This window comes from Lutra lutra, chromosome 3, assembly GCF_902655055.1.
Source record: "Lutra lutra chromosome 3, mLutLut1.2, whole genome shotgun sequence".
Lineage (NCBI taxonomy): Eukaryota > Metazoa > Chordata > Mammalia > Carnivora > Mustelidae > Lutra > Lutra lutra.
Genome location: NC_062280.1, coordinates 139,062,332 through 139,166,166, shown reverse-complemented (window position 1 = coordinate 139,166,166; position 103,835 = coordinate 139,062,332). Strand labels below are relative to the sequence as shown.

Sequence of the window (103,835 nt, the reverse complement as noted above, 5' to 3'; positions counted from 1 at the left end):
TGAAAATATTAAGGAAGTCTGTGAAAAAGAGGTCATTTATCTGGTCTTTAAAGACTGAGTATTTGCCAGACAGACAAATGGAATAGACAGTTTAAGACAAACAAGCAATTTCATTTCACTTTCTTCACTTTTTCTTAACTCCTTGTCATCTGACTTCTGTCTCCACAACTTAAATTATTCACTCCTGAAGGATTGCAATCCATTAACTGATTCTCAGACTGCATTTTCTCCTGGACTGGACTGCATCATTTCACATGATTACACACTATCTCCCCTACTCTTTTTTAAACAGATTCCTGTTTTTGGAAGACCACTTAGCTTGAAGTGTGGAAAATACTTCAGGGAGTACTGTGTTGTGTTATTCAAAGTAAAATGAGAGGGGCTGGCCCAAGACTTGGAGTGCTAATAGAGAGGGGGAGTAAGGTTCTAGAGTTATTAGAAAAACTGACCTCAAGGAGTAGGGACTGGTTGGAAGTGGCCTTGTGGGAGGCGGATAGGGTGTGGCCTCACCAGACTAAACTTGGTGTCTTCAAACCTTGGCAGAGCAATGGACTTCTCTGTCAGAGGTGCTTTCATCCCTGAACACATGATAAAACAGAGGCTAACATAATTCTACTCATTTCTTTAAATTATTTTATTTTATTTTATTTTGTTTGTTGTTGTTGTTGTTGTTAATTTTATTTTATCAGTGTTCCAAGATTCATTGTTTATGCACCACACCCACTGCTCCATGCAATCCATGCCCTCCATAATACCCACCACCAGGGTTACCCATTCCCCCAGGCCCCTCCCTTCCAAAACCTCGTTTTGTTTCTCAGAGTCCACAGTCTCTCGTGGTTCCTCTCCCCTCCAATTTCCCCCAACTCATTTCTCCTCTCCATTTCCCCAGGTCCTCCATGTTATTCCTTATGCTCCACAAGTAAGTGAAACCATATGATAATTGACTTTCTCTGTTTGACTTATTTCACTCAGCATATTGTCTTAAGATACACATAACATAAAATTTACCATCTTACCTATTTTTAAGTGTACAGTTCAGTGACATTAAGTATGTTCCATTATTGCGCCATCACCATCATCATCCACTTCCAGAACTTTCCTCATGTTTTGCAAAACAGAAACTGAGCCCTGTCTTCATCAAACAATAACTCCCCATTGTCTTCCCCCTATATCCCTGATCACAACCTACATTCTATTGCCATGATTTTGATTACTTGATGTACCTCTTGTAGATGGAATCATACAGTGTTTATCTTTTGATGACTGACTTATTTCTCATAACATAGGCAAACCTCAAGTTTCTTCCATGTAGCAGTGTATGTCAGAATTTCCTTTGAAAGCTAAATAATATTCCATTCTACCTATATAACATATTTTGTTTCCTGCTTATTCATTGATGGATAGTTGTGTTGTTTCCAGCTTTTGGCTTTTTACCTACTTTTTAAAGCCAACAATAACATTTTAAAGATGCTTATTTTATTCCAAATTAAAAATACCTGCAAATTACCCATTTTTTAGGAAAAGCATAAATTTGTCATTTTTTTAACTGACTCACAAAATGGTAAAAAGAGAAAAAGCACCAAATATGATCTTAAGCAGCACAGATTTCTCAATATCTTCCACCATCTATTTAGTCTTTCTGTTATTTTCTCCACTTTGCCCTTTCTTACCTTTCACAATATAGGTAAGAAGAGATTGGCCGTTAAATAATGCTTAGAAGAGCCAACATACATTGTGATTACTATTTGATTGCTAATGCTGGTTTTGTTTCATTTTCAAAATTTTTTTAATTTTAAATTCAATTAATTAACATATAATGTATTATTAGTTTCAGAGGTAGAGGTCAGTGATTTACCAGTCTTATATAACACCCACCGCTCATTACATCACATGCCCTCCTTAATGTCCATCACCCTGATACCCCATCCCCCCACCCCCTCCCTTCCAGCAACCCTCAGTTTGTTTCCTAGAGTTAAGAGTCTCTTATGGTTTGTTTCCCTCTCTGGTTTCCCCTTGTTTTATTTTTTTCCTCTCTTCCTGTATGACCCTCTGTTTTATTTCTTAAATTCCACATATAAGTAAGGTCATATGATAATTGTCTTTGAGTGACTTATTTCATTTAACATAATATCCTCTAGTTCCATCCATGTTATTGCAAATGGCAAGATTTCATCTTTTTGATGGCTGAGTAGTATTCCATTGTGTATATATATCATGTCTTCTTTATCCATTCATCTGCTGTTGGATATCTGGGCCTTTTCCCATAGTTTGGCTATTGTGAACATTGCTGCTATAAACACTGGGGTTCAGGTGCCCCTTCAGATCACTATGTTTGTATCTTTGGGGTAAATACACAGTAGTGCAATTACTGCATCATAGGGTAGCTCTATTTTCAACTTCTTGTTTTGTTTCAGTTGCATCTTTGCCAAATGAAGCAAAGATGCACTGCTTCTTACAACCTAATTCTCTCATCTGGTTTTAATTTTCTTCTTCCTGAGGTATATCTTTCAGTAGTTCTTTTAGCAAGGATCTAGTAAATGTATCAGGCTTTGTTTCTGTAAAAGTCTATTTTGCCCTCACTCTTAGATGAAAATAATAAGACCATAGGTAGACATATCATAATGAAACTTCAGAACACCAAAGACAAAGAAGTCTAGAAACTTAAGAGCTTACATATTGACATTTGAAATAATGTTGTTTCAAATTAGGAGTTACAACAATGTTTCAAATTAGGAGTTGAACAAGTTAAGAGTCTTGAGGAAATTGACTATCCAGACAGATGAAAAACCTAAATATAAGAAAAGCAATATTATAAAAGTTTGGAAGAAAATAGAAAATAATTTCTTTATGGCTTTGGAATAGAGAAGTAATTATTATATAAAATTCAAGAACATAAACCATAAAAATATAATACATTCGAATACCTTAAACTTAAAAAAAAAACCTCCACATATATATAAAAATAAAAAAGAAAAGAAAACAAAAGTAAGATTTAAAAAACCCAAAACTAACAAGAAAAAGTAAAAAAGCAAGAGACACATGAAGATATTTGCATAGCACATAGCAATTAGTAGTATGTGAAGAATTCTGACAAGTCAAGAAAAAGTGATAACTCAATAGAGAAAAATGGGCAGAGAATGTGAATAGGCAGTTTACAGAAGATGAAATACAAATAACCAATAAACAGGTGAAAAGACGGTTAATCTCACAGTGCTCAGAGAAATTAAAACTAAAACAACATTGAAATGGTCCATGACACTCCCTGGCTTTACAAAGAAAATATTTTGACCAGATGACACAGAATGTTGCTGGGGATGTGGAAGAAAAAGAACTCATAAAAATCTTTGGTTGTAGAGTAAATTGCTACATCACCTTGGAAACAATTTAGTTCTGCCACAGGAAGTACTGTGTACTGGGAAGTGCCCTCAGGATCAACACCTGTAAGGGAATGAGGGGAGCTGAACTGGCAGAGGGACAAGGTGAACCACAAGTCAGCTGCAAAAGAAGCTGTGTTAATTCCTTGGGGAGTTCTGGAGCTGGATTCCCCCTCAGAGTTGCCCCACATTGAGGCAAGAAGCCAGGTCTTTCGATTGGCTCTTCTTTCCCATCCAGATGCACCTACGGACGGAGTGTGACTTTGGGCTAGGTATTTCCTTTTGGCCAATGGAAATTCTCCAAGAGGGAACCAACCATGACCAACACTCCCAAATGGGGGGAAAGTACCTTGTCCTGAAGGTCTGAGTGACCACATCACAGTGTCCACTACAAAGAATAAACTGAATACTTAAAATATTCACAATACTGGTATAATTTATAAGCACACAAAATGAATGTATGTTGTTTATCTTTAAATACATGCTAAAATTACAAATGACCTTGTTCATCCTCCAGTTAGATTAACTAAGTCACTCAATAAATGTTCCTCTTAGCTTCCACTAATTTCTATTTGGATTTCTGTCGCCTGCAACCAAAGGACTCTGCCTAATGTAGACCACTTCATTGTGAGGCATTTCAAGGATTTTGTGAATTAGACAGAGGAGGAATAATAAATAAAGTAAAAGCATTTATTTAAAAAATTATTTATTTATTCATGTCAGATAACTAGTCTACTTTCAAAGTAATTTCACAGTATCTTGAACACATGTTGTAAAGAATGACACTGTTAGAAGATTTTACTCTTCTTTATAAAGCCATTGAGGCAGTCCTTCAGTTTCTTTATAAAGAAAACAGATGATGGTCATGCCTGAGGAGCTCTGCCATTTGAAAGCCCACTGTACGGATGTGTGTCTTAACAAGGGACCTCAGAGCAGAACACTCAAAATGGCAGACAGTGAGGTGTGGGATAGAGCATTCTGGACCTGGGCGTATAGGAGCACAGGAAGGCTCTCAACTTCCCCTACTCTAAGTTTCCTTATTTATAAAGTGAAGATAATAATAATAATAATAGTAATAACCTATTCTTTTCTACCTGTCTCCCAAGGTTGTAGTGAGGCTCCAAAGAAACATTCTGTATAAAAATGCTTGGTAAATGGGAAACAAATATTCTGTAATAGTACAAAAAGTTTTCCATTTGTGGTCATTGGAACAGTATTGGTGACTTGAAATCTGTTGTATTTTTCTAAGAATGTACCATGACTATTTCAGCCTTCAAGCCTTTCCTTGCCTGGAATGGCTTCTCCCCTTCCCACCACACAGTGAAATCTTCAGCATCTTTCAGGCAATTCTTCTCCACGAAGATGCCCTTCTTTTGAGCTTTTCTGAGTCACTTTGGGGGAGCTGGTGATCACTGCTGCATACCGTCTTTCTCTGGCCATTGCTTTGGGTCTCCTTCTGCTTTGTCAGGGATGTTATTTTATACACCGTATCCTCCCACGGTACATAACAGAAGTAGTGGACTCACAGTAGGTAAATGTTTGGTGAGTAGTGTTAAAAGATAAACTAAGGCATAAAGATAAGATAACCCTTAAGGGTTCAAGCAAAAAAAAAAAAAAAAAAACAAAACAAACAAAACAGTTTCAAATCAGGTAGTATCCAATGTAGCAGATAGAAAAGAACTGAAGAGTCATACAAAATTAAAGGCTTTTACAGCCAGAAGGGAGCAGGATAAAAGAACTGATACTAGGCAAAAAAGGATGTTGGTTATTGCAAGATTATTTTCCTTTGGGGGAGGACAGGTCTATCAGGTCTATCAGGCAGTCTATCTAACTAGTACTGGTCAGGCAATTCCTAATTGACAGTTTCTGGGAAAGCCAGAACTGTAAGCAAATCTCAGTTTGGTGATGTGGAGCTTAGCACAAGGGACTCCATTTTGGATCTGTTGTCTTGTTTTTAACAGTAGTTTAATAATCTCTGAGGTGGCATGTTCTTGCTCCCAAGAGCCCATTATGCATATTACTTCCCAATTTTGGACTTAGTGATGCCAAGGTGATAGCTTGAGAGTGGCGGTGCTGGGAGTACTTATACCACAGGAATTGGCAAATGCTACACATTATACCCGCACCCTCAGCCCCAACCAACTGTGAACCTGTACCAGCACACTATGCACTGAGGCAGAAACAAGGAAAGTCTGCAACAGGGAAGAAAACACAGCTCCTAAGATAGAGTCACAGAAGGTAAAGCTCCATGCAGGAGGGTGGCCTGAGCCTTCAAAGAGAGCCCACATTCAAAGTAGATCTCCATAGTCCAAGTACAGATGGAAAGGCTGCCAGATCTTTCTACTATAACCCCAGAGATGCCCTGTTTTCATCCTGTTTCCCCTGTTTTCAAGAGTGTCACAATGATGATAGACATGTAGGAATGGGAGAGGTAAGTTGTTTTTATCATTATTGTCAGAGGTGTAGAAACAAAAGTTTAGGTTTTTTGTTTTTTTTTTTTAATCTTTAAAAATATATTTGAACAAAGGTTTAACCAAGCTGTACAATCACCTAATCAGTTATGGAGGGAAATCTGATCACTGGGCCTTGTATTTGAGTCTTACCGTTCATGACATTGAATATGTTAGTATAAAAGGGATTTTGTTTTGCATGAAAAGAAAGTGAGAGAGGTTATAATCTGCTGGATGGTGCAAATGACAGCCTAAGGAAGGAGAGCGTGCTGACCAGCCTGGGCTGATCAGGAAGAGAGTAGGTTGGGGCAGCATGATCCATAAACTTTTCTATTCGTTTTTTAATCTCTTAATGCCAATTACCCATTACATAAAACAAGATAAAATAGGGATTTTTTCCCCCAAATTAAGGAATAGGGTTAATCTAAATCTTATGTTCCCCTTCTATGAATTAGTACTTTTTTTCCAAAGATTTTATTTATTTATTTGGGAGAGAAAGAGAGTGCGCATACACACAAGCATGGGAGAGGGGTAGAGGAAGGGGCAGAAAGAGACCCCTGTTCCCTGTTGAGCAGAGATCCTTCCGTGGGGTTCCATCCGAGGACCCTGGGATCGTGACCCAAGCTGAAGGCAGACACTTAACCAACTGAGCCACCCAGGGGCCCCAAATTAATACATTTTAAAAGACATTTTAGGAAAAGAGAACATTATGGCAAACCTCCAGCCAAATACCTATCAAGATAATGCTTTCCACATAAGTTTAATCTTCGGTCACCTGATTGATTATCATGTATTAATTATAGTATCATAACCTATCACCATTAACAGCAAATCAAGAATCAATAAAGGCCAGCATTTTGGTACAACCACTTCCCACTCAAAGAGTGGACTGCTTATTTTCAAAGGATTTGCTACAATCTCAGACATCCATGCATTGTCCCTCCCTCACTGCCATCCAGGAAGCAAAGGGTGTCCCTGGGCAGCCCAACATAGCGCAGAGAAGGTGCTCATGGCCTCCTCGCTCTTGCTCCTCTGTAGCAGCGGACTGCAGCTCACAGGACACTCATTTGCCCTGAGAAATCTCTCTCTCTATTAAAGAAACATGAGTCAAAGAGGGGAAAGGAAACCAAGGAGATGGAAGAGAAAAGTGAGAAGGCAAAGATGAACTAGAGGGTCCGTGGTTTGGAAACGCAGAGCCTGGATAACAGAAAATTAAAACAGAATAAAGGAATAAAAAATCGAAAGCTTTGGAACAAAGTCATGAGAGAAATAAAGTTTTAAATCTGGAAAAACAAACAAACTAACAAACAAACAAACCGACCTGTCTGCTTATAACAAATAACAGGAGACCGGGTCTAGAGCATCCTGGAATCCCCTCTGTTATAGAGATGCAAGAACTAGACCAAGTCCATGGTCATTTTATGTCTGTAAGGACGTTGTAAATTGTAAATGAGGAAACAGAACCTTGTAGAAGGACTCAGAGAGCTCACTGAGTTAAAACGAGCCTGTATGAGTTAAATACATTCACTTTCTCCAAGGGCTCTGCGTTAGTTTTCTGATTCTGTGAGACCATTACAATTCCAGCTATCCTTGGGATTCTTTCACTTTATAGTGTTGGTACCAAAGCCTTACAAACGCTATTTGTATAGAGAAATCAGCCGTGTTAAGAAAGCAATCATTCGTAAGAAAAATTCCAAAGGGAGCAGTAACATAAAATGATGAAAATGCCAAAGATATGAAAAATAAAGACAATTGTTACAAGACGCAATGGCTCTGAATGTTTGCTTTTATGTGACAGATGTTTTTAACCAAAGCTCAACATTGGCAGTTTGAGTACACTTATGATTTTAATTTGTGTTCTATTCCCTTTTCATATCGATGTCTACTTACAACATCTGTGAAGGCTCTGTAACCTGAATTTGACAGGGGAAAGTGAACAGACTGCTTTTGGAGTATTTCCCTTAAGTCCGCATAACAGACTGTTAACAAAAATCTTAAATAGCTATTCTAATCATCAACAGCAATCTTACACAAATTAAATTAGACCCAAAGGGCCCGATTAACTTTAAAATGCCTTACAGGCATGTAACATAAATTTAACTTTTTTTTTTTTCCTTTGGAGTAGAAATAGGATTTTTCGGTGTGAGTCAGATACACAGTTTAAAAAAAAAAAAGTTAGCATGCATGTTAGACTCATAATGACATGGAGACAGGATTTCATTTTCTTTATCAGGAAACCACACTTCTGTGCATAGAAATTCAGTTAGGCCACAACCAAGTTCCCTGTTTATATGCAAAGTAGAGGCACTGAATGAGGTAGGAAACATGGCTTTTCTAATAAGCTCAGGAGGTTTTATCCCTAAAACAAAGAGGCCGGTATCAATCAATCGACATTAACATTAAAATGATGCCAGGAGCCAAGGTAAAGCTGAACTAGAATTTCTGCAGTTCATCAACCCCACCTACCAAAAAGTGGGCTCGATTCATGATTGAAAGCATAATTATACCATTAATCAAGGGAAAACCATTTTTTAAAAATATCTCTTCTTCTCTGCTTTAGCCAAATCCCCAGGGGTCTATCCAAATGCATTTCTTGAATTTTCATGTATCCCAAATCCCAGCCAGAAGGTTCCCCATCTATACATTTAATCATCTCCATTCCTCACACACACCGGATAACTTCTCTTAGGCAGCTTCCTTCCAGCTGTATGGAACATGTGATTTCTCCCCAACTCGGTAGCAGTGAATGAGAAACTTCATATTAAAGAACATGAACCATCAGAATTACCAAAGCTATATTTTGGACAACCTATTAGTTTGAGGAAATCTTGTCCTTTCAGCTTTTAGAAAACTATCACAAAAACCTTTGTGGCAATAACCTCCGTGTTCTGGTGTCCTCAAGGTAAGTGTTTTCAATCACTAGGAGATGCTCTCTTCTCCCCACCTCTCCAGACGCTATCCAGATGCTAGTTAAGAGTCTTGAGAAAAGTTCATTGCTTGCAGAATATTCATTAACACCTTATAGAACCTAAGTGCTTTTCAGAACCCTACCCCTCTTCCACAAGTCTCAGGGTGCTTTGAGCACCACTTGGTCACCAACAATAGAACCTGATTAGTTCAAGTCAGTGGTAGTCCCCTAGCCACAGTGATGAGGAAAGGCACAGAATCTGGCAAGATAAAGGCAACATAAAAAGGATTTGTATGTGATGCCTCAGATAGACCAAGAAGTAAGTAACTCCCATTGGCGCTGGCAACCAAATTGTGAGCACAAACAGAACCAATCTTTGTTTTTTTTTTTAAGATTTTATTTATTTGTTTTATAAACAATTTATAATAAATATAAATTATTTATTTATTTGTTTGATAGACAGAGATCACAAGTAGGCAGAGAGGCAGGCAGAGAGAGAGGAGGAAGCAGGCTCCCCACTGAGCAGAGAGCCCAATTCGGGGCTTGATCCCAGGACTCCGGGATCATGACCCGAGCCGAAGGCAGAGGCTTTAACCCACTGAGCCACCCAGGTGCCCCCAAACAGAACCAATCTTAAGAGGAAACTAATGTTTCTCTACCTTTGGAATCCAGTTATATAAATAAATATTCTTATTGTTTATGCCAGCTTGAGTCGGGGATTTTGATTCCTTGCAGTTGAAAATACTCGACTGATTTAAGTGGTCTTCTGAGCAATTTGTACACCAATATCTCTGAAGTTTTCCTAGAATTCCCCCACCGGTCCACAAGGGCTGCGCCATAGCGGCTCTACATAGTAAACAATGTACTCCTATTGTCTCCATTCTCCAGTGCTGGAGAACTGTTTTTGAACCAGTGTGTGTGCTTGACTCTCTAAGACTGGGTTATTTTCCCAAAAGACTTCTTCCTCATGCAACTGGGACTAGACTTCTTCTACCAACCCACCAGATATGCCCAGGGATGCCCTCAAATGTACCTGCTTGGGCTCAAGCGAGAACCCCAGATACATAAATAAATGTATCTTTATATAAAGTTTGAGATGAAAATTGTTGGTTTGTTTATTCTATTAAACTTAATTCCCCTCAGTCTTAGATAAAACCTGGAGTAGGGAAAGTGACTTGACCTGATTTGACTCCGGAAGTGCTGAGGAGACCCAGAGACAGGACAGAGCCCACATTTCCTGCTCTGTATTCCGTGCTCAGCCCCCTGCTCTGCAATACTGAGTCTTCAAGCGTAAGTAACCCTAATGCCCTTTCCCAGTGGCAGATGAGCATTATGTAAGCATTATGTTGGGATCTGACATAAAACTGTTGAGAGTCTTTATTTAGGGAGTCTGAATTTTTCATAGCTCTGCCACGTTAAACCCGCTACTGCTACTTTCTGAGAAATCACGCCAAGATGCAGTGAAAATCTAAAGAAAAACTAAGGTTTTAGGCTTCAGATTAAAGCTCAGGCGAAGTTGTCCTACTGACGAGGGGGTATTCTTTTCCTCAGTGCGTTCTAGAGCCAGGAAGAGGAGTCATTTCACAACAAGAAGAATCCAAAATGTTAATATAAAAAAGAAGCAGAAAAACATGCAGACCTTTTATTTTCTACCTAATCCATATGAAACATTTAATGGCGAAAACTGCTGCCGAAACCTGGAAACAAGGGTCTCAGCACATCCCTGCCTGATTCAAGAACACACCCAGGCTTCCGTGGTTAGTTCTGGAATTCGCTGGCTGAACTCCAAAGTGTTGGGTGACCGCACACAGCTAATCAACTATGTCACCTCATCACCTCCCGTGTTCTCCGAAACATCTGCACTATAGCCCGACCCTCCATGAACAGCACTCTCTGATATTCATGAACATTGCTCCCTCAGGTCTCAGCCCACCTTTAGCGGACATCTGAAATGCCCTCAGCTCTTCTGTGACTGTCCAAGCTCATCGTAAATCCCTCCTCAATGACAGGGAGCCCGGCCTATAATCCTTCCTTGCCTTCAGGTGCGCTCAGCCTGGATTATCAACTGTTGTGTTATGTTTTTCTAATGCTTTCAAATGCAGTGGTCTCTTCTGATTTGATTGCACACTTTTTAAGCACAAGCAGGGAAGTCATTCTTTCCTATAATCATTCTGTGGAGCCCCTTGTGCAGTATGGAATTCGAATGCTGCTCTACAAGTGCTTGTTGACAGGTGGTTAGACATAACCTGGCGGACACAGAAAACTGCACCTGACCCTGCATCACGCTCTCCTGGAGCCCGGTCACCACTGGTCCTTTAGGGTATAATAGCTTTTCATTAGCATAGGTTCTTATGAGGACTGAGGACCAAGCTTTCTTCTTCTCTTCCTCGGTGTCCTTCCTGCCTTGCAGTCGATTCTGAGATCCATTAAGATCTTCTTATCTGGGGGCACCTGGGTGGCTCAGTGGGTTAAAGCCTCTGCCTTCGGCTCGGGTCATGATCCCGGAGTCCTGGGATCGAGCCCCACATCGGGCTCTCTGCTCAGCAGGGAGCCTGCTTCCCCCTCTCTCTCTGCCTGCCTCTCTGCCTACTTGTGATCTCTCTCTGTCAAATAAATAAATAAAAAAAAAATCTAAAAAAAAAAAAAGATCTTCTTATCTGGGGGCACCTGGGTGGCTCAGTGGGTTAAAGCCTCTGCCTTCGGCTCGGGTCATGATCCCGGAGTCCTGGGATCGAGCCCCACATCGGGCTCTCTGCTCAGCAGGGAGCCTGCTTCCTCCTCTCTCTCTGCCTGCCTCTCTGCCTACTTGTGATCTCTGTCTGTTAAATAAATAAATAAAATCTTAAAAAAAAAATCTTCTTATCTGTAAAGTGCACAGATCGAAACTCAAATTTCAAAGGACATCGATGACATTGGTAATCCTTTTTAGCTCCAAGCAGGCCAGGATCTCAGCTGTTTCAGCAAAGCTCTTTCTCCAAATCCCTAGGCAATCTTCAGTGTCTTGCAGAGATACGCAGTTATTTCTAGTGTCTAATCTAAATCTCTTTGGCTGAACCCAAGTTCGTTCCCTTTATCACAACCCTAAGTGGAAACAGGGACCAGGACTTTCTCTGCTGAAAACCACATCTACGCCACATAACTGATTTTTAAAAAATGTTATTAACCAGCCTGTCTTCTTTACAAATTTAGGATGTGGTATTGGGTTTTATATCTGGTCTCAGTTTTAAAGTAAATAGCCATCTGTTCTATTGACTGTAATAAGGCAAGTCCTTTAAATTTTCAAGCATTCAGAAAGTACAGAGAAATTTTGTCATATTTTATAAAATATAAAATATTTAAATATTTTATTTTAAAAATTAAGATATTAGGATATAATTGATGCCCCCCCCCCTTATACTATGGCCTATTCTCTCTCTAGAAGGGTAAGGACTCCTGAAGCAAAGTACATATTCTTCCTGTCCAGTTTTTAGGTCACGCATATATATGTAGATCACATATACATATATCATACACACATTTCATATACATATATGTATTATGGGATATAATAGTCTCCATGTTTGAGTATTTGTATTCTTTATGTTTTTATTAAAGATTTTATTTATTTATTTGACAAACAGAGATCACAAGTAGGCAGAGAGACAGGCAGAGAGAGAGGAGGAAGAAGGCTCCCTGCCGAGCAGAGAGCCCAATACAGGGCTCAATCCCAGGACCCTGAGATCACGAACTGAGCTGAAGGCAGAGGCTTAACCCATTGAGCCACCCAGGTGCCCTGAGTATTTGTATTCTTTAAATCAGAGTGTATGTATCACTCTGATATTTACTTACATGTAAGAATGTGTTTTTAAGATTTCTCCAAGTTGGCAATATGGTTTTCCTTTGTACAACAGTGATATAATTTATTTACTCATTCTCCTATTAATGGACATTTAAAACATGTCCAATTTTCCTCTATTACAAACTATATATTGAACATATATGTACAGATCAGAATGAGCACATATTTGAGAGTTTCTCTAAGATATAATACTTATAAGTGGAAATACTGAATTATAGAATATGTACATCTTAAATTCTATTAGATAATAAAATTTGCTCTCCAAATTGCCTATAGAAAGTCACACTTCCACTAAAAAGTTCTGAGTTTTTCACCACTTGATACTGTTAGGGTTTTAAAATTTTTTCAGTAAGGTGTAAACTTGATGTCTTATTTGTCTTTTCTCTGATTGTTCATGAAGGGTAAGCATATTTTCTTGTCTTTTAATCATTCGGATTTCCTCCTCTGTTAATTACTTGTTTGTGGCATTTACCCATCTGTCTGTTTTGTCATTCTTATTGATAAGCAGGCTTTAAAAATATATACATTCTGTTTTTCTAATCTTTTGTCAGTTAAGACATGACAAATATATTTACCCAGTCTGTGGATTGCCTTTTAACTTTGTCATATTTTACAGGTTTTAAAAAAAAAACGTTTAATGTAGTCAAATTCATCAATCTTTTTTTTTTTTCAGAGTTTTTTATTTTTGCCTTTCATTTTATGTTCATAAAAGTTTCTTCCTAGCAGTGAGGAACAAGAACACTTATCCCACCTCAAAGTAAGGTGGGATGAGAGAGAAAACTCTGGAGGGCTTCCAGGAAAACCCTTTTCTTGGGTGAACCAAGTTTGCTTTAGAGCAAGTAGGAGAAGGGAGTGTTCACAGAAGAGATTGTGATATAAAGGATTCAGGGGGTGACCACAGTGAGTTCCAGTGGACACCCTGGAAGGTTCAGGAGTTAGAGAAAGGCAGGAGATGGGAGACAGACTCCATGCACTTTCCCATCAGGACTCAAATACCTCAACGATTCTTGAATATACTCAGCCATTATTTCTCCAAGTCTAGCTTCTCTCCCATTCCCTGTAATCTTTTCCAGAACTCTTGCAGGAGCCTCTTAATCTAGCCACCATGATTACTAGCCACCCTTTCCTATTTCCACCAACTCGCATGTGTGATTTCTTGGTTATTTCCTCATTACTGCCTTCTCATCCATCACTTGTCTGTTTGACTGTGTCCAGCCTACAGTTTTTTCTACTTTGTGTATTTATTTCAATGCCTGTGGTTTGTTTTTTTTTTTTTTTTTTGAGGAATCTTAATGGATTTTATATATATGTATCTATATTCTCAATTTCCATCCGTTTTTATTTTATGATCTCTTGTCTTTTCTTGTGAGGGTGTTCTTTTATCTCTTTGGGGCTCTGAAACATTTATTTCAATATCAGTTTCAGATTGCTCTGCTATTTTCATATCATCTTGAGAGAATCCACATTCCTCTTGTAGGTTCTGTGTGCCACGCTTTTAGTAATAATTGTCCTCCTCCTCTTGTGCTTTGGAATTCTCGATTGCAGGCTCATCTTGAAGGGTTGTTTTTTGTTTGTCCTGCTCATCCCTACCTCCAGCTCTACTCGTGCCCTTTTATCTAGCAAATTTGTAATGGCCTCCACCCAGTTCCCAACTCAGAGCCAAGTCTAATATCTGTAGCTCAGGGGTTCCACCTTTGGTCATGTTGGAGAGCTCCCAGATCCAGTCACCTAGTCACAGAGGGTCTTGCAATGTTCCTGGCTGCAGGGTCATGTCTGTGTCTTCCCTCATCCCAATATCCCTCTTTCCATCCCTACCTCACTTGCTGATTTGAAGTAATGGGACTACCCTGACCCCATCTCACATAGGGTACCCTTAATTCTGGTACCCAACACAGTGGAACTCCCAGCTGCCTCTGCCTGCTTCTCAGCTCAGAAGCTGTAAGCCTGCAAAGCTAGCCCCAAGTTACTATTCCGAGCTTCCTCTCTAAAGGTAATCCATAGGGATACCTTACAACATGAGGTATGCCTTTTCAATTTTTATCTCATACCTACAGTGTTATTTGTTTGGACTAGTGTAGGTGGGGACTTGAAGTATGAACTGTGCAATCTTAAGCTGACATGTTTTTGATCTGAATAGCCAGGAGGGGATCTGAAACACAAATGGAAAGAATGGCCTTGCTTAGGCTTAATTTAATAATTAATTTAATAACAGTAAGAACTTGGGCATGAAGATGAGACTCAAGGAAAAGTGGCTTCATTAAGACCTTCTGAGAATTTGTGGAGTATCAACAAATTCTTGATTCCTGAGAAATTATTTTGTACTTTGTACTTTAAAGGTTCAAAGACTGGATAAAGTTATCTTTATAAGCCAAACTGAATCATAATTAGTAATCACTAATGATCTTTCCTTTTATAATTATTCTAAAACAATTGCTCTGTTTTAGACTTCAGAAAACGTACTTATCTATCCATTAGCAAACATTTACTGAGCATCAGTTTTATGCCAGCCTCTTGCTATGAGTAAATAGGACAAGATTGAGTCCTTGCCCTCACAGAGCTTACAGACTTAAATAAATACGTAATCACAGGGGGAAGCTCTAACTACCCCTGTGATAAGTGCTCTCCAAGACCCTTCTTTCTCTTCTCACATAATGTAGCTCCTTTCCCTTCAGGGTTCCACTGAAAATGCCCTATCCACTGACAATCCTCTCCCTCCCTGCTATTATTCTCTGGTTTGGTTCAGACCCCAGATATAAGAAGCTTATCACAAATTACTATCATTTTGATTATTTATTTTTAAAAAGCCTGTCATATTAACTAGACTATAAGCTCCAGGAGGACAGAAGGCCTCTTTTGTCTTGTTCTATTGCCTTAGTGTCACTCACTAGCACGATGTCTGGCTCATAATTGGAATTCAACAAATATTTGCTGAATGAGTGAGTCCATGAATCAATAATCCATGTGAGGGTGGAAGGACTGTGGTAGGTCGCAGGAATGTAAAGATGACCAAGGAGGCTGGGGTTACAATGAGCAAGTAATAGGTAGGGGTCAGCTCATCTTGGCTTTAAATATCAAACTGAGGACTTTAAATTTTTATTTGAAAGGTCATTGGAAACTTGGTGGGGTTTAAGTGGGAAAGTGGCTTGCTCAGCTTTTCTTTCTAAAACTGTTCTATCCAAATGGGGGGTTTAAGGGGGTAGGAGAAGTGTAAATGAAACAAGATGGGATTGGGAGGGAGACAAACCATAAGTGACTCTTAATCTCACAAAACAAACTGAGGGTTGATGGGGGGAGGGGGGTTAGGAGGGGGGGTGGGGTTATGGATATTGGGGAGGGTATGTGCTATGGTGAGTGCTGTGAAGTGTGTAAACCTGGCGATTCGCAGACCTGTACCCCTGGGGATAAAAATATATGTTTATAAAAAATAAAATTTAAAAAAAAAAAACTGTTCTATCCAATATGGCAGCCATTAGCCTCACATGACTATTTAGATTTGGATAAATTAGGAATAAAAAAGATTAAGATTTCATCTTCTCAGTCAGATAGGTCACAGAGCAAGTGCTCAACAGTCACAAGCAGTTAGTGGCTATCTGAACAGAAAGCACGGATATAGAACATTTCCATCATTGCAGAATGATTCATTGGATAACACTGTTGAAAAAATTGGACACTGCTATGTAGTAAGTGGTTCAGAGGGGATGATTCTAGTGTACTGTAAAACTTGAACCTAAAGACCTCAATGTGAGATGTGAAACCATAAAACTTCTAAAAGAAAACATAGGCAGTAATCTCTTGGACATTGGCCTCAGCAACATATTTATGTGTATGTCTCCTTGGGCAAGGGAAACAAAAGCAAAAATAAACTGTTGGGACCACACCAAAATAAAGGCTTTTTTTTTTTTTTTTTTTTTTTTGTATAGCAAAAAAAAGCAACAAAGCAAAAAGACAAGCTATTGAATGAGAGAAGATATGTGCAAATGTCCAATTGCAAGAATCCAATAAGGGGTTAATATCCAAAATATATAAAGAACCAACACAACTCACCCCCCCAAAAGATAATAATCCAATTAAAATGGGAGCAGAGAACCTGAATAGATATTCTTCCAAAGAAGACATACAGATGGCCACAGACCCATGAAAAGATGCTCAACATCACTCATCATCAGGGAAATGCAAAACAAAAAAATAGTGAGATATCACCTCACTTCAGTCAAGATAGCTAGTATCAAAAAGACAAGAAATAAGTATTAGCAAAGACATGGAGGAAAGGGAACCCTTGCGCACTGTTAGTGGAAATGTAAATTGGTAAATGTAAATTAGAAAATGATATGGATTCCTCAAAAAATTTAGAAGTGGGGGCGCCTGGGTGGCTCAGTGGGTTAAAGCCTCTGCCTTCGGCTCGGGTCATGATCCCAGGGTCCTGGGATAGAGCCCTGCATCGGGCTCTCTGCTTGGCAGGGAGCCTGCTTCCTCCTCTCTCTCTCTGCCTGCCTCTCTGTCTATTTGGGATCTCTCTCTGTCAAATAAATAAATAAAATCTTTAAAAAAATTTCTTTTAATTTTTTTAAAGATTTTTTTTTTTTTTTTTTTTAATTTGACAGACAGAGATCCCAAGCAGGCAGAGAGGCAGGCAGAGAAAGAGGAGGAAGCAGGTTCCCCGCGGGGCAGAGAGCCTGACACGGAACTCGATCCCAGGACCCTGAGATCACGACCTGAGCTGAAGGCAGATGCTTCAACCCACTGAGCCACCCAGGCGCCCCTAAAAAAAAAAAAAATTTTTTTTTAATGAAAATACCATATGATTCAGTAATTCCACTACTGGATATCTACCCAAAGAAAACAACACTAATTTGCAAGGGTATATGCACCCCTGTGTTTATTACAGCATCATTTACAATAACTAAGATATGGTGGCACCCAAGTGTCCACTGATAGATGAATGGATAAAGAAGAAGAGGTGTGTGTGTATATGTATACAAAATGGAATATTACTCAGCCATAAGAAAATAAAATCCTGCCATTTGTGACAACATGAATGGCTCTAGATGGCATTATGCTTAGTGAAATAAGTCAGACAGAGAAAGACAAATATCATATGATTTCATTTATATGTAGAATCTGATAAACAAAACAAATGAACAAACCAAAAACAAACAGACTCTTAAATACACAGGAGAAACTGGTGGTTGCCTGAGAGGAAGTGGCTGGGAGGATGTATGAAATAGGTGAAGGGGATTAAGAGTTACAGACTTTTGGACACCCAGGATCAACACTCCTCCCCGCCCCATTGGTCTCCCTGCTCAGTAGGAAGCCTGCTTCTCCTTCTCCCACTCCCCATGCTGTGTTCACATTCTCTCTCTCTTTCTCTTTCTGTATGCAATAAATAAATAAAATCTTTACCAAAAAAAGTTACAAACTTCCACTTGTAAAATAAATAAGTCACAAATAGACTTAAACCTATCCAGTGGCAAATCTAAGAACTTTTTGCAGGGGAAAAAATATTTAAAACTATTATCTCATTGAAAACAAATTTTGTATTTTAAAAGAGCAATTTAACAGGCCAGAAAAGTACCAGTGCTTATATGTTCATAAAACAAGCTGCTCTTAAACATTTTGAGAAACTGTCAAAACATTTTGAGATGCAGTTCTAAAATTTGTATTATCTAAGATAGATGATAGATAGGTAGATAGATGTAACTAAAGATTAGTCTGGAGATAATGAACAAATATCTATTAGCAAATTTACTAATTAGGGTTATGTCTATGCTTTTTTGGAAACATTAAACATTTGTTTATTTGAAGAAAAATCTCTTTAGCCAACTACCATAAATATTGGCTGCCTGTCAGAAATGATGTACCCAAATCTTACATGTTTTACATTTCCTAATAGTGATCCAGCCCACACAGTATTTTTATATAATGACAGCTGTCATGAAAGCAGAAAATCTTATAAATACATTGGATTTTGATTAATGAACTAATAGTAGTGGTTCCATGTTTAAAGTCATTAGGCCCTGTGTAGTGTTTAGCCAAAGCAGGATCAGAGTCAATACCGTTGATTACATCAACCCCGTGTTAGAGTGGAGCCAAAATGATCACATTACCGATAGCAATGCTCTTCCAACTGCAGATAAGTATTGCCTATAAGTCTTAGTTTGTGAAAACCTGTATTTGTGTGTGTCCTTTGTAGGAACGCTGGGTCATGCTATAAAATGTATTTTTTCCTGTGGATTACAGGAAAATTTCTGAACAACACTGGAAATATTCTGAACAACACCAGCCTTCTTTCAGATTTATAGCTGCAAGGGCCCTCAGTTGTTCTACCATTTTCCCTTGGCCATGTGTTGATCAAAGTCCTTTTCTGATGCATTTCTGCACCCTCTAAGCCCTCGTTGGTCAGCCCTCTGAGGGGTCCGATTCATCCCCCTTCAGTGGTGTGCAAGATCCTTTCTCTAACCTCACCTCCTACTACCTCTTCCCCTGCTTACTCCACTTAAGGTACAGTCTCTTCTGCTGTCCTTGAATGTGCCATGAGAGCTGCAGCATGGGCCTTCCCATTAGCTGTTCCCGGTGCCTGGAACACCCTTCCTTCCCTTGGATATGTACCTGCCTAATTGCCTTTCTTCCTTCAAGTCTTTGCTCAAATGTTACCTTCTCAATGAGACCTGCTCTGAGTTCTTGATTTACAATTGCAACTCTCCTCATACTCACAACCCCCCTTTCCCACTGTATTTCCATTCTCCATAGAGCTAGCCCATCTCAGTTGTACTATAGAATTTATTTGTTATGTGTATTACTTGTCTGTCTCCCTCTACTCAACGTAAACTCCAGAAAGGCGGGTATTTCTGTCTGTTTTATTTACTGATACAGCCCAAACAGGACAGTGTCTGGCATAGAGTAGGTGTCCATAAATCCTGTAGATTAATTTAGATGGGGCCCACATCAAGAGGGGCCCACATCAAGAACAAGCCTCAAATTCAAAATTACCAGGAGATTGTTATTGCATTCATAGGTTATTTTCTGCCTTTTATCAGAAGCTTCTAACTTTTTTTTTTTTTTTTAGAAAGCAGGCATTCTAACTTAACATTTTCTCCTTATAAGGCCCAATCCTCATCCGGCTTGACAAGCCATTAGACCAAGGGCCTCCGACTAACTTCTAGGAATGCAACCCCAAGGAGTGTAGCGCAAATTAAGAAATGAGCCTCTGGTTACAATTTGTAGATATAATAGAGCTAATCTAGGTAGAATCATCAAAACCTGTACCTCTGCTGAGCTCGCCTATTTATCCAATGTGGAAAATGAAGTCGTAAAGGAGGTCAGAAAATAAATTGCAGGATCACTTGGTTTACAACATAAAAATTCAGGAGAAAAATAACAGGATCATTGTGATGGGCCCTGAAATTTTATTTTTGGAGCCTCTCCAGGTTAGGGAATGAAAGTCCTGGGGGGAATTAGCTCTCCCACCCAGGCAGGAGGGTTAGGTCTTTGCTACAGTTCATTTATTTCTCACTTCAGACTTTGCAACAGAGAAGCAGGGACTTCTCGTCCTGGCACCTAAGGAAATCAATGATGTCTTTCTGTACTTATTAAAAAAAAAAAAAAAGGTACTTGGATCTAGTTTGTTTTATGAGGATCATATATGAAGTAGTGTAAGTTTTTTAAAAGCTAGAGGACTGTGAAATAAATAATTTGGAGAAGAAACCACAGAAATATCACTTTGGGGTTGTACATAATTGCACTAGGGATGCCATTTATGAGATGACTCATAGAAGATATATTTGATGTTAGAAATCACAAAAGCGAGGGACTGCAAATAGATTGACATCATATAAATAGCACAAAACCCAAAAACAAAATATAACAAAAAGCTTCACAAAAGGGATGACTAAAAATTTGGCTACTTCTTTTAATCATGATCTTAATCTGTGCCTCTTTATTTAGCATACTGTTACAATTCTGTGAGAAGCTGAAAGCATTATCATTTTTTTTTTTCTTTTGTCCCCAAACTTACACGTCCTTCATCCCAATCTGTACTGATCTTTGAGCAATTTGAACATGAACTCAGCTGTAAAGCTTTCTTCTGTCTCGGTGTTTATCTCTGAAGCTGGAAGCATTGCACCATACCTTGCTCATACTTTTTTTTTTTTTTAAGATTTTATTTATTTATTTGAGAGAGGGAGAGAGTAGGGGCAGAGGACGAGGGAGAAGGAAAAGCACACTGTGCCCACTGCACAGGGAGCTCAGTTCAGGCTCAGGCTCCATTCCAGGACCCTGAGCCACCCAGGCACCCCCTTGTTCATACTTCTTAATATTGTTTTTATTTTAAGCTACATTTTAAATAAATGGAAACATGTCTGGATGGTTCCCATCTACAAGAAAGATGACAAAATCGGTTTCATTATAGGCTTGTCACATTTTAGTCAATTTAGTCACAGTTTAGTCAATACGGCCAAAGCCGTGGAATAAAAAAACTGCAGTTTTTAAGTTTAGGGAAATTCTTTCACAATTGAAGTCAACGTTAATTTTTTTTTAAAATCTCTTTGGTTTTTTTTCCCAACTGTAGAACAAGGGGTACTTATTTGGTTACACATTCTTTACCTTTGGGGGGTGATCTTGATAAGAAATACATGGGATTCATTTGTTCTGTCTAGAAGTTTTGATGTGGGTTTTTTTAGTGCATTTAATATTTATGCTAAAAAATAAAAAAGTATAAGCACTTTTAAAAGATAATTGTTTTATTAATTTCATTAAGTACTTAAAGAATTAGGGGTATTCATGAACTAACCACATTCATTTGTTCTGTCTAGACACTTTGATGAATTTTTTTTAAAAGAGTGCTTCATGTTTATGCTAAAAATAGAGAAATGATAATGTATGATACAATGTGCAACATAATAAAAATTGTAACAGAGTTCAGCAGCCAAATCATTTACAGTTATCACTATAAAACTTGAAATTAAAGGGTTTTTTTTTTTAAGATTTTTATTTATTTGTCAGAGAGAGAGGGAGAGAGAGTGAGCACAGGCAGACAGAATGGCAGGCAGAGGCAGAGGGAGAAGCAGGCTCCTGCTGAGCAAGGAGCCTGATGCGGGACTCGATCCCAGGACGCTGGGATCATGACCTGAGCCAAAGGCAGCTGCTTAACCAACTGAGCCACCCAGGCGTCCCAAAATTAAAGGTTTTAAAGGACTTTGAAAGGACAGTCCTTTTATTAGGTTCTTAAAGAATGAAGGATTTTTCATGGACTTACAAAGAAGATTTTAAGATCTCAGAAAAGTTACATAGTCAATGTAAGTAGGACAGTTACTGTAAAATTAAATGTTCTGTACAGAATGCAGAAGTTCCTCTTTAAATAATCAATATTACTAATTTTTGCTGTTGAGCAAAACGTTGGGTGGAAGTCACACTACCAGGAAAAACTGTTACTCTTTTGCAATACATTAGCTATATTTAACAGTTGTGGGTCCTACTTTCAGATCGTTTGACAGAGTGAGTTAATAGAATATCTCATTACTATTTGAAGAGTATTTTACTTGTAGGCAGAAAACCACAGAAATGTTCTGCTTTGATGTTGTCAGTGAATGTGTATCCTTAAGCCTCTTAATTGTGAGACCAGTGGTGAAAGGAAGCAGGACCAAAAGGGAACCAGAATATTATTGTTTAAACAGATAAGAGGAATTACAGAGTAAAGTGAAACTAGAAATTAATATTTCTATTATCAACTTGAAATATTAACTGAAATAATTAAAGAACAACTATGTTTAGATTTTAATCACCACTCTTTTTTTTTTTCTTCTTAGTTGTGGCCATACTTTGTATAGGAGTGTGTATTCTCCTTTTGAAAATAAATATTTTAATGAAAAGTAGCCAACATTTTAGCATTTCTCAATTAATTGACTTGCTAGGTAATTCATGGCTTAAAAACACATCTCAAAAGCACTGCACTGTAGAAAATATTAATGGCGTATATAAAAGCAAATTAAGTGAATAACTAGGGCACCGAGTTATTAAAATTTTCTGAAGTGTATGGTGATTATTCAGGCTTTCATGCAGCAAAAGATGTAATGGTCTGATTATCTGACTCATTTGCTCAATATCTCTACAGATATTTCAGAAGATATCTCTAGGGAGCTTGAGTTTCCTGAATTTTCTTGCTATCTTGATTTTATGTAAATACATGTAATGTTTATAACTGTACACACACACACACACACACACACACACACACAGAGACTGAAATGTATAAACATGGTGTCAGCAGGCTTCAGTCAAAAACTACGAGGAACACACAGATAGTTGAACAAATTCGGTTTATTTGCTGCAGGGAGGGTGAATTCATGCCATGGAAAATCACGAGTCTTACTAAGAGGGTGTTTGAAGGAAGGTTTGGAGGGTTTGGGCTTTGGTTGGGTGACCTGGGGGGAGTCAAAGGAAGCAGGAACTACTTCCAGACTGGGTGCTGTTGGAAAGTGGGGCAATTCATGATTGGGTATCTCAGGGAATCTTATCTACAGGGAGGGGAAGCCGGAATGAGGAGAAGGCCGTACATAGTAAAGAAGTAGCAGTCATTCATTTTGGCTAAGCCAGGAGGTGTGTGGCATTTTGTGGGTGCCACAGTGACCCGTTTTTTTTTTTCTGTGCTTTGCCAAAATCATGAGGCGGCCTGGCTTTCTCTCATTTTATTCTGGTCTCAGGGCAGCCTTGTGTGAGGCTGGTATTCTGGGAAATTTTTTCTGTCTCCTGGTACAGTCACATGGTCTAGCTGTGAGCCCCAGGGCCAGCTTCTCGATATCAGGGGTTGCTCTTCTTCCTTTCCTAACAGTTTCAGTCATTCTTATTCTAGAACCGGCAGATCTCACTAGTTTATGTGAGCCCCACTGCCTCTCTGCAACAAGCACAATCCAATTTTAGTTTGGGTAGGTTAAGAGAGTGAACGTAAAGGAAATATTCTCCCTAGAAATGATGGCTCACTAGTACTCAGTGGCCCCCTTTCTAAACCATTGGCTCTTTTGAGAGCTGATCCTTTTCTCCTCCCCAGCTTATGCTTGCTGATGCCTTCTTTACTGTCACTAGATTAATATTTGGCAATAAGGCAAACACAAAGCAACAATCTTTTCTCATGCTAAAAGTGATGATAAATGTGACTTTTCATTTGCATTTTGTTTTGAAAGAAGTATTCTCTTAAGTTTTTAATAATCTCTGAGAGAGAGAAATCCTTTCTCTACCAAAGCAGAATTTTTTCTGCTTTGGTCATCACTAAGCATCGCTAAAATTCTGACTCTGAACTTATTTTTTTCCCCCAGTTCCTTTTTTTTTTTTTTTTCTAACTAGAAAATTATATCTCTGCTTCCGGCATGTAGAAGAGCTTCTGTGATTCTCCACACGATTTTCTACTTGCTGTTTCTTATTCTTTGAGAAATGACCTACTTGTCGCTTTGCATGTTAGTGTAACTGGTATAAAAATTAATTTATGGAAAATGTTATGGTATACTCCGTATAATCAGTTTGTTCTTATTTATCAAACGTAGGAATGCCACAAGCCACACTGGGCCATAACTGCCTATCTATCCACACATGTGTTTATTCAAAAGATCCATGCTAAGCTCATGCGGTGCTGGTAAGCTCTGCCCTAGGCTTGGACACTAGGGAAGGAGGGAGGGAGGGTGAAAAGCTGTTTCTGGGTTGGTATTCCTGCTCTGCCCTTGTTGGCTGGGCATTCTTGGGTGATTAGTTGATCTCTCTAAACTTTACATTCTTCCTCCATAAACTGTGGGGATCACACTAATACTTCCCCTTTAGGCTTGGAGGATGGAAAGGGATCTTCTGAGTTAAGTGTTGAGCATGGTGTTGTAACAGTTAGTGCTGAGAGACAGCCATTGTTATTTTTTGAGGATAAAGTGGTGAGTTACAAGATACTGTCCTTCCTCAAGAAACTCAAGAAGGATTGAGCTCCACTACTTAGTAACTTAACTGGGAAGACTGGAGGCATCTCTCTCATTCTTAGGAAAGTGTGGGGCAGCAGGAGAAGTGCTGTAGAGAAGGAATTGTCTAAGACCCGGTTGATAAGTAGAAGTTGGCTAAGTGGTGGAGGGTGAGAGAGGTGAAAGAATGAGGCTAGTTGGAGGCAGGGGCATCCCAGCATTGGGAACAGTGTCAAGCGCTAGATGTGGCAAGAGCAGGTCCTCATGGCCACAGTGTGGACAGGGAGGGGAAGCAATGGGAAGTGTGGCTGGAGGGGCAAGTACTGACCAGATCTCAGGGTCCCTGTGTTCCAAGGTTCGTACCTTGGACTTTATTTACCCCGAGGGCAACAGGAATCTGGAGTCGGTTTCCTATATCCCCACTGGTAACCTGAGAAGGTACTTAATTTTTTTTTTAAGTGGATAAAAGAAATTTTTTAGAAATGTTTGTTGCAACACATTAAAAAAAAAGTTTTTGTCCCTGGACCTAAATATCAGAGGATTAATTATACTCTCCAGTTCATAAGACATAGTGACAGTCGCCCATATGTGCCCTGGCCCCTCTCTTGATTTTTCTTGCCCACTCATTCCTTATCTGTCCCTTTCCCCATTCTCCTCCATTTTGAAGACCTTTCCTTCTGTCTGATACATGCTCTTAAAGGTACATGTATCCTTATGAAAAGATATAGTGTTGTTTTATGTGTGTTTTTAATTTATCTACTTGGTATTCTGCTGTGAATCTAGTCCTAACTTTTTTTTTTCTTGATATGAAGGACCCATGTTGCTATGTGTACATCTAGTTCATTGCTATTTATAATAACAGTTTAAAATCATCTAAATATTGCTCACTAGGGAATGGTTAAGTAACCTTGGTACATTAACAAACAGTGTGAAATAATGTCTCCATTAACATTATTCTGGATGCTGTGGAAAACCCATTTATACAACGTTAAGGGAGACAACGTTAAGGGAGACAAGCAGACAAAATTGTCTTTACTCTGTGAAACAACCACATAACAAATACATATTCATACAGCCAAGGGCTGGAAAGGATCAGAGAAGAATGAAAACAACTCTGCATGTCAGAGAGAGAGAACTGTGGGTAACGTTTCTTTCGTAGCTGTTAGTAATGATTACGGTGTGCCTAGGGATTTAGCTTACACACCATAACTTTTCCCATAGTATAATATTGGGGGAGGGAAGAGATCAGAGCAATACTAATCTTCTGCCTGTTCCAGCGCTGGCATTGCGATGTCCCGCCTCAGCCAGAGAGGGGTGTTCTGCAGTCAACTTCAACTGCATTTGCCACCCCCTGTGGGAAATGGAATTGAAGTTAAAACCCCTTTCGGAAGACTGAGATCTAGTACTGCCAGATTTAACTATCTTCCAGAAAAGTGAAGTGCATTAAAAGTTATGTAATGTTATTCTTCCACTTGTGCAAAAAAAAATAAGACATGGACTTGTATGGTGCAAAGAAAATTTTTGGAAGAACAGAGGATGAACTGTTAACAGTAATTGCCCCCGGGGAGGAGGACTGGAAATGGAGGGGAGAGGAAGACCTTTCTTTAAAGTTATGAAGGAAGGACTTATTATCCTTCTTTTAAAGACCATGTACCAGGCACTGCTGTCTCAAACAAAATTTTATTTTTCAAAGTTTAAATCTCCAAATTTCATGAATCTTTTTAAACATCACTTTTTAAATGCAATTTTTAACTCGTTACCAAGAGTCTTCTAAAATAACAAATTCGTATTTTGAGGCTCAAATCGTACACTAACTTCTTTTTAATGGTAAGGGCTAAACCCAGTTTGAGGACTGCTTACATTGCGTTATGAATCACGAAACAAAATATTCTGACATTAAGTCCAACGTAGAACGCGACTGCTGAACAAGATACACGGACAAGAGCGACCTCAGGATTAGGATCGGATAGGGGTCGCCCTCAACAGGGAACCTGCTGCAGGCTCTTCCTCCCCGCCGGGTGGGCGCGAATGCTCCAGCCCTCCGGGGGTGGAGGTTCCTCTGTGCTGGGGCTCCGCTCCCCGGGGACCCCCGCTCTCGCCCCGGGACTCTCCCCGCCGGCCGCGCCACCACTCGGCGGGCCCAGGCGACCCCTCCCGCCGCCGCGTCCCAGGGCAGCCGCCCTGCGCGCCGCGTCACTCGGCGCCTTCGGCGAGGACCTACCACTGGCCGCGCCGCGGAGGGGAGAGGCCGCGACCCTTCCCCGGCCGGCGGGCGAAGCGCCACCCCTCGGGTCGCCTCGGCCTGGCGCTAAATTTAAAAACTTAACCGGCGCAGCTGGCTGGCTCCGGAAACGAAAGTAATTTCGTCCCGCGGGCCGCCTCCCGGGCTCTGGCGGCGCCTCGGCGCGCCGCGCTCCCCGGAATAGACCCTTCTCCCGCCATTTTCCGCCGGCTCGTGGCGGGCCCCGCGCCCCGCGGGTGAGGCCTGCCGCCGCCGGGCCTGCAGCCGTCGGGCTCGCGCCCCCGGAGAAGGCGGCCGGCATGGACTGCGGGAACGGGGCTCGCGCCCGGCAACACGTGTTCCTGCTGCCAGGTAAACACGGCCGCCCGCGACAGCGGCGCGCCTCGCCCGGCCTCTTGCTCGCCCGGTCCGGCCCGGCCCGAGAGCGCGGAGCGGCGGACGGGGACGGCGCACGGCCGGACTTCCACTTGGAGCGTCCCGGCGCGTCCCCCGTCGGCCCTCGGCCCCCCGGCCTGACGCACGCACCCCAGCGGGTTGCGCCTCCCTGCGCGGTGCGTAGTGGTGCCGCGCGCCCCTCGGGCCCGGGTTCGGGACGGGATTCCTTCCCAGATTGTTGCTCCTCATCTTGGTCGCTCGTTACAGCTAGCTGCCGTTTTCACAACCCAAATGCGAAAGCACAGAAACGGACCGAGCGTCTTGCCTCCGCTAGGGTGGGCCGCAGGAGGGACTCAGGCCTACGCGCAGCGACATGGGCTCACGGTCTCGGGGCACGCAGTGGGGCCGTGGAGTGTCTGCTTTGGGGTGCAGTTAGCTGTCCCTCACTCTTGCACTGGGCAGCTGGTCCAACCTCTGGGTTCCCACTGGATCGGATCCTGCACTTTTTTATAGGGCCCCAGCCCTGGGCCAGGCCGTAGGTGGAGGGAAGGAGGCAGGAGGGAAGCCAGGTGGTGGTAGGGGTTAGGACAAAGGTGGTTCAAAGACATTCGGGTGGGTTGTTCATGACAGGAATGCTGGAGCCAGGCCTCTTCAGCCACCCCCTGAGTGATGAGGAACCATTCGGAGTTTGCAAGGGCTTGAGATAATAATGGATAGTCAGTCAGTTTCCAAACATGATGGAGTCCAGTAAATGTCAGAATGAAAGGGGTTTGGGACTAGGGAGAGCAAGTTGGAGAAGTTTGACCCCATTATAGTAGATACATTGATATGATGGCATAACATGGGAAATAAGGAATATCCTTTGTTCACTGTATTTAATTTTAGATTTAGCTCAGTAAATGCATTATTTTTACAGCAGATAATACTCTGATGATGTGATAGTAACTCAGGAACCTAGACTTTTATGATGAAATACTGAAAATTATTATGTGACAGTCTGTTAAGTATAATTTCTATATGTGTGTGTTTAACTTTTTCTCCCTTTATAAAGAGCTATAAACTGTATACAAATTTAAGTGTGCATTTCAGTGAATACACCCCTGTATTTTCATCATGTATACATATGTATATACCCCTGTAATGATCCCCCAAGTCAAGATATAGAACTTTTCCAGCAAGCTCATGCCTGTTGTTAGATAGCCTTAGTAGCCTTTATACTGACCTCTGTCACTAGAGATTTGTTTTGCCTGTTTGGATACGTGTGTACTCCTTTAGGTCTGGCTTCTTTTACTCAGCCTTATATTCCTAAAATTCATCCATATTGTGTCTAGCAGTGGTTTGGTTTTTCGGGTGGTTTGTGTTTTCATTACTGTGTGTGTCTTACTGTATGAACTTCCATGTTTATTTCCTCTACGGTGGGTGGGCATTTGGAATGTTTCCAGTTTGTAACTATTGTGAGTTATACTTCTAACAACATGCTTTTATGAGGCTTTTGGTAGAAGGAGACACTCATTTCCCTGGGGCGTATATACCCAGGAGTGGAACTGCTGCTTCTAGGTACCTGTGTGTTCAACTTTAGCAGATGCTGCTAAACGGTTTTCCGAAGTGGTTGTACCGATTTATACTCCCACCAGCGGTGTAGGAGAGTTCCCATTAGTCCACATCCTCACTATAGATGTCTGTATATTAAAGCCATCAAAGCAAAATTCGGGGTTTTGGCAGAATCTAGCAAAGGCTTACCTGTAAACATGCTTTATGTTAGAAAAATCCTCTTTCTTTTGTCACATCAATTCAGTGAGATATTAAGGGCAGGAACTCTAATCATTCTTGCAGAATGAAGGGCATTCTTATGATTCAGATACACACAAGGGCCGATGATACTTTGAGTTTCTTATTTTCTGTTTGATTGTTCTGTTTGATCAATATTGACATTTTCATTCTTGAGGTGTGTTTATAGCCTCACTGTATTAAACACAAAAACCTTCAAAAATAGTTACATATTAATTGCATCCCTGACAATCCTAGGTTTCATGTGTTTACTGCAGCACTGTGAGAATTTCAGTCAGCTTCCTGTTCCAAGCTGAGATGTCCTGTGACCTTTGAGCTTACTGGAGTGGCTGAGCTGACGGCTGGGGCCCGGTGTTATCAGGCAGGCAGGTTCTGAAACTCAACTTGTTTCCTGCTCCTGTCCTTCTAGCCGGCCTTTACTGCCACCTGCAGGCTTTGAGTGTACAAACATTGGTGGATTGATCATTCCTGCTAGGCAACAATGCTTCTCAAACTGGAGGGCCTTGATCACCTGGGCAACTGGGCTCCACCCCCCGAGTATTTGATAATGTAGCTCTGGGAGGGGGCTCGGGAATGTGCATTTCAAACAAGTTCCCAGGTGATGCTGATGCTGCTGGTGTGCGGACACCACCAGGAACCCCTGTACAGGGACAGCCCTTGGCAGTGGGCTGGGAGGCAGGATTGGCCAGCCTCAGGTTTAGCTCTCTTTGTGGGGGCCAGAATTAGTATCATCAGGGGTGCACATGGAAGCACAGGCTGTGAGGCCTGTCTTCACAAATACACATTTGTTGTCATTGTTGTTGTTTCTAGCAGATGAGAAATCAGCCCCAGTAAGTTGTACGATTGAGAGAAGGAGAATACATCTTGGGTGGAGTGAGCACCATAGCTATAGTGAAGCTGGGCCCTAAAGAAAGAAAAAAAAATTTGTATAATAATTTTTCAAAAGCATTGGGTGGAAGCAGTTTGTATTCAGTTTTAGAAAATTTCTGGGATCCGAAGAACTTACTCTGTGTACTGGAACGTAAGCTCATTAGCCAAGAGGCAAATAGAACTTCAGAGATTTATCCATGAGACAAATGCACAGCCACTGGACCTTGGAATGATACTTCTTTCCTGCCATTTAATTCCCGTTGTTTATCAAGTTGCCTATAATAACATTGTGTTATATGTTGAAGAATATATTAAAAAGCACTATGTAGGCCTCTTATTTTCAATTTCTTTAGAGAAGTCGGATGTCCCAGAAAAAAAAAGCTGGGACTTGGAAGGGATACTTGTGAAGTAGTCCGACTTAGGGACTTGATTTTCATAGGCCAGTGGGGACAGAACTGCCTCCCGTTTAAGCAAGATAGACATTTCTTGTAGTTTGGAATGGTCTTAAATGTTTCTCCAAAATGGTCTGTGGGTACTACCCTATTTGCAGTTTTAGTTACTGTAAGAGACCATCAACATCTCTGTTTTTTAGAATTTGGTGTAAGTTTCTATCCCTCTTTGCTGCCCCAAAAGTAAAATTTTTTAAGTCATATTTTTTAACATTTTTCTCTACTCCACGTTTTCTACACTGGTCAGTTCTGCTAAGTTGAAATCTGCCCTAATGTGAGAGGTGGGCTGGGAACAGGTCCACTGAGCCTAGTAGGATACAAGATTGTGTGGATTGCTGGCATGGCTGAACCTTGTCACTGCATCAGCTCCAAGGAGATGTCAAAACATTGGGAAACCCTAATGTTGTGTGAAGGATAAAAGGAAGGACAGAAATGATCTCAGGACCACTAAATTCATCTGGGTTAGCTTGGTCTGAAAGCATGTCTCAGTCAACCCCCTGATTAAACAGCCCCCCAGATCAAAGTAGACCACATCACATCTTCAGCTGTAGGCAAATTTTGCAATGACGTTATTCCCCTTTATCTCAAAAAAATACACGTTGAAAAGTATTTTGAGGGAGAATCATATTTGTTATTTATTTCCCCACAGCATGAATAGTGCCTGCTTTTGTGAGGTTAGAGGATGGATTGCTTTTTGGGAAATAAGAATCACAGGTGGTCTGCCTCCCTTAGTCATCCCAGATGACTTAAGGAGCCTTTTATGAGTGAGAGCATATATTCACAAATAATAATATCAGATTTGTCTCTCCAAATAGAATACACAAATAGATTTGAAAGCATTGTATGAATGCAGGCTTTAGAACTATGTTCTAATTAAATGATTGAAAAAGAAATCAAATTGAAAAGGCAAAACCGATTTTCCTATTTAAGGGTAGAGACAATTTATATTAATGTTATTTCCGATTAGAGTCCTATAGCTTTTTTGTAAGCCCACAAGAAGAACCTCTTATTTGGAAAAAAGTAACAGTTGAAAGAATGTGGTAAAGGAAGAATTGCTATAGATCTAAATGACTTTTCAGTGACCGTAAAGACAGTATGTATAACTGTATGTACAAGGTACATACAGTACATATAACTGTATGACAAGGCACAAGGTTAATCTCAGAAGAAAAATGTCGGTGGGTTTTTTTGTTCTTTGGCAGCATTGTTTGTGTGCGTGCGTGTTTGTGTTGGGAAATCCAGCCTGTGAGCTGAAAGTTTTCTTACTTTCAGAAGAGCTTATTCACAGGGGAGGAAACTGTACTTAGCTGGGTGAGGGATGGGGAACAATTCAAGCGCTGATTGTAGACAACCTCTGAGTAGTGAAGCTCAGCTTCTTGGAAGATGTGTCTTTTGCTGATAGTCTTCTGCAGGCCTTCTGCGTGGTGGGAATCTCTAAACTCCCCCGCATGGAGCATGTGTAGTGTTTCCCACACAAATCCTGAGGCTGGTTTTGTCTTTACAAAGTTGTTTTTGGTGGGAGCCCCACTGACCTTTCTTAGATGGTCATTAGATCTGCTCCCTTTGCTTGCGGAGCACATTCTGGAGGGGATGGGCTTAGTCAGTTGTCAGTTGGTGTGATGAAGCTGAGCCTGATGCTGTCCTGCTAGTAATTATTCTAAAAGATTTAGGACACTTACAAGAACTTATAACTCTCATGTATTTATCCTCTGAGGCAGAAATAAATTTTCATAAAACAAGAGTAAGAAATTTTTTTTTTCATTTGAGTATAGTTAACACATGATGTTACCTTAGTTTCAGGTACACAACATAGTAATTCAACAACTCTGTACCTTATGTCATGCTCACCGCAACTGTAGCTACCATCTGTCATCATGCAAGGCTATTACAATACCACTGACTCTGTACTTTCTAGCTGTACCTTTTATCCCCATGACTTACTCATACTGTAACTGAAAGCCTGTATCTCCCTCTCCCCTTCACGCATTTTGCCCTTCTCCCCGCCTCCCCTCTTGTGGTGACCATCAGTTTGTTCTCCGTATTTATAGGTCGGTTTCTGCTTTTTGTTTATTTTGTTTTGTTTTTATATTCCACATATAAGTGAAATCATGGTATTTTTCTCTGTCTGGCTTACTTCATTTAGTATAAAACACTTTACGTCCATCCATAGCAAAATCTTCTCCTTTTTATGGCTGAGTAATATTCAGTTTTGTGTGTGTGTGTGTGTGTGTGTGTGCGCATGTGTGTTGAGATACCAACTTCCTCTTTGTACATTCATCTACTGATAGACACTTGGATTCCATATCTTGGCTATTATAAATAATGCTGCAATAAACATAGGGATAGTCATAACAACATTTTTTTAGATATGTCTTCTATGGTAAGGGACACAAAAGCACATCAAAATAAAAAGCTTTTTTAAAAAATTTTGACTGCCTCAAAATAAAAAGCTTCTGCATAGTGAAGGAAACCCATCAAACAAAAAAAGCAACCTACTGAAAGGAGAATATATTTGCAAACATTATATCCAATAAGGGGTTAATTTCCAAAATATATAAAGAACTTATATAACTCAACATAAAATAAACCTCAAATAATTTGATCAAAAAAATGGGCAGAAGACCTGAATAGACACTTTTCCAGAGAAGACATCCAGGTGGCCAAAAGATACATGAAAAGGTGCTCAACATCACTCATCATCAGGGAAATGCAAGGCAAAACCACCATGAGATATCCCCTTACCTTTACAGAATGGCTACAATCAAAAAGAGGAAATAATAAGTGTTGGTGAGGAGGTGAAGAAAAAGGAACCCCCATGCACTGTTGATGGGAATGCCTTTAAGGTGGTGCAGCCCCTGTGGAAAACAGGATGGAGGTTCCTCAAAAAATTTAAAGTAGGACTACCATATGATCTAGTAATTCTAGTACTGGGTATTTACCTAAATAAAACGTAATGTTTAATTTGAATAGCAGAAAAGGAGCTGCATGGATTTCCCCCATATCCTCTAAGCTTTCACCATGATAACAAACAACTCATCAGTATTTTCTAACATGTTATAATAAAACACAGCTAAAACTGGGCTTGTGCTTTTTCTTGGCTCCATGTCCTCTGACAAGTTGCATCCTCTTTGTAAAGTCTCCATTTCTTCATCTTTACAGTGGGGAGCACAGTCCCAGCCTCCAAAGCTCTTCCTTGCACCCCAAGCTCTTAGCCCCAGACTTGGCACAGAGTAAGCATTGAATAAACATTCACTGAAAGGAAAAATGTCTCACATTCCATTTTTTTCCTCTAGTCTTTGTTACACTGCCCTTTGTCCTCCTTTTCCACTTCTGTCCAAATTCTAGCCTTTCTTCAAGGTTCAGTTCGACTTTAGTTTCCACAAAGCTAAGCTATTGTATGGATCACAAAATGAATTCCAGTATTCTTAAATTTTTTTCATTTTTCTGTTTCTGCCTTTTATTTCACTATGTACTCATACTACTTATTCACTGTAACACTCACTAAAATACTGAGGGATATTGGGGTTATACAATGTCTCTTTCTTTGAATGCCCAGTGACTTTGGGTCTGCCTAGACCTCTGGCTGCTCTTCTCCACATTCTCTGCCTGGCAAATGCCTCCTTATCCTTTAAAGTCAGCCCATGGCTCTTCCAAGACATCTTCCTTCTGAGCCTCCCCGCTGTTAGTGTGCAAGCTAGTCGTACCTCTTCGACTTATCTACGCATTTCATCATGATTATTCAATTCACTATCTTTGGGGGGGGGGGTGTGGAGCAGGGCTTAAACTCACGACCCTGAGATCATGACCTAAGCTGAAATCAAGAGTTGGACACTTAACCAACTGTGCCACCCAGGTGCCCCAGTTCGCTATCATTTTCATATAAAGATGTATTGAACCCACAGTACATGCCAGTGGCTGGAGAGAATCCAGGTGTGTACGTCCTGCGTCACCACCATTGGCTTCTGAATGCTGGGCGCCTTGGCCTTAAGCTTCAGAGCGCATCCTTGCCCAGTGTCTCTGGAAGCAGAGTATGCCACTTAGGACTTCCAGCCTTTTTTTTTTTCAGAAGTCCTTTGTATGTGCCTTTTAAATATCTTTAAAAGGTAACTTTACTTTCCAGGTATGACTGTTGCTAAAGTGGAATGGGCTGTGTGCCAAAAGAGTCAGATCTATATGTTCTGAGGACTGTTTTATTATCTGCCCCTAGAACAACTAGGATCCAAGTTGGCCAAAGTCTGTAGCCAAAGCTGATTTCCTGCAGGAGCCTAAGACATTTGGTGAGGCTCTGCTGTATCTGTTGCTCAATTTCGAGCACTTAAATCTTCATTTAGAGGGGCACCTGGGTGGCTCAGTGGGTTAAAGCCTCTGCCTTCGGCTCAGGTCATGATCCTGGGGTCCTGGGATCGAGCACCGCATTGGGTTCTCTGCTCGGTGGGGAGCCTGCTTCCCCCTCTCTCTCTCTGCCTACTTGTGACACCCCTCTCTCTCTCTCTCTGTCAAATAAAAAAAAATCTTAAATCTTCATTTAGACATTTTTCTCCCAATATTTTTTTAGTAACTTCTTTTTATTTTCTTCATTTTAAAGATTTTATTTATTTATTTATTTATTTGAGAGAGAGAGAGAATGAGGGGGGGGGGGGGTCAGAGGGAGAAGCAGACTGCCCGCTGAGTAGGAAGCTCGAAGCAGGACTCGATCCTGCGTCTCCAGGATCATGACCCAAACCAAAGGCAGTTGCTTAACCAAATGAGCCACCCAGGCTCCCAGTAACTTCTTTTATTAGAATAGTAATGTATACCCTTTAGTAAGACACAAAATCATAAAGAAGAAAATTATCTATCATCTTGCCACTGGGAAATACCAATTTTGGAAATATTTCTTTTCCAGTCTTTTTATCCTGTGTGTATCCCAGTATGAAGTCAGTGTTCCTAATTTTTTTTTCATTTTTCTATTTTTACCCGTATTTCACTATTTACTCTTTCTACATGCAAGTTTATTTCTATTGTAACAAATACACCAAATAAGTACTACTTCACAGCGTACATATTTTGGATGGATTATCTTTAAGAGTGGGTAAAGACTGAAAATACAAATGGATGCCAGAAGGTGAGCATAAATTCACCGAACCCTAGCGGACACAATGGCATGCTGGGATTGCTTAAAAGCCATTCGAGGCTGATTTTTTAGGACAACCATGACCTCCTGCAAACATCCATTGGGGCGCTTGCCATAAATAATATGACAGTTTGAACGGACCATGAGTCAGTCTGCCTTGGTATGGAAATTACTGTTTGCTTCACATAGAGTTAGTCTGTCCAACTTGTGTTACAAAACCTGGCCTGTACTCCTTTAGGAGTTTCCTAGCTGGGTCATCTCTTCCTAGGAAGGGCCAGCTTGGTGGCAGGGGCAGGGCGGAGAGTCTGAGAACATCGGAAACACGCCTCGCAGCACCAGGAGGTCCAGAGTGTCTGCCTCTCTTGAGAGTTCACTTCCTCTTCTCTTGTTTCTAGTTTCAAGACAGCCTTCTGACTCGCCTCTCTGAGCTCTCATGCAAGCCAAGCCTCACCCTCTATTAGCTGTAGCCTTGAGAGCCAGCTCCACTACAGCACCAGGTGGGACTGGGAGGACGGAGGGGTACCTGAGGGTAAGGAGCGCTTCTCCAGAAGAAGGAAAGGCGAGGCTCAGCAGCACAAAGCCACCCGCGGCCCGCACTCACCAGTGTGCAGGGCTTGTCTCAGCCGAGCCTGCGCAGCTTCTCAGGTACTAGTGGTCTCTATGACTGGGTGGCAGACAGGTGGGGCAGCTCCTTCTTTTACCCAGGGTTTATATAATTTTTAGGAAGTCCATCTTCTAGGGTCTGTATCTTCTAGCCCCTATACCTTCACACTACACTTCAATGTATGTTACTATAGCTGACTGTCTTCATGGCCTTGGGAAGTAGTCAAGGCAAGCTTTATTATCACCATTTTACAAGACTCCGAGAAGTCAGATCATCTGACCAACACTCAACAGGAATGAAATGGCTAAGATTCCAGGCTCTCCCCGGTCCTCTGGGACCACTGCCATGTACCAGAGACCACTCTGTTGACTGAATGGTGCTACCTCACCAGGGTGGGAGAGCTGGGAGGATCAGAAAGGGCTGGGGTTCCCTCTCTTATCAGGTTGATGACCAGGGACCAAGCACACCTCCTATTCTGGAGCCAGCCTGGTTATGGTTGGACATCCCAGTCAGGTCTGTCCTTTTAACCCCTCCAGAATTTTCCTGCTTCCTAGATATTTTGAGAGCTCCATCTTGATGTATTGTCAGTCTCTGTGGCTCTGAATTGACTGCACACCTAAATTTTTTTCATCAGTTTCTTCTTTAGCATGGAGACCAATCCCAAAAACATGGCTATGGGTAGGGGCAGCCCCAAGAAAATGGAGATTTAATCTTCTCTGGTTTTGGTGAAGGCCAATTTTCATTTTTTTATTTTTTCTTCTTTCTTCAAAGCTTCAAATTAAAAAGATACTCTTAGAGGAACCCATAATTTGAAAATTATTTCTCTGGTGCATGCCTCTCTCTAGCTTTCTTGGTTTGCCTCCTGTAGTGTTCAAGGAAGCTGAAAGCTTCAAAGCCAGGAACATGACCCAGATCTCTTTGATGGCAGTGGTAACATCTTGGGAAGGGAAGACATAGAGTTAATGCTGAAATTAGCATTCCTGGAAGTAGCAAGTGACTTGAAAATTATTCTGACTTGTCTTGCATGCATTGTATTTGTGTCCTAACCAAGTGTTTCCAAGGAGCTCTCCCTGGCAATGGAACAGACAGAACCAAGGGGCTTGGATGTGTTCTAATGGCCGATGACTACAGAAAATGAACTGGAACCTATTTAGATCACTGTATTGCATGAGCATGAGAGTGATGTTCTCATCTTTTTTTTTTTCCCCCTATTGGACCTTCTTAAGAAAATGGAATACCCTTGATACGGTATCTAAAAATAAAGTAAGTGATGCTTTGATGTCTGTTCTTTCTTTTCCATGTAACAGTGGGTGTATATTTCTCAGAGCTTATCTGCTGTGTGCCAGAAATCAGACAGGGCCATGAACAAATGTCCATTGCTTCCAAGTCATAAGAACACTTGGCAAAAAGGTGACTTTCCCTCCAGTTTGTCTTTGAACTTTAAACGATACGGAGAAACTTGTCTTAACCAAGAGAGGGATAAGAAAGACCTGCCAAGTTTAAACACTGGTTGATAACTAACTTCATATCAGCTGTACAACCCATACCATGTAGTCTGAAGATGAAAAATAATGTTCTCTTTTGCCTTCTACAAGAGCTCCTGACTAACTTGCTGGTGTTACAGAATGGTTAAGTCCATGCCTTGATCCACGCTGTGTACTCAGGTTATCGCAGAAATCTCGGGGGTGTATGTGGCTATGTATGGGATATTGCATTCTCTAACAGGAAGATCAGTTTCCCTTTCTCACATTTGGTCAGGCTTGACTCTATCTGGTTATCACTTGAGGTTTCTTGTGTCCCTCAACAGATTTCTCTCATCCTTTATTTATGTCTCTTTTGATCCAATCCTTTTCTCTTTCTCCCTTTCCCGTTTTCCTTCTGCTGCATGCAACCCTGGCAGTGTGGGATTCTGGCCGCACTAAAGTGGGGGCAGCTGACTGCCACAACAAGAGGAGACAGAGGAGTCTGGGACATCTGTGTTGTGAGAGAACAGTTGTACGAGCTAGTTCTTGCGCTTCAGAGCTGCAGCTTCTGTTTTTCGAGTTGAGACGGATGAGATGGGAGAGTAAGAGTTTCTCTGAAGTATCATAGTTTAAACTGTTGGTTGCCCGAGTTTATTCTTGGCTCTACGTACAGTGAAATAGCTCTGCGACCTGGTTTCTTAACTTTGGGAAACTTTCTCACGCAAAAAAGTGGGAATCCCAAATAGTGCCTACTTCATAGAGCTATTATAAGGATAATATTATGTAACTTATATCAAGGATATTGCCCAGTGTGTAGTAAATGCCCAGTACATATTAGCCACTATTCGTTGTTTTACATTCATTGGACACAGTTGTCTCTTTATCGCTGGTATGTTTTCTTTAAAGTTCAAATGTCAGGAAAGAAGCAATCAGACTTTCCTTTCTGTTGAGGTACTTAGATCAGGATGGTAAACAGATGGAAGATTTGCTGCTAGAGTTAATGGTGACCAGTGGGACATAAAATTGGACTTTTATAGAAAACACAAAGACCACGAGAAAACTGCTATGGAATTGGTTAGGCCTAAGAAGCTAGACTGGCAGGGCTAGAGACTGTTGGGAAGTTTAAGATATTTCTGAGTCTGAAATGACTGAAAAGACTGAGTACCTGCTTCTGATTTGTCTGAATTCTTTTATTTTTGTGAAAACACTCTTTTGGCCAGCATGGCTTATGTCTTCTCTTCTGTAAGAGAAAACAGTTAAAGAAAAAAAAAAAGAAGAAGAAGAAAGAAAAGAAAGAAAGAAAATGTAAAGCCTACTCTTAAAAATATATATAATTTGAAGTCTTACTTTATTCAGCATAGTTTTAGAAGGTGTTTCATAGAAGTCAATTTTCTAGATAAATGAAGTTTAGCTTGTTAAGTATCAAAACTTGTTTTACCATTTCTTACTGAGCTTTTTCTAAAATCAAAGAACACATTCGTGTAACATTTGTTGAGCATGTCACATATGCCAAAAACTGGGTATTTTACTATTTACAATCTTAATTTTCACATGTAAAATGCATTATATTTGGGGTTTTAAAAAAAATATATCCTGGTCCTAATGTAATCGCTTCTTGGAAAGCTAATTGTTAGGTCATTAGATAATTTTGTGCTTAGAATTCCGTCAGCTTTTATACTTTGATCTTATTATTCCCTACATATTCTTAATGTTTCCATATTATTGAGACAAAGAAAACTGGTTTTCAACTGAGTGCTTATTACCTATTCTAGGCACTTTCACATATATTTAAGCATAAGAAAAACCTATAAAATAATTATTATTATGCACATTTTATAAATGAGGCAACTGAGGCAACAGAGTCTGAGTATCATGCCCAAGCTCATACTGCTGAGAAGAAGGGGAGCTATCTAGAGATTATGGACCTCTCTGTCTCCAGATCTTGTGCTCTTTCTATGCAGACATTATCAAGAAATAGGCCTCAACTAAAACTAGGTTAATAGAGGAGAAGCCTTCACCACACTCCCACTCTCTTACTCTTCAGATTCCTTCCCATTATTCTAAAAACAGATTTTTTTTCTTCCTTAATTAATTTAGCTATCCTTTAGCTATGCTAGATGTAGGTAAAAGTTAGAAAAAAGATGGAGCTTCTAAGCCTTTGGATGAGAAACTGATCCATGGGATGATACAGGATTTTCCAGATTTAAATGAAAATTAAAAAAACAAAACAAAACAAAACACAACAACAACTGCAAAAACCCTTAACTTTCATAGAGCCTTTAATTTATAGTCACAAGTAATTTTGTGTGCCTAAGGCCAGGTATAGAATTTATCAGAAGTCTTATAGCAATATGAGTTCTTTACTTATGCTAAGCCATCAAAATCCAGTGGGGGTAAATCCTCCATAAAAGCAATGAAAACATTGGCAAAGATGGCCAAAATCAACCTTTTCAAAACTCTTGAAATTAGCCAAAGTCTTCCAACAATCTGAGAAGTGTTTATTCAGGAAAAACTGCTGAATCTCATTAAGCAGTCTTTGTGGCATTGTAACTTGAACTGCTCACATATCCCTCTCTTCAGGTCTACAGTAACCTTGAAAAATCGCAGTCTTGCAAACATGGTGCTTGTAAAAACCAGCTGCATTGCAACCATTGGGCTGGACAGGCCTCATTTGGAGTTTCTTAAGAAGTCCCATTCCCAGAGCATTGTCCCTGTTTGACCTGTCTTGCAGTTCCCTGGAAAAGCTTGCTTGGAACTTAGAACTTGCTCTGCAGGAAATATCTTGTCCTCAGGGCATTTGTCAAAAATGATCAGTGGCAATTGTTTAATAGATCAGCTGCTGAGGGGGCAATAGCAGTTGGGCAAATAAGGACCTGGTCAGAAACTTAAAAAGTGAGACATGAGGATAAGGTATCTCCCTAAGGGACTTTTAGAAGCTCTGACATAGTCCTAGGAAATTAAAAGACTGAGCACATATTCAGGACTGTGTGTATGCCCAGGAAAGACCTGACAAGGCCCTAATCTCTCGCCTCTTGACTGATTTTGAGGTCCTAGGCAAGCAGTTAATAAAAGCTAAGGCAGAAGTTTAAATTACTCGAGTGTTGCAGGCGTATCCCAAAACACATGCAGAATTCCTCAGCAAATGTTGGGAGGCTGATTTGTTCAAAACATTTAAGAAATCTCAGGCTAATCATTAGCTATCCAGTAAACTAACTGAGGCATCAGTGGTTACAGAGAATACAGACTTTTTAGGATTAGTCCAGGAAGAGTTGGGGTAGGGGAGTCTGATTTCCAGAATTGTCACATTAATTATATTTCTAATATGTCTAGTTTTTTGTGTTTTTTTTTTTTAAAGGTGTGGGACACCTGAAGAAAAAGGAAGGTAGGTTTATACACAGGAGAAAACAAGTAGTAAATAAAACCTGTCCCTGAGGGGGCAAAGTTGTTGGACTTACTCTGCAAAAATTTTAATCATCTATTAAAAATATATTTAAAGAACTAAAGCAAAATATGTCTTAAAAATTAATGGGAAGTATGATAATGAAACCTTACAAAATAGACTATATCAATAAAGAGAAATAGAAATTTATAAAGAATATATAAATTCTGGAGTTGAAAAGTACAATAATTGAAATGAAAAATTCATTAATAGGCTCAATAGCATATTTGGACTGGCAGAGAAGAGAAACAGCAAACTTGAAGACAGGTCAATTAAGATTAGCTGGCCTGAGGAACAGAAAGAAAAAAAGCAGTAAGAAAATAGAACATAATCTCATATACCTCTGGTACACCACCAAGCACACCAACATATGTATGGAGGAGGTCCAGAAGGAGAAGAGAGAGAAAAAGGAGCAAAAAGAATATTTGAAGATTGGACAAACACCTCCCAAATTTGATGAAAAACATTACATATTCAAGAACCTCAATAAACTCCAAGTAAGATAAACTGAAAGAGATCCATACCTATACACACATAGTCAGACTGTCAAATGATAGAGACAAAGAGAGAATCTTGAAAGTAGCAAGAGAATATGACTTATCAAGTACAGAGATCCTCAATAAAATAAACTGCTGACTTCTCATTAGAAATCATAGAGGCCAGAAGTTAATTGGAGGGCATGTTCAAGATACTAAAAGAAAAAGATACTGAACCAAGAATTCTATATCTGGCAAAACTATCTTTCAAAACTGAGGGAGAGGGGCGCTTGGGTGGCTCAGTCGGTTAAGCATCTGCCTTTGGTTCAGGTCATGATCCTGGAGTCCCAGGATTGAGCCCAGCATTGGGCTCCCTGCTCAGGGGGAGTCTGCTTCTCCCTTTCCTGAGGGAGAAACTAAGGCATTCTCAGATACAGAAGAACTGAGGGAATTCATCACTAGCAAACTTGACCCTCAAAAATCATGAAGGGAGTCCTTCAGATTGAAAGGAAAAGAAACTAGATGGTAACTTGAATCCACACAAGATATTCAGAGCACTGGTAAAGATAATACATAGCGAACTATAAAAGAGAGTACAGTGGTATTTTTGTTTGTGACTCTTTTCTATCTGATTTAAAATACAACTTCAGGGGCACCTGGGTGACAGTCAGTTGAGTGTCGGACTCTTGGTTTTGGCTCAGGTCATAATCTCATTGTTGTGAGATCAAGTCCTGTGTCAAGTTTTGGGCTCGGTCTGGAGTCTGCTTAAGATTCTCTCCCCTTCCTTCTGCCCCTCCCATTCATGCTCTCGCTCTCTCTCTCTCTCTCTAAAATAAATCATGTCTTTAAAAATTTTTTTAAAAATACAACTTCATAAGGCAAAAGATATAAAATGGTTAATGGGCTTATATAAAGATATAATTTGTGTGCATGTTATATATGCCTGTGTATATATGTATGTATATGGCACAGAATACTAGCACAAAAGAGGGGGAGGAAAAGGAATGTATTGCAGGAAAGTTTCTGGTTACAATTGAAGTTTTCAAGTTAATATTAATCTGAACTACATTATTGTAAGTTAAGTTACTAAGTATAATTCTCAAGACAATGACTGAGAAAATAACTCCCCCAAAATATAGTAAAAGAATTGAAAAGAGAATGAAAACAATGCACTAGAAAAAATCTATTAAACATGATAGAAGGCAGTAATAGAGGAACAAATCATATGGCATATAGAAAATAAAGTTAAGTGGCAGATGTAAATCCTACCTATCTGTAATCACATTAAAGGTAAATGCATTAAACTTTCCTATTAAAGGCAGAGATTGGCACAATGTGTGTGTGTGTGTATGTGGAGGGGCATGACCCACCTGTATGTTATTTAAAAGATGCACACTTTAAATTAAAAGACACAAATAGGTTGAAAATAAACAGATAGAAAAGATATACCATGCAAACAGTAACCAAAGGAGAGTTGGAGTGGCTATACTAATATCATATAAAATAGACTTTAAGACAAAAATTGTTGCTGGACACAAAAAGGGATATTTTTTAATGATAACAGTGTTAGTATGTTAGGAAGATACAATAATCATATATACACCTAATGATAGAGCCACCAAAACACATGAACCAAAACCTGACAGAATTGAAGGTAAATATACGCAATTTAATAATAGTAGGAGGAGATTTAAATAACCCTTTTCCAATTGGCTAAAACAACTAAGAGGAAGATCATCAAGGAAACAGAAGACTTGAGCAGCACTATACAATGACTAGACTTAAGAGACATCTTAGAACACTCCGCTCAACAATGAGATACATACTCTCCCTAAGTGAACATGAAACATTCTCTAGAAAAAAAATCACAAGCCATAACAAACCTCACTACATTTAAAAGGATTGAAGTTATACAATATATGCTCTCCAAAAACACTGAAATGAAAATAGAAAGCAATAACAGAAGGAAATTTGGGGAATTCACAAATGTGGAAATTAAATGACACACTCTTAAAATAACCAATGGATCAAAGTGAATGCAATGAGTGAAAATGACACAAAATATATAAAAAACATAAAGGATGCAAGTAAGTCAGTGTTCAGAGCAAAATATGTAGTTGCAGATGCCTCAAGGAGAAAGGTCTCAACCTAAATAACCTAAACCTAAGTCTGGTTGATTGAGAGGGGAGGGTGGAGCATGGAGGGTGGAGCTTGGAGACTGACTAAGTGGACTGGAGAAGAAGATGGGGGTGAGGGGTGGGGGTGGGAAAGATAAAGAGCCCTTATGAATGCAGTCTTGCTGTGAGAGCAGGGGGCTTTGTTTTATTCACAGCTGTATCCTTAGTGCCTAGGATAGTACTGGGAACAGAAAATTGGTAATAAAATAAAATAAAGATTGGTAATTTGAAAACAAAAGATTCAGTAAGAGGGTGGTGTTTATTAGTGAATGGTTCTTTATTCACACCATACTTGGTGCTGTGGGTCCATAGCTTCTAGCAGACAAAAACGTTGTTTAGTGAGATCATACATGGCATCTGATCCCCCGACCATGCGATGAGCATACAAGATGGGACAGAGGACTGAGGGGAACTAGGAAGTGGGAGCTGGAGTTGGACAAAGTTAGTTTGTTGTTGCCAGGTTTGATTGTACAAGGCAAAATCTTTGCCTAGTGATTTTTTTTTTCATATCTAGGGAGCACATATTTGAAGTGCACCCTTTATGTAAAATCACCCGATTTCCAAATATTGGCACCTAAATTCAAATTTTTTCAAATGTGCACATCAAACAAAACCCTTCTGTGGCTTGAGTTTGGTCCAGGAGCCTCCTGAAGATTTCCCTGGTGAAGTGAAAGCATAATTCCCTTGACTTCTTAGCCATCACAGCGAAGAACTTAACGTGAGGCACAGGAAGCCTTCTCAGACCTACTCTTTGTTGTGTCCTCTATCTTAAGGTCTCAAATTCCATGTATTTCTTCTTCTTAGTAGCTGTTACATTTGGAGTCTACCTTTGTATGATTGTTTGACTCAGTATCTGTTTCTTCCAGGGAACATCCAAAAGTTCCTCAAGGGAACAGGCCAGGTCTGCTTTGCTAATCAATATTTAAAAACTGAATGAGTGAAGTAGGCGGGAGAGATTAGTTTTAAAATTCATTCTGTTAAAGAGGTAAAACAACCTGAGAATAGCATCTCGCTTGGAATTCTGTGTTGAAATATTCAATACAACTGCAGGTTATTTTATTGGCATAACTGAGAAAAGATGTCTTTCTTCCCATACTACGTAGACATTTCAGCATTATCTACACTAATACATCTCAAAGTGTATTTCAGAGAACCCTGGCATTTGCAGCAGAACACATTAATGTCAATATTTATTTGTACTTAGTAATTCCAAAGTTTACAGTTTGACATTTTAGGCTATAGTTAATCCTCTGGATTTAGTGCTCTTCCTGAGAAAAATGGAAACACTGCTTCCCTTGTGTAGTTGTTATGAATATATATTTTAGACTTTTAGTATTTATAAATTTTAATCATTTTAAGGGCTGGAAGAATGGGAAGGCTGAAGGAGAGCTGGCGAGAATCGCTAGAACTAGAACTTTCTATTGAAAAAAAGGAAACAAAAAAAAATCAATAATGATTCACCAAGTTCAAGTTGAAAGGTTTACTATAGTACTGAAGTAAAATCACAGGTGTATTGCTGAAGGAGAGAGGTCGCTTTTTCCATGCCTTGACATAAGAGACAGTGAAGCTGAAATAGTGAGAAACAGCAGGGCGAAGGAGGGAAAACCACAACCTGTTTTAGTTTTGTGGAAAAGTTTTTAACAGTGCTAAACTTTATCCTTCACATTTTTATAAGTTGCAGGAAGGAAAGTCTTAAAAGGCTCTTAAAATTAAATCTGTATGTGTCCATTTCTATAACATTCTCAAAATCTCGAAACTGTAGAGATGGAGAACAGATTAGCAGTTGCCAGGGGTTGGAGTTGGGGCACAGGGTTCTATGAGCTTTCATCTATGCATCCTGAAGCTCTGTGTCTGTGAGCTTAAACATTTAGAATGATTTCCTCTTGATCCTTTCATCATTAGGAAATCACATCCTTTTAAAAAAAATTTACTTATTTAATTCCTGTAAAAGTAACATTCATATATTAATTTCAGGTGTATGATACAGTGATTCCACAGTCCACCACTCAGTGCTCATCACGATGAGGGCACTCTTGATCCCTTTTACCTGTTTCACCCATCTCCCCCTCCCCCCACCTTCCCCTCTGGGAACCACCAGTCCTCTACAGTCAAGAGTCTGTTTTACTGTTTGTTTCTTTTTTTCTTTATTCGTATGTTTTGTTTCTTAAATTCCAAATAGGAGTGAAATTGTATGGAACAGAATGGAGCTCCTCAATTACTCAAAGAAGTGAAAACACTAACTTGAAAAGATATGTGCACTCCTATGTTTACTGCAGCATCATTTACAATAGCCAAGATAGGGAAGCAACCCATGTGTCCATCAATAGCTGAATGGATATAGAAGAGGTGGTGTGTGAATACACCATAAAAAAGAAATGAAATCGCCATTTGCAGCAACATGGATGGAGCTAGAGGCTTTGATGCTAAGTGCAGTCAGTCAGTGGGATGACCTTCTTTATTACTGGTAATGTTCTAAGTCTGTAATTAACAGAGCCATTCCAACTTTCTTTTAATTAGTGTTAGCATGAAAAGCGTATCTTCTTCCTTTTAATCAGCTTGCAGCTTTCGAGTGTTTCTGTATGCAGCATAGAGGATTACCTTACTTTTTTAACCAATCTGAAAATTTCTGCCTTTGAATTAGGGTGTACAGACATTTACGTTGTGTGTGATTATTAATAGGGTTAGGTTTGAGTCTGTCATTTTGCTGTTTGTTTTCTGTTTGTCTCTTCTGTCCTTTTTAACTTCTTTCATTCCCCTTCTGCCTTTTTCTTTTTGGATTGAATTTTTTTTTATGGTTCTATTTCATCTCCTATATTGTCTTATTAGTGACAGCATTTTTTTCTTAATTTTGTGGCCACTTTGGGGTTTATTGCACACGTATATTGATCCCATTTACCTTCAGGTGATGTCACGCATTCCACAGATGGCAGAAGAAACTCACACAGTGGGATGAAACATAGAGTAGTATGCTTTCCTTTCCCCTGTCCTGGCCTTCATGCTATCTTCTCATGTATTTTATTTATATGTATGTCGTAAACCCCACACTAACTTGTTATTTTTGTTTAGTCAGTAATCTTTAAAGAGATTTAATTAATAGGAAAAAAATTGTTATTGATTTACCCCTGTAGTCACCATTACCAGTGCTTCTCATTTCTTTGTTTAAATTCTTATTTTCCTCTGGTAGCCTACTCCTTCTGCCAGGACTTTCTTTAGCATTCCTGGTAGTGTGGGTCTGTTGGTGGTTATTGCTCTCAACTCCTGCATGTCTGAAAAAGTCTATTTATCACCTTTATTTTTTCAAGGGTAATTTCTCTGGGATCATCATGTTTTCTTTCAGGACTTTACAGATGTCTTCTGGCTTGCATTGTTTCCAATGAAGAAACTTGCTGTGATTCTTAGTTTTGTTCCTCTGTACATAGTATGTCTTCTTTAACTCTGTCTGCTTTTAAGATCTGTCTCTTTATTACTGGCTTTGAAGTATTGATCGTGATATATAGTTTATTCCTATTTCCTGTGTTTTGGCTTTATTGAACTTCTTGGACGTGTAGGTTTATTGTTTTCATCAGATTTGAAAATATTTGGCTATAATTTCTTGAAATATTTTTTCCGTTCCCACATCCTCTCTTTCAGACACATGTATTAGGATGCTTGAAGTTGTCCCACAGTTCACTAATGTCTATTTATTTTTCATTCTTTTTTCTCTGTGTTTTCATTTCACATAGTTTCTATTGCTATGTCTTCAGTTCATTAATCTTTTCTTCCGCCATTAATCCCATCTAGTGTGTTTTTCATTTCAACTTGGGTCTTTTGAGAAAACTTATGTGTCTCTACTTAATTTTTTGTGCATAAGGAATACTGTCCTTACGCTCCTGCCTGTTCATTTGAACATCTGTATCTAATATCAGGACCCCTCTCTCAATAATTGGGTTCTTCATTTTTCTCATTTCGGGCCATATTTTTCTGCTTCTTTGAATACCCAGTAGTATTTGCTTAGATGCCAGTCATTGTGAATTTTACCTTTTTGGCCAAGGAATATTTTTGTATTCCTATTAAATAATCTTGAGCTTCATTCTGGGGCCCAGTGAAGGTACTCAGAAACAGTTTGATCCTTTTAGGTCTTGCTTTTTTTTTTTTTTAAGATTTTATTTATTTATTTGACAGGCAGAGATTACAGGTAGGCAGAGAGGCAGGCAGAGAGACAGGAAGAAGCAGGCTCCCCGCTGGGCAGAGAGCCTGATGTGGGGCTCGACCCCAGGACTCTGGGATCATGACCTGAGCCGAAGGTAGAGGCTTTAACCCACTGAGCCACCCAGGTGCCCCTCGGTCTTGCTTTTTTTTTTTTTTTTTTTAGGTCTTGCTTTTTAAATAAAATTAGTTTCTTGGTACCACAGCAGCATTCAGGCTAGGGTTCTTTGTTCCCTGCTGCTGAGGCAAGACCCTTTAATGTCCTTGGAATCAAGAGGCTTCCCCGTCTGTCTGGAGTTCCGAGCCCTGCATGAATGTGAGGTACTCTCCCCTCTCATCTCCTAGCCCTCAGATAGTTTCATCACCTGCATGTACCGATCAGTTCTCGGTTGGATACTCAGGCAGTGTCCTCTGCACAGCTCTAGGGTTTTCTTTCTTTGTACCCCTCTCCTTTCCTGTGCGCCACCCAGTGAACCTGAAGCCCCACCTTGTCAATGCAGGGTGTCTGCCAGCCTCCCCCTGGGCAGGTGGAAACTCCTCACGGCAATACGCAGGGGCATTTTTAGCGGTCACCTTAATTGTCGCCCATCTCTCAGGGATCACTATCCTGTACGGCTCAATGCCCCATGTCGTGAACATAATAGTTTCCTATGTTTTGTTGTTGTTGTTGTTGTTGTTCTCATTGATGGTTTTAGGTGGGAGGGTAAATAAAGTTCTTGGTATTCCATTTAGTTGCGATTGGAAATCTCAAAATTGGGTTTTATTTTTTCTTTTGCTTATTTAATATTCCTCTTATTTGAAGAAGAAAGTTGTATTTTAACCATTTATGTGTAAGCTGATTTCTAATCAGGCTTGCTGTATTCAAGTTTATGAAGATCTGAAGTGGGGTGAAGTGGGGGGGCACAGAAAATAAAAACAATGAAGTGCCACTGCTTACCCCAAAGCTCTCTGATTTACGCTTTGGTAGGTTGTTGATCTGCTGGATTATGAGACCCCTTTGTTCCTTTTGGAGAGAGAGAGTCACCAAATGCGTTGTATGAATGTGCACTCAAAATGTATGGAAGATGTTATAAATCAAATGGTCATGGTCTTTGTGTTTTGATCTACACCATTAAAACTTTGACAGTAAAATATTGTAGAGGAAACGTAATGAGAGAACTTACTTCAGTAGATATTAAAATGTATTTTAAAGCTATAATAATCAAAATATTGAAGTAGTAATGCTAATATTGACACAGATTAGTAGACCAAAATAGAATTTCCATCGGCAGACTTATAAATGTAATTTAAACATTTAGCATAAAGGAACTATTTCAGGCATGCGTTATTCAGAAGATAACGTTGGTACAACCGGACAATTCATTGAAAAAAAGAAAAGTTGGATCTCCTCTCCATACCTTAAACCCAGCTATATTTCAGATAGATTAAAGATAACAACGTTGTTGAGAGAAAATGTAAGTGATTCATATAGGCTTGAGGGAGAAAGGGCCTTTTTAAGTATGACACAGAGGGTACAACCAAATTGGAGTTAGAGAGTTTACAAAGAAAAATCATTCAAACAGAAGGAAAAAAGAGAGAGAGAGAGAATAAGGTGAGCAAGAAAGCAAATGTCTTTTAATTTAACAGATTCATTATTTCTTTTCAGAATATTTAAAAGATGCTTCAAAGAAGATGAAAAGTGGGCTTATATTTGTAAAATTGGTTAACCCGTGTTCAGGTAAGCTTTCTTCCCCCCTTCTCTTCCGATTATAGTAACTCTAATATTTTTTAAACATTGCTCATAAAAAGTGTATATACTTATTTACCTTTGTACGTTTGTTCTTCCTTAATAGGTTTTAAAAGTAAGTTGGCATTGCTGGGTGACAACAGCAAGCTTGGCCTAAATTTTGTTTATTTCTTCTCCTAATTTAAATCCATAGAACTATTCACTCATCAGAAATACATACAAGACAGAAAGTGGTGTGTTTGGCTTCTCTCTGAAAACAGACTGTTTTTCTCTAGCTTTCTTAAGCCAATTCTTCTTAAATAGTTTTCCAATATTAATGTCCACTTATATTCATTTTATGTTGTAAAATAAACAGCCAGAGTAAAAAAGAAAAAATAGAGTTTTTACTTGACATGCCAAGATTTTGAGTGTTTTCATTTTTAGTGGTACTTTCCTTATTTTGTTCTAACCAAAAGGTGGTATATTTGTTCCCATTCAAAGAGGTGATTTTTTTTTATATTAAAAGCATTGTATATAGATACATATTTTATTGCAACTAATTTCATTTTAACTTTATATTCAATGCATTTTGTTTCCTAATTTTTAGGCAAAAATATTAAAATATACCATAAAATATAGTAATACTGATATTTATCTCTATGTGGGTTTTTTTGTTAATTTATTTCACAAGGTTTATGTTATAGGGTTGTTATTAATTTTGTAAGATTTTGTGCAGACATCTGATACTTAGCAAATTAGAACATTGTGCTGGCGGGTACAATATTGAATAGTAAAAGCAAGAGAAATTTATTGGGTAGTGCCTTGTTACCATTGTTGATGGAAAGACATAAATAGAAGCCACAAAAAAGGCAAAAAGTCCTGGCTTCTTCCAGTTTCCTTTTCCTCAAGATGGAATTGAATTTGAATTGAAAATTCCTATTATCTTTAACTTCTAATTTTTTTTTCACATTTTTTCTAGAGAAGTCTTAGGTAGCAGTAAAGGTTGTAAAGCATTTAATGAAAGTAAAGGTATACAAAAAAATCAGGCTTCTTGTAAAATTTCTGTTTTATCTAAATGTCCATAAACAACAGAGGAACAAATGTTCGCATTTACTGCATTGACTGTGGAAAAATAAAGGCTAACATGTGCTGAACATTTACTATTTTAGGAACTTTACATGTGTTCTGCCTTTCTAATCCTTACAAAACCCTGTGAAGTAGGTTCCCTATTGCTTCCATTTTACAGATGCGGAAACAGAGGCACCAAAAGGTTTGCACACTTCCTCAAAGGCACACCCCCAGCATGTGGTCCACATAGATTCAAACTCAGGGTCCTTGATAGTGCTGTGTTTAGAAAAAAATTTCATGCATCAAAGGGCCCTTGCCTTTCTCACTTAGTGCTGGCCCTCGGGGTCTATCTTGGGCCCTCTGGTGACAGGACCCACATGCCAGCTCAGTTCATCTGGCGGAAGCGTCAGGCTTGGGTAGTTTAAGAACTGGTTTCCCCTTGTGATCTAATGGAGGAGTCAGTGAGAGGCTTTGTAGCAGTTAAGATGAATGATTGTGTTGTTTTTTTTTTTAATTTATTGGTTTAAGTTCAGTGAGGATTATAGAGCTGAGAAACAAGCATCTGTATATAATAGCTATAAACTTTCCTCAGAGTCAGTTTGTATAGAATATATCTATGTATGTTTATGTCCATATTAGGAACATTCCTCAGAACTATTGGACAGTCTTTTGATTTTGTGTGTGTGTGAAAACTTACAAATAAAAAACAGATCTGTCTTAACAGGGGAAGGAACCATTTACTTGTTCAATATGTGTCAACAGCAGCTGTTTGAAATAAAAGTTTTCAAGGAAAAACACCATTCTTGGTTTATAAATCAGTCAGTCCAATCAGGTAAGTGACTAGTGTATATATTTCTGTTAACTAAACACATACTCTAGCTTTTCCATCCTTCATGCGTTGGAGTGCAGGCCTGTCTGCCCAGTTTGGAGTCTGGTCCATGTTTTGGCCTTCCTTGGCATCAGAGCAGGATTTAATCAGGGGGAAAGGAAAGATAGTTTGAACAAGTTTAAATCAGTATCTATGTATCTTAGATAGTAGGCAAATTTAAACTAGTAACTCCACTTTGTCTCCTAAAACACAGATGCCTCCCCGGTCGGGAATTAGGTCATTTTTCTAACACGGGAGCGTACACTGTGTGGACTGGGAACTCTTTGTTCTTCTTTTAGACACTTTTGAGGATCTTCAGGTATTAACGTCTTACTTCTGTGCAAATGGATGCACTTCTAAAATGAAATAGAATATAACAAAGATTTTTTTTAACGTGTTGTCATAAAATTACTACTGTCCCCACCCTTCACCCCCCCAACACACATACCCAACACCAAAGTTCTGATTCTTTTAATGTTCCTCTAATTTGGGGGCAGTGTTGAGTCTGATGGTTCAAGGAGTCGGGGGAAGGGCGAGTCAGCGATAGTTGAGGCCATTGTACATTCCCTCTACCTGTGTTCTCATTGTTTCCTGAGAGTATTTTCTATTTCTTTGTAAGCCCTCTGCTTTCTGTTGACTGTTATGTCTCCACTTAGAGCCAATGTAGAAAGGCCACTTTGTCTTTCTTCTAGGATGTTCCAGAACAAGAGTTTATTGCTGGTGATAAATTTCATATACCTGTGTGCATGAAAATATTTGAAGTGGCTTTCAGTTGCCAAAATGCAATGGCAGACTGTGATATAGTCTGGCAGGTGGAAAGTATATATTCCCTTTTATTGTCGCTGCTATGCTTATTCGTTTGGCAAAGTATGAGAGTTCTAACTTCTAACGTAATACACTTGCAGTTGGGTTTAGCTAGGTAGACACAATAATATCCTGATGAAACTGGGAAATATTGGGAGGCAGTGATTGATCACCTCTCCTGGACTGTCTGAGTTGGTACCTGCTTTTTTTTCTTTTTAATAGACCTTATTTATTTGAGTGGTTTTATGTTCATAGCAAAGGTGCCTGCTTTTTTCATCATTTTCTTCTTTTTAAACTTAGCCTTGAAGAAAGAGCTGCTTTTAAGAATAGCCACCAGGATATTGTTTTCAGACCTAGAAGCCTGTTCCTAATTTCTATCACGGATGCCTCATATAAAATGAGCTTAGAGCTTCTGATAGGTTGTTTTCATAAGTTTCTCTTCTACTTTAAAAAAATAATCAAGTAGGGGCGCCTGGGTGGCTCAGTGGGTTAAAGCCTCTGCCTTCGGCTCAGGTCATGCTCCCAGGGTCCTGGGATCGAGCCCCGCATCGGGCTCTCTGCTCTGCGGGGAGCCTGCTTCCTCCTCTCTCTCTGCCTGCCTCTCTGCCTACTTGTAATCTCTGTGTGTCAAATAAATAAATAAAATCTTTTAAAAAAATAATCAAGTAATATCATAATATGAAATTACTTTCTTAACTTTTTTAACTTTCTATGAATTGGAATCATATATATAATTTAGGGTTAGAATTTCTTGGTTGTATAGGTAGGTTGCTCTGTTAGGGAATCAAAGAAAGTACATATGTTTCCTGAAACCAAAATAAGTATAAAGATAAAGGAATTGTTTATTGTTCCATGTGATGAAATATCTCTTCTCGTTCACCTCCATGGAAGAAGGAGTGTGTAAGAAGGAGCTTAGCGAGGCTGTGATAAAGGAAAGAAGAGTGAGGACTAGGTAGTTAGTTTTCTTGATTTGCTTCTTTTCCTTCTAGCCTGGATAGTAACCTTACTACAGAGTCTCCTGTTCCTTATGTTCAGTCTTGTTAGACTTGTTTCCTCTTGCCTTTTCCTTAGGGAGTAGGAGGATAGGGTAAGGTCTGAATAGGGTGGGGTCTCAGGTGGGGAACCACCTTCTCAGCTTTGAATTATTGGCAATTCCAAGCTGTGAACGCACAGACAATAGAAGGAGCTATTCATGGAGAGAGTAATATTGCTTGCCCATGGCTTCATCCTCAAACGCATAGGAAATGACATTTTACTGCAGCTTTTTAGATAAACTTACACATACAGGTCTTCTAGTGTTTGCCTGGTTCATGTTTTGTCAGTATTTCCCCCAACTTTGCCCTTTTTTGGGGTGGTAGGAGGACCTCAGTTAAAAATGATTTTTATGGACTCTGGGAAACGAACTGAGGGTTTTAGAGGGGAGGAGGGTGGGGGGATGGGTTAGCCTGGTGGTGGGTATTAAGGAGGGCACGTATTGCAATGAGCACTGGGTGTTACATCAAACAATGAATCACAAAACACTACATCAAAAACTAATGATGACTAACATAACACAATAAAAACACAATAAAAAAATGATTTCTAAATATTTCATATCTTCTTTATTCATTCATCCTTCAGTGGACACTTAGATTGTTCCCATCCCTTGGCTATTGTAAATAATGCTGCAATAAACATCAGGGTGCATGTATCTTTTTGAATTAGTGTTTTTATTTTCTTTGGGTAAATACCCAGTAGTGGAATTACTGGATCATATGATATTCCTATTTTTACTTTTTTGAGGAATCTCCATAATGTTTTCCACAGTGGCTGAACCAGTTTGCATTCCTGCCAATAGTGCACAACGGTTCCTTTTTCTCTACATCCTGTCAACACTTGTTATTTATTATATTTTTTATTATTTTCATTATTATTATTTCTTGTATTTGATTTTAGCCATTCTAACAGGTGGGAGTTGATATCTCATTGTGGTTTTGATTTGCATTTCCCTGATGATGAGTGATGTTGGGCATCTTTTCATGGGTCTGTTGGTCATGTATGTCTTCTCTGGAAAAATGTCTATTCAAGTCTTTGGCCCATTTTTAATCAAATTATTTGTTTTTCTGGCATTGAATTATATAAGTTCTTTATGTATTTTGGGTATTAACCCTTTATGGGATATATCATCTACAAATATCTTTTTCCATTCGGTAGTTGCCTTTTCCTTTGGTTGATGGCTTCCTTCACTGCAGATCTTTGTGTGTGTGTGTGTGTGTGTGTGTGTGTGTGTGTGTGTGTGTAGTTCCAATGGTTCATTTTTGCTTTTGTTTCCCTTGCCTGAGGAGGTATATCTATATCTATCTATATGTACATATAGATATAGATATGTACATATAACATATGTACATATAGATATAGGTGTCTATATCTATATAGATACATATCTATATCTATATGTATATAGATAGACACCTATATCTATATGTACAGATAGATAGACAGATAGATACACACAGACACACTTACACTTAAAATGGATTATTACTCAGCCATAAAAAGGAATGGGATCTGGCCATTTGTGACAACATGGATGGACCTAGAGGGTATAATGCTACATGAAATAGGCCAGGCAGAAAAACAAATACCATATGATTTCACTCATAAATGGAATTTAAGAAACCAAACAATAAAAAAGAAACAAATTTTTTAAAAAATTCTTTTTTTTTTTTTTTAAGATTTTCTTTATTTGAGAGAGAGCACAAGTTGGGGATAGAGACACACAGACTCCCCACTGATCAGGGAGCCCAACATGGGGCTTAATCCCAGGCACCCACCCCCATCATGACCTGAGCCAAAGGCAGATGCCTAACTGACTGAGCCACCCAGCCACTCCCCAAAAAACAGACTCTTAAATACAAAGGGCAAACTAGTGATTGCCAGAGGGAAGGTGGGATGGGGGGTGGCTGATATAAATAAAGGAGATGAAAAGGTACAGACTTCCAGTTGTAAAATAAGCAAGTCACAGAAGTGAAAAGTACAGCATAGAGTCTATCAGTAAGACTGTAATAATGTTGTGTGCTGATAGATGGTGACTACACTTACTGTAGCACATTCTGCCTTTCAAAAGAGTCCTGTAGAATCATGCACCTATGTAAGAAGAGCTTCTGAATTTGGAATTTCACATATATTTTTCAGGGAATGGTTTCCATATTGGGATTATAACTAAGTTGTCTTTCTTTTCTTTTCTTTTCTTTTTAAGATTTTTATTTATTTATTTGACAGACCGAGATCACAAGTAGGCAGGCAGAGAGAGAGGAGGAAGCAGGCTCCCTGCTGAGCAGAGAGCCCGATGCTGGGCTCCATCCCAGGACCCTGGGATCATTGAGCAGAAGGCAGAGGCTTTAACCCACTGAGCCACCCAGGCGCCCCACTAAGTTGTCTTTCTAAGACATTTAATTCCTTTTGTTCTCTTTTTAATCTGTAGGAGGTCTTCTCCACTTTGCCACACCCATGGACCCTCTATTTCTGCTTCTCCACTACCTCAGAAAGACTGGTAAAGAGGTGAGTTTCTCTGTTTGGGACTTTAACAGTGAGGGAACAGAATAGATCATTTTTTGCTTGATCTTCTCTCTCTCCTTTTAATGACCCAAATGTAGAGTCCCAACAATTCAGATATAATTTAGTTTGATTCAGGTTGGTGGATTTGGTCTAGAACACCTGTATCACGTGTACTGGGGTGGGTGAGAGCACTGACACAAACCTGAGTGCCTGCACTAATCTCTGACTGCTTTACCTGTGACTTTTACGACTGGCCTAGTCCTCTATGCCCCATGACTTACTTGTTTGACAAAAAGCCTAAGGAGGAGGAGGATTTTATCCTTAAGTACTCATTCGTTTTGAAATACAATACAAATGTTAAGAAACTGACCCTGGCCCTTAAGAGAGGAAAGAATACATTTTCTTTCATTTTCTTTCTGTGAGATGTTAAATAGGTCAGCTGGGGTGTGCCTACTAAAAGCTCATTAACCTGGAAGCTGTACTTGCGACTTAAGGAATCCTGTGTGACTGAAATACATCCTTCCAATAAGAGTTCATTAACAGTAATCGTTTCAGTCAGAGCTTCTAAAACATTTAGGTTTTAGGATACCTTTGTACTTCTAAAAATGTTTTAGGATCCCCAAAAGCTTTTTGTTCCTGTGGGTTTTGTCTATCAATATTTACTGCATTAGAAATTAAAACTCAGAAACTTAAAATAGTTTTATTAATTTATTTTGAAATAAAAATAATGAGACCATTACATGTTAACATAAATAACATGTTTTTAATGAAACAAGTAATAAAATTCAGTGAAGAGTGTGGCATGTTTTCCATTTTTGCAAATCTTGTTGATGTCTGGCTGAATAGAGGACATCGAGATTCTCCTATCTGGTTCTGCATTCGGTCCATTTCCGTGTATTGTTTCCGTGGAGGTATATGAAGAATTTGCAGCCTCACACAGACATGGAGTCAGAAAAGGAAGGACTGGTACAATAGCACTTTCAGACAACTGTATTCTTTGATACTAATCTAAAAACCAACAAGGGGAAGTGGTTTCTTAAAAATCCGTTGCAATGTAGAATCTGAAACCCTGTCAGTGAATTTCCTGTGTTCTGTTTACATGAGAATCCATTGGTTTGCCTTGCACCGAGAATGGATTTTTTACCCATGTAGGACTTTGTAATATCATGTCTTGGTCATTTGGAAAATATTGCTCCACTGATTTCTGCATATCTTCCAAATGTTAACACATCTCAATTCTCTCTCTCCCTCCTCTGTTAATATCACCACTGATCTCATCAGAAAACTATATATTGGGAAGCTGTCATAGCAGATGCAACTTTTCTACAATTCTAATTTTTGCTTAGAAGTTAAAATTATATCACCGGCTGCAAGTACTTTCAGTCTTTTCCTTGAAGTCACAGGCTCACTTCTTTTATGTTCTGCCAAATACCCAAGTCTGAACAGCACTAGTCCGTAATGGTTTTTTCAGTTAAAAATGGTATCCCACAAAAAGTAGTTATTTCTGCCTTTTGACTCAGTGATGCAAGCACTTTTCCTTGAGGTGATTACTGCACCTGGGTAGCAGCAGAAGGGGCTTCAGCATCACTTTTAACACACAGAATATTTAAAAGATTTGCACTCAGGGTCAAGGTTTAACTAAAAGTAATTGCTTTTACTCCTTGATCAAGGGTATCCTGAAGTGACACTGGCTTTCTTTCTTTCTTTCTTTCTTTCTTTCTTTCTTTCTTTCTTTTTTTTTTTACCTGCCTGCATGGCAGTAAAGAGCACAGGAGCTGCAGGACAGGTTGGTGCCATGGCCATGACTGGTGCTAAGAAGCCTGCAGTTCTGCCTCCCTTGGCCGTGCACATGTCAGCACACTGAAGATGCAGTAGCACCCTAGCATTATTGTGAAAATAGTCTTGAGCTCTGGACCCCCTGAAAGGGTCCGAGAGACCCCCCCCAGCATCTACCAACCACAGTCTGAAAATCTGTGAATTAACAATTTTAAGGAATAAGGGTTATTTTAAACTGCTTAGAAGAATCTGGTCTTTGTACTCTGATATTTGCTTATAGTTTAAATGTTTATGGGCTTGTCTTATTTAGTCCTTACACCAAATTTCCAAAACTTCCATACGGTGGGTGTATCAGTTTAATTTGCTGTAAAAACCAAAAGCAATAAAACGGACTTCAAACTTTAAGTCACGCTGTCTCTGGAAACAGCTTAGCTTCTTTCTTCCCCTCCTTTGCTACATTCTCTGTCCGTTACCCTGGATTGGCGAAGTTTTATTCCTTACTTCATTCATGGTGCTCATTCTCTGGAAGCTACCATGGAGCTAGCATATTTAGGGTATATGAGCGGCGAGGACAGTAAGTCTTCATCTCTAAATGAACAGAAATGGTCTGGTCACCACCAGAAGCAAGGATCTGATAGTATTCAGTTGAATATTTCAGTTGGCTCCCATTTGTTTTCTAGGGTACATTAACAGAGGGAAAGTCACCAGCCAGCCTTAGCACCTGTACTGATGCACATGTAAAGCCCCTCCCCCCATGTCTTGGGGTTGTTTCCCTGTGTCCCACTGAAACCATGACCATGGTGAATTACCCTCACCCTCGGCCTCTTGGGAGTCCTGAGGGCTGTTTCAAGTCGACAGACACAGAATGAAGCAGAGTGGTGATTGGCTTTCACTGTAAACCACCTTACTTTTTCTTCTCAAATACTTGAAGTACACTATAAAATAACTCATGAAACATTTAGGTATTTCCTTCCCTGCATGTTAGACACAATATTTTCTTATTGAGTTAAAGAATATTGGTATGCACTTTTGAAATGTTGGCCTAGGCTTTTTTAATCATAAGATTTAACATCAGAAAAGTTCTTCTAGAATTTCTAGCTATCCCAACTGTTACTAAATTTATATTCAAAACAAGTTGCTTCTTGTATTACCTTTTTGAGTATATATGGTAAAGAAAGTGAGAATGAAATATTAATTACTTATGAAATTAACTAACTGTATGGCAGTTCATTGTATATGATTATTGTTTTAAATTGCTAAATACTTAAAATACTTGTTGACCATGAAAGAATATAGATTAAGGTAGATATCTAAAGACAGGCAGACTTGGAAAATGTGTGGATATTGTTACTATCTGAAGGAAGAAGACAGTATTGAAATTGAGGCATTTCTTGCCACTTGTTGACTTAACAGAAAGTATGACAAGCTTTGACATATGCTACTGAATGAATGAGATTTCACCCTTCAAACCAAAGAAAGCTGCATTTGCAGAAAGAAAACGGATCAGACGGTTTCTTTGTCTCCAAATGGAGTTGTCACCAAGACAGAAAAGCAGAGTGAGCTAAAAGTGGGACATGGGCAGAACCATACATTTTTTTATAAAGTTCACTATTTCCAAGTCAGGGGAGTAATGATTTAGACAGACTCCATGCTCCTGCACAGTTAAGTAAAAATAACCTGATTGAGAAGAAGAATATTCTGAACTTCTATGTTCTGAATTCTGGCCCATTGGCTACCAGGCCTTGCACAACTCTGGAGATGGGCCTGATTTAATATGTGTATAGCTTCCTTGTACTTATCCCTCTGGCTATCTTTTCTTTTATCATGGTCTACATTTGGAAGCACTATCAGACAGTTCTGGCAGGAGCAGATTCATTTTGGTAATTTTCTCCTTGCTGTAGCATTTCTTTCTTCAGCCCTGGGGTAAGGATAGGGAGGGAAGCTATTTGCTCTGTGTGTGATCTGGGCTTTTTCCTGAGTGATGGTTAGGACCTCTGCTCTGTGACCTCAGTTGGTTCTTTCTCACAGTGAATGGGTTGGACCAGCCCAGTGCAATCTCTACTATTTCCGTAAGCTTTCATGGCTTCTAGCGCTCTTCTAGAACTTTTCCCTCCTGTGACTGTACTTTTGATATGGGTGGTATGCTGGTTGGAACCCCAGGGCTTTCAAGAGCTTCCTAGAGGGACCTGAGAGTCCATTCTGGAGCCTGTCCCAGTGGAGGGGTTCTTTAGGTGAGATAAGTGACTTTGAACTCAGTTTAAAGGTCCAGCTATGAGATGATATATCTTTTTCTTTTTTTTTTATAATGTGTGAGTTTGCTGACTGGAGTGCTTGCCTTCTGACTGAATGAAGTCTTTTTTCAGGGAAAATTCCAGCCCCTAAATCAAGTTGTGGTGGATGACATGTTTCCAAATTGCATCTTGTTGCTGAAACTTCCTGATCTTGAGAAGTTACTTCGACATGTGACAGAGGAGAAAGGTAGAGTATATGGCCTTTGAAATCAGGCTTATGGCTGGAAAGGCTGGGCGCCTGTCCCTCTGAATATAAGGCCTGTTCTATGTCAGTCGGAGGGGAAGCTGTCATTCAGACTTGCTTCCGCTCGTCAGTGCTAGTTTTCTGTTGCACTGGACTGTTCAGTGTTGGAAATTCTAACCAGTGGAATATAGTGGCCTGTCTCCCACAGGGCCAGAAATCACGAGGTTTGGGCTTTGGTCTCAGTTCTTCTTTGAACTAGTCTGTGACTTCAGTTAAGTTCCTTGACTGTTTTCTGCCTCAGATTTCTCTCTTGTAAAATTACATAAAGCCTGTACCTTCATTAAATCAAGAGTGTTTATTGAATGCCTGCTAAGAAGCATATGTTGATCACTAGAGTTAAACTAATTATAAATAAGAAATTATCCTTTCCTTTACTAGGCTTTGAGTCTATTGGGGACAAATGCAAATAGGGCAATGACAGCAGAGAGTAATCAAAGTGAACTCCTGGCTTTCTGGGGATGCGCAGGACAGATTTATAATCTGGTGGCTGGGGAGTGCGGGGAGTTGGCTATAGTGTTGCTGTCCTGGGGGAGAGGGCCTCTAAGTGGAGCCTTGAAGGGTGAGTCAGAGTAGCAGCATAACGGAGGCATGGATGTATGGGAAAGTTTGTCATGTGTAAGAACATCTAAGGAGTTCAGGTTAGCCAGAGTATAGAATGCCAGGAGTACATGAAGGTCGGGAATGAAGGAAAGGGGTTTCCACCCTTGCCCATGCAGGGCAAGGTTCAGATGATGAAGGGCCTGATGTGTGTCTGACTTTGTGTGATGGTAGCGGAGCATCAGCAGAGTTTGAGCAGGGCAGGGCTATAATGTGGAAAACCTACTGGAGAATCGAAGGTCAGGTCCACGGAGGCTGCTGTAGTAGAATGATGGTAGCCTGAACTTAGCACCGGACCTAGCAGGTAATAGCCCCAAGTGGTAGAACCAGCGTCATTCGGTATTGGGTGGTAGTCAAGATAGCAGAGGAGTCAGGGATGACTGTTGAGCTGTGCCCTGCTCTGCGGTGAGGGTGGCCTCCTGGAGACGGGTGGGAAGAGGCTGAGGCTACTGAAGAGAGGAGTTGTAGATACTTTTCATTTGAATTTTGAGAGAAGGAAGTAAAGCATATGTGAGCATATGTGAGTATGTTTTGTTAAGTTGGAAACACTATACAAACTTAGCATCCGTGTCTCCAAAAAGTCATCCAAGTAGCTTCAGGGTTAACATGGACATAGAGTGTGGGAACCGAACCAACAGGCTGATGACCTGTGGTTGTTCATGGTTGGTTTGGCAACCGTGACAGTTCTGAGCCCAACAAAGTCGTGGTTCCAAGAAGTGTAAGCTTACAGTGGGAAAGGGGAGAACCTTGCTGATTACATTTTACATTTTAGGTTCAGCTAAATCACTCTTGACCAAGCTTAGGGCTCCATTTTGGATTTGGAATGTGGCACCAGGGTTTTATCAAAACAGTCCCATTAAAGACATTCCCCGATGCTGAGCTTGGAGGAGATAACAATCTTTTTGTGGGTGAACAAATGAAGTGGCTTATAGCCATTTCTGAAAGCTTAAATAATGAGGGATAAGTATAAGTCATTTTAATTTTACCAAGCTAACGTAAATTGAAAATGCAATTAATTCATTATCCCAAATGCTTACATGAGCTATATAAAGAGCAGTTATCTTAAACCAAAACCCAGAAACCCAGATTCAGAAACAGTGTTAATGCACTGGCATTTGTTAGTTGTTACAACCTGCATTTCAAAACAAGAGCTTCCCTCTCTCTCATTCCTTCCTTCTTTCACTTGGAACCCCTGACCATTGATTAAATCATTATCTGAACTCCTATCCTAATCTCTTTCACTCCTCAACATTGCCTGATGGCTGGAGTTCAGCTGCTGGAGAAAGTGCATGTCCTATGCTTAACTTGTTGGACCAGCTCTAAATAAACTTCAAAATACTATGAATTTCCCTTTGGATCTTCATGGGAAAAGATTTCTATCTCAGTATGCTGACCTTGTATACAGAACTGACATAAAGAAAATATTTCACATATTTGTGTTCTGGGTTAAGGGGTAAGGCAAGTAATGTGAGATTGTTTATGTGTATTTTGATGAAGAGGACTTTTTCAGGATGATGCATTTTTAAGAGATGTAAGATATCCTACTATTTCTATATCATTTTTTTCCTCATTTTTAAAATTTTTGGTTTTGTTTTTAAACCCTCCATTATTTTAGGATATATAGATGTCATTTATTAGGAGAAGAATTTGATTATGAAGAAACTGTCAAGACTTTTAGAAAGAATGGCATACATCTTTTACTATATGAAATTTAAGCTGAATTTTCACTTTATGTTTTGCCTTACTATCACTAAAAAAGAAAGAAAAATTTGAGGCCTAGTCTGTTAGAAACTTGAAAAATATATAGGCTGATAATATATCTGCTTTGAAAATGAAAGTACATGGACTGGTAAAACAATTATTTTAATTTAAGAAAATTAAAGATAGAAAAAATTCAAATAAAAAAACTGCAAATATTATTTAGTACTCAATCCAATAATCAACCAATGTTAATATTTTATTATATTTGCTTCGTTTCTTTTTGGGGAAAGAATTTCTTTAAGAATAGTCTGGTAATCTGATTGCAGGATCTGATGGCCTGCAAGGAAAATTAAAAGTATATTTGCTATACAGTTTTGAAGAAATCATTCAAACTTTTCAGTATCCTTGATCTGTCAGATGAAGAGTTTTGAAGGGTTGAGAGTATCCCCCATACGTTATAATTAGTACTTTACAAAGTTGCTCTGTATCATAAAATAAAGCAATGATTTTATTCTTTTAGCTTTATAGTGTTGAAATTATTGAGTAACCAGGATGTGAACATTATTTAAGTATAGTAGTTGATAGTATCTGGTGTCTACCATAAAGAGATGTTTCTGGAATTAAATTATGTAATAGAGGTAAATCAATGTCCAGAGAGTAAAAGCTCAGTAAATATAAGTACTATTAAGACTTCTGTAGAAATTATTAATTCTTTGCTGATGTGTAAGTACTGGGCACACCCATACACATCTGTTTGATGGTCCATTGCTAAATACGTATTGAAGTGGTTTAAGTAGAATCGGGATAAGTGGTAATAATAAAAATATCTACTATCTAATGCAAAGTTATTATCGTCGTATCCTTTCAGCAATTGCCTCTTGTTATTGTTACAACCTGCATTTTTACAAATGAGGAGACCAAATCTCAAAGAGGTGAAGTTACTGGACTAGTGGGGAACCAGAACTGAAGCCTGTGTCTGACAGCCACTCTTTCCTCTCCTTCTTGCAACTGTGCCACACCTTCCAGAACACTCGGGTGGAGTTGTTAGGTGGTATCTCATGTAAAGATAGAAACTTATTTAAAAAAAAAAATCTTGTGTATCCCGTCTTCATAATTTCCCTTTGTGAGGCAAAAAGAGGGAGACAGGAAAGACGGAGAACTATGATAACATAAGGAAAAGACGATTCTCATCCCAGCAGTGAGCTTTCTATTCTCAGGCACCCATTTCCCTCCTTTCAGCTATAGTCCCAGCTGCCTACTTGAATTTAGCTTACTGTCCATTTATAAATTACTATTTGGTTCCATTCCATATTTTATTGCTAGGATTTTCAAAAGAAACAAAGAGGACTGCTAAGGAGTGGTCAGGTGATATCCAGGAGAGGGAGCAAAGACGAAGGAGAGAGCTGACGGTCTCTAAGGTCCATTCTCTCCATAGGCACTCTGCAGATAGAGCAAACCTGAAACACTCAGATTCCCCAGCCAGCTGTTTCAATATTAGACTTCAGATGCTGTCTCAGAAGTCTGTGGCATTAAAGATCTGGTTAAGCCTGTAGGTTTATGAGCGCCTCCCCCTACCTACCTAATCCCTGCCCAGTAAACTCAGCCCCAGTTGTTTGAATCCTAAATGACGATGGCGGTGACCTTAGTTAGCACTGCCTGCTCTACTAGTGAAGGAGATGATGTGTCTGTGTTTGCTAGCTCTGGGGCTCAATCACTTCTTGCCGAAGAAGCTCACATTCAGTGGAGGGATGACAGGGGAAGGGGCCTCATAAAGGGTTATGAACTTCATCTTGAGTGTCACACTGTTTCATATTGCAAGCCAGAGCTGCACTGGGCTGTCTGATGTGATTAACAAGAAGAGCCAGGAAAACTTACCTGATTAAAATACCCCAAGTACAGTTGCCAAGTTTCTGTCCCCAGGAGGCAGGAAAAAAAAAGAGACTATATGAGTTTCTGTTATGGAAAACATTGGGAAAGTAGATGTGAAAATGTGCTCTAGGCAGTTTGTTCAATAATACATCAGGGAAATTCAGGATTGTGAGCCGATTACCCAATTGCTGAACATGTTATTTAATTGTGGACTCACTTTTATTCCATCCTTATTTTGTAAACCCAATCTTTCCAGATGTTTGAGACCAGTTTTATAGGCACCAGACACATTAAGGAAAGAAACCTTTCCAGCATATGCACATATTATCTAACTCACTACTCTTTGCGAATATTAAATTTAAGACGTGAACAGACATGGTATTTTTCATAATTTTGGGTAACCCGTGGCCTTCATGAATATTTTGAACCCCCTTATCGAAATTTGCGAATTTCAAAATTAAGCAGTTTTTGCACTTGGTCCTTTTGTAGCATCCTGGGATATCCAAGTTGGATATTTCTTAGTGCTTGTTCTTGTCCAAGGAGTATTCAGTTAGAAGTAAACTGACAGTTTAAAACTTCTAGGAAAAAACCTCCAGGCCCAATTAGCATCACTGATGAATTCTGCCATGCCTTAAGATAGAATTAATACTCAAATAATGATACTTACACAAACCCTTTTAGAAATTACATGAGAAAAGAATATTTCCCAACTAATTTTATGAAGCCAGAATTATCCCAATACCAAATTACTTTTGAAAGAAAACCAGGCCGGGGCACCTGGGTGGCTCAGTGGGTTAAAGCCTCTGCCTTCGGCTCAGGTCACGATCCCAGAGTCCTGGGATCGAGCCCTGCATCAGGCTCTCTGCTCGGCAGGGAGCCTGCTTCCCCCTCTCTCTGCCTGCCCACTTGTGATCTCTGTCTGACTTGTGATCTCTGTCTGTGAAATAAATAAATAAAATCTTTAAAAAAAAGAGAGAGAGAGAGAGAGAGCAAGAAAACCAGGCCAATATCCATTATGATCATAGGCTGAAAAATTCCTAATAAAATATTAGCAAGTCAAGTGTATAGAGAGTATAACATATTATAACCAAGTGGGATTTATCGCAGGAATGCAGAGTTAGTTGAACATTAGAAAATCAATCTGCACTGGGTATGTCAGAGCCCAGGCAGTATGGCCCAGAGCCTGTGGTCTCCACTTCTACCAACAGAGCATTTTCAAGAGGATTAAGGAAGGGCCTACAAGGGGCTCAGGGAGTGCGAGAGAGGAAGGAAACGTTGTAGAACATTCTTTCAAGAAATGTGGACATCAGAGGCAAGAGAGAAGTGAGTAGAAGAGTCTAGATGGGATTTCTTAGGAGAGATCTCTACACTGAACTTCTTTGGAGATTTATCTCAGGCAATAAAGGGAGCTTCTTTAGAAGTTTTAACCCACACGACAGTGTACATTTATTGAGTGATTGCTGTGTGTTCTTAGAATTCCCCTTATTAAATTAAAAAAAAAAAAAGGGGGGGCACCTGGGTGGCTCAGTGGTTGAGCTTCTGCCTTCGGCTCAGATCATGGTCTCAGGGTTCTGGGATCGAGCCCCGCATCGGGCTCTCTGCTCAGCGGTGAGCCTGCTTCCCTCTCTCTCTGCCTGCCTCTCTGCCTACCTGTGATCTCTCTCTCTCTCTGTCAAATGAATAAAAAAAAAAAAAAAAAAAATTAAAAAAAGAAAAAAAGAATTACCCTTATTTTTGTACGTGGGCGGGACACTGTCTCCAGGGAAGTTGAGTCCAGTCTTACCTGCCTTGGTTCCACAGCAGACTCTTTGTCCAGGTTTGCCCCTGGCTCCCACACAGCAACTGTTGCCCCTTGGAATCCTCAAACTCTGACAATGCCATTTGCAACTGTCTCTCCTCCATGATTCCTGTTGACACATCCCAAGGAGATGGGTGCAGAGGCCCAGCCCTCCCTCCATCTTGCCTCCTATCACCCACAGTGTTAACAACCACAGGCTGGAATGGGGAAGGACACATACAGGACCTAAGGCCAGCCCCTCTCCCATATATATAAACCATTTCATGGAAGGCAAGCAACGTAACAGACTGCTGAAAATGATCCTTGAATAAGCATTTCCATCTCCCATGATGAATATGGAGGAAAGAGAAAATGCCATTCTACATGGCTAGCCAAGTCACATGGGGGGAGTTTGCATCTGGCCCTACGATTTCCAGGGGTCCCAAAGATCACTCCTGCATGAGGCAGGAGGCTGGGAGCGCAGGCCTCTGCCTCTGCCGATTGCACAGAAAGCAAGAAACTCCATGAATGAAGTGTTACCGAGGAAATAACAGCTCATGTCACAGTATGTAAAGCTAGGTGGATTGTGAAGGACGGAAGTATAACTTAGAAGAGGTGGCACTTTTATCCCCAAAAAGGGCCAGGTCAAGCCTATCATAAATCCAAATTCTCCTGAAACATAGTCATGGTTATACTAGTAATGCATTCAAAGATAGGCATAATCTTTTCTTCTTTCTCGCTAATCCCACCAGGAGAGTACCAAGTAGTTAACAAGATTTTTTCCCTCAGTGTCTGCAGCACATCCGCATTTAGTTTCAGTTTCCTTTCTTGGGATTTCCATCCTTATTTTAGAAAAGAAGTCTCATTGAAAATACTGAGCTGAGCTTCAAATCAGTTTCAAAAATGAAGGTTCCTTAGCATGTTAATTTGCTGAGTTGTAAAAATTAGAGATTTTCTACAGATTTGTTTTCATACTTTTTTCCAGTTTTATTAAGAAGTAATTGATACACATCATTGTCTAAGGTGTAAGGCATAATAGTTTGACTCACAGGTTTGATGAATTGATCACCACAATAAGTTTAATTAACATCTGTCATCTCATAAAGATATAATAAAAAGAAAAGAGAAAAATTTCTCCTTGGGATGAGAACTGTAGTATATTTGATGATTTGCTTAAATTCCCATTCATTTGTTGGTTGAATGAAACCTGAGGTACCTAAGTTCTGTTTGGGGATTTTTTTTAACCTCTCAAGTATGCTCTTAGGCTTATAAATTGAGTTTTTCAAGAGTATAAACTGTTATGAAACATTTTTAAATTGTTGATATTATATATATATGTGTGTGTGTGTATATATATATGTCTTATATATAGCTTTATTAATTTATTTTTTGTTTAATACACTTTTCTGGTTTTTTCTCTTTAATCCAGAAATAGACAAAAAGAAATATTACAAGTACAGCAAAGAGAAGACAATAAAGTGGCTGGAAAAAAAGGTATAGTACATCTCTAATACCTTATGGCAGAAAAAGTTTAATGCTCTTTTTTAGAAAACTGTTTAGAGAAGGTGCTATGTGTGAATCAAATGGCCATCTTATATATCCAGCTAAAAGAGAAAACCTGTATAAAGATATCCAAATATGAGGGGCGCCTGGGTGGCTCAGTGGGTTAAAGCCTCTGCCTTTGGCTCAGGTCATGATCCCAGGGTCCTGGGATGGAACCCCGAATCAGGCTCTCTGATCCGTGGAGAGCCTGCTTCCTCCTCTCTCTCTGCCTGCCCCTCTGCCTACTTGTGATCTCTGTCTGTCAAATAAATAAATAAAATCTTTAAAAAAAGAAAAAAAAAGATATCCAAATGTGAAAAGAAATCTTTTACTTTTCATCCTCCCTAACTCATCTCTGGAGTTAGCTTGACATTTTCCTTTGACCTGTATCCCCATTGCCCGTGATCCTCACCACTAGCCGAAAGAAGTTCTCACTACTTGGTGATGGTAGATTTGCGTCTTCCACGCCAGGTAATGTGGATGCACATTTGCTGCTGTTAGTCCTGCTGTTGTCTCAGAGGTTTCGTTGTTCACACAGCAAGGCAGGGGTCGGAGGCAGACGCGATCCAGGCTCAGAGGAAGTGTGCCTCACTCTCAGCATCTGGTTGCTTGAGGGATTTTAGTGATCCTAAAAATGCTAGAACTAATATAAGGTCTAGGGCAGTGTTTTTCAAATTGATTTAGTGGGTCACAGCCAGTATTTCTCTTGGGATGGAATGAGATGGGATGGGATGGGATGGGATGGGATGGGATGGGATGGGATGGGATGTATTAAAATATAGCACAGAGTAAGGACAAGTATTAAGTATGATTCTTTGAAACATATATTTTTATTGGGTTGCTGTGTATTTTCTTGCTGTGTTTATAGTACAAACAAACCACTGTGAAAGCCACTGGTCTAAGAAAATTGTGTACTTTGACACTCATTAAGAATCTCACCAGATCAAGTCTTTTGATACCAAAGTTTTTCAAGTTCAGTGGATACCAGTATAGTATGGATTCCTAAGATTCTCTTCTATCTTATATGTAAAAACATGCTTGTCATATCATGTTATGGGGCACATGGAGAACCTAGAAACAGGGAAATGAACCTTGCAGAGTTAGGTCACTCCTCTCCGAAGTAGTGGAAGGATTTCAAAAGTGCCCCCACCATTCACCCTTATCTGCATTAGTAGTAAGTGAAGAATCAGGGTAAGTCCTGAGAAGGATCTTGGCATTTAGTTTTTGTCCTTAGCAAATGATAATGACATGAATAGCAAAGTTATGTTTATATTTATTAATTGTGTCTCTTTTCTTAAATTTTTAGGAAGCAGGAAATTTATGATTTATTCTATTTAGAAAAATGATTGCATATTAGCTTTGTGCCAGGTTCTGTTCTAAGGGCTTTACAGGAACTCGTTTAATGCTCACTGCTGTACTATGCATTAGATACTACTCATGTCCCCATTAGATAGAGGCACAGAGAGGTTAAGTAAGTAGTCCATGGTCACAAAGCATACCCAAGCAGCCCAACTCCAGAGCCAGTGCTCTCATATTGTGTAGGCCTTAAAAAGCCCATGTCCTGGGGCACCTGGGTGGCTTAGTGGGTTAAGCCTCTGCCTTCAGCTCAGGTCATGATCTCAGGGTCCTGGGATCAAGCCCCGCATCGGGCTCTCTGCTTAGCAGGGAGCCTGCTTCCTCCTCTCTCTCTCTGCCTGCCTCTCTGCCTACTTGTGATCTCTGTCAAATAAATAAATAAAATCTTAAAAAAAAAAAAAAAGTCCACGTCGTGACATCATGCCAAAATGCTGTGGCCATCTCTCTTCGTCTGATAGCAGTGAAGACATTTCTAGATCCTCAGATCTTCTTCCTGCATCTTAAATGGATTGAGAATCATCTGGAAGGTGGTGGATCTCTAACGTTAGTTGGAAATACCCTGATGTTTCCTTTTTGGTTACTTCACAGGTTCATCAGACTGTATCAGCCTTAAAAACCAATAACATAAATGTCAGTGCCCGGGTACAGGCAAATGCATTTTTCTCTGGGGACCAGGTTTCCAGTGAAGGTAAGTAAGTCATTTTGTCAGAAATCATTTTTGCCTGCAGTAAGTTGCTGGTGTATAAATGCCTGTCTTGTGATTTTAAAATCTTTTTTTTTTTTTTTAAGATTTTATTTATTTGAGAGAGAGAGAGAGGGCACATGCACAAGTATGGAGGAAGGGAGGGGAAGAGGAAGAGGGACAAGCAGACCCCCTGCTTGCTGAGCAGGAAGCAGGCCATGGGACTTGATCCCAGGACCTTGAGGTCATGACCTTAGCTGCAGGCAGACGCTTAACTGGCTGAGCCACCCAGGCGTCCCCGATTTTACCATCTTAAGTGTCTCAGAAGCTTAACTATCTTGCCCTTGTATTCTCTTAGATCTTGTGGCATGTGTGCATTTCAGTTCAGAACCCAGGAATATTTTTACCATTGATCATTTCTGTCACTAATTGATACTTAAATCATGCCTTCGGCACATATACTATTTTGCACTAATAGCAATAACCAGCCTAACAGCTCTGGCTATCATTTATTGAGAGTGTTCTGTGTGCCAGGCCCTTTGCCTGAGTGGCCTGTGGACACACAGGATGTCAGCTGACCCTCCCTGTTAAGTCTCATCTAATGGGGAGAGTCTGGAAGCTGCACCCAGAGTCCCACAGTGAGTGAGTGGTGAAGCTGAGTGACCCACGGAGATTGCCTGACTCTGAAGCCCACACGCTTCCTGTTTTTGTCCTGCTGTTTGTGTGGCCCTGGGTTTCCAAGGGGCTGCACCTCTCTGCATCTTACTCTCAAGAAGTATATGTCCTGGGATGCCTGAGTAGCTCAGTGGGTTAAAGCCTCTGCCTTCGGCTCAGGTCATGATCCCGGGGTCCAGGGATTGAGGCCCGCATCAGGCTCTCTGCTCAGCAGGGAGCCTGCTTCCCTCTCTCTCTCTGCCTGCCTCTCTGCCTACTTGTGATCTCTGTTTGTCAAATAAATAAATAAAATCTTTAAAAAAAAAAGTATATGTCCTACTATTGGTCTTAGTATGTCGATTTTAGGTGAAAATGAATTCCCTTGGCAATTTTTTTCTTTTAGGTTATTAACGTACATTCTTCTGCTTTTTCTAGTATGTGTCCTCTTGTTTTTGTATGTATAGTTGAATAAAAACAGCTATATAATGCAATTAACATTCCCGAATGGTGGGACAGAAACTTTTCTGACTTTAAGCTCCAATTCAGTGTTCCCCTGTTGTGGGCATACAACTCCAAAGCATCTGAGTGTCATCATTAAAACAAAACTAGGACCAGGGGCCTGTTTGTGATTGAAAGTAATGCAGGCAGTCCTTGATTTGCAGAAATCTAGCTTTAAACACCTTGCACATATAGATGGTAGAGGACTCCTGCTGTTCTGGAAATGGTGGAGAGCTTTGGCTATCCTGAGTTTACCAGCTCTCATGGTTTCTGATTGGCTTTAACAGAAGAGAAGGAGTTGAGTCAAATGGATGGATGGACCCTAGATTTTTTTTTTTTTTTTAAGAAGGTGAAGGGATGTTAGAGATTATTTAGGCAGATTTCATTTTAAAAGTAAAGAACTGTGGTCTCAGAGAGTAGATGACTTATCCAAGGTTACCAGTCCTAGCTAGGAGGTCACATCTTCTGCTCTGAATCCAGTGTTTGTGCCAGTCTCTAAACATAATGGTCTGGGCAAGGCTATATTGCCATTTAAGGCTTAGCCATAAAGTAAGCTTTCCTTTTTTTAGATCTTTAGCTCAGTAAGCCACCAGAAGTGGCAAACAAATAATGTGTTCACTTTCTTAATTCCCTTTGTCTATTCATGACTTATTGGATAATTACTAATCTAGAACCAAGAGCACATTTTAAGAGGGGCCCAGTGATAACTTTCAGTTATCAGTGAATAACTTTCAGTAAATAACTTTACTATGTTGGTAGTTAAGGTCTCTCACTGAAGACTTTGAGGCTTTGTGTTCCAGAAAGCAGTCACTTTAATGCTCAGGCAAATTATTGTCTTAGTTTGAAGGCAGAAGAGAAAGAAAAAAAGAAGCAAACGAATATCTCAGCAACAAACCTGAGATGGTCCTTTTGGTAGCTTATATTCCCCGTGTGATCATCCCATACATAAAGTTTGATTATCCTCTAGTACTCTACATAAAATATGAATTAAAGAACAGGGCTTTAAAACAGATCCTGACTTCCATAACTGCATCTCCTCCATACCACGGCTTCCTTTTAGTACTGAGTGTCCATGTGCTTTAGAATTAATGATCATACATTCTGCTGAGCTTAGTTTTTTCCACGTTTGAAGACATTTTTATTAGTTTGAGAGTATATATAATGTTCAGGTACTTGACAGAGACGTATCATCTATGACGTCTCTTAAATGAATGTATTCATTACTGTTCACTAATTAGATTCATTCTATATTGAAACAGACCTAAAACAATTAGTCTTCATAAGCATGAATATGTCATACTGTTACAGCTGATTTTGAGCTTTATTTGTATTCAAAGGCCTCAACTAAGAAAAAGACCCTGAATTTTTGTTTTAAACTATCATTTGGTGGGCATCTGCTATATTCTGTCATATCGCATCCATGAAATCACTCACTGCTGTAACCATGGATCACATCCCCATTTTACAAATGGGAAAATGGAGGCTAAGAGCTTAAGTGAGTCTCTAAGGCCAGAGAGAGCCAGAACTTTAACTCTGATCAATTTGACTAAAATTACCATAATGGCAACTGATTTTTTTTTTGCACTCTCCATTCTCTCTCTTTCAGAGGATTATATTCGTTATGCTCATGGCCTGATATCTGATTACATCCCTAAAGAATTAAGTGATGACTTAGCGAAGTATTTAAAGTAAGTATCGTTCATCTTTAACCATAATTAGGAAGTACCTTGGTGCTTCTTGGTTTCACAACAATAGGTTCCTTAATGGCTCTATCACATCACTGCTTCTCATAAATTATTCTTGAGTTACCTCCTAGACTCTATGGTTGAAGGTGGTTTTTAATAGACACTGATTTATTGGAACAAAATGATTTGGTGGATACTGATTGCAGAAACTGGTATTAGGACTGGAATTATGGATTGGTGTGATTTTAGAGTGTAAACGGTATACAGTTTTATCCCCAGTTAGACTTCACTAATGTGGTTTTTTGTGATCATTTTAGTATATGTGCTGCCAAAGCGAGCACTGTGATCATTTTAAGAGAAATAAAAATTAGAAGAAAATAAGAGATGGCATGTAGAATTTTTTTTTTTTAAAGATTTTTGTTTTTAATTAGAGAGAGAGCAAGAGTGGGGGGTGGGGAAGGTGGAGGGGAGGGACAGAAGGAGTGGAGAAGCAACTCCCTGCTGAGCAAGGAGCCCAGCGCAGGACTTGATCCCAGGACTCTGAGATCATGACCAGAGCCAAAGGCAGATGCTTAACCAGAGAGCCACCAGGTGCCCCTAGAATATTTTTGAAAGTTACATTTAAAGATTTTGTACCGCTTTCACTTTCATGAGATGTTTGCCAAGTACCTTTATTATGCCTAGCTCTTGGAACTCAAAGGATGAAACACAATCTGTGTCTGAGGGCAGAAAATGGGTTTATGAATGATTTATTTGTGTTATGTCCTTCATAAAGATATTTAGTATAATATAAAGACTTTACCTTAGGCTGAAAAGAATGTGTTTCTTTTCTCGATTTTAGCAACTATTGTTAAGATTTTATGGGTATGATAATAGCTTTTCCTGATTCTTATAATAGCTTTCTCCTCTGATACATGAAGATAAAGTGGCTTCTTCTTTTTTTTTTTTTAAAGTGGCTTCTTAATAGATCTATAGTTGCTGTTTTTAGCAAATTGCACAGGTCCTACTTTAAAAAACAATTAATGGAAACTGGTTTCTATAGTAGTTGAAGTGTTTGAAAGCCTGCTTTAAATCGATAACCCTGTCTTTCTGTTTAATATTTCCCTGGGTTCCTCTGTGCCTGTTTATCTCATTCGTGACCTATGTCTTTGTACTCCCGTTATTTTTCAGATTCTTTTCTTTCCTCTGGAAGTGATTAGCTTTTGGTTAAAGATTCAGGTAGAAAGATATGTCAATTAAACTTCTCTTTAATTGAAGAAAAAAGTTTGTCTGACTTTTTGTCAACAGTTAAAATAATTTTTACTTTTAAATAGATGCTGGATTCCACTCTATGTTAACTAAATTTATTTAAATAAAAAATATACATATGCTGGATTTGTCATTTATGAAGGAAAAAAAAATACTACAATGCCAAAATGTAAATTTATAGAGGCTAAAGAAAAGCAGTTCCATTGTAACAAATGAGTTCTAATTTTATTTTTTTTTTTTTTAGTTCAGACAATTCCAATGTGAAGAAAATAAAGATTTCTTCATTTACAGAAATGTCATTCTTGACACTGAGGTGATAGTCCAGGAGGACACATGGAGGTGAAGCTAGTCCATGAAAGTAGCACTTGCTAAGTCCGTTGGCGCAGTCTCTCTGTTTGCTTGTCTATGAAAAACCATGACTGATTCTTATTTTTTACTCCATAGGCTTCCAGAAACTTCAGCGTCGTTGCCAAACCCTCCATCAAAGGTAAGGAGCTGTGACTAAGATATCTTTGGGGGACTTGGAAAAATAGTACATTTTTACCACATAGGTTTAGTGCATACTAAATCCTCCTTGGGTGGAGTGATGTTGTGTGGATTAAAGGTTATAAGGAGCTCTCCATCAGTATTTTTTTATTTTTGTAGATTTGTAGATTTTGTAGATTTGAAGATTTTGTAGATTTTTTTAGTAGTGCTGAGAAAACCAGGTAAGAGTTTGTTGTACCAGATACCTACCTAAAGGTCTCATAGATACATAATTAAGATTCTGCCTTGAATTAGCTTGAGTTAGCTGGGTCCCACAATTACCCTGATTAACCATCAGGAATACTCGACGGATAACTACAACTCATTTTGCCCGATCTAACTGTTATGGGCGCAGAGGCGAACAGAGCATGACTTTGCCACACAAAGAATCCTTTGAGCAAGGATAGCCAAACTTTTTCTTTCTGTGCTAGGAATGATCAGCGCAACTGTGTCTTGCAAAAAACCCTTCCTCTTCCAGATGTTCTCAAACTGCCACCCACAGCTCCTCGGCCCCATGGGCCGCAGCTTGTTTTTGTCTCCCAGATGCGGAGAGCAGAGAAGCCAGTGGTAAACTGCACCTGATGGCAAACTGCAGCGTCCTTCAGTCCGGGCTTGATCTCAGACAAATGAGCGCTGCTCAGAGACAGGGAAATAAATACATGCACCAGCTCGTCTGTGAGGCCATTCTCTTGCCAACAGATTAATGGATGCCTCGAGACTGGAAAGTGCATGTTGAAGAACTTTCCTCTCTCCCGGCCTTCAAGGTGGCCAACATGCTTGGATTTTTTTTTTTTTTTGTATCATGTCCTGTTTGGAGGTTGTGGCGGCTCCGAAAGCACTCATTACTTTGACTTACGAGAAGGACAGAAAATTTCAAGTGCGTCAGCCTTAGCGGTGGCCATTTTCAGCAGGCTGTCAAAGGAGCGCCATCCTTTTCCTTTGGGAAGAATAGCGCTGGGCAGAGGTCAGCTGCTGTAAGGCCTAAGGTCCTTCTAGGTAAGACCCACGTTTCTTCCAGTCTGGTAGTTCATCTCTGACAGTAGCTCTGGAGGACAGAGGCATGCTTGCCTTGCTGGAACTAAGAAGATGGGCATATTTGTTCCTCTCTTACTTCTCTCCTTCCAGAAACAAAGCATCTTTCTTTCTCCCAAATATCTGTCTTCCTTCGTAACTTAGAGATCATTCGTGAAGGATCAAAGCCTGTTCTTAAAGGTTTGGCCTTTGATACCATCCAGGGTAATGCATTTCCTACATTTACTTTTAACCCGGTTTTCTGTTTGCCTATTTTAATTTCCAAACTTTAAATCGTTTGTGATGTCATAGTGTATGATTCAGATCAGGGGTCGGCAGTCTTATCCTGTAAAGGCCACATAGTGACAGTTGGAGGCCTCACAAGGCAGATGGTCTGTATCACAGCTCCTCAGCTCCACTGAGGGAGCACAGAGACTGCCGCAGACGATTTCTGAACAGATGCGGGCGGTGGCGTTCTAGCCAAACTTCATTTATAAAAACAGGTGGCTGGCGGGGCTGGGCTGGCGGGCGGTTTGCCAAGCCCTGATCTAGACCTCACAGTCCTGCTTCTCCTAAACCTCAGCCTCATCTCCTGGGCTGCTTAGTTGCTGTTCGAGGTCTCCCAGTCTGTGATGTCTGGCTGGGGCTCTCGTGTCTGGAATGCAAACTGGTCAGGTGATGTACCACGCTTTAAACAAGCTTAGGATAACATCTTCTGCCAGCCTTCTTGTCTGTGTCCGGGATTTGATTGATTCTTACAGTCATACAGTTGATGGTTTTCAGCAAATCCATTCCAGTGGCTATTAGGTGTCTTTGTATCTGTGTGTAAGATAGCATAAAGCCTGGGCATCCTTAATATGTTTTGCATTATTTTCTTACTATCCCATGTTTGCCTGTGTCGACACTCAGCCTCCAGCCCCCGCGCTCTTCCATCGTTTGCATTTATCGCTGGCAGAGCTGAGTGCAGTCAGTGGACTGGAGATACTCTGGAGTTCCTTCCTGCAGATCATCTGTAAGAATAAGACCCATCCTGGCATTAATTCCAGTGGTGCTCTGCTCTTGGCTCTTCTCTTGCCAGAACTGCGTCCATTCAGTCGCAGCCTTTGTTACAGTCTTTCTGAGCCATTTTCTGTTTCTTCTGAAATATTCCCCCCAGACCTGTAGTGATTTGGTCTTTTTTTTTTTTTTTCTTTGAAAGTAGGCTCCGTGCCCAGCATGAAACCCAACACAGAGCCCAACACGGGCTTTAAACACACAACCCTGAGACAGAGACCTGAGCTGACATCAAGAGTCGGACTCTACACGCCCCTATTTGGTCTTTTAAATAAGAACAGTTCAAATAAGTGTAACAATTGTGATTCTTTCAAACATAATCAGCATGTGCTGTAACATTAGAAAAAGTTCAGTGCAGAGGCTGATCACAGTCATCTTTTTTGTGACCACTGATTACCAGTGTCCTGTTTGATACTATTCAAACACCTGAACAAGTCATCATCTCTGTATATGGGACACCTCTGTATACTTACAAAGAAGCACTTTTCATCTTTAGCTCTTGTCTTGAACATTTTCCATTTGACTTACCAGCAAAAAGTGACTATGCCCAAGCATTTATAGTGACATCTATAGTAGAACATTTTGCCACAGCGGAGCACAAACCATCTTATAACTTTAAGCTTTTTGCAGTTTGAGACAATTATAGCCTTCGTCGTTATGACCTGTGAGTTCCACTCTCCTGGTTGAAGATACTTTTCTAGTAAAAATATGCATCACCTAAACGCCCATTATTGATCTTAATTTTTAAGTAGAAACATATTCTTAAGAAAGTTGCTTATATACCTACTTTGCTGGTAGTAGTTCATTCGTGATAAGCTAGTCTTTTTCTTTTGAAGATTCATTTGCTGGAGATTGCTGTGTGACCAAGAGAAAGTGTTGCCATATGATGTTCTATATTTCCAGGAGGTCCCCCCTATTCTTTACAGTGAAGAATTTCAAGACACATTGTTTTATCCCTTTGGGTTTTAGACATCTGCCATGGCATGTTTTAAAACTAACTCCACAGCTCTTTGTTTGGCAAATGCTGGGTTATGAAGAGGGAGGCTGGGAATAAATCTGCATTTCCTAGGGAAGATCCACATTGGGTCTTTCAACCCTGGTGTCTCCACAAAGAGCTTGAAGATCTGCAGAAATCCAAGTTGTGGTCACATGCAGTCAGTTCTCTATGTTAAACATCAAGACTTACCTGCCCTGTTATGGGCCTTTTACATAGTAAATGTGTCACAGTTCCTTCCATAATGTGAACATTAAGGCCACAGTCTAGCTTTTGACAAGGCTATCATATTCATTGGTACAGAATGCCCACGTGAAAGGTGAAAACATAAGTAAAGGTGGACTTAGTTGTACTGGGCCTCATGGAAAGAGCTCTTGTCCAGAAATGGAGATCTCACGCCTTGTCCTCTGCTAAGTGGGCTTAAGTCATTTGTTTACTCTCTCTGTGCTTCCTTCTCCCACTGGCTGCTTGCCTTGCAGGGTTGTCCCTGTGTGGACAAAATGAGATAATTGAATTGAAAGGAGGTAAGAACATGAAGCTATACAAAAATGGTAATAACAGAATAATGTGCCTTATTCCTAAATGGACATTACACCAGCCCAGAAGGTGAATGAAGTGGTGTTTCTGGCTGGACTCCTGGCCCCCTTAGAGGGAATTTTTATCTTTGACTTATGTGCCTGCCTTCACCCCTTTAGACTGTCTGTAAGTCAGCAGTCTCCTAAATGCCTCCCAGTCCCGGTACATACAAAATATGTGATCAGTACCGCTAGACTGCCCAACGGGCTAGGTCATGGACTCACCCTAGCGTATCCCCCCACCCACCGACGCTGTTTCTCAGAAGGGATATGTGGCTTCTTTCCCCCAGATAATTGACAAAATGCAGAGTAAGCCCTTTGCAGGGTCTACTACTGTTCCATTTGGCCTTGATGCGGGTCCAAAAGGACCCCACTGTTTTTTAAAAAATGGATTGACATGTCAAGGTGACATTTGACATCACTTCACTGCTCTAACATTGCAGAAAGTAAAGTTATCTGATGAGCCTGTAGAAGCAAAAGAAGATTACACTAAGTTTAACAGGAAAGATTTGAAGACTGAAAAGGTATGTGCATCCAGCCGGAGTGGCATATTCCTGGATTCAGTAGGAGGCCCTGAGGACATCCGGGAGTGATTTCATGCTTGATTCTGATGTTACAATTTTAACCACAAAGGATTGTGAACTTGCCTTTCTGTGACTCAGTAATTAATTCAAAATTATGAATGACAATGAATATGTCATGCCAGGAAGATTTTTTATGAATCAAGGCAAGGCACTATACTTAGCAAGAGCATGCCTACACTTTGCTGTGTATTTAGAGTGGGGGGGAACAGAGCGGGGGAGCTTCCACAGCTCATTTTCTGTCAACTCTACTGCCTGGAAGCTTCCCCGAACTTATAATGATGACAGTAATTATTAATAACCCTACCGTTCAGCAATCAGCCCAGCAAATATTTTTGTAACCTTTCTTACAAAGTTTTATTTAATATATACATTATAAAAATATATACAGCTTTTAAAATTGGCATTTTAATATATTTAAAGTTTTGGGGTTCTGTCCTCTTCAGTTAGTAGTATATTGCGAAAATGTTCTCACGTCATTAGGCATTTTCTGACAAATTATTAATGGTTTCATGATATTCAATCATTTGTGTTATTTTATTTCACTATAGGGCATATAATCTATTTAGTCATTCCCCTGTTTTTGGACACATAGGTTATTTCTACCTTTTTCATTCTTTGTTTTAATGAAGTGATAAACATTCTTATTTATAGTCTGTATCTCTGATTATTTCATTACACACAATTTAGAACTAAGAGTAAGGACTTAGAAAACATGAGCTCTTTCCATGATTATTGAGAGAATATATATATGTGTGTGTGTGTGTGTGTGTGTATGCTTTTGATTTTATCCTATATATTGTATTATATATAATAATATATATGGTTTTATCATATATATTTTATCATATTTAGTCATGTAAATGACTATATATTATATATCATATATATAATCATATGTATGATTGATTGTATGTGTATATACACAATATATATGTAAAATGCTTTCCAAAAATGTAGAAATTTGTATTTCCAACCATTATTGCTACAAGATTGCTCATCTTGCTTTCTTGACAACACTGAATATTATTTTTATTCTTGAAAATTTTTGGCTGTCTAATTAGGGTACATTTCTCCGATGAGAGAGGTTAGTTGTTTTTCCAAATGCTTATTTGCCCATTTGCATTTTTAGAAGTTGTCAGTTCATGTCCCTTGCCCATTTTTTGTATTGGGATAGTGTTTTTCTTGTTGATTTTTAAGAGCTCATTCTAGATTAGGAATTATTAATACCTGATGACATATAGGGTACAAATAACTCTATAATTTGTGTTTAGCCTTTCATTCGATTTTTTAAAGTTTTAAGTTTTTCTGAGGATAAAATGTAGGAATTGTTTTTCCTTGCGACTTTCTCATTATTTTTATGCTTAGACTTTGTCCATCCCAAGATAAATTCACGTCCTCTTAGATTTTAACAACATTCTCTCTCCTTAGCATTAATGTTTTTTATAGATTTTATTCTTTGATCTATATGTACTTTATCTGGGCATGTGATGTCAGGGGGATAATCCCAGCTGAGATTTGGCAAGATAGCTAATTATCTCCATGGCTTCCTAAGCAGGGACGTTGAGTTTCTCTGCGAGTACTAATTCTGCCCCACCCTTGTAACTGTGGTTTTTTGTTATATCTACTTGGGCACAGCCCCAGGGAAATAGGGCTGGGCCAGGATGTGTCAGTTAAATACAGAGGATAACTGGTCACAAAAAGCCATCACTTCTCACCATCCAGCCAAAAAATAAGCCTCCTAAGATGTAAGTGACAGAATGTGAGAAGCAAGATTTCAGGGATCATATACTGTGCCTGTAAGAGCTTCTTTGACAGTGACTTTGTCTCCCCGTTCTCAGGGAGACAGATGAGTTTTTCCCTTTGCTGAGTCCCATCAGGTTTGCTTCTGCTGGAGAAGGTGAGATGCAGTGAAGCACAGTCAGTGGCTGTTCACCTGCCGGCAGTGCTAGTTCAGGATATGGCACAAAACCAAACCAAAGCAAAACAAACAAACAAAACACAGGGACCAGGAATTTCAAAGGCAGAGTTACTTGAAGTCAGCTTTTTGGCAAGTATTTCTCTGTTGGAGGAAAACTGGGGCAGTCATCCTGCTTGTCCAGGATGCTCTTCGGTACGGGTTATTTTTTGAATATAATAGTGTTGTCCTTGGTTTCCCGTAGAGCCTATGAGTAAATTGCACCAGCCCATGGTGGTGAATTATTCATTGCGCAGAACCGCCAAGCTGGCATTCCTCTCTGACAGTCGCGCCTGTGTCCGCTCCTTTGTTGGTGTTATTGAACTTCATATACCCTCCAGAATTATCCCCGTAAAGTAAACCGTTGGCTGTAGCATTCCACTCCTTAGAAGGTGGCAGTTTGGTCTCCCGCCTCTTTTACTGGATTTTGTGTCTTAGGTCTGAATTCTGAATGGAAATCAGATTTAAAAATAATAATATAATAATAATAATAATAACTCCCTTATGAAGCATGTTAGCAGCCAATAGTTCTCTTCATGAACCTTGAGACATGCATGCATGGTCTTGTTTGATTTGCATGTACGATTTATAAAGGTTAGTTACATTTGTAATAATTCTTCTCTTATTTTCCTTAACAGAAAAATAGCAAAATGACTGCAGCTCAGAAGGCTTTGGCTAAAGTTGACAAGAGTGGAATGAAAAGTATTGATTCCTTTTTCGCTACAAAAAATAAAAAAAAAATTGGAGAGATCTCAAACTTTGGAAAATGAAATCTAGCCAAAATATTTCCCTGTTCCATGTTCCATTTTTGTCCTTCCCCCACACCACTGTGCCTCCTGACCCTTAATTACCACCTTTTGGGGAAAAAAAAAAAAATGAGGGCAATTTTCAGAGTCAAACATTTCTTGGTATTTGGTTTTTGTGTTTCTGAACAAAATGTGGGAAAGTCATTGTGTAACTTCATGGCTTGTAGCCTTCAGACTCTTGTTTGACATCATGAAAAGTAATCAGGTGAATAGAGTTAGCCTCTAGCTAGCATCACAGTTTCCTCAATAAACTGGCGTGTGACAATATTTGAGTGTATGCCTGTTCTTTTAAGCCACTCTGCCACATGGAAGTGACAACAATATGATTTTCAGCATACTGACAGAAATCAGATAACCGCGATCAGAGAAACCACTACTTTTTCAAAGCCTTGACTTTTTAGTAAATCTTCTGTTGAATATTTTCCGTCCTATGAATCTGTGTTTGTTGTAGAAAATAGAGAAATGCATAATATTAAAATTGTAATCGCCCAACGTGACATTACCCAAAGATCATATGGCACGGGTTCTTGTAATAATTTTTTTAAGGAATTATAATAGTAATTTTATCATCTTTCTTGGCAACATCATTTTGTGAGCATTTTCCCAGGCTACTAAAGTATTCTTCATAAATATGCTTTTTTAATGATGGTCCTTTTTTAATTATTTGGATATGTGATTATTTAATGTCCATGACCCTCTTTTGGACATTTAAATTGCTTACAATTGTTCACTCTTTGAAGAATCAGATTACACGTCAATGTTTGGTTCACAACTTTTATTGATCCCTTAGAATGGATTTTAGATGTGGGCTTCCCAGTTTGTAACAGAATTGTCCAAATACGTATTTGTGGGTAGATCTTTCATAGAAAGCATACAGGATCTTACACTGTAACACATGGTCATTTCAGTTCTTATCTTATTCACTGCCCCCTTGTTAACTTTGAATGTTAGCTTTGCAAATAAGTGGGGGGAAAGGCATTTTATTGTCATTTTAATTCACATATCCCCATTAGTAATAATGTTGAACATTTTTCACATTTACTTAACCATTCATCATCTTCTAAAGAATTATCTGTGTATGTCCTCTGTTAAATTGTGGCAGTGGCAGTGTTTTTCTTATGGACTCTTAGAGATATGCTATCACTTAAAGACATTAGTTTTTGTCCACTGTGTTCATTGTAAATTTTTTCTTGGTCTGCAAATTGTCTTCAATTTTCTGTATGATTTTTTTGTCATGCAGATGTTTTTGGTTTTTATGTAGGTACACACATATATATGTATGTGTGTGTGTGTGTGTGTGTGTATGGTAACATACCACTATATAGAGAGAGATAGATAGATATTTATATCTATAGATATATATATAGATATATATATAAACTTTTCCTTTACATCGATTTACATACATTTCCTTTGCAGGAAAGTTAACCAGTCACTTCTTATGATTTTTTTAATAATTAATTTTTTGTTTTATATTTAATTACTTAAATCATCTACAAAATTTATATTTAAATATGCTGTGAGATAAAGCTCTAATTTGATTGTTTTCTTACCTGTTGATTTTTCCATTAGAGCTCTACACTTATTTTGTCAGGGTTCAAGAGTAAGTTCCAATGGGATTTTTAATTGAGATTTTTGTTAGACACATAAATTATTTAGGGGAAAAACAGACATGTTTATAAAATTCCTTTTTGCTGTTTAGGAATGTAGGATTTCTCTATATTTGCTAAAATCCTAACCATACCTTCTGCTACCATTTTGCTCTTCATCTTCATATAGGTTCTAAATACTTCTTTTTAGGCATATATCTGGGTATTTTTGTCTAGTAATGAAATCTATTTTTTAGTCACATCTTCTAACTGGATATTTTGTGGTAAACTTCTATATTTTTACATATTTATCTTTTAAATAACCAATTTACTAAACTATTAATTTAACTTTATTATATTCATATTGGGGTTTTGATACAGAAGGTATGTAATCTTAGAAAAAAATGGGTGCAATTCTAATAGTTATACCTCTTTGATATCCTTTATATCCTTTTACATGGGTGACAATACCCAGAACAGTGTTGAAGAGTAATAATAGTAGTCAATCTGTCTGATTTGTGATTTGATTAATGTATGTTGCCATTAATTCTGACACTAGCTGTTGTTAATATGAAGAAGAATATCTATTTTTGATATTTCCTTTCATACTTTGTTTCCTTAAAGTTTTAATTAGTAATTGGTGTTTGTTGTTATCAAATATGTTTCTAGCACCTCTTGAGGTGATGAGGGAGTTTTTATCACTGTTGAACTGTACTTGAGTTCCATGATAAACCCTCCCTGACATTGTATAAAGAATACCACAGTGTATGCTTCTGGGCTAGCTATGTCAAATCTAGCTGTTAATTTGTTTTTCTGGGCTTTTACTTAGAATTTTCTCTTCTGTATTCAAAAGCAATATTGCTGTTAGGTTTTATGTGTTAGAATCATGCTAACCTTCCCATTTTGACCAGTGTTCTGGAAGGAATAATTTTGCATAGGAACACTCTATTATTGGGCCATATTTAAGAAAATGGTAAAACTGTTTAGCACTGAGACTTCTTTTTTGTTATTGTTACAGTCTTTAATCTGGAGAATTTCTCACCTGGTCTTTGTCTTACTTGACTTTGACATTACTGAAGAGTACAGGCTAGTTACTTGGCAGAATGTTCCGCACTTTGAGTTTGCCTGACGTTTCTTCTTGACTAGATTCAAGCAATACCTTATGGGTACCCACAGAGGTAACGATGTGTCTTTCTCAGTGAACTATCTCAGGAGCCCTAGTGTGACCCACTTCCAGTGACATTCACTTTCATTCAATTTGATACAGGTTTATCCACTGTAGAGTTACTACTTTTTTCTTTGTAATTAGTAGGCAATTTGTGGGAAATACTCGGGGACTTGTAAGTATGCTATTCCTTATCAAACGTTCACCGACAAGGTTTAGAATCGACTGGTGATTTTTCTAACTCCTTCATTTTGTCTTTATTTATTTCTTTCATATTTAGCTGACATTTTCTTTAAGAGGAATAGCTTTCTTTCTCTACTTATTTATTCAGTTATGAACTTATATCAGTATGGAATTGTAGATTTTGTATTTTGTCCAGTGGGTTTCTTCTTCTGTGCCAGGGTCTTCCAGGCGCTTGTACTGTTTCTGCTGAAGCTGTGAATCAGCCTTTCTCCTAAACAGCCAAGGTTCCTTTTCATAGAGAATGATATTTGGAAACCAAAATCTAGGCACAGGATGTGCTCATTCCTTCTATCCATCAATGTGTGTGGTCTTTGTAGATTTCTCTTCTATTCCCAGTTCACCAAGAGTTTTGATCAGGAACGGATATGAATTTTGTCACATGTTTTTTCCTCATTTATTGAGATGCTCATGTAGCTTTCCTTGAATAACATTGTCTTTTAATATGTGAAGTACAATGATTGATTTTTGAAAGTTAAAATACCATTATATTCCTGGGGTAAACCCTACTTGGTCTATAGTGTATTATTCTTTTCATATACAGTATTGTGTTTTACTTCTAATATTTTGTTTAGGGTTTTTATATCTCCATTCATGAAGAATGTTGGTCTGTGATCTTCCTTACTTGTAATAATTCTGTCTAGTTTTGGTATCAGAGCAAAACTGACCTCAGAAAATGAATTGAGAAATATCTTCTCGTCACCTATTTTCCGAGTTTATATGAGATTAGTAATTGTTTCTTCCTTTTATATTGGACAGAATTCAACAAATGAAGCCATTTGGGCCTGGAATTTTCTTTCTAAGAAAGTTTTTAATTACTAATTCAATTTCTGTAATAGGTATAGAGCTATTCTAATTTTCTTTTGTATGTGTATATGCCAGTTTTAGTAATTTATGTCTTTTAAGAAATGTTTGTTTCATCTGTGTTGTCATATTTATTGGCATAACTATTTCTCATATTTTTAGTATCTTTTTTATATCTGTGCATCTGTAGTCATTTCTTTTTTCATACCTTGTTGGTCATGCGTATCTTTTTTGTTTTCTTAGTTAATCTAGCTGAATATTGTGTAATTTCTTTGATCCTGTCAGAGAATCATTGTCTTGTGGCTCATGTTATGTCTAATGAGTCATCTGTGATACTTTTTGTATTTCTTCTACTTTATATTAAAGGATGTCCCCTTTCCTCCTGGGCTTCTTTTAAGATTTTTTTCTTTATTACTAGTTTTCAGCAAGTTGATTATGATGTGTTGATGTGGTTTTCTTTGTGTTAACTTGTTTGTGGGTGTATTGAGCTTCTTGAATCTTTGAGTTTGTAATTTTCATCAAATTTGAAAATTTCTGGCCAGTGTTTCTTTAAATATTTTTCTGCTTTTTTTCTTCTCACCCTCTCAGCTTCCAGGACTTCATTTACATGTGTGTTAGACCACTTGATAATACTCCACCATCCTTTCACTGAGTTTCTGGATTTTGTTTTATTTTATGTTCATGTTAGACAGTTTTCTTGTATTTTCAAGTTTACTTTGTCTTGTAGTGTTTCATCTTCCATTAACCTTAGCTAGTGAATTTTTATTTCAAATATGGGAATTTTCAGTTCTAGATGCTCTATTTGGTTCTTTTTTAAGTCTTTCCATTTCTCTCATTGTGTTTTCTTTAAATATTTCGTTATAGTTACAGTAACTCCATAAATGTCTACTGGTTGCATCATCGCTGTCACTTCTGGGTCTCTTTCTCTTTCTTTTTCTTTTTCTTTATTTTTTACTTCGAGATAATTTTAGATGTACAGGAAAGTTGCAAAAACAGTAGAGTTTCCATATACTTTTCACCCAGCTTCCTCTAATGTTAACACCTGACATAACCATAGTATAATTATCAAGTCCAGGAAATTTACAATAATGCAATACTATTAACCAATCTACCACCTTCTTGGAGTAGTACTGTTCTGAGCTCTTTGCTCTACATGTAAGTCCTTTAACCCCCACAACAGCTAGAGTCATAGGGTGGGCACCATAGCAGCCAGGATAGTGACAGCCAACCCAAAGGGCTTGCTTAAATCCCTTGGCCCTTTGCTTTTATTACTTACATCGTTTATCTTTTTGATTAACGTGCTGATATGGGGTAGGCTTCTAAAATTTTCTTCAAACTAGAAAACCGCTGTGTACACACACCTCCATCATTTTCGTCAAACCATACATATTTCTGAAACGGATCTCAGATTACCAACATTCTTTTCTTTGTATGTCTGGTTTATCTTCAATTTATATTTTCCCCATACTCTGGCTCTCAGGCTCTCTCATCTTTTCTTCATTTTTCCATAGATTACATTACCTTGTAGTAAAAAGAAATGTGAAGAGCACAATTATCGGGAAGTACTAACAAAGGCTGACCAAGTGCTTTGCAGGTTTTAAGCACTTTTCACATGAATTTATGTGATTACTCCTTCCAGAAACAGTATGGCACCATTGGCATTATTTCCCCATTTTACAGTTGAAAGCCCAAGGTCACACAGCTAATAAAGAGCTGAACCAGAAGGTCAGCTCAGGACCTCTGACTCCCAGACTCTCCACACCAAACTCCCTCTCCCCAGAGGAACTGACTTCCGTTACACCTGGGAAGTCACGTCATCTGCTACTAAAGATGACCTAGCTTGACTAGACACCTGGTATCACATACGTCCTCCCAAACAGCCCTCTTTCCAGGACTAATCCAAGCTTTGGAGAGCACCAGAGTTAGATGCAGTCAGTCTCTTCGTGGAACACAGAGAGCTCCCGGTCCAGGATGGGAAGGGCACTGGCATTTTCTTAATGTCCTTGGAAGATGGCCACTGGCTTTGACTCGTCTGAATAATGGCAAGAAATGACAAGATTTATACACCTTTCCTATGCTGGGATTCATACACTCTTCAGGGTCATTAGACTGACAAAGAGGTTCCCTACTTTATATTTAATAGTCCTTTACGGTGTCTGCAGCAACCACTTATCAGTAGCAACACTGATCTTCACAACAAACCCCTGAGGTAGACCGGAAAGGGGGTGTACCCCGTTCCACGTTGGTGAAAGTAGGTGGCACGGACTGAAAGTGGCAGGCTCCACCACTGCCCTTTTACCCTCAAGCCCAGGATTCTTTCCTTTCTACTGACTGACCTAAGCTTCTTATTCATACCATTGTGTGTGTAGCTTTATAGCCATTTTTTCCCTCACAAGTCTGTTTTAATTGTGAATTTTATTTTAAGGAAGGAAAAATCAGATTTACTGTGCTATATCGTCTTACTCTATTCAAAATGAATTCTGCTGGTCAATTTATCCTCGACGGTGATGGGCCGGAATTGAAGTAAAGCTACTCAGCTGGTGTATTTGCATGTCAGATCTTTAATTCAGCTGTCAGCCTTTTCGCATTTACTGAACTTTTGTTAATGTTATTTTGATGGTCTCACATTAATCAAGCCTATTTGAGAGGGAGGGATCACCAAATATGATTTATAGAGGAAGTGACTTCATAGATGTTCAAAGAATTGTTAACCTTACACATGTGTTTTAATCAGAATATGTATACAAGTAAAGTTAGTCTTGTGATTTGTTCTTTTCTAAAGAAAAAAAGCCCAGGGACAAGCGCAGATTCATGTATCCCTTTAAGACTTTATACTGAGCACCTGCTACATGCCAAATATTCTAGGCACTAGAAATGCAACTGTCAGTGTGGCCCACAAAAGCACCTCCCTTCAAGAAGTTTCTGCTGTAGGAGTGGGGTGGGGGGGCGGTCTATGGAAGAGGCTGGGCAGAGGGTGACAGGATCCTGCAGAGGCAGCTGGTTGGGGAAGGCCTGACCTCAACTCCTCCACATTATGGCATAGAAATATGATTTCCATCAACTTAAAAAAAATGTTTTTGAGAACATCATAGCAGCACAGTAAATTATGTTTGACCTTGTATACAGTCAGAAAGCTGCTTGTTGTCATTAAACGCATTAAAGGTATTCTTTAGATCAACATTAGGGGCCACTAATGGCACTACTGCTCCCAGCAAATCTACATTTATCTATTTTTTATACATTGGCCTCCTACTTTTTAGAGGGAAAAAAAAGCATCTGTCTTTCAAAATGAAAGAAAAAGGAAGTGAGTAGAAAGAGGGTTTAAGAATTACTCAACTTAGAACCTTGTTTTCATATGTTTCTTATATCTTTGGTTTTCTTCTGAAATGATGGTGTTCATTCCACAAATCTGGGTGATGTGAAGATTTTGTATTTCACTCCCTTTGCACAGTGGAAAGAAAATATGCTTCCTACCCATGCACGCTCCCCCAGGAGACTAATTGTAGCCCCAGAATGAGCTCAGGAAGGGAGGCTGGCCAGGACGGGGACCCCAGCCCTTACCTGAAGTCTTCCCTCAGAAGCAAAAGTGTAAGGCTGCTATTTCTCAGAACTAAAACAGCCCACCCTTCTTCTTTGTTCTAGAAGGTGCAGCTAGTGCTTGGGATTTAAGGTGACTACTTCGGCTTGCCAGAATACAACATGTTTTCCTTTTCTCTCTAGGTGGCAGCACAAAGACAGAAAAGGGGCAAGTGACAGAGTGACAGAAGGTCCAACGCAAAGCCGGGCTGCTTCTTCTATAACTTAAGACACTCTCAATGGGCTAAGATTTTTTCTTCTGCACTTTCTAGAAATTCTGCTTATGCCAAAAGGTGTACTTTAAGGAACTAACCAGTAAAGATTTACTTCTTTGATTAACACCACTAGTGCATGTGGGTAATGAATGGCCTTTTGTCCTTGAGGCCACTCTGTCATGGAACTTGAATGTACCCCCAGAATGCCCAGAGTGTGAGAAATCAAGCCATGTCACCCCTCGGCCCTGGCCTGTCTCCCATGATACAGTATCATGGTTCTCATTTCAAAACAGTGGGAGAGGAAGGTACATGGTGAAATGGGGGTCGTTTCTGAAACCTGACCCTGTTGGCTTGTGTCCCCTCCTGGGGCTAGATGAGCATGGGGTAGGTATGTGTGCTGACTATCAAAACTTGATTCCACAGTAAAAACTTTGACGAGCCAACTTCCTACCCTGACTTAAAAGAAAAAGCCTGACTTTTCTTTACTCCTTATCAGTTTGGCAGCTACTAATTTAAAATGATACCTGGACATGTACATTTTACAATCTGCTGGAGGTATAAACACTGATTCATTTTTAAAAGAAGTCTAGTATGTGTGTTATTTTTTTTTTAAGTAAGGGCATAAGACATGGGAAAGTTGAAAGTAGAGACCAAAAAGTAAGTTAGTGGGGAATTCTGATGCACAGTGTATACATTGGTGGGGAGAGGGGACGGTAGTAAAGAGATTTGTGCAAAAATACCCAGAGATTTGAGCTGGCGCATCCATATGACACACAAGAGGAGTAGGGTAGAACCCACTCAGTCATCTTCCTGTATTCGCTCAGGACCCAAACTTCTTCTTCCAGAAACGACTTTGTTCTGGTTCTCTAATTCCAGGAGGTAAATAGAACCTCATTCTGGAAACTGCTCTGTCGTCTTTTCCACACCTCCTTTCACACAGAGAAATTTGCTTTAACATTGAAGACCTTTCAATATTTCTGTAGTTGATGCTCTGTAGTTGATACGTGAACCCTCCTCTTCAAAAACACAACTCTGAGAGCCTGCTGTGGAAATCAGGTGTATGACAGGCTTCCAAGAGGGAGTGCTCAGCAGAAATCACCTGTTTGGACTCCAGGCCACTTGGGTAAGAACCAAGAGCCTGACACCGAGTGCAACATACAGTTATGGAGTTAAGATCTAGCCTTTTCTGTCCTCTCCTTGCATCATCCCAAGCCCAGTCATTGGAGGCCGGTGTATATTTTGGCCCAAAGCAACTGCCCGCGCTAGAGATTTACTGTCAAGTGTGTTGTGCCTCCTTGTGCAAATCAGTTTGCCTCTCAGGACCTCATTTCAGGGCAGGAGAACTAGCTAACATGTTGGCTGTCCCTTATCTCTTTCTCCTCCAGAAAGACACTTCTGGGAAACCTCTGTGTGGGCACCATGTTCCCACAGGTATAAGGCTGCCCCTACTTTGGAAAGGCTTGTCGGAACAGTTCTGTGTCTTCCACTGGCTCCACTGTCCAATTGTGTCTTTGGCCTATTGCTTCCTTTCTCTCTCTCTCTCTCTCTCTCTCTCTCTCCCTCCCTCCCCACTCCCCACCTCTACACACACACACACACACACACACTCACTCACTCACTTACTGTCTCAAATGTAACCCACTCCTTAGTGACCAAAGTCACCGAATACTGGTGACACCTGAGTTGTCACAGGAAGTCCCACTCTCTTACCTGTGCCCCAACCTCATACTCCATTGGCCTCTGAACTTTAAAGAACTACTAACACTTTAAATTCAACACACCTAAATTATAAAAAATTCATGACTCTTTAAATCTTTACACAGTAATTCATGATATAGTCCCCCCCAAAAGTTAAAAAGACAAGCATAGGCAAAAATGAGCCCTACCCCTACCTTTGCCCAGGCCCCTCTAGGTACTGTTTCCTTGGCCCTGAATCTGCTTCTTTTCTTAGACATCCAATTTCCAAAGTTCAGTTTCTATCCTTTTTCTAGCTGGCAGCCCCCCACTTTCCATAAACTACTTTATTGTTTTACCTATATTGTTTTATTAAATTGGTATGTATTTATATATGTTATATTATATGATATATGATTCTATTGATTCCTCCTTCAGAAATACTTCATAGGATAACTAAAAGTAGATCAATAGCAATAAGACCCCAGTCCTTTCAAAAAAGCCCATTCCTCTGCACGCCTGCTACCACAGCATAAGGCTCTTCCCCACCTGGCCTATGAGCAGCCTGGAGGGCAGAGACCATATGGCCTGTGTCTCTAGTTTCCATAGAGCTGAACCGGCCTTACGTGTTTCACCCTCAACCCGTGGGTCACTGATACCTCAATAAAATGAGATATTCCTTCCTTGTCAGATGGTCAAGGACTTCTAGAAAACAGTCCTGCTTAGAGCCAGAGAGGATGTGGGAAATGAACCACTGCTAGGAAGGATATAAAAAAGGGCAACTTCTGGAGGCCAAGTTGGGAAAAAAAAATATCAAAAGCCTTAAAATGCTGTAGTCTCTTTGCTTCAGCTATACCTACTGTTAGAAATATAGGAGACGATCAGGAATGTGTGCAAAGATTTAGCTACACTCTGTGACCCCTCACGGGAAGGAGAGGGAGGGAGAAAGAGCTTAAGGAGACGGTACATGATTGCTCCTAACTCCACCAGTGTCTCTGTCCCTTGTGCTCTGGCTGTGTACCCTTAGTACACCACTGTAAGAAATCTAAGCTGTGAATCCAACTATTTGACAACTCCTGTGAGTCCTTACGGCAGATATTCAAACATGGGAGTTGTCTGCAGGACCCCTCAACCCACCATTGTGTCCCCACCATTGCATGGTACTTGACATTTATGAAGTGGTTTATTACCTATTTTTTAAGTGGAAGTGAAAACAGCTTCAGAGGGCTGGAGTTAAATCTATCCTGTGAAAATTCTCCAAAGAACTAAGAAATATTACAATTGATTCACTAGATCCCCATGACACAAATAAAGAATGTACACTCTTCCCCAAAAAGCAGGATAAAAAATGATTCAGGAAACTTAATACAGCCAAAGCCAGTCAACCTTTTTTCTCAAGAACAATTTTCTGCAGCTGAAGTGGGGGAGACACAGGGAGCAATGGCCTGGATGCAAGCTCCCTGGCTTTCCCCATCTCCCCTCTCCCAGGTTGGGTAATCCCATCACATAGGGTGACACACAGTATGGGCACCAGGGAAGGCTTCTCAACCTTGGCTGCACATTGGGAGTCATCTGGAAGTTTTGAAAAACACTCACGCTAGGGCCTCTCCCCTGCAAAGTCTGATAGAATTGGTCTGCAGTGTCTGGGCGCTGGGATTTCAAGACACAGCCCCTCCCAATGCCCCACAGCCCTGACCTTACATGCCAGACCCTGCCTTTGAAAACTGTATTTCAAGGTCCAGGCTTCCACTCAAGGCCAATTTATTCTTATTTTCAAAGACTTCCTAAAACTCGTTTCTGGTTTCCTAGCTCACAGCCAGTGGGCAGGCACACTAAGAAAAAACATCACCTTTTTATCTCAACAGCATGAGAAGAGGGGACATGCAGAAGAACTCAAAACCATAAAAATCAGGGTGATTTCAGAGTGGGTCCCTCCTAAGAATATCCTGGTGCCGTCATTCCTGAGAACGATGTGTTCAACCATGACCGCAGTCTGCACCACCTCTTGGTACCACGCTCTGTTTTACGCGTGTCTCTTGACATATATAAGCTGAGGCCAATTAATTTTAATACGGATTTTGAATATTTGGCAAGAGCTCATTCTCAGTAATGAGCATGCATATGGTACCTACTGTCTTGAGGAAGCCCTCTCTTCCTTCAAATGTAAGCCCATCCATTTGCCATCTTTAAACTTTTCTCCAGGAAGACTGCAGGCTCGGAAGCCCATCAGCTGTTAATTGGCAGAGCTGTGAGCGATCCTAACTTTGCAGCCCCTGGGCATGGCTGCTTAGGGAATCCAGGAGCAGCTCAAGGTCAGCTGGGTGACGGAAGCTTGCCCAGAGCCTGAAAGCCCGGTGGAGGTCTTGGAAGCCGATGGAAATGTAGCTTCACATGAGAAGAGCAGAGCCCCAGAAAGGGAGACATGGGGATTGCGGGGTGTCGAATGGCAGGAAATGTAGCTTCACAAAAATAAGAGAAGAGCCACAGAAAGAGAGCGTTGGGGTTTGGGGGGCGGGGTGGTGGTGGCGGAGGAGAGACCCGCAGGTGCCCCTGAACTGGAATGATTAGGATCTAGGTGGGCGTGGCCTGAGGCTAGGCGCCAGGAGGCGGAAGGGCCCGCCCCTCCCTCAGAAGGAGAAGCAGGTGAGGTCGCAGGAGGATACAGTCTCAGCTCCTAAGGGGTGTGAAGAATCTCTTCGGGATATCATTTCCCTTCTCCCGGCCTGGTGCCGTGGCCGGAAGATGGCAGTGACAGGTTTCAAGATAATTTGTGGTTAGACCCCAAAGACTAAGAGTCCTGCCAGGAGCAGCTGTGCAGAGGCCCTGGGATCAGCAGGCCCAGGCAAGGCCCCAGGAAGACTCCATCTACCCAGGTGCGGAGAGGAAGTCAGCTTTCAAAGCCCATCCGTCCAGGTCTCAGCTGTCAACCAGCCCAGAGGTAAGAAACCATTAAATGGGCACTAATCATTTTACTACTCATTTATCTTCCCAGTGAATGCTTTTCATCACAAGAGTTTACATTTCCAAAGAATAAAGACTCGTAAAAAGGGTGGTGGGTTTTATGGCTGCAGGAAACTGGCTCCCAGTTTGCTCTGCTGACAGGTTTATAAGGCCAAGGAAGTTCATAAGGTAAAAAGAATTTCTAAGCAAATATATTTTTGGAAAATGAATTTTTCACCTTTTTTTTCTTTTAACAAATATAAAGGTTATTTGCATTGATTTCATTAGTGAACAGTGAAAAACGGTTGAAATGCAGGGTTAAGTTTTTCTAAAACATGATCAAGAGTACCAATGGGTTTTTTTGTTTGTTTTGTCTTGTTTTAAAAGATAAGCTCGGTAAAAGATGTGTTTTGTCCGATTTAAAAATGGCTAATTTGCCTACAATTATTTGATTAAAGTTTGAGTAAATGAATACCCCTTTGTTTGGAGTAGTTTCCAGAGCACTAGCCTGAACAGACAAAATGTAGTTACCGTAACACACCCTGGATTTGGTCATTGGGGGATTAATAGCAGAGTGGATCTAATTATCATGGTTATATTCTTGATTATATCAATACGATGTGTATTAAAATGTCTGGTTTTTAAATAACTGCCATGGAAATAGGAAGGAAGGCAGGGGAGCCAAAGGGCTTGGGGACTGGAAATGTTGCCATAGTTCGTGCATTTCTGGCAGAACAGGCCAGCACATGGAAGAGAATTGTTTAGGGAAGAACACTGGGCTCCTAGACCAGGAAGGTCTTCTACCCCATCTAAGTATCCTTGAGCCTAATTTCCACCATCTGTGATTCATTTCTGAGAGTTAAACCTTGGGTTGTCCACTCTGCCGTAAGGCTTTAGAAATCCTTCCCTTCGTTGGAGAAATGAGGTCCGGAGAAATGATTTGCCCCAGTGATAAACCAAGAAAATATCCTGAATACTTTAAATCCATCCTAGGCTTCAAAACATCTCCATGCTCTGGAAAGTAAGTCGCATATTGTTTTCCTTTGGAAGATTTTCACCAAATTCACGGCTTCAATCCTTTAGACTGTTCACATTGAATTTGAAATATGAATGTCCATGGACTTTTCCCAGTTTGAGTATAAAAATGGGAGAGTTGTCTCTCCCCTTCTTTGAAGTTGTGGAAGGCAAAAGTAAAATAAAAAATGAAAATAAAATATCCATTTTCAGCAAAACTAAGAGGGAGCTAAAACTAAGAACAGTGAAATAGCAAAAACAAAAACCGCAAAAATAAATAAATAAATAATAAACAAAATAGCTCCCCACACAGCAGGGGAGCAGGCTGGGGCATGAAAAAGAGGAGAGCAGAGTGTATGGCTTCAGAAATCAAGATGAGTCAGAAAAATACCTTCATAAAAAGGGAGAGATGAGGTGAGGAGCAGAATCTGAGTTTCATGTGTCACTACAAAGGAAACAATGCACAAATAAGCACAGCAAGAACTTTCTGGACCCAATTTAGTTGTGAAAAGTAGAAATGACAAGATGAAAGCACACACACACACACACACACACTCTCTCTCTCTCTCTTTCTTGCCGGGCAAGCCCTATCTGCAAGCAGCAAAAAAGAAGAGAAGTGCTTTTTGAAAACCCCCATAGCTGCCTGTCTTTATTGGCTGGGGGGAATAGATTTAAAACTCATGCACAAAACCTTGACGCATAACGAAAATCCCTACTAGGTTAGGATGTGATCCTGCAAATATTTGGTCCAAGAAAAACTTGTGGGCCTCCAAGGTGAGACATTAAAAATAACCTACCCAAATTCTTGTAGAGATTCAAGAAATGAAACAAGAGAAAGATCAGGAAAAGCAAATGGCGGGTGAAGTGCTGCCAAAGAGTGGATGAAAATAGTAAAAGGTGTTTTACTACAGATGTGAAATATTTAATGGCACAGTCATAAATATTTGTGCCCACCTCTACAAAGCCAGGGCACAAAGGAGAGGCGGGACTCTCCTACCCAATGGCAGTGACAGCAAGACAAGAGACCAAGAGTGAGCTGGAGAGATTCAGGGTAGAAATGGGAGAAAAAATAAACCATCAAAGAAATGAAGATGAATTGAGAGAGAAAATAGACAATGATAAAACACAGTAAGGAGCTTAGAGGATAAAAAAATGAGAAAACCAAACAAAATGAAATGGATATGGGTGTAGGAAAGATTTATTAAACAGGACATGAGAACTGAGCTTAAGATTGATACAAAAACCTGGTAATTATACAACTTTTAAAAACCAAAGCTATTTAAAAATACAAAGCAAAATTCTACGAAATAGACTCAAGTGACACATTAAAAGAATAGTAATAATATGACAAAGGGGGATTTATTCCAGTCAAAGATGGTTCAATTTTAGGAAGTCTACTTATATGAATTCCCATATAAAAATGACCAAGGAAAAAACTATGTATTTATCTCTTTAGATGTTTTGAAGATGTGTAGTAAAATTCAACCTCCACTATTGATCTAAAAAGAAAATCAGTGACATAGGAACAGATATGTACTTTCTAACATAAACCAAGTTGAAAGTCAACATTATGTTTAAAGGAGAAATACCAACAGCATTCCTAGTAAAGTCAAGAATAAGCTAAAAATGTTATAAACAGAAAAGAGAAATTAGGCCCACAAGAATTGAAAAGATATAAAATTATCATTATTTGCAAATTAAATGTTTGTATGCTTGGATGATCCAATAAGATTGATCATCTGAAAAAGACTACAAAAAAAAAAAGAATTTAATGAAATGGCTTAACATAAAATCAATAAATAGTTTTAAAAGCTTTCATACATTTAAACAACTGGTTAGGAGATGTAATGGAAGACCTTTTTACACTCAGAATAACAACAAAAAAAACTAAATAACCAGAATAATGTTCCAGATCTTTATGAAACAAAAACTTTAAACTGATCTTGAAAGATACAAAAGCAGTTTTAAGATTTTATTTATTTATTTGACAGACAGAGATCACAAGTAGGCAGAGAGGCAGGCAGAGAGAGAGGAGGAAGCAGGCTCCCCGCTGAGCAGAGAGCCCGATGCGGGGCTCGATCCCAGGACCCTGGGATCATGACCTGAGCCGAAGGCAGAGGCTTAACCCACTGAGCCACCCAGGTGCCCCACAAAAGCAGTTTTAAACAAAAGCAGGCATACCATATGCTTGGATAAAAAGAGTGACCCTCCTAAAGGTGGCAAGTCTCCCTAAATTAAATGTCCCTGTGTGTAATTCCAATTAGTATACTGCCAGGTTATTTTGTGACTCAACAGGTTGATTCTGAAGCTCACATGAGAAAATTAATTAGGAAGACTATTCAGAAGAATTCTTTGAAACAAGACTAACAAGGCGCATACTAGCCATCTCACATATTAAATGATAGTTTTTGGTTACAAAAATTAAGAGTGTGATATCAAATGAATAGACAATCAGAATAAAAATACTACAGATAGACCTAAATGCATACTAAAATTTAGAATATGATAAAAGTAACATTTCAAATCAGCAACAAAAATATGGACCTATTTAATATGTGATTTTAAAAGTACTAATTTAGAAAACAAAGTTAGATGCATCGGGATGAATTCTAAATGGATCAAAGACCAAATGGTAAAAGATAAATGAAATGGAAGAAATATGGGAGACTTAAAAATTAAATTCTTCCTAGCAAAAATTTTAGGAAGCAAAGTCAAAAGACAAGATAAGTTGGGAAAACTATTTGTACGTCATATCAAAGAACCAATTTTCTAGAAACTGAGATATAAAAGAACAATCCAGTAGGAAAATGGGCAAGGATTTGGCACTTTAAATGAATGAAAATGCACCAAATTGCAAATGCATGTCCTTTGACTCACTAATTCCAGTTTTGGGAATTTATAAACCTGCACATGTGCGAAACAATATATAGGTAAGATTATTCATGACATCCATGATTGACATAACAAAAGATCGGAAACAACCCAAATGTTGATCTAGAAGGGGCTAATTAAGTGAATTATGTGCATCTGCATATTGTGTTCAGGTTACCACTTGCTATGTAGCAAAGGACCTCAAAATACAGTGATTAGAACAAAAATGCATCATCTTCGCTCAGTGTACTGTGGGTTGGCTGGACTCAGCTGGGCTTTCTCTTGGGGTTAGAGTCAGATGTTGGCCGGGCTGAGATCATGGGAGGCCTACAGGGTCTTCATTGCCACGTCTGGCACACAGGCTGGCATGGCTAAAATAGCCAGGGACTGGCCAAACACCTCTCCACACGTGGTCTCTCCATGTGGCTAGCTTGGCTTCCGCACAGCCTGATGGTCTCAGGGGAGTCCAATTTCTCCACTAGCATCTTTCTCCCAGGGGAGTGTCAGAAGGTAGAGGCAGCAGGCCTCTTCATGCCTAACCTCCACACACAGGCTCACTTGCACTGTATTCTGCTAATTGAACAAATCATTTAAGACCAACACATATTCAAGGGGAGGGAAGTAGAATCTACCTCTCGATGGGGAAGAGGAACAAGGAAAATGGGGCTGTCTTTAATGTGTCACATAATAAAAACATGCAGCTGTAAGGAAGAGTCAGGATGTTCTCTATATACTGATGTGGAAAAATGTCAGGTTCTGTTGTTAAGTGAAAAAACGAAGTGTAGAACAATGTAGATAACATCTTTTGTGTAAAGTCGGTAGGTGTGGGGAATAAAAACACCCATGTGTGTTTTGTGGCTATTTTCATAAAAAAAAAAATATTAACAAGAAATCAGTTAAAAATGCTTATCTATAATGAGAGCAATAGGTGGATAGATTCAGAGATAGGAAAAAAAAATCTTAATATATGACTTTTTATGTTACTTTGACTTTTTTTTTTTTAAGATTTTATTTATTTACTTGACAGAGAGAGATCACAAGTAGGCAGAGAGGCAGGCAGAGAGAGAGGAAGGGAAGCAAAGAAGGCTCCCTGCTGAGCAGAGAGCCCGATGCGGGACTCGATCCCAGGACCCCGAGATCATAACCTGAGCCGAAGGCAGCGGCTTAACCCACTGAGCCACCCAGGCGCCCTACTTTGACTTTTGAATTTGGAAAATTCGATGTGGAAAACAAAATACTTGGAAATCTTAAAGAAATGTAAAGTTGCTCAACCCTGCTCATTTCCTCAGGGTACTGGAGCTGTTTGGGGATCCATGTGATGGGCTCTATTTTGACAGTCCCATTGGTTTCCAAGAAATCTTCATTTCACCATCACAATAATAAAAATCAACCCAGAAAATAGTCCATTTGGTCATCTGTTTAGTTAACAGCCAATGGCCCCCACTAATAATACTGCCTACAAATTAATTGTTCTATTTTTGATGGTCTGAGAGTATGGAGAAGGGGGTTATTTTTCCTCATTGTCAAACCCAAAGTGCCATTTCAAATGCAATTTTCAATATGTCAAAATTGTCAAAATAGAAGATTAGCCAGTGGTATGCTAATTGTTAAATATTCAGGAGTTTTCCAAGCCATTTGTTAAACCACTGGTAGCTTGAAATTGACCATGGCAGCTCCTTCTAGAACACATAAACAAACAAACTAGCATCAGGTTGCAATGATGTATGAATGAAAAACACAGGGAACTGTAGAAGAGAAAGAACAGAAGGGGTGCTCATGTACACCAGGGATCAGGGGAGATGGTATATGGAAATTATACTGACTTCATAAATGAGACTTAGGGTTTCCACTTTTTCTCTTTCTGTAAGAAACTGTACAGACGTGGATGGGGAAAGGATTTTTCTTAAATAGTTAACATTTATTACACAGTTAGTTACACGTGGAAGATACTAGGTGTTCTGCAAGCATTATCTCACTAGTCATCCTAACAACTTTTGAAATAGGCCCTATGATGGTTTCCGTTCTTCAGAGATGAAATGGAGAGCCCAAAGGTGGAAAATGCTTTGGATAAACCAATGAGACATGAAGCCAGACTCCAAATCTCATGGCTTGGCTCCAGTGCCCACTCATTTAAGCATCATGCTGTGAATGCTTCACATTATTACTTGGAAGACTCAGAAACTCATGATTAAGAAAAATGAAGTCATCCATAATTCTACCTTCCAAAGATGACTACCGTTACCATTTTGATCTAAACCAATGGCCTAAACTCAGTCCAGCTGAGGTCTGTGACTCATAAGTAACTGAGTAACTGGGACTCCCTCTGAAAAGATTTTTCTCGAGGGTGTGAAGGTGTAATCTGAAAAATCCCACGTTTGTTTTTTTTTTTAATATGGTCTCCTCACTGTCTCATGTATTTCCTCTTCTAATAAATGGCACGGTTTTTCAAAGTGCATATTGTCCATAATCAGGTAAAAAGAAATTTGGTACGTTTTTGCTAGATTGGTTGGTGGAAAGCTTTCCTGCACTGTCACATTTCTATTGTACCCTCTTTGGATAGCAACCTGCTTCACTTTTCTTAAGATGCTAAGTACTGTGGTGATATGCACACAAAGTCACATACAGAGTTACAATACATTTACAATACATGTTACCTGAGAGCCAGGTTCATATTCAAACACACACACACACACACACACACACACACACACATTAGTTTTTGGAAGAGTTGGGCCAAAATCAATTCTGATTTTGCCAATCATACTCACTTTGAAAATGTCACAATCACAAGATTACAATAATATTTTCAAATAAATGTGTTAAGGAGAAGAAAAAAGCAAAACAAACCAAACTCCTCTTCAATCAGAGGTTTAAAAAAAAAAAAAAAACTTGGTATGGCAAACGGTTGAATCCAAAAATTTTTTAGAGATTTCTCTGAACTGATTTATTTTCTGCCAAATGTTTAATTAAAAATACTTTTTGATATGTAAAGAACTTATGATGAAGACATTAAGCCAAGTTCTTTATGGAAAGATACTATATGCTAATAACTGATCTTGGACACTAACAAATTGAATGACATTAGCTATGACATATATTTTAAGGCTAATTAACCTCTGCTTTAGCTCTTTTGGATTTTCAAAATTTTTAATTCCCAATTTTTAAATGGGTTTCCCATTTTCTTTGCTCCTATTTTTCCTCCTTTGGGTCCTTAGTGCTTGTTGGTCTCTATGACACAAGGCCGGGGTGGTGTTGGGGGTTACTCAGCTTGGCTCATCCAACCCCCCATGGGGTAAGGCTCCTGCTGCTTTTTTGGGCTCCTAAGTGACCTGTTCTTGAGTGATTTGTGGCTTTAGTCTCTTATGCTTGTCACTAGTGTCTTCAACCCTTTTGGATTAAGGTCTATATGTATGAGACTACTTTAACGATACTTTTCATTTCTGCAATGCAAGCTTATTATTCTTGTATTTTCAATCAAATGTACTCAATAGAGATGGAAAAAGTAAAGCTAATTTTTCCATAAGCAGATATTTAATTTCTTTCCTAACTTAAGACAAAGCTAACAGTCTAAAAAGTTTTGAATCCTCTTAGTTTTTCCACGCTTGGGTAAAGTAATCAGAGAGTGCCATATGTGTGACTGCTGTTTGTTAGTCACTAGCCAGTTAGTAAATATTTCATCTCCTGAAACCTCTGGTTTTGTTCCATTAATGTTTTCTCCCTGCAATGGTGTTTCGTGGACTTTCAAATGGCACCTGTTGATCTGGAAAAGTAGCAGCAATTACTATATACAGCTGTTTTATTAATTTTGTCATATACTCAGTTTACAAATACGTTTTCAGAAAAATAAAATGTCTTCCCTTTTCTCTCGATTATGTTTGTCATCAGCTTTCATGTTAGTCCAAGGCAGCCACGTGGTAGGGAAATTCACTAAGCCACCCAGGCGCCCCAAGTTTTAACTTTTATTTAGGTCTCTCCTATTTGGTTCACTCCAACAATATGTGTCTGACATCACGGGCTTTGTCAAGGGCACATGAGCGAGTGTGCCTCTCCACCCACCCCACATACCCCCACCCCCGCCACTCTCCGTTGAACCATTAGTGAGGCTGCAGCCAAGCCGCCAGAGCCAAGACCAGAGGTGTGCGGGGTGGGGCAGGGGGTCGGGAGGGGTCTGAACTAAAGCCCAGGTCTTGCACTTAGCTCTGTCCCTCTTTCTTTCGTTTTTTAAAGATTTTATTTATCTATTCATGAAAGAGAGAGAGGTAAAGGGAGAAGCAGGCTCTCCGCAGAGCCGGGAGCTCGATCCCAGGATCCCGGGATCTTGACCTGAGCCGAAGGCAGACACTTAACTGACTGAGCCATCCGGGCGTCCCTGTTCCTCTTTCCCCACCCGTAAAATCAGTTACCTACCTCATGCTCAGAGGACCAGAGCACTTGGCTGGGGCTGGGCACATGCCAAGTACACGACCAGTTCCAGCCACGATAACGTAGCCGCCACATTTTCCAGCATGAGCACCTGCCTGTCTAACACTGAATGTTGACAGGAAGCGGCTCCATCCCACAGCCCTCGGGCTGCAAGCAGCTCCTCTTCTCTACAGGCCAACCTGAGCCCCGCTGTGAGAGGGAAGCAAAACAAGGGCAAACACTCTGAAGCTGTGCGTTTGGAAATGGAGAAACAGACGCCCAGAGCAGCGTCCGCCGGTGTCTGAATGCACATTGTACCCGGGGTTGCTAATGCCACCTTCACAAGGATGGTTTCAGCGGCTCATCAACCTATCATGATCCTTGTATGGAAGTTAAACAGCCACAGGATCTATGAACTCCCATCCCACAGTTCCTAGATTTTTCTGCACGCTTAAAGTATATTCTGTTTATTTTCCCATCTCCTGGGAGCGCGGGTCGCCTTTGTCCCCACAGCACAGCCAGCAGTATAAAACTTCCGCATCTGTCAGATTTCTCCATGGGGAGCATAATTGCCTGATTTCCATTTGAAAGTACAGCACTGACATTACAACTACATAGACCCACCAGTGGTAACAATGATGTCCTGACACCTACAAGGGGACAGGGCGTGCGTAATGGTGTAAAAAACACAGGCACCGAATGCACGCTTGCCTTCAGATGGACCAGGTCTGAGTGCAGCTGCGGATGAAGTACGCCCAGGAACAAAAAATTTAAAAATTAAAAAAAAAAAAAGAATAAAGAAAAAGAAACCCACAGATTAGCATCAGCGTGAGTCTGGTGGAGCCAGATGGCTCTCTGTGGAAATCAAGCTTTCCCGCTTTCTTCTAGTAACCCCGACTAGCAGATAGCAAGGCTGCTGAGAGGGGAGAGAAATGATCTCATTCCTCCGCCAGGCACATGATCCGCCTTCTTTCTCTCACATACAGCTCCAGCTGAAGGAAAGTTGGAAAAAAAGACAGGGTGAGAAAGAAGGGGTGGGGAGTCTGGCTTGCTGTAAAGAATTAGCAGTGGTACCTAGAGGAGGGGCGAGACCCCAGCCCCTGCCAGGCCCGCAGCATTCAGAAACCAGGCTCAGATGACCCGAGAGAAAGCTGAGTAGATGGGGACAGGGGCAGCAGAAGGGACATCCTGACATACTGGTGTCCCCTCCACCTGCGTCCATGAACTTCATCTCCAGAGACTTGGTGTACAAGGGTTGGGAGGTGGGGCGGGACTGGCTGTAGCAGCTCTCCATTAAGCCCTGGGCTCCTTAGGGAAGAAAAGTGGATGATGTTTTCAAGTTCTTACTAATGAATGTGTCCACCTCTCTTAGTGGGCTGGAGGCCAGTGATTCTATAACAGTGCTTGGCTAGCCAGACCAGGTCAGAAGCCGAACCCGCCATCTGCCTGGGTCTGAATCTGCTGTGCCCAGGACCATGGCCTGGAGTGCAGGGAGCTGAGGGGCTCGAGCCAGATGGGGTTGCCGCCTGAAATGAACCTAACAGGCTTTAGGTGTGTGTAGGGGGCTGCCTCTCCTCCAAGGTCCTATAGCCTGGAGGGGGCTCAGCGTGGACTCATCGTGCCTTCCCTGCCTAGTAAAGCATTTGTGGCCCATAAACTACAGTCTGTTTCTGGAGTGACAGCCAGATGTTCGGCGGATGGACATCAGGCCGACCACCAGATGTTGTTGGAGCGTAGCCTTTGCAGCGGCGTGCAGGGGTGCAGCCATCCCCCACGCCGAGCTGCCCTCCTCATGGATGTTCACACCCTCCAGCTTGGCATGTGGGCTCCCGGGGGCTCCTACACAGAGAAGCACATCCAAGAAGGAAGGCTCTCTTAAGAGTGCCAGGGGCTCGAAGAGCATGTCGTCAGCCTGGCTGACCTGAAGTTGGTCTCCGCCAGTGTTTACTCCGGAGTCAACAGTAGGCTCCAGAAGGATACCCAGTGCAGGATGTGGTCATTCATTTAGAGCTGGAAATAATGATTCCAGTCATAATAAACATTGAACAGAATCCGCTCCATTTTCAACCAGGGCAAGGGCACCTGCTTCCCAATTTCTGGCCATCTTGGGTATAACTAGGCAGCTAAGTGGCATATTCTATGGGCCAAGGAAGCAAGGCAAGCTCCCAGCGGGGAGCCCAGGCTGCGGGGCCCCTTCTCTTCTTCCAAAAACAAAACAAAAAGCTGCCACTCTACCAAACACCCGTTCGGGTCCTCTCTGCAACAGTGCT

General features: G+C 39.8%; 1 protein-coding gene across 9 annotated transcripts; it reads left to right on the top strand.

Moving 5' to 3' along the window:
* Positions 1–26,957: 26,957 nt before the first annotated feature.
* On the top strand, positions 26,958–89,134 carry RNASEH2B (ribonuclease H2 subunit B). Of its 9 annotated transcripts, none has more exons than XM_047723346.1 (11): positions 26,958–27,084; positions 49,318–49,389; positions 51,170–51,277; positions 55,581–55,657; positions 59,794–59,908; positions 67,339–67,403; positions 69,396–69,495; positions 72,248–72,329; positions 74,019–74,061; positions 78,176–78,256; positions 88,595–89,134. In XM_047723346.1, the coding sequence occupies exons 1-11, from the start codon at positions 27,033–27,035 to the stop codon at positions 88,625–88,627; spliced, it is 828 nt and encodes a 275-aa protein (XP_047579302.1). In that variant the 5' UTR covers positions 26,958–27,032; the 3' UTR covers positions 88,628–89,134. The 9 variants fall into 9 exon arrangements, with proteins under 9 accessions (XP_047579302.1, XP_047579298.1, XP_047579297.1 ...); XM_047723342.1 differs by lacking the exon at positions 78,176–78,256 and adding an exon at positions 74,578–74,666; XM_047723341.1 differs by lacking the exon at positions 88,595–89,134 and adding an exon at positions 80,909–81,343.
* Positions 89,135–103,835: the final 14,701 nt, after the last annotated feature.

Bases quoted from the DNA above. Each gene is read 5' to 3' on its own strand.
- RNASEH2B (XM_047723341.1), top strand. From the start codon at position 27,033: ATGGACTGCGGGAACGGGGCTCGCGCCCGGCAACACGTGTTCCTGCTG. The intron at 67,404-69,395 runs GTATAGTACATC...GTTACTTCACAG, and splicing joins TAAAGTGGCTGGAAAAAAAG to GTTCATCAGACTGTATCAGC. The intron at 78,257-80,908 runs GTATGTGCATCC...TTTCCTTAACAG, and splicing joins AAGATTTGAAGACTGAAAAG to AAAAATAGCAAAATGACTGC.